The sequence below is a fragment of the Somniosus microcephalus genome, chromosome 33 (assembly GCF_052327205.1).
Source record: "Somniosus microcephalus isolate GS21.2 chromosome 33, FLI_Smic_1.0, whole genome shotgun sequence".
In the NCBI taxonomy this organism is placed as follows: domain Eukaryota; kingdom Metazoa; phylum Chordata; class Chondrichthyes; order Squaliformes; family Somniosidae; genus Somniosus; species Somniosus microcephalus.
The window spans coordinates 32,244,816-32,388,994 of record NC_141019.1 but is presented as its reverse complement, the minus strand read 5'-3'; the positions used below and the strand labels follow the sequence as shown (position 1 = coordinate 32,388,994).

The window sequence follows — 144,179 nt, the reverse complement described above, 5'->3', positions numbered from 1 at the left end:
ATAGATTTGACAGCACAACTGCATTCTGAGCGCCATTTCCAAACCTTGGTTTTGTGCAATAGTTACCGTGCAGCGCGAGCAGCTTTCTTACTCTCAGCTGTCCCTGGTACATTGAACCGCTCTGCTCTTTTCTTTAGCCTCTATGTAGAGAAAAAGAAAAAAAGATTAAACACAAAATTCATTAAGCATGCCGAGCCACTTCTCAATTTTAAGTTCAGACAATCACATTAATTCCCCGACAGCAGTAAGTTCACAGGATGCAGTGCGAGGTACACACCTACATCCTGGGTTTGACCGCCCAGTCGGTGCCGAGTTACACTCAGCCAAGGCATTGGAAGGAACAGGATCCCTAGGTATAGGATGTACCCCAATAACAGTCACTACCTTCAAAAGGTGGGAGAAAAATGAGGATAGGGGGAATAATCCTCCTAAATACCATTAACACCAACTGACAAGCAGCACCAATTTAATTGTAAACAAATTATTCAGAAGTGCAGGATTAGGTTAAAACCGGTGTTGACTTTTTTTTATGTCCTTACTTTTCTCATTCTTCTTTCTCTGCTTTCCCATCCCAACAAAATTTAGTTGCAACGGAAGAGATTCTTTGATGTTTTAAAGCTTTTCTCCTCTTCGTGGCCTCCTGTAACATATACCATTGTCTGACCAAGAGGATCAGCAAGCCTCTTCCAATTTTACCAAGAGGACCAGCAACAGTCCCATTTTCCCCTCTCAACATGGGCAAGTACTTGGGCTCTGCTCTGGATTTCCCCATGCAGCAATGGCTAAAGGTGCTTTTACACTGCAGTGGTTATAGGGGATCGGCGCTGTACTGGCCACTTGGTGCCACATTCCTCCGTTACATTTTTACCCAGCACCCTGCTGCATCAGCTGTTGGCAGTCACACCTCAAGCCCCAGAGACATTTTTAACCGCAGACAATAGCAAACTTCTAGCTTTTTTGCCATCAGCTGCAGCACTGCATGGCACAGGACATTACAGCACCAACTTAACCAAAAACTGTTCACAAATGGCTCAGGGCCAATGACTATCAGCATTTAAAATACAAAATGCTCTGCTTCCCATGGCAGTGAAGTACGATTGAAGCATGTTAACATACAACAGAACATTGCATGTGCCATTCTCAAAAACTTACAGTAGTGAAAGCACTCACTGATGGGAATCACAAGAGTCAAGTTACAGCTCGTTTAGATCCAGTACTGCTCACAAAGGTAAACAGTGTTGTTCAAGAATATCGCCACCTTTTGATTAACAATGTACAAAGGTAAATGTAGTAAACAACTTTTGCTGTGTTTGGTATTTATGACCAGTAAAGAGAATTACACCTTCATTTCTGTAATTATGGCACTTTTCAAACTGATGGCTGGTCCTGTAACTTTGAACATTTCACTTTCTTTAAAATCTAGTGACAGTCAAGTGCTTATTCATTTTATTTAATCATGCTTCCCACTCAATTCTCCTTTAATATTCTGTGCTCAGCCATCATCACATTTCTTTCTCCAGCCAGAAATGACCTAGCCTGTGCGATTCGCCATGGCTGGTGCCAATGCCGCTCTACATTGGTAACAGGAAGAATGCCTCAGCCTCAAATGTTATCGCTCTACTCAAACATTTTCAAAAGAACATTTGTACAATTTACATGGTCTAGCATTAAAAAAAACCTACACATCTCAAAAATATTTCTCTAGCCCCAAGCTAAACATTTAATTGCAGCTGAGGAATCAGTTAATGGATGTCAGCATAACAATGTTGAATGGTTCTGGACTTCTGACTCATTTGTTGATCCCATCAAAAAATGAACTGTGCCTTTGCTATTATTGTAGAGCGGCCTTCGCTGTTAAGTGAAGAACACGTCACAAAAGCAACTTGAAGGGGGGAAACAGGAAAAGGAGTAAGCCATTCAGCAGATACGTGCCAAGAGACTAGTGTTGGAAGTCCACAGTGACAACCCAAACTACTTTAAATGTGAGCAGGATTTTAACCTCAGTTATTTTATTTCCAGTTTAATGAAAGGCAAACCATGTTTGACTAACTTGATCGAGTTCTTTGATGAAGTAATGGAGAGGGTTGATGAGGGTAGTGCGGTTGATGTGTACATGGACTTTCAAAAGGCATTTGACAAAGTACCACATAATACTTGTTCACAAAATGAAAGCCCTTGGGATTAATGGGACAGTGGCAGTATAGATATAAAATTGGTTAAAGTACAGAAAGCAGAGAGTAAATGAGGATAGTAACAAATTTCAGGAGGGCACAGACTGGTAAACTGGGCAGATGAAATTTAACGCTGAGAAGTGTGAAGTGATTCGTTTTGGTAGGAAGAGCGAGGCAATATGAATTAAATCGTACAATTTTAATGGGGATGCAGGAACAGAGACCCGGGGGGTGGGGGGGGGGGGTGGGGTGTACACAAATCTTTGAAAGTGGCAGGACAAGTTGAGAAGGCTGTTGAAAAAGCATATGGGGTCCTTGGCTTTATTAAGAGGAAGAGAGTTATGTTAAACCTTTATAAAACACTGGAGTAGTGTGTTCAGTGCTGGGCACCACACTTTAGGAAGGATGTCAAGGCCTTGGAGAGAATGCAGAGGAGATTTACTAGAATGGCACCAGGGATGAGGGGCTTCAGTTATACTCAAGAAGCTGGAGTTGTTCTCCTTAGAGCAGAGAAGGTTAAGAGGAGATTTGATAGAGGTGTTCAAAATCATGAAAGGTTTTGGTTTTGATATAGATAAGTAGAAACTGTTTCCAGTGGCAGAAGGGTCAGAAACCAGGGGACACAGATTTAAGTGATTGGCAAAAGAACCAGAGGCGACATAAGGAATCATTTTTCTTTTAAAAACACAGCGAGTTGTGATCAGGAATGCATTGCCTGAAAGGGCAGTGGAAGCAGATTCAATAGCAACTCATGAGAATTGAATAAATACTTGAAGGGAACAAATTTACAGGGCTATGGGGAAAGAGGTGAGTGGAATTAATTGGATAGCTCTACCAAAGAGCCAGCACATGCACGATGGGCCAGATGGCCTCCTCCTATGCTGCATCATTCTATGTACATTCCATTCATTTGGAGAACGCAAACACCGAAGCTTCTTAAAGAAGCTACTTACAGTTACACTCCCCCTTAATGGAACATCTGGGTAACAAGCAAAATAGTAATGTTATTCAATCGTTTCCATTGAGCAAACACTGAAGAATGTTCAAAAAGTCAAATCAGCCCACAGCTCGTTTAAAGGCACATCCCCAATGTGCAGCAATACACCAGTCACATTTTGGGATTTTAGACTTTTGTAAAAAAAAGTTACATTTAATTGTTTGCCTTTAAAAACAAAGTGTATACACACAAATTTAAAAAAATGACATGACAACAGGCAGTGAAAATGCTAATGGGCCAAGTCTTGAAGTTGTTTCCCAAAATACACAACATATTAGCACATTTTCGTAATTGATAAACACCTCGCACCCATCGTCGGGAGGTCCCTCGTCCCGAGTGCTCAGCGGGGGCTTAAAACCTGTTACATCGCCAACTTTTTCCAGTTCTGACGAAGGGTCATCGATCTGAAACATTAACTGTTTCTCTCTCCACGGATGCTGCCTGACCTGCTGAGTATTTCCAGCATTTTCTGTTTTTATTACAGAAAAAGACAGACATTCACTGACAGTTGCGTTCTTAAAGCTGAGAGAGCAAGCTTTTGTTAGGTTCAGCAGGTTAGATTGCGAGATGGTAAAACAACCCACTTACATGGGAATGCGTAGTGTGCTCATTATTTTGCATTATTACACAGAGCTGAGTTGTACTGATTGAAATAAGCGAGTCTGATCATAACTGTTGCTCTGCGAGTTCACTTGCTGTGAAATAAAACAGTTTAACCATTCGTAGCTGGCCTTGTCATCAAGTATTAACTCGGTCAGTCGTTGAAAAGATTGGCAGCGCACACAGATGAAAGACAGATACTCAGTTCAGATCACGAGAGTCCTACTGTTAACACCCTTGGGTTACACAAACGTATAGTTAGATACTGGGCAGCACGGGTACAACCTTAAACCCAAGATTCTCCAGCCACTTACAGGAGTGACTAGCACTACTGCACCCAAGAGAATATCCAAGGTTAACACCCTAAACTTGTAACATCACCTCAGCACTCTATACTTCCATTTTTCAATGAGTAGCAAGTCTGAGGTAGGGCCCCGGAAAAGGTACAGGTAGAAACCTGGTACAGTTCCCACTATTTAAAACGTCCATGTTTAAAACAGTGTCTTTTAACCAGAGCGTGATAACCATTATCTATTTGCATTATCAAGTTCAAAGTTGCCGGTTAGTCTTAAATGCTCCATTTATTTCAGGCAGAAACAGCTGTGCTTACTCACCTGCGATATTGTATGAGTGATGTACACGACAAACTGATGAAGTTTTTAAAAAATATATTTATATTGACTTATAAACAGTTCATTAGAAGTTGAACTAAGCACCAAAAACTGAAGGACAAATCAGCCAATGTATCATGTCGGAGAAATTCTTGTAGCGCTTATAATCTGCAGCCAGTGTCGAGTTTAGTGCTTATAATCTGCAGCCAGTGTCAAGTTTAGCGCTTATAATCTGCAGCCAGTGTCCAGACTTTAGCGCTTATAATCTGCAGCCAGTGTCCAGAGTTTAGCGCTTATAACCTGCAGCGTGTAGTTTAGTGCTTATAATCTGCAGCCAGTGTCAAGTTTAGCGCTTATAATCTGCAGCCAGTGTCCAGACTTTAGTGCTTCTAATCTGCAGCCAGCGTCGAGTTTAGCGCTTATAATCTGCAGCCAGTGTCAAGTTTAGCGCTTATAATCTGCAGCCAGTGTCGAGTTTAGCGCTTATAATCTGCAGCCAGTGTCGAGTTTAGTGCTTATAATCTGCAGCCAGTCAAGTTTAGCGCTTATAATCTGCAGCCAGTGTCCAGACTTTAGCGTATAATCTGTAGCCAGTGTCAAGTTTAGCGCTTATAATCTGTAGCCAGTGTCGAGTTTAGCGCTTATAATCTGCAGCCAGTGCCCAGTGTTTATAATCTGCAGCCAGTGCCCAGAGTTTAGCATTTATAATCTGCAGCCAGTGCCCAGAGTTTAGCACTTATAATCTGCAGCCAGTGCCCAGTTTAGCGCTTATAATCTGCAGCCAGTGCCCAGAGTTTAGCACTTATAATCTGCAGCCAGTGCCCAGAGTTTATAATCTGCAGCCAGTGCCCAGAGTTTGGCATTTATAATCTGCAGCCAGTGTCCAGACCCCTCTATTCAAACTTCAACAAGGAATGAAGTGAATGAGTAAAGAATTCAATAGGATGGATTCTACATACACCGCATAATTGAATGGTGTTGATGGGGCCATGGGTGCACTACAGGTGAGTGAAAGAGAAGCAGGGTCATGCTGACTGGTGTCACGGATCAGCAGTGAGCCCGGAGGCATTGGGCCACTAACACGACCCACAGACTTTGTGCGTTATACCAGCCATCGTGTATAACGGGCAAATCACGTTCACACAAACACACCAACTATAAGCAGTGGTGACTACCAGCATCCTCAACCACCCTCAGCTATCAAGAGGTGCATGACCTAATGAACAGAAAAGGGGGGAGTACATTATAGTGCAAGAGGGTTACGCGGATTAGTTATGCTGTGTTGGATCATGCATGGAATACAGTTTACTGAATGCAGAATACAAGACTTGGGGGAAGTCCTGGACATCAAGCAAGTGAATGCCTAAAAGATCAAACCATTTACAAAACAGATTGGGTGGTCTGTTAAGCTTGGTATTTTAGTTACAGTCAGGTGTCTACAGAAGACTGGCACATAACCTTCATACAGGCAGTTCAGTTAGTTTATAAAAATGACTACTGGTACAGTTAAAATGCATGGTCAGGGCTATTTTGCAAAAGTCCACTGATACCCACCTCACTCTCCGTCATTGGTGCCATTATTTTAACCAACTTCTTTGCTGCAGTTCTGAAAAAGAAATACTTTTAGAATGCGTGTGGAAAGAGCTGAACGACATCTAATGCTCATCTTAAATAGTAACGCCCATCCGGTTTTCAGAGTTAGGAACTGCAAAAATACTCTTGCATCACGCCCAGAAATGTTACTCATCAAGCTAAGACAGTAGGTCTAGGAATAGAGCATTGACTCTCATTCAGAAGGCCCAGTTTGAAATCCACACTGGACTATCATTTGAACCCAAAGCTTCGACAGGCTGCTCGAGGTAATAGTGGAGCAATAGCTCATAGTAACGGAGTGCTTTTGTTAGAGAGCAAAAGAACGAGCGATTCCACTAGTTGCCTTTAATCAACCAATAGAGAGCAACGTTGAGGACAATGTGCACAGCTCAGTTCACCACCTCCTCCTGACTAGGATGGCAGCATGGTCAGAACAACACTAAGACCAGGGGAGAGAACAACAGAGTAATTGAATAGGGATAGACTAGACTAATCTCATCAGTACAGCTTTAAACATCAAATATTCAATGAATAACCCAAGTCAAAGATTATTCCCAATTGGCATTGGCAGGTCTTGAGTAATCTACGATACCATGCACCTCCCCATCACATTCTGTGTACCATGAGTGCAGATATTACTTTTAACATGACAAAAATACATTGTTAGTCAGGTGCTTTCGCAAAGTGATGCTCAATAGTTCACCAAAGCCATAAAGTAACGCAGGTCTGGCTAAATTACAAAGTAGAATTTTCCCCGGTATATATACACACACACAGGAAACTTTGGTTTATCCAGAGGTTAACTGTCCAGAATGCTCGAGCCACCAGGAAAAATCAGGAGCTGTTTCGTTAGGTTTTTTTTTTCTTTTCGTTGCTTTTTTTCCCCCCACCAGTCAGGCTTGCAAGGTCTCGCTGAAGCTGTTGCTAAGCTACAGAGACGCTTGCAAGGTACGGCCGACTGTTTAGAAGCTGTTGCTAAGCAACAGGGTTTGTTGCCAGATACGGAGCTCAAAATCTCCGTATGTTTCAACATTAGCGCTGGTTTGTCCGGCAGTTTTGATGGGACGGCAACAGCTCGGTCCCGTCGGTGGCGGATAGCACAAAGTTTCATATATATATATATAAAATAGGAAACTACTTCAAAAATCAGCATTTGCATGCACAGACTATTAGTCAGTACCGTAGCAGTTCTCTGGATATAGAAGGCAAGATATAGTGCAAAGCCATTTAAACAGGAATTGGTTAATATTTACTCTTCTGGTTCTTTGACAGCAACAGTTTGATCTTCAGCTTCTGGCTCAACCTTCTGCTGCTGCTGCTCCTCCGGTGTATAAAATGAAAAATATGAATGCTCAAGAATGCAGCATCTATACTTTGGACATAAGCTATAATTAAAATACTTTACCCGTAGGTATTTGTTGAAACATACAGGTTTGTGTTCAATTTTCTTTTTCATTTCAATGCAGCACAAGGAAACTTGTGATTTCCAATGCCTAGGCTGAGGCACAGAGACATGATGTCCAATCACTGAACCAGAGCTCCCAGTACTTTGATTGCTTTCAATGGACAGTGGCAGCACGGAGGTCAACGCTTAGTAACATTCTGTTTCCGCGTCCCCACCTTTGACACGGGTAAACATCTCTATCAAATAATCATATAAACTCCTCTGTTCTAATGAAAATAGCCCCACTTTTTCCAAGTTTTTCTTCATATCGGGTTTTCCCAGTACCAGGCAACACCCTTGTGAATCTGTGCTGTACCCAGATTGTAACATCCTTCCTATAGTGTGGAGCCCAAAACTGCACACAGTACTCCAGCTGCGGTTTTATACAGATGTACCACATGCACCTCGACTTTAATGTTCTATACCTCTTGCCATAAAATCAAGTATTGCATTAGTTTTTTTTTTTATAAATGGCTTTATCTACTTGATGTGCTCTAATTAATAGTGAACCTGAACCCCCAAATCCCTCTGCTTTTTCACCCAAATAAATTCTATAATCCACAACTCCTGAAATGTGGTACAGCTTCCGGTCGCCTGTCATTTTAATTCACCGCTCCATTCCCACTCGGACCTCACCGTCCTCGGCCTCTTGTATTGTTCCACGGAAGCTCAACGTAAACTCGAGGAACAGCACCTCATCTTCCGATTAGGCAGTCTGCAGCCTTCCGGACTCAATATCGAGTTCAACAATTTCAGATCATAAGCTCGGCCCCCATTTCATTTTCTCTTGTAATTGTTCCACTCCTTTCCCCACCCCCCCCCCCCCTTTCCTTTTGTTTCTCTCTCACACCTGGCAGCTATCTTTTGCCCTGCCAGTACACTTTACACCAAATCCCAGCCTATTACCATCTCGTCTAGCTTCTAATCTCTTTTACTTCTTTTGTTTCTTTTATTCTTTTGTCCGATCGCAGCCCTGCCTCCGATCTAGTTTCTTTTCTTTCCAGTTTTGAAGAAGGGTCCAACCCAAAACGTCAACTCAAATTTCTCTCCACGGATGTTGCCTGACCTGCTGAGTTTTTCCAGCATTTTCTGTTGTTATTTCCTGAAACATTTCAATTGATCTAAACATATCCTGCATTACAAGACAAAAAAAGTTTTAAAAAGTTGAATTATCCAAGTGCATGTTTTTCCAAAGTCTTGGGACACGGTGTGTGATGTACAACTGACTCATAACTGGAGTGGGCAATTTGACCCAGCTGGTGCAGCCGAGTCAACTCAGATTCTCAAAAAGCTATTTAAAAAAAAACCTTTTATCATCCATAAAATTTTCCAGTATTCAAGTGAAACTTTTTCAAACGTTCAAGATCACGGTATTAATTCTTCAACTAATCATCGTGCATTGACCAGAGCATACTAATAGTCAGCACAAACTGAAAGAACAATTAATATGACTGCTGAAACTGTACATTATTCAGAGGTCATTTCATGGCAGTAACGGAACCTCAGGGTTCAGGTGAGGATTTGGATACTGCCGTGTAATCTTTCCCAGGAATCCATTACTCGCAGGTCCCGACCTAGGTATTAGATAAGAACACAAGAATTAGGAGCAGGAGTGGGCCATACGGCCCCTCGAGCCTGCTCCGCTATTCAATAAGATCATGGCTGATCTTCTACCTCATCTCCACTTTCCCGCCCTATCCCCATATCCCTCTATTCCCCTGGAGTCCAAAAATCTAATTGATCTCAGCCTTGAATATACTCAACAACTGAGCATCCACAGCCCTTTGGGATGGAGAATTCCAAAGATTCGCAACCCTGAGTGAAGAAATTCCTCCTCATTGCAGTCCTGAATGGCCGACCCCTTATTCTGAGACTGTGACACCTTGTTCCAGACTCTCCAGCCAGGGGAAAACATCCTCCCTGCATCTACCCTGTCAAGCCCTCAAAGAATTGTATATGTTTCAATGATATTCTGATTAAGAAAATGACAAACTTTGTATAGAGGAAAATGAAACAGACGGCAGTGTGAGAAGCTCCAATTGGCCAGGGCCAGGGCTGCAGATATCGCCAGTTACTCACCTCCACTGTGCCAGTACCTCAGAAGCGAGCTACTGCTCTTCATCCAGCCAAAGACGACAAACAAAAAAATCTTTTGATGACGGGGTCACAAAATTCTAGAAACTAACGACATTATATAAAGATATTATTTACCTCTATCTTCAGCTAGAACATCCTCCTCATTCACTTCTTCCTCAGCTGCAAGAGAAATAATAGTGAATGGATACTGGGCCTATACTAGTTTGAAATTGCAAACAAAGGAGCAAGGACTTGGATTTAACAGAGTTATCTATATATATTGAGTCATTCTACTAGAGGCCCTGCTTAGTAAAATACTAGAACAGTGACAAAGGTAGAGGGAAGTACAGTACAAGAAATAAAGACAAAAATACAAAATATAAAAACTTCCCCTGTAAGGGGGTTTAGAAAAAGCACATGTATATTTTGAGTTCATCAAACGTTCTCCCCCTACATGTTACGTTTCCTTTAAGTATAATGACATTAAGCCAGTACATTGTAACCCTTTGAATAACAGATGCCCGTGTTTTGGAATGGAATGTTGGATTGGCAGACCCAAGTTTTTATCACTAATCATCTGCTCTGCCAGCTTACCTCGCCTTCACGGCATTGATGCTGATCACACTCCATTATCTCAACTAAGTACACACACACAGCTGAAGCACCCCAAATTAATATAATGAACCAATGTTAATTAGCTTTTTTTACACTGTCAGAATGGTAAATCCTCAAAACCGGTACCCCAATATTGAGACTCACACTTTAAACAGTAACATGCAAGCGAGCGGGGCGAATTCTAACCTTTTCTGGCTAGTTTTTTTTAAAAAGGGCACCTGCTGGTTAGGATCCAGTTTGTTAGAACATTAGTCAAAAGGAACAGCAATTCTATTGGAAGTCTATTAAGTTAATGGACTAGTTGTTTCCTTTTAAGGATTAACATGTTACCCAAGTGATAAATCCAATCACAAAGTCACTGAATTTGAACTTCTACACAAGCGTTTGTTTCATGGCTACTTTTAAAAGCATGAACATGAATGAGGACACAATTAGGTTTAGGCATCAAATCTGCAGAATAAAGTTCCTGATTAAAGAAGAAGCTTATTCTGCCATCAAGTACTTTGAATGTTTAAGCATTCGCCCCTAGATGTTTTATGATTAGAGATTATTTCAATTACTAAATGACTGGTTAGCATGGCCTGGTCAGACTCTCCATTTTGTCAAAACAAGAAAGTGCATAGGTCAGTGAAGATCTGAAAGAAAACAATGGGTTAATGCATTTCAGTTTTTCTTTCTACTCTTCGTTATGTGGCCTGTGAGCTTAACATCTGGATATCACACGGAGGCAGTCAGCAAAACTGTCCGAATCGATGGAGCATTAGAATTATCCCCGCCCCAAAATCAATGTTCAGATTTTATTTTTTTTAAAAGCACACACCCGATGACCACAGGGTTAAGTTGAAGGAGTAAGCCTCAGGCATTTTTAAAAAGCCATAAATTGCAAATAATTCAATTCTAACAATAATCCAGAACTAATATTTTGCATAAATGTACACACACTAATATAATCTACTGAAAAAATACACAGTAGAAATCCACATGCAGCAGACCAAGGGTTAAACCAGAACTGTTTGAAAAATGAAGACCTCTCTCCCATCCCCACTCTTCCAAAGCGGTCACTTCAACAGGGATGGGCTGCAGGAACTGCAATCTAACCCAAAATCCCTGGCAGCACAAAGTACAAGGACACACACAAGATTGCAAGATAAATAGACAAGGAAAGCAATTTGGCCCATTTTAGCTTATTCATCTAAAACACCTAAAAGTCCTGTCAAAACATCCCACTGTCTCTTCAATCAAGTGATCCCAGAACTTTTGCCTTCACTACCCTAACTGAAAGCCTATTCCTAATCTTGATCATTCTTCATGTGAAGTTTTAAATTTGCCTTTCACTTGTTTATGCACTTTGTTCTACCTTCATGGAATACCTTGGATTAACACAATAGAGCACCCATTATATTTGTCATTGAACCTGACCCAAAGAACATTGTCAGAGGCACAACCAGATACACAGTCTCTATTTAAAAAAAAGTGAACTTAAAGTTGATGGGTAATGAGTAATCATTCACTTTCATAAATCAAAATATACTAATGCTTGAAGAACCTAGAACAAGTTTACACTGAGAATACTAAACCAGTGTAAAACCATTACAAGACAGCATTCCAACAAAGATTAATTACAGGTAGGAATCAATTGACATTATAACTGGGAAGCACAAGCAGTTTGATCAACTGATTCCAACCAGATGATTACCTGGAATGACTCAACCACCCCTTTATACAGAAATCAGCCAATTTACAATCTTGAATTCAGTGTACTCTCTTGTAACATTGGATCTCAATGGGATGTTTTGCAAGTGCAACACACTTTGGGGAACTAAACAAGAATTTGCAATCCTTCATAAACTATAAACTCCTAGATTAACTATTTTTAAAAAGCCCATATAATTTGTGTGCGATTAAATAGCAATCATGACTTTACCATGTTCTTCCAGGTAAGCCTGCAGTCTCTGGATGAGATCCTGCTCGTTTCCTTTAGTATCCAGTTCTCTTGAAGCACATTCTTGTCTCAGTTCTGTCAACTAAAGCAACATGGAGAAAGTAATTAAATAGTGATAGGCTAGACGAACCTCATCGGTACAGCTTTAAACATCAAATATGGAGGTTTACAGCATAGAAAAACCACCATTCCTGTTTGTGCTGGCTCTTTGCTAGAGCAATCCAAAACTAATCCCACTGCCCGCTCTCTCCCCCCATAGCCCTGTATCAATCCCAAACTAACCCCACTCTCCCCCCATAGCCCTGTTTCAATCCCAAACTAATCTCTCTGCCCCACTCTCCCCCCATAGCCCTGTATCAATCCATAGAATGTGGATTAACCAATGGCTTGCACAGGTTTCTTCTTTGCTCTTAAACAAGTCCCCTCTTTACAAAACCCAAAAAAAGTGTTATTTTTATTGTTTTATGTACCTACACACTCACTTTCAGGGAATTATATCCCATTTAAAACATCTGTAGTACACAGTACAGTAGCACAAGCGGAGACTAAAGAACATGGCACAAACAGACCTAGGGTCTTCCTGGTCTCGGTGGCTCGTGACTTCCCTGGGCGGTGCACTTACCCACTAGGCCATTGGGGAAACCATGTGTTTCTTCTCAATGCGGCACTCGGGACATTCCCAGTACATTTATGTCGCTTAAAGGATCGGGGAACTTTGGAATAACAGAAAAGTAACCCCCGCCCTCAGAGACAGAGAAAAAAATCAACCGCCAATGTCCCCACGGGTCTCAGCAGTGTAATCCCGGGGGGATTAGAATGGGGACGCTGAAGCGCGGCGACTGCTCGATCAGTCAATGTGAAGCGGGGGATTCAGTCACAGAGCCTTCACCCTAAGCGCGGACCACCGCCCTGTCCCACGGCCCCGGCCTTCAGCTCCCTTTACCTTCAGTTTGCTAATGTCTACCGCCGTCCTGTCCGCCATCTTGCTAGACTCTTCTCCTCCCACCGCCGCCTGTCCAATAGCGAGCCGCTTTAGTCACCGTCCAACAAGCCGCCGCGCTATTGGCTCAGAAGAGGCAGCGGGCAGCTCAATCAACAGTTGCTATAGAGACCTGAGGAAAAAGAGAGAAATATAAATTAACTAGAGTAAAGAAAATAGAGTAAAACCTGCAACAATATTTCCCAACATTTGAGAACAAATAACGATGGAAATGAAATTTTAAAATCATCCATAGTTCTGGTGATATGGCAGCAGTTTGAAGCGGTTCTCTAGAAAATGCTGGAAAAACTCAGCAGGCCAGGCAACATCCGTGGAGAGAAAATAGAGTCAACGTTTCGGGTCAAAACCCTTTATCTTTGTCTTGTTTTGCACACTTTGTACAAAAATAATAAATTGCAGGACAATGGCGTATTACAGTTTAAACTCTTTTATGAAGCATCAGGTCTGATCTGACTCACAGCAGTACAGCACTCTGTGGACAAGATGGAGTCAGGACCCCCTGGGTCTTCCAAACAATAGCAGTCCTTACAGATGCCTGCAGGCTAATGACAACTCAGCATGTGATCACGTGAATATAATAGGTATTCCTTACAGATGCCTGCGGGCCAATGATAATTCAATATGCAAATGTTACATCCCCTTTCTTTTAAAAGAAAAATGTTATGCATTACTTTTAAACCTTTCTTCTACATAATGTTCTCAGTAGCATCAACATATAAGTAAACTCAACGTTTAACTAGCACTGAAAACATCTCAACGTTTCAATAACGATGTACAGTTTTTTTTAGGGCAGCGATCCGCCTACACCCTTTGACAGTTCACAAGTCAAGGATAACTCTAGGCTTGACCTCTCGTCAGAATGACGGTGTTGTTCCTTGGTGTTCAGGAGGTGCCTGCGATTGCGGCGGTACACCTGTCCTTCTGGAGTGCAGACGTGATACGATCGCTCAGTGTCAGCTGGCTGGATGACGACTGCTGGCTTCCAGTAGTCATGCTCCAGGATTCTGACAGATTCTCCATTGTGCAGCGGCGGCAGTAGTCTAGCTGACCTGTCATAGTATCTCTTTTGGTGTTGCTGTCTCTGTACACGTTTTGCATGCACTTGCTTGCGGCCGACAACCTGCCAGGGCCTGTCTGGGATACGGTGAGGTATCATGGGCTCTTTGACATTTGATGGGCGGCGTTCTAGACAAATGGAACATTTTCCGACAATGTCCTCAATGTGTTTGCACATTCCGGGCCAAAACATAATGTCACGTGCTCTTTGTTTGCATTTTTCCATGCCCATATGTCCAGCATGAATTTTTGTCAACATCTCTTCTCTGAGACTGGTAGGAATGATGATTTTCTCCCCTTTGAAGACGATTCCATTGATTCGTGACATTTTGTCTCTGTGGTTCCAGAATTCAGATATGCTCTGAGGGCATTTCCTCCTTTCCTCAGGCCATCCTTCATGTATGACTTTGCTCAGCAGTGTGAGTTGTGCATCTTTCTCTGTTCCTGCTCGGATCTCCTTCAGTTTTGAGTCACTCACAGGTAAGCTGTTGTACACCATGTGCACCTGCACATCCATGCCTTCACTGAGGCTGTTGTCCTGGTAGCTAAGAGACTTTCTGGAGAGCGCGTCTGCGATAGGAATGTCTTTGCCTGGACGGTGAATGATTGTGAAGTCGTACTTCTGTAGCTGAAGGATCATTCTCTGTAGCCTTGGTGGGGCTGCGGCTAGTGGTTTCCTCATGATTGACTCAAGGGGCTTGTGGTCGGATTCCACAATGACTTGTCGGCCATAGACGTACTGGTGGAAACGCTTACATCCAAACAGAATTGCATATAACTCTTTCTCGATTTGAGCATAGTTGATTTCACTGTCTGTGAGAGATCTGGAAGCGTAGCCGATGGGCTTTCCTTCTTGCAGTAATACTGCGCCTAGTCCGTACTTTGATGCGTCCACTTGTAGTCTGAGCTCTTTGTTGGGGTCAAAGTAGGCAAGAACCGGTCCTGGTTCTCTGGTGATTAGGTCTTTCATTTTCCGAAATGCTGTGTCATGTTGTTTGTCCCACAGGAACTCATTGGATTGTTTGAACAACTGACGCATGGGTGCGTTGATTTCGGAGAGGCTCGGGGCAAACTTGGCTAAGTAGTTAACCATGCCTAGTGCTGTCTCTAGCTCTGCGCGGTTCTTCGGCGGCTCCATCTTCTTGATGGCGGAGATTTTCTCTGGATCCGGCTTAATGCCATCAGTTGAGAGGCGATGCCCGAAATAACTGATCTCGGTGGATCCGATTATGCTTTTCTCGGGGTTGAGCCGGATGCCTTTCTCCCGTGATCTTTGTAGCATCGCCCGGAGGTTCCTGTCATGTTCCTCTCTATTCCTGCCATAGATGAGGATGTCGTCTACGATTGCGACTACTCCGTCGAGGCCTTTATAGGTTTCGTCGATCTTCCGCTGGAATTCATCCTGAGCTGAGATAAGACCAAATGGTAAACGCAGAAATCGGTAGTGTCCAAATGGTGTGTTGAACGTTGTTAGCTTAGATGACTCTTCCGTGAGCTTGATAGTCCAGTATCCTGATCGTGCGTCCATTACACTGAAGTAACGTGCTCCCACTAGCTTGGGTGTGATGTCATCTAGCGTTGGTAGAGGGTAGTGAGGGCGTTTGATAGTCTTGTTCAAATCTCTGGGGTCGAGACAGACTCTGAGCTTGCCTGTACGTGGTTTCTCAACCACTACTAACGCGTTGACCCACTCTGTCGGTTCTGTTTCTCGGACGATGATTTCTGTAATCTCCATGCTCTGCAGCTCCTCCTTCAGGCGACTGCGTAGAGCAAGGGGTATCCTTCTCGGTGGGCAAACCACAGGGGTTGCTGCTGGGTCAAGGTGAATAGTGCATTCACCTGGGAATAGTCCGATTCCTTTGAAAACATCAGCAAACTCCTCCATGACTGTCTGCTTCTCAACTGGTGCTGTCAATGATAGCACTAGCTTGACGAGGTCCATGTCTAAACATGCCTTTAGACCTAGCACTGGAGGTGCTTGAGTGTCAACAATGTAAAAGTCCAACATCATGTCGCTTTCTTTGTACTTGCATTTCATCACGCATGTGCCTTTTACAATGAGCTGCTCACCCCCATAGCCGGTCAGTCTGCGTGAGGTGGGCTGTAGCTCACACTCATCGTTCAAGCTGTGATACTCACTCAGAGGAATTACGTTAACCTGAGATCCAGTGTCTAGTTTAAACCTAAGCTCTTTGCCCTGTTTTCCTATCTCAATATCGGCATAGGCTTGCTCAGTCCCTGAAATCTGTTTTTTCTGTGACACAGAATCAATAAACAGTTCCTCTGCATTTGGCTCTCTATCTGGCATTTAGCTGTCACTCACTGTGTGTACTGCTTTTCCGAAAACAGTCTTGCAAACTTTAGCAAAGTGGTTCCATTTACCACATTTAGTACATTGCCTTCCTTTGGCAGGGCAGTACTCCTTTTCTCCATGCCAGTTGTTTCCACAATATCCAGTTTTTGAAGCGTTTTATGTCTGTGTCACCCATTTTTAGAACTCTCGCTGTTCTTTCTGTTCTGAAACACGCTCTCTGAGTGGTGTTCTTTGGTGTGTGTCTATTAACTGCGTGCACTGTCTGTTCACGCGAGCTGCTCGTAGCGCCGGTTATGGTTTTCAACTGTGCTTGGGCTATCTCGTGCAATCTAGCTATGTCCATAGCTTTGTCCAGCGTTAGCCCGGACCCAACATTCAAAAGTTTCTCTCTCACTTTAGCTGAATGTATTCCAAACACGATGCGGTCTCTGACCATCTCATCTTTATCTTCTGCATATTCACAGTCTTTTACCAGTAGTTTTAACTCAGTCACGAACTGTTCAAACAACTCACTAGCTCCTTGTACTTTCTCCTGAAACTTGTACCTAGCGAATATCGTATTTGTCTTGGACATCACATATGATTCAAAATGGTCAAAATAACTTTTCAGTACCTTTGCTTCATCTGCGGTGAGAGACCATGTGTTAAAAATGTCTCTCCCTTTTTCTCCGATCCACAGGAGTAGGTAGCTGCATCTTTCTTCCTCCCCTTTGCTTTTCAACGGACCCGAGAACATTAATTCCACGTGTTGGTTGAACTTGCTCCATTCTCTAGGTAAGTTCAAAGATTCCCAATCCATTCGAGGCAAGGGAGCTCCAACGATGTCCATTTCAAATCCCTGTTCTGACACCATGGGCTAGATTTTTAGGGAGCCATCAGGCGGGGTTTCAGGCGTGTGGGGTGGGGGGGAAATCCAGACTTTGGGGGTCCCGACACCATCCCGCCCAAAACCCCGCCCCACGTAAGTTTCAGGGGCGGCGGGTACCTGCCCCGCACTGGGACCCGCCAAAACCAGGCGGGAAGGGATTAGTGCCAATTAACTGCCAACAGGCAGTTTTTAGCCTAATCCCCATTTTGAGGGGTTTCGTGTGGGTTTCCCGACGGCTCCAAACCACGCCAGGTTAGAGCAGCGGGCCGTCGGGTTGAATGAGTTGGAGGGGTCGCGATGTCGGTGCGCAGGTGAGTGATGGGTGCATGAGTGTAAAGGTAAGTGTGTTTGGTGTGTCTAAAGTGTGTAAAGAACTTTTACTTACCTTTACTTACCTTAACAGCCTTTCTTCCTGTAGGCATCGGGAGCGCATCACTCAGCCGGAACTGAAAGCTGAACGGCTGCGATCTGTCAAAAGTGACAGCCTTCAGCTTTGAGTGCTGCTGAGATTTCTAAATGAGTCTGCGTAGAAGGACTCATCTTAGAAATCAGACTGTCAGTGTTTGACAGCTTCAAACAGCTGTAAAACACTGATATTTCATCTGTCAGAAATCTTGACAGATGAAATTTCAGTCTGTGACGTCACCTGTTGCCGGGTGGCCCTTAATTGGCCTGCTGAGCCCGCTGGGCGGGCTCAACAAGGTCAATCAAGAGAAAATCGCGCGGATTGGCCGGACGTCGAAGTAGGCGGGTCAGAAACCTGAAAGGGGAAGTCCCGCCTTCTTCCCGACAGGTTCGACAAAATCAACCCCCATGTCTTGTTTTGCACACTTTGTACAAAAATAATAAATTGCAGGACAACAGAGTATTACAGTTTAAACTCTTTTATGAAGCATCGGGTCTGTGATCTCAATCATACAGCACAATGGGGAAAAGATGGCGTTAGGACCCCTAGCCTCGGGTCTTCCAAACAATAGTAATCCTTACAGATGCCTGCAGGCCAATGATAATTCAATATGCAAATGTTACACACTGGTTCTCCCTTATCTATTCTACCAGTTACATCCTCAATAAGACACTTTATACCCTGCAGTGCCCACCAGTTGCAAAAGGCCTCAAGTATACTGGCAGACACGGCATGCTCCCTCTCCAAGGGCAACCGAGCACGGAGAACACCCTGGAAGAGGCAGCCAGGGCGAACCCTTGGAGCAACAGCTGGAAGAAAAGTAAATGGGAGAAATCCGTGTGTTCTGTGGCTATGTCTGCTCCCGGGTGCCCCTGGAAAGAGAGCATGCGGTGTCTGCAGGTACACTTGGGGCTGTAGTGTATGTAGCCGTCTACCTTTAAGAGATTATTGTATGTAACCGTTCACCTTTAAGAGAACTATTTTAGGTGTGGCACTACTTGTTTGGCTTCTGTATACGGTAATACCGACGGTGACCACACCGGTATATAAGTGCTGTGGCATGATTTATTGGGCAGATTCGCCCTGACCTTCAAATAGTAAAGTCCTGTTGTATGTTACTCCTGAAGTCTGTGTCGTAATTAACTGCACAACCCACAGACTTTACAGTGGCGATGAGTCCGATCGTACCCTGCGGCAACAATAAGACTTCCAAAGCAACTAAGGAGCGTCGAAAAAAAAAAAAAGGCAACCGCCTCGTCATTCTGCTGGGAGAAAACTCAAGGCTGCAGCAATAGAAAGGAGGAAGATTTTAGCGACAAAAACTTCCATCAGCAACAGGCACTGACTGTCCCTTCTGCCACGGTGACTGTGAGTAAGGGAAAGTGAAAAGAATAGCCGGAGGATAAGGGCTGGGCACTCGACCACGGTCGAGGGGGAAAAGGAGCCGGACTAAAAGTCGGGTCCAACGGCGTCGTGAGAGACCGCGACCGGGGGAAAAGCCGGGCGGTGACCGAAGCCACGAAGCGCTGCGACCGGGAGCATAGGCGCGGGAAGAGAGAAACTCAGCCGCAGCCGGGGAGAGAAGCACCGGACTGCGAGAGGGCTGGGAGGCGCGATTGGGGGTCCGAGCGAGCGGGAGAGGCAGAGCCGACCAAGAGAGACTGCGCGAGAGCCAGTCCAGAGGCTGAACTGTCCTTCGTCAACGGGGTGTACCCAGCGCCGGTAGAACCGAGCGAGCGGAAGAGAGACTGCGCGAGAGCCAGTCCAGAGGCTGAACTGTCCTCCGTCAACGGGGTGTACCCAGCGCCGGTAGAGCCGAGCGAGCGGGAGAGAGACAGAGCCGAGCAAGAGGAACTGTGCGAGAGCCAGCCCAGCAGCTGAACCTGTTCGCCGCCAACGGGGTACCCAGAGCCGGTTGCCCTGCCATATAAAAAAAAAAGGGGAAAGCCTTGAAGCCGACGCGCAGGCTGTAAACCTGAAAGCCAGCGGCCGTCGCCCGTGGGGAAAGTGTACCCCTCCCGCCAGGGGAAACACGGGAAGCCGCCATTAGGCGGGGAAGAAGACAGAAGCGGGAAACCGCCATTGAAGTGGGCGGGGAGAGAAGATAAGAGCGGGAAACCGCCATTTTCGCGGGAAAACTGCCATCTTAGAAAAAAAAAGAAATAAGAATTTAAAGAAATACTTGTGTTGTTCCCAAAGAGAGGAAGATGCCTAAGCGTGGTAACATCAACGATTTTAATTCGGAGATAGAAGACTGGGCCACGTACGTGGAACGCATTGAGATCTATTGTGAGGCCAACAAAATAGAAGAAGACGACAAAGCTATAACCTTGCTAAACTCGATGGGCGCAAAGACATACGGGCTCTTGAAGCATCTACTATCACCAGCTAAACCGGCGGATCAGACTTTCGATGAGATTGTGGCTGTTCTGAAGGATCACTTGAACCCCACACCGTTGATGTTGGCTGAACGATTCAAATTCTATGCGAGAACACAACGGAAATACGAAAGCAACGCGGAATACTTGGTCGAACTGCGTAGACTAGCGAAATACTGCCAGTTTGAAGGGAATCTGACAGAGGCATTGCGAGACAAGTTCGTATGCGGATTGTCCAAGGAAGGGACGCAAAAGCGACTACTCGAAGAGAACGGCCTTACACTTGACAGGGCTGTCATTATAGCAGCATCGCACGAAGCCGCAGCGAAAGGAACTGCGGAAATGCAGCTAAAGGCAGCGGCACTCGGTGTGGACCAAATTACCTCGAGTATGACAAAATGCTATCGCTGTGGGAAGACAACACACGATCAAAACCAATGCTGGTTTAAGAACCAGGAATGTAGGAAATGTGGCAAACTGGGTCACATCGCTAAGGTATGCCGGTCAGGGAAGAAGACCAACAACCAAAGGAAGCCATCACAGGAAAAGTACAACAAGGTACACAAGGTGGCTGAGAAGAGTTCAGACGAACAGAATTCAGACTCAGACCCAAACGGCCAGGAGCTGGGTAGTCTGAGAATTCATAATGTGAGCAAGGAAGCTGACCTACAAACTATCTGGGTCATACTAAAAATAGCTGGAGTCCCAGTGAGAATGGAGTTGGACACTGGATCAGCTGTATCAGTCATAAATCAAAGGGACTACCACCGGCTATTCTCTCACATACCCTTACGAGATACCAAGTTCGTATTGCAGACATACACGGGGCATAAAGTATACCCCATGGGAAAGATAAGAGTCAAGGTGAGAGATAGGGGTAAAGAACACCCAAGAATGAACTTGTACGTACTACCTGAGGGAGGACCACCACTTCTAGGACGGGAGTGGATTAAGAAAATAGACATGGAATGGCACTATCTAAAAGCCATAACGAGTGAGGACTCGGTGCAGACACTCAGCTCGGATTCTGAAATGGATGACGATAAGACCAACTCAAATATGGAAGACCAGGCTAAAAAGGACTTGCCGACTAAGGTTGGAAAAACAAAGACCTGCATAAAGGCTTATGCTCCAGAGAAGAACAAAGTTTCAGAGCAGAACTCCAGGGTGACAGAGAATTCTGAGCCTGTTCAAGTTAAGGACTTATCCACGACGGAAGAACACCGAGCTCGGACTCAAACTTATTTCAAAGTACGACAACAATTAGAACAATTGAGTTACCGTCTCATACAAGAGATGAAAACGATGAAAAAGTTCTGTGACACCGAATGGGAGAACCTGGAAAGACAGCAGAAGCAGCTAGCTCAAGCAGAGAGCGACCATAGAGCCATCGTGACCAATTACCGATCACATCTTCCTGATGCTGTTCAGGAGTTAGAATATTTGCAGAATGAAGCAAATGAAGAGGAATCTTCAGGAAGCCAGGGTTTTATTCCAGTTACTCTCTACGACTCCTTACAAGCAGAGTGTGAGAAGTTGAAAGAACAGTATGAACAGGCCCAGACTACCATTCTGGAAGGGGTTAACTCGGCAACCTCCGAAAAGTTAGTTTTAGTGGAAGCATATGAGCAACTAAAAGTTGAACAGGAGCAAGAAGTCCAAAGGCTGCAGGAAATGCTTGATGAGCTCAAGGCCAAGACAGACTCATTGGTAAAAATTCCATCCATTGATGAGACATTAGAGGTGGAAGACATGGCAGAACATGAAAGTCAAGATGTCCAAGAACTCATAAAAATATTGAAGGAAACCCAAGACAAATATGAGGCGGCAATGACCGAGGTTCAACAACTTGAAGAACAGATTCAACTGGGAATCCTTTCAGTGGAAAACAAGGCAACTGGAAGAAACACAGAGACTGTAAGATTGGCCCCTGAACATGAGCTAGAGAGCATCAAGGCGCAACTTCTTCGAGTGCTTAAAACCAAAGTACAAGAGGAAAGGAAGGTGAAAGCATTGGAGGGAAAGGTGGATGAAATGGAGAAGACTCTGATCCACAGTGCCCCCGGGGAAGAGTTAACGGTCAGCCAACTCCTTCACCGGCTGAGAGACAAGACTCCACAATGGGAACACGAGCTTCAATCTTCAAAGGGAAAGAATTCGGAGCTCCCAAACGTTATGGAAATAGCTGAGGTGGCAACACAGATTTTACAGGAATGCCAAAAGTACGCTGAATCACGTCAATGGGAACATCAGAATGTTGAAACAGCTGCTCCAGTAGAAGAATTGAATAGCCTGATAACTCAATCCCCGATGGAAGGGAAAGTGTTGAAATCACAAATGAGGTCAGTAGTGAAGGATTCGCAGGAAACCCAGGAAGAGCGGGATGAATATGAATGCATGAAGAAGTCTCTTCAAGAAAGAGGTCTAGGGAGGGAACAACAGTCGACTAACGTCCAGATGGGTAAGGAGGAAGTAGAAGGTCCTCTCGCTGGCCTAACTCAGGACGAACCCGAATATTACCATGACCTGTTGAGTGACACTGAATATTACGAGGATCTGGTCTGCCCAGCTTGTGATGAAAACTCCCAAAGTGCAGAAATCAGGATGAAGCACTTAAAGTCTAAGGAACATAGAGAGATGGTGGCGCTACAGCTGGCAGCGGATAAGGGAGCCCCGAGAGTCTCCAAGAAGCAGAAAAGAAAAAGAAGAAGCAGAAGATGATAACCATCTAAACCATTATCACTTCTACCAGATCATGCACGTGGGGCCTACGAAGGGAAATAAATCAGTTGGGAAGTAGGAAAAATTACCAAGGCAATCCAGCTGTTTGTAAAAACCGCACTGCTGGTTCAGCAGGACGAAAGTTCAAGCTGTTACGTCAAGGGGAAGACTATTGGAGGAGTCACGCTAGCAAGATGAACCGGCTACACCACAGAGATGTTGTTCGGACCGAGTCAAGACCAGAGACTGAATCTGTGAATTGTTCCCACAGAGACTGAACCTGTGAACTGTTTCCCGCAGAGACTATATCTGTAATTTGTTTTACATGAAGAACCTGTGAACTGTTTCCCGCAGAGACTATATCTGTAAATTGTTTTACATGAAGTTGAATGTATATATTCTGTTTAATGGGGAGTAAGTATGTTGTAAGCTAAAAAGGGAGGATTGTAGTGTATGTAACCGTCTACCTTTAAGAGATTATTGTATGTAACCGTTCACCTTTAAGAGAACTATTTTAGGTGTGGCACTACTTGTTTGGCTTCTGTATACGGTAATACCGACGGTGACCACACCGGTATATAAGTGCTGTGGCATGATTTATTGGGCAGATTCGCCCTGACCTTCAAATAGTAAAGTCCTGTTGTATGTTACTCCTGAAGTCTGTGTCGTAATTAACTGCACAACCCACAGACTTTACAGGGGCCTTCATATGACCAGTGGGCATCGGAGGGACTGGAGTTCATTATAGACACAGAGAATAATGTTATGATTTGGCTTATTAGGTTTCCTTTCGTTTTACTCGTGGTTTGGAGTTTATTGTTTGTGCCCTTTTCAAAAGGGGCACTTTTTGTTCATTTGATCCTTGATTAATGGTCATCCTAATTGGCAATTAAAAAGAGGGAGGAATGAGTCTGTGGAGACCCAAGGACCACTCTCTCCGATCGAATGTGCCATTTGAAGTGGCTGCTGAGAGAGCTGGAGAATTTGTACTGGGCGCACTGTTTAACCCCCTGGCAGCAAATCTCCTCCATGTCTGTTTTTTCCCCTTCTTGTCCTTTTCTCGGATTATTCACTGGCGGGCCCTTTAAAGAGCACTGAACTGGGCTGGCACCGTGACTGGGCCTCCCGGACCCGCCCTCGCAGTCAGCCCAAGGATCGGAAGGGGGAGGGATTGTGACAGACTCTGGGCGGGAGAGAGAGAATAAACAGACGGGGTTGAAGTTTTTCCCGCCCCCTGCAAGTGCAGATTCCGCCCTCTCCCGGCGGCTCAGCGTGGAAGCGAAGCCTCCAGCGGACGCACGGGGAAACGGGCCGCGGACTCGTGAGTACCGAAGCCGGGGCAAAGATTGGAGTTGACGGGCTGGAGCGTGGCCGGGAGCCGCAAGGGCTCGAGGGGTTCGGTTCTGTGGGGGGCGGGCAGGGATCCACTGGATCGCTGGTGCTTGAGCACTTGGTGATCTGCTGCACCCGCATCATTGGCACCAAATCTCTTTTAAGAGGGATCAGAATTCGCAGCTTTCTCCTTTTTAAATCTGCACCGACACGGGCTCTGTAAGATGCAACTTACGCACGACCCTCTCGTACAGTGAGAGTCTATTCCGCCCTGCTCGCGGATCGCCCCCCAGCTTCCGAACCTCTTCCCCCTGTTTATCTATTTCCAGCTGCTGCAGCTCCATATTGAGGTGGTCCCACTAAGTGACAAGTCCCATGTCACCACCTGAACCGGCAGCGTTTCTCTAATAACTCGTTATCCAAAGATAAGACTTGGGTCGAGGTAATGTCAGGGGTGAGGAGGAGGAGGTTTCGACAATGTGGCAAGGACTGCTTTCCAGATAATTGTTTTTAGACCAATAAGGAAGGAAGGAGGCAGTGTTGGGAAATTAAGTGGGGCAAGTTGGCAAGGTAAGGGTAGGGGTATATCTGGGACACAGTGACCAGAACCTAATTAGGTTGGATATAAAAACTGAAAAGGAGAGGGTACAGTCAATGATAAATATACTTTACTGGAGCTAATTTCAATGTTAAAAGGGGAGGTAGCCCAGATATATTGGCAAATAGAACCATACACAAACCATGAGAAATGTCTAAACTGGAGACAATTAGGGTACAGACCAGATAGATTCCCACAAGTAAAATGGGGGGTGTGTCAAAAGCTGGAGTTCATTGGATGAGAAGAGAAATTAAAATGAGGCATCTGACCAATCTAAGGTTAATACAAAATAAAATCAAGTCAAATCGAGAGGGAAAGCAAAGATTAGAATGGCTCAGGGGTTATGAAGAAAAACTGGCAGGAAACAAAGGGAAATGGTAAAGAATTTTATAAAGATGTAAAAGAGGATATTGAAAATGTCAAAGGAAATCTTGGAGGATGAAGGGATGGCAGAGGTACTAAATGAGGACTTTGGTTTTCGAGAGTTAGCAATGGCAATGAAAGTGTACAGAGGAGGAGGTGCAGTAATTAGATAAGATAACAAAGATAAGGATGCAGTGTTGGAAAAATGGAACTAAAAGTGGGTAAGACACTGCTCTGCTGGCCACGTGCCAGAATGCTCAGGGAAGTCCGAGATGGAATAGCAGATGCTCTGACTGTATTGATTTGTATGTGGGTTCAATGACGACACATTCATGAAAGAGCTTGTCTTTTTATCTAAAGTATGTTCAACTCAGTTAACAGCATTACAGGAGACACCATCTTAGAGATCCATCTAAAACGAAACTAAAACTAAACTGCTTGTCTCTCACATGCCCTCTGCTGGTCAGGCATAAATAATCAATCAGGCAAATATGCTGGTAAGGCATAAATAATCAAACAGGCAAATACCATCACTATTTGCTGATATCATTACATCTCCCTTTCTTAAAACAAAAGTATTTTACTTTTATCTAACAACATGTTTTCTTTGTATTACTCTGCATTTTAACTAACAATTAATGAACTTACATTATCATTATCAAGGTTTTTTAACCTTGTTTTGTGTGTTCACATGAAATATGTAAATACACTAAAACTTGAAGAGAATAAGATAACATTACTTCCTTCTATAACAAGAGTCCTTAAATTTGCTCAATGAGTCTCTCCGGAGGCTTCACGCGTCTTGAGGATTTTCTGATTGATTGTCCTTGAATCTGAGTTGTTGCCTCAGATGATGGTTTCTCAGCTGTGTGATCAGGTTGTTCAACAGTATCAGTCTTTTGACTTGCTGTGGCTGGTCCCATGAGAAGATCTCGACGATTTCTTCGCAGAACAGCACCCTCATCTGTCTGAATGGTGTATGATCTTGGTTGGACTTCACTCAGGACAGTTCCCTTCTGAGTCCATATGTTTGTTTTGTCTTTGAACCTTACTTGGTCACCAGTGTGGAGTTCAGGTAGGTTTTGTGTTCCTCTGTCATAGTAGTACTTTTGCTTTTCTTTCTGTTGTTCTTTGAACTTCCTCACTTTCTCCCCCTCTTTTGTTTTCAGGAGGTTCTCCGGGATGGGTAGGTTTGACCTTAGCAGACGTCCCATAAGGAGTTGGGCTGGTGACATACCACACTCGAGCGGCGTTGTGCGGTATACAAGCATGCTCTGGTAGAAGTCAGTTCCACTGTCTTTTGCCTTGTACATCAGTCTTTTCACTGTCTGGACCGATTTTTCCACTAGTCCATTGGACTGTGGAAAGTGAGGACTTGACGTTGTGTGGACAAAGTCCCACTCTTTGGCAAAGTGTCGGAAACTTGCATTGTAAAACTGGGGTCCGTTGTCTGTGAAGACCTCGCTTGCCACGCCATGGCTGGAGAATATGGCTTTCATACATGTTATCACAGCATCTGCAGTGGTGGTGTACAGTCTACAAACCTCTGGATACAGGGAATAGTCTGTGACTACAAGATAGTCCTTCCCTTGACATACGAATAGGTCAGCGCCTACCTTCTGGTAAGGTCTGTCTGGCGCTGGGTGTGGCTTTAGTGGTTCTACCGGATTGCTTGCTCGATATTTCAGGCATATTGTGCAGTTTGACCTCATTTGTCACATCTTGGTTGATTCGTGGCCAGTACATCACCTCTCGTGCTCTTTTCTTACACTTTTCGATTCCCAGATGTCCTCCATGGATCCTTTTTAGCATCTCTTTTCTCAGACTCTGGGATAACTATTTTACTTCCTTTGTAGATGATGTCTTCGACCACTGATAGTTCTGCCCTGCAGTTCCAGTACTCTGCCATGTCAGGTGAGCGGTCTTGCTTCATGTTGGGCCATCCATCCAAGATGCTTTTCCTCAGTCGTCTCAGTGTTTCATCTTTGTTTGTCTCAGTCTTTATGAGCTCCATTTTTGCATCTGCTATGGGCAGTGCACTTGTGATCATGTCCACGTAGGCGTTCACTTTTTCATCCATTTTGGTGTTTGCGGGCTCTCTTGGGTCAACAGCTCTGGACAACGTGTCTGCTGTATACATCAGCTTACCCGGTGTGTACGCAACATTCAGTGTATAGCGTTGCAGCCTGATCATCATTCTTTGTATTCTAAGCGGACATCCATTTAGTGGCTTTTGGAACAATGCAATCAAGGGCTTATGGTCAGTCTCTACACTGATTGCTTGTCCTGACACAAACTGGTGAAATCTTTCACAGGCGTATGTGATGCTGAGCAGTTCCTTTTCTATTTGAGCATATCGCGTCTCCGCATCTGTCATTGAGCGCGATGCATATGCAATAGGTTGCCAGTAGTCATATTTTTGCAGAAGAACGGCACCGAGCCCACTCTGTGATGCATCTGATGATATCTTGATGGGTCTCGCTGGGTCATAAAACCTCAGAACTGGTTCCTCTGTGAGCAGTTTCTTTAGATCGCTCCATGACTTCTCATGCTCATGATTCCATTCCCATTCTATGTTCTTTTCAGTTAGTCGTCTCAGTGGCGACATCTTTTCTGAGAGGTTGGATATGAATTTATCCATGTAGTTGATCATTCCATTAAACCTCTGCACGTCCTTTTTGCATTGTGGCTTTGGCATATTCTCAATGGCGGACACCTTTCTGGGATCTGGTCTGATGCCCTCACTGCTAAGGATATCTCCCACGAATGTCAGTTCTGTCACCCCGAGCTGGCATTTCTCTCTATTCAGCTTCAGGTTTGTTTTCCTTGTTGCTTCCAGCACTTTTTTCAGTCTCTCGTCATGCTCAGTTCTTGTGGTTCCCCATACTATGATGTCATCCATTGATGTATCAACTCCCTCCAGGTGCTCATAGATCATATGGATAGTTTTGTGATACACTTCAGGAGCTGAGGCAATGCCAAATGGTAACCTTAGGAATCTGTATCTGCCAAATGGACTGTTGAACGTGCACAGTCTTGAACTTGCCTCGTCCAGTTTCATCTGCCAAAATCCTGATGATGCATCTAACTTGCTGAAATACTTTGCATTTGCAAACTGTGACATGACTTCCTCACGTGTAGGAAGCTTGAAGTGCTCTCTCTTTATTGCTCTGTTTAGATCTCTTGGATCCAGGCAAATTCTGAGCTTACCATTCTTTTTGTCCACAACGACGAGGGAACTCACCCACTCAGTTGGCTCATCTATCTTCTGAATCATGTTCAGGCTTTCCATCCTGTCCAACTCTGCCTTCAGTTGCTTTTGAAGAGCAAACGGAACTTTTCTGCATGGATGTATGACCGTTGGCATACTTTTATCTACTCTGATCGTGTGTTCTCCTGGAAGGCAGCCTAGACCCTGAAATAGGTCGTTGTACTCTTTCATGAGTTCATCATAGACTGTCCCTCCTTCGCTTTCCACAACGAGGACTCTCTTTACCAGGTTCAGTCTCTCACAGGCTATTAAACCTAGTATGGCTTGCACATCCTTTGGCACCACGATTAATGCTAGCGTGTGCTCTCTGTCCTTGTGTGTCACTTTGACAATGCATTTTCCTTTCACTGGTATATCAGTACCTGAGTATCCTGTCACTTTCACTTTTATTCCATGTATCTTTGGTCTGGGTCTAATTTTCTTAAAATCAGTCTCTGATATCACATTAACTTGTGCTCCAGTATCCAATTTAAATGGAATGTGTATGTCATTCACTTTTAGTGTCAACATCCAGTCTCTTTTTTCTTTTTTGTTTTCAGACACAACATCCACATAGAACTCCTCTATCTTGCTTTCATCTACTGCATGGACCTTGCTTTGTTGCGCTTGGTTCTTACAGCAACCGGCATAATGGTTGTTTTTGTTGCAACTATTGCATTTTTTACCATATGCTGGACACTTTTTTGGTGGATGCTGTGTACCGCATCGACTACATGACTTTCGATTGCCCCTTTCATTTTTGTTCACTGACCACGCCTCTTTTTCCACATTGGCGCTCTTTTTGTAAAACGGTTTGTGTCCGTTCTTACTCACTGCATCCACGTTGCAGCTACTGTCACTGAACAGCTCCTTTGCCTGCGACTTCACAATCTCTGCAGCCCTACACAGTGCTATGGCTTTTCCCAGGTCTAAATTTTGCTCTCTTAGCAGTCTTTCCCTTAGACCATTATCTGGAATACCACACACCAGTCTGTCTTTTATCAGCGAGTCTGTCAGTCCTCCAAATTCACACGTTTTGCTTCTGTTTCTCAGTTCAGTCACATACTGATCAATAGTCTCTCCCGTTTTCTGTACACATGTGAAAAATCTGTGCCTCTCAAACGTCACGTTACGTTTAGGTATGCAGTAGGCCTCAAACTGTTCCATTATTTTATCCAGCTTCATTTTGTCTCCCTCAGCAGCGAATGTGAAGTTATTATACACCTCCAGCGCTTCATCACCCACGACATGTAAGAACACTGACGCTTTCATTTTATCACTTTTCTCGTCGGCTCCGATTGCCGCTAAATACAACCCCAAACGTTGTTTGAACCTCCTCCAACTTTCAGCCACATTACCTGTCAACTGAAGCTTCGCCGGTGGGTGTAATCCTACCATTTTTTCACTTCGTTAGCTATTCTCCAATGGTAAGTAACGATGTTCTCTTTTGGCTTGCTAATATGTGGAGAGCTGATTTAACTTCAGATTTTTCCTCTTCATCTCTTTCAATCCCTTCTGACATCATGTATTGATTTGTATGTGGGTTCAATGACGACACATTCATGAAAGAGCTTGTCTTTTTATCTAAAGTATGTTCAACTCAGTTAACAGCATTACAGGAGACACCATCTTAGAGATCCATCTAAAACAAAACTAAAACTAAACTGCTTGTCTCTCACATGCCCTCTGCTGGTCAGGCATAAATAATCAATCAGGCAAATATGCTGGTACGGCATAAATAATCAAACAGGCAAATACCATCACTATTTGCTGATATCATTACACTGACCACAATCTTTCTAAACATGCTTGGATATGGAAGTTGTGCCAGAAGACTGGAGAGTTACTAAAATAATACATCTGTGCAAAAAAGGGATAAACCAGTTTACTGCACACCAATCATCCCAACACTGGTGTTGGGTAAGCTTCGAGAGGCTATAACACAGGATAAAATATAGTCGCCTAGAAAGATATGGGTTCTTTAAGAACACCTTTCACGACCTCAGGATGTCTCTGTGTTTTACAGCCAATGATGTACTTTTGAAGTGTAGTTGTAATGTAGGAAATGCAGCAGCTAATTTGCGCACAGCAAGCTCCCACAAACAGCAATGTGATAATGACTGGATAATCTGTTTTTAGTGATGTTGATTGAGGGATAAATATTGGCCAGGACACTGGGGTGAACTCCCCTGCTCTTCTTCAAAATAGTGCCGTGGGATCTTTTACATCCACCTGAGAGAGCAGACGGGGCCTCGGTTTAACGTCTCATCTGAAAGACGGCACCTCCGACAGTGCAGCACTCCCTCAGCACTGCCCCTCCGACAGTGCAGCACTCCCTCAGTACTGCACTGGAGTGTCAGCCTGGATTTTGTGCTCAAGTCTCTGAAGTGGGACTTGAACCCACAACCTTCTGACTCAGGTGAGAGTATGAGGAGAATTTTCTTTTACACGGGGTTGTTCCGATTTGAAATGCACTACCAGAAACAGTGGGGGAAACTGAACTCATACTAGATTTTAAAAGGGAAGTGGATATTTTAAAAATAAAATTTTTAAAGATTATGGGAAGAAGGCAGGGGAATGGGATGAAATGGATTGCTCTTTGAGAGCCAGCACAACATGAGGGGTCAAATGGCCTCCTTAAGCACTTTAAAATTCTATGATTCTAAGACTTGCTTCACAAACAGGAAACACTGAGAGACGTGGAATGTCTTCGCCTACTGGCGGAGACCACACCCAACTCTGCACAGGAGCAGACAAACCTAAATGCATCAGATAATGTAAGGCAGTCAGATAAAAGGGAGGTGCATTCCACTGTACTGTGACATAATCATAAATGTTGCAAAGGAAGATAAGTGTAAATAATTTGCCAGAGATCAGTCAGGTGTTTGTTTATCAAGCTTTAACCCTTAGACTGACAGTCTCAGGGACATTCTTGTCTCTCTGGGCCAACTGGTGCAAGTTTTCAGCTCATGTATTGTAACATTGGTACACTTGTATCAGCGGACACAGTAACAATAGTGTAGTTGTTATGTTACTGGACTAATAATCTAGAGGCCTGGACTAATCATCTGGCCTATATGTAACTCCAAGTCACACACCAATTTGATTAACTCTTAACTGCCCTCTGAAGTGATTTAGCAAGCCACTCAGTCAGGGCAAGTAGTGATGGGCAATAAATGCCAGTCTTGCCAGTGACGCCCATATCCCGAGAATTTTTTTTTTAAAGTTACAATACAGTTAGTGTTTTATAAGGAAAAATGTTTTTTTTTTTCACGCAACAATTTCACTAGCGAGGTTCTTTCTATCAGAAGCCAGGTGATTGAGCAATAAAAGGCTGCTCAAATATCAGGAGCAGCTTTTCATGACTGTTGAAGTGACCAGAATCATCTTAAGCCATGTTTTGATGTCCCAAACAGGAAGGAGCTCCACTGAGAAGTAAACTCACAGTGGTGTTGGGAGGGGGTCAAAGTGTTTGAGACAATGTGGGCCATTATGAATGGAGAGCACTGCCTACAGCCTACATTTGCAGTCCCACATCAGGTAAAGCTTTGTGGAGAATGCTTATTCCTCGGCTGTCCCAATCGAGCAGTTTTAAAGCATAGAACGTGCTTCAAAAGAGCACTATAAGCTTTTATATTGGTTGTTTAGATTCTGTGAGCCCAGCACCATGAGCTGGCTCTCCATGTTTATGTTGTTAAATCGGGTTTCCGTACACCGGTGCCAGATTTCTAACGCAGTTTTTCCCTGGGTCTACAGGTTTGCCGCTGCCCTCCAGGAAATTGATTTAACAGCATAAATGCCAGGGGCTGGCTCATGTAATCCAAATTAGATGGCAATCACTAGAGAAGTGGCTGAATGCAAACTGATAGTGAACAGATAACTTCCTGTAGGAAGTCACACAACACCAGGTTATAGTCCAACAGCTTTATTTGAAATCACAAGCTTTCGGAGCGCTGCTCCTTCGTCAGGTGAAGCTCCGAAAGCTTGTGATTTCAAATAAAGCTGTTGGACTATAACCTGGTGTTGTGTGACTTCCTACATTTGTCCACCCCAGTCCAACACCGGCATCTCCACATCAAGATAACTTCCTGTATAATATTACTTGGATTTATACAGTTCCTCATCACATTTTCGAGTAAGCTGAATGCACTTTACACAGTTGTTTTGGAGTGCATGGCTTATTATGTTGGGGAATATAGCAACCAATTCTGCACCAGCAACATCCCATAAACACCAATAAAATAGATGATCAGTTAATCTGTTTGTTTTGGGAGATGTTGGGTGAAGCTGGAACATTGGCCAGGGCACTGGGCAAACTCCTGTTCTTCTTCAAATAGTGCTGGGGAATCTTTAAAGTCCAGCTGAACAGGGAGATGGAGCCTTGGTTTAACTTCTCATTGGAAAGGCAATGCCTCTGATAAAGCAGCACTCTACTGAAGTGTCAATCCAGATTCTGTGCCCACGTTCTGTGGCAGATTGAACCCACAATCTTCTGACATAGAAGAAGAGTGGTACCAACTGAGCCAAGCTGACATGATGTCTCCCTGTGTAACATTCAGATTATGTGACCGTTCAATAGATCGGCCTGTTTGAGAACCACGCTCTAGAATACAGTGGAGTGCTTGGACTGTAATATTTTTATGTTGAGATCTTTCTGTGTACTTTAGCATGTTGTAATGTTGTTTTGGAGAACCACACTATGTGTTGGAATAAATGTTATTGTGAAGCTTTTCCTCTCGCATGCCATCATAACACCTCTGGTATTTCTTTTTCCAAGCTTGCATCTTGGAGATGCACAAAGGCCCTTCACAGCCAGCTGCTTGTGTTGGCTGTGGCGCCCATCAGTGGCATCCTAGTGAATCCGGATTTAATACATTTTCCACTCAACCGCATTTATTGGGCTTCATTTAGTTTGGGTCTGATCGAATCAGAAAGGAGATGTTTATGTATTATGATCGCCTATTTAGTGTTCGGGCAGACAGTTCACTTTTGGGGGTAGCCAGTTTTCGATTCCCTGCATTGAAAATAAAACCTGCAAACCCCAACCTACTGTCAAGTTTTAGACCTGGGTAAGGTGAGGCTCCTAGAACATTTCAGTGGGCCCAAAATGACACTCTTGCTGCTTTTACCAGGAAATATGGTTTCTAAAGAACGTTTCACAGGCATTTGGTTCCCGAATATGGTGAAGGATACAGAGGCTTTGGAGAGGGTTACCTGGATGATACTGAACTTTAGTAGTTATGTAGACAGGTTCCAAGAATCAGGCTTATTTACTTCAGATAAGTGCAGACTTAGAGGGGTTGTGAATGAAGTTTTTAAAATGAAGAAGTTGATGCAGTCTGGTTAGAGAGGAATAGTGGGTTATGCCTATAAAATCTGCAATTCTGAGACATAATATATGCTTGTTGGCACAGACACAGTGGGTCAAATGGCCTCCTTCTTTGCTATATGATTCTATGAAATGCAGCACAGTAAGGGGCATTCCTGTAGCTAACCCTGTTTGTTAAATGTAAATTTACCTGAAATCCCTAATGAGGTAACACCGGTAAACTCCAAAGTACAGATGTCTGACTACAAAAATACAGAGAAGTATGACACAAGACCCAAGAGTTTAATTCTGCCTAGAAGATGGATAGATTAGAATATGAGTCAGGGATAATTGATGTTTAGTGTAACAGTGCTTTATAGATTAAATGTATCGGACTACCCCATAATCACTCAGAAATCCTTGTTTAATTGCAATGCATGTTTTCCCAAGATCAAAACCTGCTTTAAAAAAAATTGGCACTTTAAAGTATGTTAGTAATTTTGTCCCATTATGGTGTAGAAGAAGGAATACTCTGTACCTTCTACTGTTTCAACTTGGAAAATCCTATGGTAGCATTTGAGGGGAAAAATTAAAAACCATGCTGGAAAATCTTCCAGTGGAGGCACTTTTCCTGTGGTTGGTTGTGCAGGAATTCCTGCAGTGGCTTCTGGTCAGGGCACATTACTGGTGTGGCAGTTATTTGAGGAATATCATTGCGGAGTGTACAGTACATGATCATCACTGGCACCCTGTGCCCGATCTTGCTCCCTCCGGCAGCACTTGAGTTTTATATATTTGTAATCTCTGTTTAAATTTCTCCATGTAGGACTCTTATCAGACGCAAGCCAATCACACTGAGCCTGCAGTACGCCAGATGTTGGTGAACTGAAAGCACAACACTTAACCAACTTCACCAATAGCATGAAGAGTGACATCGAACTTTGTCTTTCAGTTGTTGACTAACCCGCGGGGGGGGGGGGGGGGGCTGTGTTTCTCACTCGATTTTTGTGCTCCATCGCAGGGAGTTTTTCCAGTGTTCTGGCCAATGTTCCTCCCCCAACCAAGATCACCTCCAAAAAATCAAATTAATTAATCATTTACCTCATTGCTGCTTGTGTGATCATGCTGTACGCAAAATGGCTGCTGCCTGTCCCTACATAACAGTCGCCTCACTTCAAAGTCAGGCACTGTATCTGAAGTGCTTTGAGATGTTTGAGAGATGTGATCAGTTGCTTTATAAATACAAGTCTTTCCTTAAATCTGCTGATCAGTGGCAGCTGGGAGCAAACCTCATGTATACATTTTTTCCTACATATTACATGCTGTCTGAGCCAGGACAATCTGGTACTGAATCAAAATATCAGCAGCTCCAGCCTGGTTAGAGGAGGAGAGAATTACAAGTCCTTTGCTGACTCCAGTTTGCTCCATTTTCATTGACCAAAGGGTTTATCACGTGGGAAACTCTTTCAGAAAGAATGTGCTTTTTAAGAATCTCAGAAAACAGATCCTCTATTAGTTAGCTCTTGAGCTTTGCAACTGACGATTGGTCCTCTGACCATGAGAATTGGCCTACTGTTGCACTTCCAGCCAGTGATAAAGGCAAGGCTGCTCGGGACTGCCAGTTGTGTGTGGAACATCCGTCAGAAAGGAGCAAGTGACGACTAAACATTAGTACGACCTTTGAATCTGACAGTTTGAGTTAGGTCGCTGGAGTCGGTTAATGCTTTATGTATAACCATTTTAATTATTTGCGCAGGTAAGGTCTGGCTATCAAATTTTATATTTTAAAAGAGATATTTGAAAACTTTTTCCCCTAATTTTGCCAGGATTGCTATATTTGGAATCGGGTGTCCACACAGCTATGATATCCCGTGATGTATTTATTTCCTTTAGTTTAGAAAGCCTTAGTTAGGCCAGAATTATAGCATATGGCTCCTTTTAGACAATAGGAACCTAAGTAGTCAGCATCACCTGCCTTAACATTTCTGTTTTTTTAAGCAGTGCTTAAAAGGTTACCACATTGCAGCTATGGCCAGTATCCTAACCGCCTTGATCTGTGCTTCTGAGAAATCTGCAAATATTGCTCGAGCTTGTAAACGAGAGGAAGCGCTGTTCCAGCTTCTGATCGAAGAGAAGAAAGGACCAGATAAAAATAAGAAGTTTGTACAAGACTTCAAGACTCTGGCAGATGTCATCATTCAAGAAGTGATTAAGAATGACATTACGGAAAAGGTACTGTGTACCAGAAAGGCAGGCTGGGTGAAATGCTGCACTCGAACCATGTGTCTGGGTTCAAATAGAGAGCCCCTTTCTGTAATTGTAGTGTATTTACCCGTCTACCTTTAAGGGAACTATTGAATGTAACCGTTCGCCTTTAAGAGAACTACTTTAGGTGTGGCACTACTTGTTTGGCTTCTGTATACTGTAATACCGACAGTGACCACACCAGTATATAAGTGTTGTGGCAGGATAACTAGGGCAGATTCGCCCTGACCTTCGAATAGTAAAGACCTGTTTGTTTGTTACTCCTGAAGTCTGTGTCGTTATTAACTGTACAACCCACAGACTTTACAGTGGCGACGAGTCCGATCGTACCCTGCGGCAAGACTACCAAAGCAACTAAGAGCGTCGAAGAGAGGCAACCGCCCTCGTCGTTCTGCTGGGAGAAAACACGAGGCTGCAGCAATAGAAAGGAAGAAGACTTTTAGCAACAAAAGCTTCCATCAGCAACAGGCACTGACTACCCTTCTACCACGGTGCGGAGTGAGCCGATCAGCAGGCAACAAGGCGGCCGCGGAGACTGTGAGTAGGGGAAGGTGTGGAGAATATCCGGAGGATAAGGGCTGTGCACTCGACCACGGTCGAGGGGGAACGGAGCCGGTCAGAAAGTCGGGTCCAACGGCGTCGTGAGACAGTCGGACCACGATCGGCGGGAAAAGCCGGGCAGCGACCGCAGCCACGAAGTGCTGAGACTGGGAGTAGGCGCGGGAAGAGAAACCCAGCCGCAGCCGGGGAGGGAAACACCGGTCTGCGAGAGGGCTGGGAGGCGAACAGGAACCGTGCGGGTGGGAGAGAGAGACAGAGCCGAGCAAGGGGAGAGAGACTGCGCGAGAGCCAGTCCAGCGGCTGAACTGTTCTCCACCAACGGGGTACCCAGAGCCGGCAGAACCGAACGTGCGGGTGGGAGAGAGAGACAGAGCCGAGCAAGGGGAGAGAGACTGCGCGAGAGCCAGTCCAGCGGCTGAACTGTCCTCCGTTAACGGGGTGTACCCAGAGCCGGTAGAGCCGTGCGGGCGGGAGGAAAAGACAGAGCCGAGGAAGGGGAGCTGTGCGAGAGCCAGCCCAGCAGCTGAACCTGTCCGCTGTGGGGAAAGCGTACCCCTTCCACCAGGGAAGAAACGCGGGAAGCCGCCATTAGGCGGAGAAGACGACAGAAGCGGGAAACCGCCATTGAAGTGGGCAGGGAGAGAAGGAAAGAGCGGGAAACCGCCGATTTCGCGGGAAAAACCGCCATCTTAGAAATAAACAAATAAATAAGAATACTTAAAGAAATACTGGTGCTGCTCCCAAGGAAAGAAAGATGCCTAAGTGAGGGAATATTAACGATTTTAATTCTGAAATAGAAGACTGGGCCACGTACGTGGAACGCATAGAGATCTATTGCGAAGCCAACAAAATAGAGGAAGACGACAAGGCGATAACATTGCTAAACTCGATGGGGGCAAAAACATACGGGCTCTTGAAGCATCTAATAGCACCAGATAAACCAGCGGATCAGACCTTCGAAGAGATTGTGGCTGTGCTGAAGGACCACTTGAACCCCACACCGTTGATGCTGGCTGAACGATTCAAATTCTACGCAAGAACGCAGAGGAAAGACGAAAGCAATGCGGAATACTTGGTCGAACTGCGTAGGCTAGCGAAATACTGCCAGTTCGGAGGGAATCTGACAGAGGCACTGCGTGACAAGTTCGTATGCGGATTGTCCAAAGAAGGAACGCAGAAGCGATTACTGGAAGAAAACGACCTCACACTGGACAGGGCTGTCCTCATAGCTGCATCGCACGAAGCCGCAGCGAAAGGAACGGCGGAAATGCAGCTAAAGGCGGCGGCACTCGGGGTGGACCAAATTACTTCGAGCACAACAAAATGCTACCGTTGTGGGAAGACAACGCACGACCAGAATCAATGCTGGTTTAAGAACCAAGAGTGTAGGAAATGTGGCAAACTGGGTCACATCGCGAAGGTATGCCGGTCAGGGAAGAAGACCAACGATCAAAAGAAGCCACCACAAGAAAAGTACAACAAGGTACACAAGGTGGCTGAGAAGAGTTCAGACGAACAGAATTCAGACTCAGACCCAAACAACCAGGAGCTGGGAAGTCTGAGAATTCATAATGTGAGTAAGGAAGCTGACCTACAAACTATCTGGGTCATGCTAAAAATAGCTGGAGTCCAAGTGAAAATGGAGTTGGACACTGGATCAGCTGTATCAGTCATAAATCAAAGGGATTACCACCGGCTATTCTCACATATACCCTTAAGAGATACCAAGTTCGTATTGCAGACATACACAGGGCATAAAGTATACCCCGTGGGAAAGATAAGAGTCAAGGTGAGAGATAGGGGTAAAGAACACCCAAGAATGAACTTATACGTACTACCTGAGGGAGGACCACCACTTTTAGGACGGGAGTGGATCAAGAAAATAGACATGGAATGGCACTACCTGCAAGCAATGACGAGTGAGGACTCGGTGCAGACAAGCAGCGCAGACTCTGAGCCGGAAGACGATAAGTCCAGCCCAAGTATGAAAAACAAGGTTAACATGAACTCACTGACTAAGGTGGGAAAAACGATGGCGTGCATAAAGACAGAGAATTCTGAGTCTGTTCAAGTTACAGACATATGCATTACGGAGGAACACCGGGCTCGAACTCAACGTTATTTCAAACTACGACAACAATTAGAACAATTGAGTTACCGTCTCGTACAAGAGATGAAAACAATGAAGAAGTTCTATGACACCGAATGGGAGAGCCTGGAAAGACAACAGAACCTGCTGGCTCAAGCAGAGAGCGACCATAGAGCCATCATGACCAATTACCGATCACATCTCCCTTATGATGTTCAGGAGTTAGAATATTTGCATGATCTAGAGATACAGCATAAAGGCAAACCACACTACACTGAGGATTTCGTTCTGCAATTGGAGACGGAGCTAGTGCAGGCAAGGTTAAGAGAAGCTGAATCGCAGTGTGCACTTAAAGAGATGCAGAAAAAAATCTTGGACATAGAAAAGAGAAACGCTTCTTTACCTGATGAGAATAATGTGGCCATGTTGCAAGAGGAGCTTATAGGGGCGAAACTGAAAGAAGCTAAGCAAAGGATGTTGGAACTTGAAACACAGAACCAAATCAGCGGTAACCAGCTATGTCGAGCAGAGAAGGAGTGCAATGGTCTACATGAGAAGGTGCAATATCTCTCAGCCCAGAATAAGGGACTACTCACTCAGTTAAATGAAAGTAAACGGAAAATGGCTGAGATAGACTGCAAGAATAAAGAAGATTTGATGGCAGTGAGACTTCGAGAGGCAGATAGCATAGCAGCCTTGGCTGAACGCCAACAGAAAATTGCGAAAGAAGCAAATGAAGAGGAATCTTCAGGAAGCCAGGATTTTATTCCAGTTCTTCTCTACGACTCCTTACAAGCAGAGTGTGAGAAGTTGAAAGAACAGTATGAACAGGCCCAGACTACAATTCTGGAGGGGGTTGACTCGGCAACCTCCGAAAAGCTAGTTTCAGTGGAAGCATATGAGCAACTAAAGGTTGAACATGAGCAAGAAGTCCAAAGGCTGCAGGGAATTCTTGATGAGCTCAAGGCCAAGACAGACTCATCGGTAGAAGTTCCATACATAGATGAGGATTTAGAGGTGAAAGACATGGCAGAACATGAAAGACAAGATGTCCAAGAACTCATAAAAATATTGAAGGAAACCCAAGACAAATATGAGGCGGCAATGACCGAGGTTCAACGACTTGAAGAACAGATTCAACTGGGAATCCTTTCAGTGGAAGAGGAGGAACCTGTAAGAAACACAGAGACTGTAAGAATGGGCCCTGAACATGAGCTAGAGAGCATCAAGCCGCAACTTCTCCGAGCGCTGGAAGCCAAAGTACAAGAGGAAGAGAAGGTGAAAGCATTGGAGAAAAAGGTGGATGAAATGGAGAAGACTCTGATCCACAGTGCTCCATTGGAAGGGTTAACGGTCAGCCAACTCCTTCATATGCAACTCCTTCATATGCTGGGGGAACAATCTGAACACGAGCTTCAATCTTCAGAGGGAAGGAGTTCGGAGCTCTCAAAAGAGACAACCCAGGAAGAGCGGGATGAATATGAATGCATGAAGCTAGGGAAGGAACCACAGTCAGCTAACGTCCAGATGGGTAAGGAGGAAATAGAAGGCCCTCTCGCTGGCCTAACTCAGGACGAACCCGAATATTACCATGACCTGTTGAGTGACACTGAATATTACGAGGATCTGATCTGCCCAGTTTGTGATGAAAACTCCCAAAGTGCCGAAATCAGGATGAAGCACTTAAAGTCGAAGGAACATAGAGAGTTGGTGGCGCTACAGCTGGCAGCCGAGAAAGGAGCTCCGAGAGTTTCAAAAAGGCAGAAAAGAAAAAGCAGAAGATAATAACTGTCTAAAATATGATCACTTCTACCATCTCAGGCGGGACACTACGAAAGGAGCTAAATTAGTTGAAAAACCGGAAATTATCAAGACAGCCAGTTGGTTGTAAAAGTCCGCATTGCTGGTTCAACAGGACGAAAGTTCAAGCTGTTACGTCAAGAAAAAGGCTATGGAGGAGTCACGCTAGCCATGTGAACCGGCTACACCAAAGAGATGCTGTTCGGAACGAGTCAAGATCAGAGACTGAATCTATGAACTGTTTCCGCAGAGACTGAACCTGTGAACTGTTCCCACCGCGATTATATCTGTAAATTGTTTTATATGACGTTGCCTCCACCGAGATTATACCTGTAATTTGTTTTATATGAAGATATGTATGTTTAACGGGGACTCTGTAAGTAATAAGCTAAAAAGGGAGGATTGTAGTGTATGTACCCGTCTACCTTTAAGGGAACTATTGAATGTAACCGTTCGCCTTTAAGAGAACTACTTCAGGTGTGGCACTACTTGTTTGGCTTCTGTATACTGTAATACCGACAGTGACCACACCAGTATATAAGTGTTGTGGCAGGATAACTAGGGCAGATTCGCCCTGACCTTCGAATAGTAAAGACCTGTTTGTTTGTTACTCCTGAAGTCTGTGTCGTTATTAACTGTACAACCCACAGACTTTACAGTAATCAGCAATCACAATGAAGTTCCCAAGTCACATGAGCTCATAGTACAAAACTGCACTCTAATTCTGCACTCATTTAGCAGTCTTGCTCAGGTGCAGTGTTAGAAATGGAACCATCATGTTTGGCCACTATGGAGAGCTCTTCAAGGGTCGAGGCACATCCCTGAGTGATGCGATGGAAGCATTACATTGTATCTGACTCGTAACTTACCTGACTCGAGTTAGAATCCTAGGCTGGCAGCTGAAGAATGTTCCGTTCCCACTGTTGAGAGTCAGCTGACCATATTCTGACCCCTCATCTTAATGAGCAAGAAAGTTGCCCCAAAAATGGATTGGAGAGAGGTGGAAGGGAAAGGGTCTGTCATTATCACAAACCTTTCAGAACAAGTTCTGTTTGTAAAGATGGTGCTGTCATTTGCTGTTTAAAGATCATTTAAATAATGTACTTTAAAGCTGTTAAAATTACAATGTGTGATGCTTAGAGTAAAAATGTCCTATAAGTAACAAAGGCATTCATAAATTTATTTCAACCATTGGAAAAACATCACACTTGATCAGGGAATGTGCCTGCTGTATTATACACTGTCCCAGTGGCCTATCCAACACGACAAATGTTGCTGAGATCTTTTGGACTCTGTAAATAACAGCATAGTCTCTTTTAGCAATTTATTAAAAAAAAAACAAATCTAACTTTTAAATACCAAAAGAAAAAATGAATAAAACATTGATAATGCTTGGAATGAGTTCACGTGCGCCTCTAGTTTTAATTGGAGGGAAGAGGAGGAGTGGGAGAACCGAGCTTCCATTTTGCCCACCACTGTTCCTCTGCTTCAGTTAGGGGCTGGCCTGGAGAGAAAGTGGGTTGATGTCTTATACAAACTTATTACAGTAAATGATTGGTTTTTAAAATCTGATATTCTGGCTGCTAATTGCTTGGCTATCTTGTGCTTTTATTAATTGTGAGATTAAATTATCCCCCATAACTTCCAGATACTTTAGTTATTATCTTTCTGTCAAATCAGTTTCCAGAACTTGCACCTCACATCGCTGGAGAAGAATCCAATAAGTTTGAAAATGGTTTGGGTACGTTACAAGATGCTTATCAGTTATTCCACAATTACGTAGAGTGCAGTCAAATTTTCAAGTGCGAGGGAGCTGAAGTAACATACACAGTTGATGCTGAATCAGCTTTAGGCGAATGATTGTATCCACTGGCGTTAATTCAGCTCCCTCACACTGACAGGCTCAGTAACTCCTTTATGCTGGTACCCCTATGGCATTCCTTATTGTTTTTGATGAAAACCTCACAAAGTTCACAGAAATGGATAGAACAAAATGAAGGGCTGTTGATATCAATCATCATTTTTGACTTTGAAAGCGATGTTGATGGTGAAATGCATACATTGCTTGTCCGGTCATTTTGTACACTTTCTCCCCTCCTCTTCCGAAGATCCTGACTTGTTTCGATGGGGTACAGTTCTGCTGATGGTAACAAGTGCTCCTGGACCTCCCACAAATGGCCATTCTTCATGCATGAGCCCAGGCAGGACCACAGGAACATTACAAACACTTTCCAACATGGGACAAAGACCAGAACCTCATGGTCACTGTGATCTCCTGGACACATTAGATCACGAGAGAGAGAGGAATTTTCCAGATTTTGTTCCTCCTGAATTGGCATAGAGTTTTAAAATCGGTTTCCAGAATATTACATGACTCCCGGTGGGAGGGGACACTGGAGATCACAATGTTTAGCTGTGTCATTGCTGTTTGGGACAGACTCGCTGGACTGTCATGTCGTATGTAACCCTGGCTCATTTCCTATCCCATCATGGGAAGAAGCCAATGGTAGCGCCACCCCCTGCCCCAAATAACACCAGGGTAACTCGACCCAAACCACAGTCTGCACCTGGGACCTTTCCAATCTGTATGGCTCTGTACCACACCAGGCAGTGCATTTACTCATTAGAGCCATCCGGGAAGCACCCGTAAACTTTCAACCTTAGTTTTGCAGGGTACACAAGAACGCCATGTAGTTAGAAAATTAACTGGAGCACTGACAACTTTAACGGTTAAATGGACCACGTCAGCATGGTGTAATTGAAGTGTGAAAATATTGGAATACTGCTGTTAAAAGCTTTAAAAAGAAATCGCAAGGCATGGTATTGGCATATAAATGGCTTAATTAATTTGTACAACGCTGCAATGTAATTTCTGGGCTATATGTGTTTAAACTGCAGTTGGTAACTTCAATGGCAGTTTACTTCGCCATAATTCACAGTCTTGCTGAGTCATGGCGCCGTTTACATGAAGTCGTGTTGCAACAAATCTGCTGTTGACTGCTTTTCCCTTTAACGACTAATTTGCTGGGCAATGCGATGTGATTGCAGGGGGTGAATTATTCAGCATCTAATCTGCAAAACTGGCATTTTGCAACAAATTCTAAAAGAACAGTCTCACTAGTATCTCGGATCGGTTGATATGATGGCGACAAACTGTTAATCAGATGTTGCCAAACAGTAGCTCGTAGGATTTGTGGAATTTCCTGAACTAGTTGGTTCATAAATTTCACAACCATAATCGGCTGCATCTATTCACCCTGTAATAATGAAGCGCCTCCGTATGGAGGAAACAACGGGTTTCTGCTTTGGGAGCTGGCGGACGTGGAGGTCTGGACCAAATGTCAGAAGGTCCAGTGTAATAATGACCTTGCCTTCTGAAACCATGAATGCATAGGGCTAATATAGGGTGGGGAGATTTTTTTTTTGTAAAATGGTTAAAAGGCTTCACTTACCAAATAGGATCAACCCATATCCCTATGGTGTCAATAGGGATGTCATTTAGCTCCAACTTCATTCCAGCAATCTGGCTCAACAACATCATAATAAATCAGTGACCCTAACTATATGAATTTGATACTTGCAGTTAATTTTTTAAATCCTAATTGGCAAAACTGGGTAATTCATTATTACAGGGTGAATCTCAGGAATGCTTGCAGGCCCTCTCCAAGAAGAAAACTAGTTTCACTGCAGTGACTCTACAACTATCAGATCACAAGTACACAATCTTGATGTTATAGAACTTGTGTATTTCCCTTTTGTTTTATTGCCAACTAAAAAACACCTGGACTGTTCCGATCTCTTTGAATTGAGATCACCACTTGTATTCTTCGGACAACTCTGAACTACAACCCAGCAAAAATCATATCTGTTCTCTTGAAACCATTACAGGCGAAACCATTACTGTGAGAGTCTGCGAAACAGAGCAAGGGACCGCAGAATTGCTGAGTAAAGTGCTAGATGGGAATCTGAAAGCTGCTGGCCTTCTGGCCAAGTGTATCCATGAAGATGTCCACATTGATGGTCCAGACTTACAAAAACAAACTATAGACATCCCTATTGACACTATAGGGATATGGGTCGATCCTATTGGTAAGTGAAGCCTTTTAACCATTTTACAAAAAAAAATCTCCCACCCTATGCATTCATGGTTTCAGAAGGGGAGGTCTTTGATTTTGTGGAATCTCCATGACCACTGTCAATACAGCACTCCCATTCTGTTTTATAACTTGAGAAGTTCAGAGGAAGACCTCAGGCCCATAGTGAAGGACAGCACCAAGATTGGATAAGAGTAGCAGGAGATAAATCAAGAAGTTGATCGTCTTGAAGGCGCCCACTCAAGCAGTGCAGAAAGAGACTCTTTCACTCCTCTTCCCTCCTCCAGGTGACCTATTGTGACTGGAAAACACATCCTCTGGAGGAAGGTCAAGTAAAAATCTATCTTGAGTGCTGTGGGAACTCCAATCTCCTAGTTGGGATTTTAATGGGAGAAAGTAAAAGCAAGAAAAAAGTACAACTGGCTGAGATTTACTGGGACTGCATAGTTCGAAGAACTGTATGAAGTTGGACTGCTGGAACATCACTTTTTTTTAAAATACAAAAAAGAAATGTACTAGTTAATTATACTTGGTTTCTGCTGAAGGATTTTTTTAAATTTTTTTTATTATTTTTTTTATTTTTTTTTTAAACGGCAATGTTTCCGTTTACAGATTCAACCAATCAGTACATCAAAGGGCAACTTGAAGAGAAATTCAAAGATGGCATCCACACATATGGTCTGAAATCTGCTGCTGTACTTATCGGAGTCTTTGACAGAAACTCAGGGCAGCCAATCATGGGAGTCATTAACGTACCATTTAATGAAGTGGACCCCAATTTAAGGTACATTGGTTTTCAGTATTTGCATCCAAAGGGTGCCAGCTATACCACATGGGCATGGCCAATAGAATAGTATTTTGATTAGTAAGAGTCCAATCTAAATACTGCACTCTGTACAAAGAGGTGTTGAGATGAACATATCAAAACCAGCACCAACTAAGGACACCTGTCCCTTTCTTTTAGTGTAGCTACTTGATCTATTAGATTGGAAAGTTTTCAACATGTAGAATACTCTTCTCATTTTCCATGTTGTAGAAGACCATCGGACTGCTTCAATCCATCTCCAGATCACAATTAGCTGACACTCAAAGCAAGTTCAAGGCTATTTGATGGAAGCAAGATCCATGGGGTGATGAGGCCATCTCTTAAAGCAAGTAGCTCTCATTAGGTATGTTAATGTGTAAAATTATTCCTCTAATGCGGGTTTATTTTTTGCAGATGGCGAGGGAAATATTACTGGGGTATTTCCTACCAGGACATCAATATCCACTCTGTACCAAAGCAGATTCCTGCACACCACAACCAACTCTCAATTGTCATGAGTTCAAGTGAGAAGGAAGACATAAAGAAAGCATTAGCTCCTCTCTGTGGTGAAAGAATGTACTATGCTTCTGGGGCAGGGTACAAGGGCTTGTGCACTATCCTTGGTTTAGCAGATGCCTATGTCTTCACAGAAGACACTACATTTAAATGGGATACCTGTGCCCCTCATGCCATCTTGAAATCCTTAGGAGGGGGGATTGTCAACCTCGCCAAAGCTCTGACTGAGCCAAAGGGTGGAGGCTCTGCAGGCTTTCCAGAGCTCCAGTACAAAAAGCCCGATGAAGGGGCAAAAGAAACAGAGAAATGGGCCAACACAGGTGGCCTTGTAGCTTACAGATCCCGCCGGCATTTAGAGGCCATTATTAATGCACTCTTGGTTTAACTGTAGGCACCTAGGGTGGCATTTTACTTCACACTAAACTCAATGTCACAAATTTTAAGTGCCTTTTTAAAAAAAAGAAATCTTGTTGTACTATCCCTACCCCATTTTGTTTCTTAAAAATAAAAGATTTGATATACAAAATTGATTTGGAGCACACAAACATTACACAGTAAATCAGGTGTGCACTGTTTCCTTGATCCATCATCATAAAAAAACCTCTTGGACAAGGGAAAGCAGTTATTGTACAGTAACTGTAATGAGTGTCTTGCTATTTTTAAATAGTTAATTATTTATTATATATGATTGTTCTGTTGCTGCTTTGAAAAACAATGAAAAGTTCTGTAGTAGTGTGAAAATCTGGCCACTGCTGGCTTTACTCATTCCAGCCAATCAAAAATGCTCCCTTTGGCCTCTTACCTGTAGGTCTGTCAAAGCATAAGAACATAAGAAATAGGAGGAGTAGGCCATCCAACGAGATCATGGCTGATCTTCTACCTCATCTCCACTTTCCTACACTATCCCCATATCTGCTTAATATTCAAAAATCTATCATCGCTGTCTTGAATATACTCAACGACTGAGCCTCCACAGCTCTCTGGGGTAGAGAATGCCAAAGATTCACCACGCTCGGAGTGAAGAAATTTCTCATCTCAGTCCTCAATGGCCGACCCCTTATTCTGAGACTGTGACCCCTGGTTCTAGACTCTCCAGCCAGGGGAAGCATCTACACTGTAGCATTAAAATACTTGGGCAAATTAGTTTAAGGACGTGCCCATATACCAACAATGCAATGACTGTATGCATATGCCATGAATTCACTTACTTAAAAAATATATATATTTTGGTTTCCAATTTTCTCCCCATCCCTCAAAGGCATTGACCCCTGGGGTGTGGTTCTAGGAGCCCTCTGGTACTGTGCCCAAGTGGCCATTCTTCATGTGTGGGTGAGACTAGATTGAGTGTTGGCTGTTTATTTGACCATGAGATCAAGGCAGAGGTATTATATGCTCTTTGTGTGTGTGTGTGTGTGTGTACTATATAGAGACACACACACATTCAAGCAGGGAAACACTAAAATGATCAGGAGTTGGATCCCAGCTAGTTTCTTTTTTCTCCTAACCCATGGGCAGCGAGGTCAATTGCTGTGTCTCTGCTTTATTTTATGGGATGGGTGTATATTAATTCTCAATAATCCAATCTTTGTACCTTCAAGTCAGTGGTTAAAATGACATTTCTGCATGGTGTTGTCACACAATAGCTATGGCAAAACTCTGGAACAGAGTTCCAAGAGTTCCAGTAACACCCCAAAAAAATCTGGATTTGTTGATTGTTTGATGTTAAACTGACTTTTTAGAAACTGTTTTAGATAATGTAGCAAAACCGATTTATATGCTGTACTACCATTTTTCATGAAATTTAAAGATTTGATGTATAATAAACTGCCAATAACTACTGTCTTCATTACTAGTGCCTTTTAATTTTCACTTTTTTTATGTAGGCTCCAAGTGGTTTAAATTGAAGCCAAATGAAGGCTCAAGTCCATACTTTAAGACACCAAGGTTGAAAATAGAGAAAGGAAAGTAAATTAGGAGACACCAAGTTCAGGTTTCATAAGCCTCAAGATTGTAGGAGGGAAGGAAGCCTGAAGATGATAAGTTCCATAGTGCGGGAGGCCCTGGGACAGAAAAAAGAGAGAGAATGCAACAAAGTTGTCTTTTCAACAGTGAGGAAGTGGGGAACAGGATGTCCGTGTAGAACATATTTGTAATCGAAGAGGAACAAGAGAAGAGCAGCCTTGTAGTATTAAAATAGAGATACAAGATAGGTTGCAGTGGAGGGAGAGGGGGACCACTGGAGTAACTAGACTCTGGGATTTTTGCCACTCCTAGTCTGGGGTGTTCCTTAGCTGGATTTTCAGAAACACAATTGGGTTGTGCATTTTCCAGGATTCTGAACTGATAGTTTCAATGAGCTCGCAGACGGTCTCGCCTCAGCATAGGTTAAATATTTACTGCATGATGTTACATATTGGGTCACATTAAGACATCAATGGTCATTCTGTTACTATGGAAAACTATTTTGTGGGGCCAATTATTGGTTTTGATAATATTTCACACATGGGCCTTAGAAGCAGACAAAATTGGTTTATGGTGGACTTCTGTAATAATTTTGATCTCAAAGGCAAAAAAAAGTTTTATAATACTGTAAATCCCTGGATTTTATTTTTAAATAAGACTGCTACAGCTGAAGGAGAGACTCCATACAACATGGTTAAGGAAATTTGGGAATTAAAAGCACCGACTTATCTGAACAATTCATAATGATTTGGGGTAAATTCTAATTTATCATACAATTCTAAAATCAATAGTACCAATTTCCCCCCCCCCCCTCTAACTCCAGTAACTAAATGCAAGGGAAGAATAACAGCGATACTCTGGAAAGAACCACACCTAAAATGCTGAAAGTGGGACGGGAAGGTTTCATACTCCAAGCAGTGAAAAAGCCTCCAGACTGAGCAATGGTTGCTGTATATGCAAAACCAGGTACTGCTTTTTGTAAACTGACAATCAGGAGTTTTGCTACTCTTACTGTCCATCAGGCTATTTTAAGAACAAAGGCACCGTTGGCATTTTCCACGTGTTTGAATAGACATGCTGAAACACAATGGAATTCAGGCAGCACTTCCAAATACCATGGTCAAAGCTACCTCTAAAGAGATCAATTTCAGCCGATGTGCCAAACACTACTTTCTCCCCTCATCACCGCTTTAACTCTTAAAAACCCAAAGTCCATCTGAAAATTGCATACAGCTGCGACAAAAGTTTTTTTTTGTCAGTGTTGAATTTTTAACTTGGTCTTTATTGCTGGAAACAGCATGTGAGGGTTAATGAGCCTGGGACTCTCCGGGTATTCCCTCAAAGGAAGAACCGTGAGCTCAGAAACCAGACATGATGGCTGCGATAGCCTTCACAAGGTGCAAGTTGTTAGGGAAAACATATGAAGTCTAATGTGCTAATTAGGTTAAATGGCTGCAGATTTCACATTTTATCACAGCATCATATGCCTTTGTCAAAAACTGGCTATACATTTTAATAATATTGATAAAGGAGATGCAGCACGTAGGAATTGGATTGCATCCCTTTCAACTTCAATGGGATTTGGATTGTATTTCTGCGGGAAGCATGCTTTTCTGAAGGAGAGTTTCCCGGGCGAGCGTGTCGGGTGAACTTCAGAAAAGTTCTAGATTTAAGATTATGCCGGCCAGCAGTGAAATTAGCCCACTTTGAAACTGCAGCATGTTTCACGGTGTAAGAAGTAAGTTTCTGTTTTAAAGTCATCACTGGGTCAATATCTTGGAATTCCCTATCTAGCACCATTGTGGGAGCAACATCACCACACTGACTGCAGTGGTTCAAGAAGACCCACCACCACCTTCTGAGGGCAATGAGGGATGGGCATTAAATGTCGGCCTTACCAGTGTCGCCCACATTCCAAGAATTAAAACAAAAAGTTGAATAGCCTGCTAACATTCCCTGCCTACACTCACCCGAAGAATGGCCACTTGGGTAAGATAGCAGAGGGCCACCAAGAATCAGTCGCTAGTGTTTTCCACTGTGCTCACCAGCCAGCAATTTTTCTGTCCATTAAAATGAATGAGGGGAAAATTGGAGGGAACACAAAAGGGTTTGAATTTCAACAGTCACATAAAACCTTAACCTTTTTGTTACAGACTTCGTGGCATCTGGTTCATTATCACATCTCAAACACAACATTCAAAACTAATTCAATAACAATGCTAAAATCATAACTTCACATTTCCACAGGCCTCGCTACAGACAGACTGGCACCAGCGCCCATATTATTTCTCAGTTCCAGGTCATGCAGTAAATTAATTCTTAAACCTTGGAACTCAATTCTTCCCCACTGCCATTTTGGGCTGACTTTCTGTTCTCCATGCAGTATTCCTCATTACCAAAAGGGTGCACATAATCACCAGATTCCAGGCTTACTCCAATACCTCTCTGTAAACATTACTCGGTATGCAAGAGCAAATTTTACTTTGTTTTCTTCCTACAGATGTGGCTGGCTCCCACCTGGCACCTCCCCAATCCAGTGAAGTGTGGAAGTATGGGTTGCCTAAATTATCAATACTTGTACATTTACTGGTTATTTTTGCACTTTTTGATTTACAAAGTTTGTGTTGACACAGGAGCCTCGCAGTTAAAAGGAGTATGTCTGCTTTAAGATACTTACGTTTACATCAAATCCTATACATATTTACAGTGCCAATGTTTTGAGGGAAGTCTTGCTAAGACTGTACAGGGCATTGGTGAGACCACACCTAGAGTACTGCGTACAGTTTTGGTCTCCTTTTTTAAGGAGGGATATCCTTGCATTGGAGGCAGTTCAGAGATGATTCACTAGGTTGATTCCTGGGATGAAGGGGTTGTCTTATGAGGAAAGGCTGGGCCTATACTCATTGGAGTTTAGAAGAATGAGGTGTGATCTTATTGAAACATAAGATTCTGAGGGGGCTTGACAGGGTAGATGCCGAGATCCCCTCGTGGGGGAATCTAGAACGAGGGGTCATAGTTTCAGAATAAGGGGTCGCCCATTTAAGACGGAGAGGAGGAGGAATTTCTTTTCTCAGAGGGTTGTGAATCTTTGGAATTATCTACCCGAGAGAGCTGTGGAGGCTGAGTCACTGAATATATTCAAGGCGGAGATATACAGATTGTTGAACTAAAGGGGAGTCAAGGGTTATGGGGAACAGGTAGAAAAGTGGAGTGGAAGCCAAGTTCAGATCAGCCATGATCTTACTGAATGGCAGAGCAGGCTCGAGGGGCCAAATGGCCCACTCCTGCTCCTAATGCTTATGTTCTTATTAACAATTTTCAGGTTTATTACACACAATTCCATAATCTTGTCAAATATTTCACAAATTCCTGCTCTTAAACGTAGTTTGCATTCATGATAAGAATCCTGATGCAAGACACTGACAGCAGGTTATGTACACACTTGTCTGCATTCACTTTTTTTTTGTTGAAAAGTCCAGTTATTTATTTTCAATAGATACATGAATTGGGCTAAACGGATCAACTAACAAATTGCAAACCTCGATTTTTGTATGCAAGTGCAGCCTTGGCTCAATCACGGTAAATGTTTTTACTTACAGCAGGATGCAGAATTATGAAAAACTGACTTGAATGAAGAAATTAATAAGTAAAGAACCAGACCAGGGGTTTCTTTAAAAAATAAAGTTTTATTATCTTCAGAAAACAACAGTAGACCAGAGCTTTTTCAACTGAACTTTTAAAAAGAGCTTCCAATTATGTAATAGGAAGTGCAAATGATTTTCCTTCCAATGCAAGTACATATGTAACTTAATGCCGAATATGGATAGTGTCTCGCACCACATGTACAGGTATATGTAAAATATTGTAATAAAGATTGCTAGCCATTTGGAGATTCTTTGTAAGCTCAAAAAGGCCACATTTATAATTTTAAAAGCCCTGAAAGTTCAGGAACATCGGCAGTGTAGTGGCTGAAGACCCTACATCATCCTGCTGGCTATCTGGGAGGGGAGGGGAGGGGAGGGGGGGCCTTAAATACAATCTTGGAATAGTGTGGACTGTTACCATGGTGAGGGTGCCATCATGACATCATTCCCATATCCTGATTGTTTTATAAAACAATCTAAAAGATTTTGTTGAACTGTTAAAATCAACGTGGAATACCTTATTCAACATGACTATTTAAAACACGATCTCTACAGCAGGGAAGGCTACCATTTCTTGCAAACCAATGATTTTACTGAATAATAGATGCATGTGCAACCTGATGGCAGTGCGTGACAATGTTACCATCACTGGGTTTATGAACCCCATGTATTTTCTTCCATTTTTTTCCCTGCAACAGGCAAATTTTGGCCAACACTGGGGTGTTTTAAAGATTTTTACTCAATCTCAGAGCTGCCAAAACTTCGAAGTCTGCCAGCCACGCCTGGGCTATTTGGATTAAACATTCTGCCTTCATCTTCACGGGGAAGTTATTCTGTCCTATGAGCACAGCTCCAGGAGGGCATTCGTTTTTAAAGGAGGGAGCAAGAAAGTGAAGGAAAGGCTTAAGAAAACAGAGGGAAAACATGAATTTTTTAAAAAAGCACAATGTTTGCCGAGAAACCTCGAGATCTGGGAGCCTTGGCGGAATGCCAGTCCTCAGCAGTGACGAGTGCAAACGTTAACTCGGTTTCTCTCCTCAGATGCTGCCTGACCTGCTGAGTGTTTCAGCATTGTCTGTTTTTATATCACAACACGTCTCTGTTTCCATTTTTTCCCCAAACAATCTGACTTTCCTCCCCATTCTTCGTCCAGTCAGATCAGTTTTCTTCAGTGGTATAATTTAGTACTGCGACAGTTTAAGCACCACTCCACGCAGTCTCCATTTAGAAACAGGTTTCTTCTGGAATCTGTTAAAAATACAAACTTTTTCCCCCTCAAATGCTGCAGGATTCGCTCCTCGTTAGGTTAGATAGTTCATTCATGTTTCTTCACATTATAAACCCATCAGAGGTGGGAAAATTGGGTGCCTAATTTAAGAAAAAGAGAGAAGCTTGAAGGTGTAGAATCTGCATTAAAAAAACCATCGAGATTAACCCCCATCAACTCATTATGGGCAATGAGAAACATGTAAAGCGGATTCCAATGTTTTGCGCTTATCAGGTGAGATATGTACTGGGGAATGGAACATTTTTCCACCCAGGGTCAGCATTAAGCACACCCAATGTCAGATGCAGGGTAGAGCTCCCTCTAATTTGCGCCAAAAATGCACCAATGTGATATTTCCATTGCTCATACCAGCCATTGGTGTCTCTCTCTGGGTAGGATTGGTAATTTAGTACCAACTATGGCTAGTTCTGTCCTGTGGGCCCACACCTACAAGCACACTGCAGCTATCACAATGGAGACTCTCATTCCATCAGTCCAAGGTGGATTCAAAGCCAGATCTAGATGTCTACTGACCAGTGATTCATTGCACGTCGCATTCCAGATCTGAATCACGTTACAACTTTGAGGCCCGGAGAACAGGCCAGCTGCTTTCCGACAGAAAGTGAGGGAATCACTCCAAGCATTCCTACACCCCTGTGTGGGGTGGCTACACAGCAATGTTGGTATAGGCCAGGCAGCCAGTCCTCTTAGCTGCATACGGTGCTGGCATGGGGATACATCAGAAATGGAAACAGGATGGTTTTTAAAAATTAGTTTTAAGTTTTGAAAACAAACAGATGCTTAACCAAAGAACGAGCGAACTTGCATTTGAATAGCATCTTTTCACATCCCAAAGCGCTTCACAGCCAATAGATTTCCTTTGAAGTGCAGTCACTGTTATGCAGGCAAATGCAGCAGCCGATTTGCGCACCGCAAGGTCCCATAAACAACAAAGACGACGAATAACCAGGTAATCTGCGATTGGACGAATGTTGGCGAGAACACTGGAGGAACTGGAGCGGGGCTTAAACCCACAACCTTCTGACTTAAACGAGAGAACTACCAATTGTGCAAACTATTAGCTCTGTAAAGCTGGCTGTTAATCACATAACAACCTATCACATCACTTTATACTTGCAACGAGCCTCAATGACCAAAGGTAAATAGCATTGTTTATAAATAACCTATCAAAAAGTTTCTTCAAAACTCTATATTCTTAATTTATGTAACATTCTACAGTTAATAACCTTTACTAACTACACAGAACAGGAAATATGAAAGATGACTCCAGTGGATTATGGCCAGTATGAACTACTGCCAGGGCAATAAATGCCTCAATCAGCACATTATCCAATCGCAAAGTGTTTTGCTTCAAGCTTGAAGGCGGTTGGTGGGAAGAAAAGAGTCATGGGTAGAAAGAGTTCTTCAATGAAATAAAAGTTATATACAAGTTTGATACGATTGTTCAATTAGGAATGAATCACGTGTGGAACCTGAGAGTGTCATGTGCTGATATTTTTGGCTTATCTTCAGAACCTACATATCGCCCATTGTGCAGCTTGTATTTGTCATAACCTATGAGCATTTTGTTGAAACTGTACAACACAGAATTACACTTAAAGGTAAGGGTTAAAAGGAGAAAATCTCAGTATCATAATCCTTGAAACATAAATATGCAGTGTTTTTAAAAAAATGAGTAATACAGGATAAGTATTTGAAGGGAATATGGGGAAACAGCAGGGGTGAGGGACTAACTGATTGGATCGCTCTTTCAAAGAGCTGGCACAGGCACGATAGGCCGAATGGCCTCCTTCTGTGCTGTATGATTCTAATCTCGGTCTTGTTGAAGGAATTAGCTCAGAGCAGTTACTTAGTCTGGCAGTGCTAGATGGCTGGAGTAATCTCAGCAGATAATACGAACCCAGGCATGTGTCAGCAACTACAGAAATTCTTTGCAGCTTAGTTCAACTGTTGGGTGTGGGCTTGGAAACATCTTTGTACTGGCCCCATTTACAGTTCAAACAAAATAGGTTTGAAATAGAATGAAATGGATGTTCAAATTAAGATCAAGTTCAGATAGTTTAATTTTTTTGCTCAAGGGGAGGGATGTTAGTGCTGGGAAAGGGAATATTTTCCATTTTGAGCATCCAGTGTCAGCATTAACAACTTACATTTCCCTGGAGTACAGAAAGACGTCTTGAAGGGTTTTACGAAGGAGGGAAAAAATGGATGCCAATCAAGAGGGAGAGGAAAAAAACACAGAAAAGCAGGAAGAGAGCTATTGGAAGGAGCCAAAGATGTGGTGAAAGACAAGAGTTTTATGGGGGGCTTTTGAAAGCTAAGGAGGACATGGCAAGATAGAGGGATTTGGGGAGAGACTTCCAGAGGGTAGGGGCATGACAGCTGAAAGAGCAACTCTCAATAGTGGAACGGAGGATGTGGAGTAGGTTGGTGGCAGAGGAATAGTAAGACTCTGGGGTCTGGTATAGCATGATTAGACACCGAATAAGTCCCTCAACCGTACCAGTGAGACATTTTTCCATTTCTTACTCCAGCTGTCTTGTGGACTCAGTGAGATTGCCAATTCGTGCTGAATTGAGGACAGTTTTGTGCTGTAGGCCCATGCCAACCAGGAACTGGATTCAGACTACCAAATTCACCATGTAGGATTGTTACAGCCAGCAGACAGAGGTTTCATCTCATCAATCTAGGCTGGAGGGGAATGCCAGTGTCCACAGAGTTCCCCAACAGTCTGATTTTCCAAGGGTGAAGTTCAGTACAATACAGCAATTTTTGATGAGGATAAAATTTTACATTTTAACTTTAAGCAATAAAATGCTGTCACACCAAAAAAGGAAATAAAAACGGTACTTTACTTTTTGGACTGTTCTGCACCTCTCCTTCAGGCTCTGGTACTTTCCAGTCCATCTTTCTGCCTTTCTCATATAGACCTTTCAATATTTTCCGGAATTCATCCACATCTATGCCATGCTTAGTTAATTCCAGGTACTTGCGGTAGAGCTGCAGCGCTGTGCGAGCATCCTCGATACTGTCGTGCGTTTCACCCTGAATTTTGAGTTCTGTCAGAGAAGTGGAACAGTACAAGAAGCCAATCAGTCTCTCCAGATTCTGGTCAATCTCCCCTGCACCTTCTCCAAGGCCTTGACACCCTTTCTAAAGTGTGCCGCCCAGAATTGGACACAATACTCCAGCTGAGACCTAACCAGTGATTTATAAAGGTTTAGCAGGACTTCCTCATTGCCAGCTCCTCACTATATATATTTTCTTGCCCAATTTTCCCCCTCCTCTCCTGCAGGCACTGACTCCTTGCTGGGCTCTGGCACCAGTTCCCATTAACTAAGTGGTCATTTTTCATGTGAGCCTAAATGGAGTGCATCAGCAGGCTATTTGACTGGAGAACATCACAGCTGAGCCTGATCATGTCCTCCCCTCAATGTGCACTTTCCAGGATGGGATGCTGGATAGTGATCAGGAGTGGGACCCCTGGCTGCTTCCCCCCACCACCCCATGCTATTCCAGGTGCACGAAGGTCAATTGTGGTGCCCCAGGTGAGGTCAGCTAACGCAACACAGACCAGGGATGAGACCTTCCAGGTCAACAGGGCTCAGCCAATACAAAGCAGGCAGTAATCTCACTGAAACACTGGGGAGTATCATTTCCCCTACAGGTGGTTCCATGTGTGCTTCATGCAATGGTAGAATTAATGTCACGTAATTCAGCAAGCTCAATGCAGGCAGCAATCTCATCAACGTAATTCACCGCAAGTGATGACCCGCAACTGATTACAGGGGCGTTTGGAATGGTGCACATCGACTGACATTAACAAAAGCTAAAAATCTTAAACCAGAACAAATACAAACCTAGAAAATACCATGCAAGAAAACGCAGCGAAATCATCCTCTTCCGAGGCATGTGAAACAAATACACAGTGTCTATCACCTGCTCCTTTGGAATCTGAAGATGGAAATGGGGAGAGAAATACATTAGACTAAAACTGAAATTTATAAAACCAGCTCACTGAACATTTCCTTGGGCTGGAGCAGCATTCAATTTACACCACACTGAACAGAGGTGGTGGAATATTTCTGAAACTTGCCTTTTTCTACTCCTGAAATCACACAATAGATCTGGTGGCGCATGTATAACCCGGTGATGGCAACCTATTAAACAGTCTTCCCTCAGGCCAGAAATTTATACTGCTTATGTTTCTTTAAACTTTGATTACGCCAGTGTTGTTTTTTTGTTGTTGAAGATTATGGTTATTGCAACATTACTGCAAATTTGGCTGCTATTCTCTACAACATGCACCACAGCCAGCCTGCATCACACTGAACTGACATCACAGGCAGAACTCTATCACAGAGAACACAGCAGCCTCCTGCCATATTAAGTCCCATGGAATAAAGCCATTAGTGCTCATTTACCAAGTAGATGCTAGCAACAGGGAACCTCGCCCACTGATAATGCTCACTTGGAAAATTGGCTTAATTTTGTTTTCGCCGCTATTTTTTCTTATAAAGGCGTTCCCGCTCCCAAGACCTCGGTTGTTAAATGCACTGCAATGTGTGGTAGTTCGACAAATGCAGTTGGGATGGCAATAAGAGCACTACAGTTATCCTCAGCACCTCTGCGCTACCGTAGAGTAAAAGTCAGGACCCCTGCTCCAAACTATTATTCAATGATCCTTGCTGGAAGTGCAAGTCAAGATCAGCCTCACTTTCCAATTTGCCCTCCAGTCAATTAGGTTGCCAACACTTACGGCTGACACTCGTATGAAAAATGGCAACTCCTACAGAACTTCAGCACCTTCGCGAGAGGCAGGGAGAGGAGAAAATACCCCTCAAAGAGAGAAACAATGGAACTTGGTGGTTCATCAACAAAAAACAGCATAAATAACTCCAGTCTTGGAGTTAAGGTAGCCTAATGGTTCTGGTACTGGACTAGTAACCCAGAGGTCATGATTTCAAATCCCACCATGGCAAGTTGTGAAACTGAATTCAATAAATCTGGCAATTTGTGGGTCAGCACCAGAAAATGAGCATGAAAGCTGCCAGATTATTGTAAAAACTGAACTGGTCCACTAATGTCCTCTAGGGAAGGGAAGCTGCCACCCCCACCCAATCTGGCCTGCATGTGACTCCACATGTGGTCGACTCCTAAAGCCCTCAGGGCAACTAGGAGTGGGCAATAAATGCCACCTGGTCAGTAACAAAACAAAGTTACGTCACTTAGTGATTTGGTAGATTACGAGTCCCATTGTGCATCATCTGTCAGAAACAATGCAGCTCATACTGAAACCCATCTAACTTCCACATTTGGGACTGACGTCAGTTGGGCTCCCCCTAAAAATCACCAGTTTGCACTCTCCCAGTAGCTGCAGATCTTTATGGGAAAGACTAAGGGGACACAGAGGGGGTCTCCCTTAGAAGGAAAAAAAAGCTGCTGAAAATATGACTCTAACCTATTGTCACTTTTGGGGATATTAAATTAACATTTGTAAGCACTTATTTTTATATTTGTACCTTTTTTCTTTTTGGTGCTGGCAGACCTGCTGTCTTTCCAGCATCTGCAGTTATAAAAAAAACATTTGTGGATATAATGCAGCAAATCAGACAAAATCCATCAAGGATCAGTGCGTTCCTTTGTTCTGGTTAGACTGCACATTATTATGAACATATAAAATCACTGTGTGCCATGTAGCAAAGGTACAAGCGAACTTCACTGTATAGTTGAACAGGTCGGCGAGACAGTAACAAGGGAGCACCAACTTATCATCACAAAAATTAAAAAGGTTAGGGAAAAAAAAAAATCTTCAAATGTGGAATTCTCTTCAAATGAGAAAAACAGAACTGATGGGCTGAGTGGCCGGTTTCTGTGCTGTGATTCTAGTGTTTAAAAAAAGCATCCTCTCGGGCTCCTCCCACCCTAGAATAAATCCAGACTTATCCTAATTAAGTATCCATAACAAAGTACGGTGTATCGAAGTGAAATTGAACATTTCCTCACTGATCCTCTGTTCTCAACACCGTTTTCTCCCTTTGGCAGTGCCATTAAGATGGCCAGGACAACCAGGAGGCCAGCTACCAGCACAGCAAGATTTGATGGAATAGGAGTTGAGGAAGGGAGATGGTGGCAATGTCCACAAGTACAGGATGTCATTACAGGTGGTTTATCCTAAAGACTCGATGGTCCGAACGGCCTCCTTCTGTGCTGTACTATTCTATGATTCTATTCTATTTAAGTGAACTTTTTAAACCTACCATAAGATTTATGACTCTGAAGTCCTTCTGCAGCCCGTGTCCCACAAACTTCACTCCAACATCAATGAGGAATCTCAGTTTCAGGTATGTTGACTTCAAGGTGGTTAGGTGCTTGGATGAGATTTTGGCATCAAGGTCCCCAGGTTTGATTCCAGAATACTGAGTCAGGTAGTCCACAACCTATTGTTTTTTCAAAAAGACAAAACTTGTGGAATAAGCACACAAAATCATTTTCAGATCGAATCTAAATAACATTTAATCAACAGAAGTGATGCTTTCTTCTCCCCACACACTGCAGACTCAGGTCGATGTTGGTGCCACACTGAGCGGTCAGGATTTCCACTCCTGCTGTGGCAAGATGCTTGATCTCGATTTGGTGCCTCTCTGCTTAGCCAAGAGAAATTAATACCAGCACAGTGGACTTAAAACCCAGGAACGAACGGCGAATACAGTGTCTGACAATAGATTAAGTAGAGTGCTCTGTAATGATTTACATTAGTAATATTAAACAATATACTTGTATATATCAACTGCAAAACAGAGGTCACCCAAATTAGACTGTAAGATCAGCAGCACTAGTGCTCATCACATTACCTGCTCCTGTGTGGAGATATAATCGTCAATGAAGGGAACACCCTCATTCGGTCCCTGACCTCGCACACACGTGATTCTGGCCACTGACATTTGGCTGGGTTTGATGGTGGATTTTGTTCCATCGCTGCGCAGCTCTGCCTCTTCCTGTGAGCAACAAGAAGTGTAAAACATCACAAACCAGCAAAATCAACCACGTGACATCAGCAAATAAAAGAGTGCCATCAACTTTGGATTCAGAGATGACCAAAAGATTTACATACTTGAAGTAGATTATTGTATTTTTAATTTTCTTCCAAAAAAAGTCACACTCCCAATTATACACCTAATCTCTGCACTACTTTGATTAATATGAATAAACTTAAAACTTTATTAAGAGTCTCTTAATATTCAAATAATTCATTATCTTAAAACATTTTTTAAAAATCTGATTTAATTTCACTAGGGAACATTATGTACTCCTCAAAACAAACCAGTTCCTGGCTGGCTTGTAAACTTTTCTAGCATAGACATGATGGGCCAAATGGCCTCCTTTTGTGCTGTAAATTTCTATGATTCTATACATTTCCACAAAGACCACATGATTTAGCCATACGTGCCAGTCACTCACCAATTGTTAATTGGTGTCACTAATAGTTACTGGAAAAATCCATTGCCCACACTATCTCACCTTCTGGACTTGGGAGAGGGAAATGAGGGAAGGCAGATAACTGGTCAATTAAAAATAAAGTTAGGAGAAAATCTGAGGTAAAATTGGAGTATTATAAAATTTTGATTATTTGCACTTAAGAAAGACACTTTCCCCAGGTAAGTTTGCAAAACTGACCGCCTTTGACAAATTGTTTAACATACGTACCTGATTCAGTGTGACAAACTCTGCATCCAAGCCCACCAAGTCACTGAGCTGGGGCATTTCATTCAGCATTAGTGGGATAAAAGTTGCATGACACTTTCGCTGCTTTCGAGCAAGAGATGCCTCTGCCAGCAAAACACTAGTTTCAATTGGATTCTTTACTGAAAGGGGAAAAACAAACAATTTCAAGGTTACTGATAAAGTGGGCGTGTAATTAGCTGGTCAGTGTACGCACTGGAGATTAGAAAATATTGGCAATTCAACTCAGCTATGAGAAAAATATCCCCAAGTTGGACACAGGAATGAAAAAAAATGGCAGCACCACCAAATCAGCCAGGTTTCGGGCCCCAGCATTCTGGCCATTTACAAAATGGCTGCCTCAGAATTCCCACAGCAAGAATAGCGCAGCAAATTGTGCGCACCCCTCGAATGATATCATTGCTGTGTTTGGGATACACTTAATAGATATTTATTATTTAGCAAAATATTGGAATTATTTACTGGTGTGTTTCATTTAAAATACATTATGGGAAATACACAGACTGAATTAGGCACAGAGAAAAGAGACACATTTGATTGTTTCAACAGAAAAGCCAAACCCCTATATGAACAGGTCACCAGCACAGACCTGTTGGGCCGAATGGCCTCTTTCGGTGCTGTAAATTCTTTGTAAAACTAAATAAAGGAAAGGGATGAATAAAAAGAAAGTCAGGATGGGAAAAAGATAAAGGTACGAGAATCATTAAAACAGTCCCCTTTAAATAGTTTACAAACAATCTCCTCCAGTAAGTGTTCAATACCTTCTGCTGTTGGCAGAGAAATCCAACACACACCAACATTTTAACTAGCAAAATAAAAATTGCTTCTCCTTTATGTATCGCATTCTGGCTGCCTTATTCACATCTATGTTTTAAGTATTATTCTGTGGCAAGTCGAATGAGCTAATTGTGCTGTGCAAAAACGGCACAGGCTGCTAGTTATGTTGTCCTACCAACAACATACCACAGGAAGCACCAGAAAGTTAAAGAAGAACTGTTAAGAACTGGATTACTCCACAGTGCAGCCAACGTTCCCTCTAATTTTATTTCCTGGGTGCGTGGTCCCTTTCATTGGCTGCGCGGTCCATTCACATTGTTGCGCATGCGCGGTTTCTTGCATTGAAAAGCCGGTGAGCGGCCTGGCCTGCACAGGACTCCAGACTGTTGCGTGGCCGCACAGCTCAACGGGAACGTTGAGTGCAGCAGCAACAGCCCACAGTTGTCAGTGGGCTTTGTTTGCAATTAAAACTACTGAAAAATGCATTTTTAGCATAAAAGCTTCTCTTTAAAAACCAAGATGGTTTTGCATGCAGCTATAAAGTCTCTGCTTCCCCCCGCCCCTACACTGCACCAGTTTTCTCTGCTAAAGGCACGGACTCATTCTGGACCACAATTGTGTATGGGATGGCAGCCCTCCTGTACCTTGCCCAAGTAGTCATTCTTCATGAGTGGATAGTGATCAGCAGCAGGGACCCTGGATGATTTTCCAGTTCTCTAGCCCAGAGGTGCTGAAGCAATCCTTTCTGCTGCCCCAGGCGATGTCAGCAAACTCAGCAGAGACTGGGATTCAAACATGGGATCTTTCTGGTCTGTACAGCTCAAGATTACACTGAACAGTGCCATTACCATTACCCACTGAGCCATTGTTAGGATAAAATTTGGTTTAAGGGATATAAAGGGGTCCTCAATATTCGACCGGTATAAAACTATCTGAAAGGTACCATTTAGCCTTGTTAGCTGGAAAACAAACGCAAAGCACCATGGGATACTTGGCTATATTAACCCTTTTAGACTAACAAATAGAAATTAGCTGACCAAAGGCATTCTGAAATGTTGCCTGTTCTTGGAGGAGATAAGAGTACAAAGGCACGATTAAGAAGCAGCAGCAAATAAGGCCTTGAAGAAGTAGTCAGCCAGCTGCATAATTCAATGTGGCTTTGTATCCAGATTTTCATGTCTCTGCTGGAAAATACTTTCCCATACCGATAACAAGAGTAAGAGATAGCTCATGAATATGAAGTCTCCTACAGTCGACAAGCTTTTTACTGACGTATTCAGGGGGTACTCGAGTTCGAAGGACAGGCTTAGTAGTTGATTGATTAACCATGTAAACCAATGAAGTATCAATATTCCCATGTATACACCCCATTAGTAATAAGTGGGTGTTGTCTAATAAACTGTATAAACTAAGCTGTATTGTCACTTTTCCTCTGAGAACGGTGCCTCCAGCTGGGGTTGGCTGAGGTGGTTCTCCCGTGTGCACTCGTAATAAACTATTGATCTGGGTAACACCCGAGTCTGTTAGTTCTGTTTTACCATCCAGATTTTCCTCGCTTACAGCCATCATGGAGCATCTCTCTCTTATATGGCCACTGGACAGGAGGCCCCACTTTTTCTTGCCACGTTTACACATATACTGTTAGGGGACAACCACCTAACTGCAGCATGCAAAGCACTGCCCAAATTCTGCTGTAGCGGAGGTGGAGTAGATTTGGGCTTCTTTCAGATCAGCCTATTCATCTCCAGTCAGCAATTCATGAATTAAATGTTACCTACTGGTTAAATCGTACTTGGAATTCAGATTCCGCCGAGCGTAGTATAGAATACAGGGGATCTTCCAACTCAAATCAAACTGCACAGCTTCACACTGCAAAAAAAATGCAAACATTTAAATAAACCCCAATCTCAACAATCTTCAAAAATGTCTTACTGGTCAGCCAACTAATGTTGGGAGCTTGCTATACATGGAACCAGGGCACAAACCTGCATTCCATACTCTGGCACAGTTCACTAGGATACCTTTATACTGTTCCACTCGATTGGTCACTATCATAGGTGGGGCAGAGACATAAATACATTTTATTGAGGGTAGGCATCTCTTTTGCCCCTCCCCTTCCACTTACTATGTCACTACTACTCTGAAACCATCACTAGAAATTGTGCAAGAGTGATCTTTTCTCTGCACATTAAAGCTCCTGGCTCCACTCACGCTTCCCTGCAGTGACACAGTCGCAATCTGAAACTCAGCACCATGTGGAGTTATGGGTTACGAATGACTGTAGTGGCACTTTCCTTAGCAGGAGTAGTATCGATAGTCAGTTTGCTTCCACCAGGCTACCAACATACATCAGGGGTGGGAAAGAGAGGAGAATTATTTTATGTAATCTGTATTTACATAACCTTTCATGGAGAAAGATTCCTAATTGGTACTTAGGGCAAAATCGCAAACAGACACAAAGAATGCATTTCAAATTTTTCTACAAATAAGAGGACAGCAGAATTGTCCCTTCCCCTCCCCCTCAATATGGTTACAAAACACCATGAAAAAGATAAAAATGAGTCACTAATCATTTATTACCTTGTCAATTGGTTCTATGAGGAAGTCATTAAACAGATACCACTGTTTGTGAGTGACACCCTGAAACATAAGAATACTGCATGAGATACAGATGTTAAACCCTGGCTTAAGGCAGCAGTTTCCAAACATTACTGCATTGGGGAACCCTTGCAAACATCAACACATTCCCAAGGGCCCCTGTCCTAATTCCAAAAGAGTGTCAGCTACCCAAATGAAAACAGTGCTATCATTGCAGAGAATGTTTTTATTATTAATATACAGCAACAGAAATAGTATTCTAGCAAGTCAACAAATACAGAACCTGATGCCCTCAGTGATGCTGTAGTGCAGGCTTGAGTCCAGGGACCAAGTTTGGAAATCTATGGTTTAAAGTGCTGGTGGCTCAGTGGTAAAACCTTGCCAAATACCAACCTATGACTTGTAAAAATAGAAAGGTTCTTGCATTTTAAAATTAGCAACTGCCATTTGCCAAATCTCCATCTCTGCTCATTGAAATCTCACATGATAAGGTTTCCGAGATTACTTCCACTGTTTTGGAAGGACAGTGGACAGGAGTTTCGGGTCCGGCTGCAACAAGGTCAATTAATGATCTGCCAAGATCCTAAAATGATGCATCTTACAATATTACCCTGCTTTACATTTCGTAAACTTGATTTTTTTCCCCTCTAACAAAACTTGGCACAGCAGTCGAGGTAACTGCATCACTTACAGCAGGCTGGAACAGCCCACTCTCATTACAGGTGTAGAAAACATCTGGCAGCAAAAAACAACTGTGGCAGAAAAGGAAGACGACCTTACTGACGCTTTCGAATGATCACCATGAGCTGAGATACTCATCCGTAAAAATAAAAGTGAGCACATTTTTTGGTAGCCGTAATTTTTAAAGGCGTGGGGGGGAGGGGGGGAAGCATTTGGAAAAGGTTTCCTTGCATTTACATTCAGCAAGGTTTGAAGGGCAAACTATACCAGACACTGCATTTATTAATGTATTATAGAAATATATTTTCAGTTATACTGATAGCAATCCTTGATTATGAATGTTTGATAAAGTTTTGTTTTGAAAAGTGAAGCATATAGAATATTTCATAGGCAAAATTCTAAGTTTTTCAACAAAGTACATTAGCTGTTTTACTCCTGATAATACCACTCTATTGACACACTAAAATATGCCAGTTTCAAGACATGTTTGGACCTAAATTATACTGTACCTCCTTCCGCTGGTGATATGTTTCCCCAACCTTAATATGAGCCACAAGACTGCCTCCAGTCCGAGGATCTAAAATGTGGGCCACGGTCACTACCAGATCGTACAAGTAGGTGTTCTCCTCATCTTCTGAAGGACTCAGCTAGAGGACAGGACCACGGTAAACAGTAAGCCACCTTACTTTGCTCAATAACTTCTACATAACAAATGAGTTCTAGTTTGAAAGTACTGGAAATTAACATACTGAATAAACACCAAACTCAATATTGATGCATTTGAATTTTTTTAACTAAAAAGTAAAAGCTGCTCTGATGTTCATTATTTCAAAGCATCTAAAAAAGGGCCTCTTTAAAATAGATTTATGTTATTAACATAAAATTGCGCTGTTAAAGTTAAACTATAAAGTTGGAATGTGGAAACCATATGTAATTTCCAAAACATCTTTAAAATTAATGTTTCCCAGGTCGCTTCCCTTCCCTCCCCCCCCCACACCACTCAGTGAATCATTAGGCACAGTCCTGGGGTCTCGCTCTCCAACTCCGAGAGAGAGACAGCTTCCCTTCCTTTCCCCTTTGCAGAGATGTAGATCTGTACAACATCATGGTTGAGCCTCACATCTCAATCTGTCTACCACCTGTGTCTAGTCTGGCTATTCTTTTAAAATGGGTTTTAATAATTTTTAAAAAAATTAGTGTTAAAATATGGCAAATCAGAATTACAGAAATGTTATATTTAAAAGTCTTAATTTCCAGTATCCTGACTACAACTAAATTGATTTGCATGCTATAGGAAACATAGGAGTATGTGCAAAATATACATTATCAGAGACTAAACACAAGGTACTTTCAATCCCTTTAAGAAACCCTGGGAGGGCATGCAGGTCAGCACATTTCTAAACAGGATGCAACAAGTGGCATTAAATATAATTAATGGACAACATTTTTGAAACCGCTTACAACTAAACTGAAGCCGAGTTGTATTAGGTATTACCAGCCATGAAGGAGAAATGGACAGGGGGGTCCAGTACAGAATATTCCAATCCTCCAGTAGATTACAAGGACCCACCTTGCATGAACACTGATACCAGGCTTCTGCCACTTAGGCTCGCAGTGAGCTATACAAGTAGCAATGCTCCCTCTAGTAGCTATAACAGATACTGCAGTATTTCAGTTTAGTCAACAGCTCCTATGCACTTTACTGTGCAAAAGTGAGTTACTTACATAACCAGTTGAATGCCAATGGTTTTACACCTCAAATTTAATATTACTGTATAATAATTTAAAGGAATAAATGCTGCAAACATTTCTGTAACCAGAAAAATTCATTAACTGCAAACGAAATAGTCAAGACAATTTTCTGTTTAAACAGTCTTTTCTCCAGGTTATGGCCCTCAAATGTGTACAATTTTTTCATGTGTTGTGGAAGAGACACTAACCCCCTCAGGAAAAATATGTGCATGCAATCTGCTTCCACCTCTGAGCCCAAGCTGCTCTGTAACTGGCCATTAAAACGTGTACAGCAGCTCACCCTCTGAATTTTCCAACTAAAAGGGGAACTGCCGAGCCCCTGCTTTGCAATTCCATCAATTCAGATCATAACCTGGTTATATGAGCTTTCCTATTACAGCTCCACTGTACCGTCACCTGGATTTAGTGTTTGATTACCTTTCTGATCCTCACTAAAACGTTACAGACATCAGAATCAATCCTTTAAGGGAAGGTTAGTAAAGATACATCAAGGGATAAAAGCCTAGAAATAGTTACATACGCCTTCATTTTCAGTCCAATTTGTGACTTCCAGCTCCTTATTTTTAGTCAGCTTCATCTTGATAGAACATGGGATCCAAATATTTTTCAGTTCCTCAATTGATGTATAGAAGCTTAGCCCTTCTGCGTTACAAAGTGCTTCCCTGAAAAAAATTAAAGCATCTACTTGTAAATGGAACTTTGTATTATGTACGATCGCTCAAGTGATGATAGAGATCATCCCAGGAGACGAGTGGGATACCATCGGTCAGGTTTGCAAATTATATAAATACCATACCAGAAAAGGTAGCCATGGGCTATTCTATTTATACCAGTTATGTGCAATTTCAGATATATTAATAGTTAGCAAAATAACTTAATTTGCTTCCTTTTGAAAAAAGACTGCTTACTTGAGAAATAAAAAGAAAATGCTTATGGGACAGTAAAAGAAATGGGCATTTTTTTCAAAACTTCATTTTGATGTAGTTTCATGGGTTCCCTCTGTTCTTTGAGAGAGATGCTGGCTGGTCTTGTTCAGGAGGTGCAGGGATCTCAGTTCTGTACTGAATTGCTTGCTGGTCTTGTTCAGGAGGTGCAGGGATCTCAGTTCTGTACTGAATTGCTGGCTGGTCTTGTTCAGAAGGTGCAGGGATCTCAGTTCTGTACAGAGATGCTGGCTGGTCTTGTTCAGGAGGTGCAGGGATCTCAGTTCTGTACAGAGATGCTGGCTGGTCTTGTTCAGGAGGTGCAGGGATCTCAGTTCTGTACAGAGATGCTGGCTGGTCTTGTTCAGGAGGTGCAGGGATCTCAGTTCTGTACAGAGATGCTGGCTGGTCTTGTTCAGGAGGTGCAGGGATCTCAGTTCTGTACAGAGATGCTGGCTGGTCTTGTTCAGAAGGTGCAGGGATCTCAGTTCTGTACAGAGATGCTGGCTAGTCTTGTTCAGGAGGTGCAGGGATCTCAGTTCTGTACAGAGATGCTGGCTGGTCTTGTTCAGGAGGTGCAGGGATCTCAGTTCTGTACAGAGATGCTGGCTGGTCTTGTTCAGGAGGTGCAGGGATCTCAGTTCTGTACAGAGATGCTGGCTAGTCTTGTTCAAGAGGTGCAGGGATCTCAGTTCTGTACAGAGATGCTGGCTAGTCTTGTTCAGGAGGTGCAGGGATCTCAGTTCTGTACAGAGATGCTGGCTGGTCTTGTTCAGGAGGTGCAGGGATCTCAGTTCTGTACAGAGATGCTGGCTGGTCTTGTTCAGGAGGTGCAGGGATCTCAGTTCTGTACAGAGATGCTGGCTGGTCTTGTTCAGGAGGTGCAGGGATCTCAGTTCTGTACAGAGATGCTGGCTGGTCTTGTTCAGGAGGTGCAGGGATCTCAGTTCTGTACAGAGATGCTGGCTGGTCATGTTCAGGAGGTGCAGGGATCTCTGAAGCAAATGGATACCCAGAACACCAAGCAATGGTCTGCTGTAGCAGCTGAAATCTTCAGATAATTAAAAGCAGTCACACGAGGTTGTGTTGTCACATTGCTCCACAGTCCCCAAACACTGTTTACTGGAATTCTTGATGGTAATACCATGACTGTTTTGTTAAATGTTTCCTATCCACTGTTTACACTAAAGCATCTAAAATTATGTATAGTTTCTAACTAAGCACATTTAGAAGGTCCAACAAGCTCTATGTAAGAAGACAGATTTGGGGAGGAAAAAAAACAATTCTGGGCTGGCTGGTGGTATAACAGATCCAAGTATTCATTCACCATGGCAGGAGGGGAAAGGTGGAGTTTTGCGCACATCATTTCCCATTGACTGGATCATTTATTTGAATTACAGTGTAATAAACTAACTGGAATGTGGGTTCTGATGACAGACCATAGGAGTATAAACCAGTCTTCAAAGCCCTTCCAAAACTGGAGGGTAGATTTTCCTAGTTCGCTCCTTCACTGAAATATCTGGCTCACTATGAGCACAGATCAGAGTATCACAGGCACAAAGGTCTACCCTTAGATATCAATCTGTGATATTACACCCACTTTGTAAGCATTCTGGATTTTTTTTTTTTTTTTTTTTTTTTTTTTAATTATTTGGGCCAGGAACTCTTGTTTCTCGTGAACAGCTGAGAGACAATATGTTGTTCTTGAACTGAACACAAAGGGAAGGTAATTGTGCGTGCACATGCAGTTCTCCCAATGTTATTAAATAAAAGCACTTGAACTAAGTTACATTATAAACAAACTCGTCACTCATGCTGAAAGAAAAGGACTGAAAAAAGCAAACCTACCATTCTGTTGGGTTATTTTCTTTCATTTTCATTGCTTCCAAATCTTCCTTCCTCATTTTGTTGTGCAATTCGTACTGTCACAAAATAAAACATCACTATAGCAATATTCAAAAACTTTAAGCCACCAGCGTAAAGTTGTATTTAAACTGCCCCCATCCCCAATTTTCTCCTCTGCTGAACATGCTGACTCAGAGTACCTGGTATCTCATTTAAGTGGCCATTATTCACGTGACCCTAAACAGCGAGTCAGCATGCTATTCAGGCATAGAAAGGATCAGTCAAACCCCATCCTGTTCTCACTCAACAGCCCCTACAAGCACTTGCCACGAAGGGCACTGTAGCGGAGCTCAATCCCATCCTCACCTGACGTCCAGTCACGTGCACTTTCTAGCAGGGATTACTGAATAGTAATCCAGAGTGGGAGCCCTGGCTGATAGTAACCCAGAGCTAGGGTAGGTAGCAGAAACAAATTGTAGAGTCCCAACTGCTGCCCTGGCTAAGATAAGCTAACTTAGCACATACCAGGTCAAATCTAGAACCTTCCTGGTCTGTACAATACAGTAGTACACCTCGTAGCAACGAACTTCAGCAAAGATATATTGGACTTGGAAAGGGGTACAGTGCAGATTCACCAGCATGACACCACCGCTTAAATTATGAGGGAAGGTTGCATGAGCTTGGCTTGTATTCCCTTGAGTATCGAAGGTTGAGGGATGATCTAATCAAGGCATTTAAAATGAATAAGAGATTTGATAGGGTAGATACAGAGAAACTATTCCCTCTGGTATGTGGTGGGCAGTCCAGAACAAGTGGGTATAACCTTAAAATTAGAGCCAGGCCGTTCAGGGGTGAAATCAGCAAACAGTTTTTCCACACAAAGAGTAGTAAAAATCTGTAATTCTCGCCCCCAAAAGGCTGTGGATGCTAGGACAGTTGAAATTTAAAATAGTATTTATCAGCCATGATCTAACTGAATGGACCAACAGGCTCGAGGGGCTGAATGACCGCCTCCTGTTCCTATTTAACCATAAAGTGTGTCCGGTATTTGATCCTTATCAAAATATCACCTGACTGGTACAATAGTTTGATCCGATACAGCATTGCCTGTATGGCAGGACCAGCTATTAGATAAATGAATGGCCACTACAGAAATGAACCGAGTATCTCTCCCACAGAACTATCATTCTTGGATCGATAGCCTTTTTGAAAATCAAACATCATTTTGAATAGCTACACACAGCAAGTCTGTGCAACATATTGTACAATACAAGGTATACTGAAGCAGCAAAACGGATTGATGAAAGTTAGATCTGAAGACACAAATGTAACAGATGTCAATAAAATGGGGGGGGGGGGGGGGGGGGTAGTTATCGCCAAAGTAAAATTTCAGTGATTAAGGGGGCAAATAAATCATCGTCTTAGGCCAGTCATCAGCTCGGGATGAAGAAATTCCCTCTCTCTTCAACCAGTGCATGCAGTTTTGATTAGTTTTGTTAATTTATTCTCCTTTTGGAAGGAAAATGCCCTCCTTTCAAAAAGGTAACTTTATCTCGCTCACCCCTCCTTTGCCTTCCCATGACACAGCCAACCAGCTCCTAAGCATCCAGCATACTGCTCCGAGTCTGGCTACTGGGAGATGTGATAAAGTGGCCTCGGAATGATTCATTCTGCTTTTCTCTCGTTCCTTGCGAGAGTGTCTGAGCTTTGTTCAGAAACCTCCCATAACAACACAACTGAGAATGGAAGTTTAGCCGGAGGCAGCAAACCCACATTGTCATATTCTGGTGCAGCATGCTGGGCTCTGATAATACAGTTCCTCAATTTTCTCCCATTTAAAGCTTCTCTCAGCTTTTTACATTCCCTTAAACCACTGCAGCACATTTCATTCCATCAGGCAACCTGCTCTCAAGCACCTACCAACACCGCTCCAACTAGCCACTGAAGAGGTGCTCCAAAGTTGCCTGCAGTTACTGCCACTGACTTTCTCTTCAACTAGGGAAATGTTGGAGTCATCTCCTTTCCTCGCCACCCAAGTCTGCACAAGTTAGGAACTCCATTACAACAGAGACTACACTTCAAAAAGTACTTTGTTGGTTGCAAAGCACTTTGGGATGCTGCGAGGTTGTAAAAGGTGCTATATAAATGCAAGACTTTTTTTCTTTTACATTTTCCATTTTTGCTTTATTTGTTAATTCCAGAATCTCCTTAAAAGAGAGAAGACCACTTCCTACTTTCCATATTGGGATGTAACCCCTTAAAATAATTCTAGCAGATTTATAAAGCAAGTAATTTTGAAATAATGACAATTAATTCCTCTTTGACGTGGCTCAGTGGGCAACACTCTCTCTCGCCTTTGAGTCAGAAGGTTGTGGGTTCAAGTCCCACTCCAGAGACTGGAGCACAAAATCCAGGCTGACACTCCCAGTGCAGTACTGAGGGAGCGCCGCACTGTTGGAGGTGCCGTCTTTTGGATGAGATGTTAAACCGAGGTCCCATCTGCTCTTTCAGGTGGATGTAAAAGATCCCACGTCAGTATTTCGAAGAAGAGCAGGGGAGTTCCCCCCAGTGTCCTGGGCCAATATTTATCCCTCAATCAACATAACAGAAACAGATTATCTGGTCATTATCACATTGCTGTTTGTGGGAGCTTGCTGTGCGCAAATTGGCTCCTGCATTTCCCACATTACAACAGTGACTACACTTCAAAAGTACTTCATTGGCTGTAAAGTGCTTTGGGACGTCGTCCAGTGGTCGTGGAAGGCGCTGTAGAAATGCAAGTCTTTTTTTTCTTTTTTACAGACCTCAGCTTGGCATTTCCAGAATTCAGCTTCCTTTGTGCTGTTAACTTCACAGTTAATAACAAGAACATCAGGCAAGCATCGAATATTCCTGGTTTGAACCTGGAACAAAACACAATGTCCAGTCAACACTGGAACTTTAACAGATTGATTTGTGGCAGTGTACGGCACATGTTTTGATACAGTGCCACAAGATGGCACAATGGTGATATGAAAGGCACTAATTTCCACTTAGCTCAAAGACCAGAAATACCCTGCGAGAGTAATCACAGGCTGCAACCTGTTACTTCATGGCACTGCTAGTGAACCAGGCAGCCTTGGTTTTTTTTTAGAATTTTTTGGAACAGTTCAATTATTATTTTCTGCAGATAGGCTGTAATGGCCCTGCTACATTCAAATGTAAAAGGTATTCTTGGGTGTCTTGACAAATTGTAAACTGAATTAATCAATCAAGGAATTTGGACTTTTGAGAATAACGAATCATTAAAATTAACAATGCTGGAAGTGCACAGCTGTTTTACTTTTGCAGTAAGATTCCTATTTAAATGCTAAAAATCTTTCCATTAGCTACATAAATGGGGAGTCAACAGTTCCTGTACTTCTTCACTGATTAATACAACCCAATTTGCACATTTTCACAATGTATGAAATGCTACATAGTGTTAATTTGGAATATGTATGAATATGTGTACCAAACTTAATCAAATCTGAATCTAAAATCACCTTTCATAGGTTACTAAACAGTCTCAATACACAAGAATAGTTAGGACATTCTAAAACAATCGGACAAACCCCTCAAACTTCTCAGAAGTTGACACCATGACCTGAGCCCGCTCATCAGGTTACTCCCTTCCAACTGACCCATTATACCCCATACATCACACATTAGGTCAGGTCGTGGTGTAATTCTGGTTTTATACACAGCTGCTGGCAAATATACCAAGACTTTACCGGCTGAAAATTCCCCCCAGCCCAAATATACTAACCGTAGGCTGGTACTTCTCACAGTTTTCACACCAGGCCTGGGTGTTCTGTTCAAGGCAAATACTTCTCTTCAGCACTTCAGCAAACTCATACTGTCGAATAGTTTTGTCTAAAGTCAAAAGAGGCATTTTACACATTTGGACAATAAAGAACGGAGATCAATCAGTGTGCCATTTTTCAGACAGCTTTAAGTTCACAGAATATATACAAAGCAGATAGATTTCCCTTTTCACAATATCAGCTCCTGCCCAGTTGCAAATTTAGTCACAGTCTTACAAAACTTAATTTTCTGTTTCTATTTTGTTCAAAATCTCATTTCGGACATCAGAATTTTCAGAAAGGAAAAATTGGGAATGATTTCGGTTTCAAAAACTGAGTGATTTGGTTGGTGCTTTTTTAAAATGATTATTGGTAGGTTCTTCTGACTGGTCATTCAGGATTTGTTATTTTCACAAGCCCTTCATAGCTTCCCCGACAGCTTTCTAGCTACTTGCCTTGCCTTTGATTCAAATGCTATGTAGCTCTTCAGTTCTGATTTACTGTTGCTTTACCTTGAGCTAAATCAACAAAGGGTAAAGAGTTACAGAAGTGAGAGACTAATAGGAAGTGCCCATCATACACGAGGCGCAATATATTGCTAGTTGATCTCCCATTGTGTTGCACACGGGAAGACAAGAAAGACCAAGTGTAATCTTCAGGTGAAGCAGGGTTAGAGGGCGGGGGATAATTGGACCAGGATGCATAGATGTAATTTAGTTCCCATTTTAAAGTCATCCATTCTGTCATTTTTATATAATTTTGATTTTATCTCATTATTTTTAGTTAAATACCAAAACGTATTGCAATTTGGGAAAGAGGTAGAGTTGGTTGGATCCTAGGATTTTCTCTGCAATACAGGCTGAGGAGCTGGGAGACACAAAACTTTGGCGCTACAATGTCACCGTGGGTGGGAGAGTGTAATTAAAGCATTACAAGTTTATATAGAGTTTCCATTATAAATATGGACATAGGAATTTATAAATGGGAAAAGTTGACAGGAAGTCCATGCAGACACAAGATTTTTAATATATTATAGATAGAAAAAGCATTTTGAGACAACCACACTTCAAGGATCACCCTGTACTCTATGCTAATTTACATCATCCTTAAAAAAAGTACAACAACAGTCATTTGCTGTTGATATCTTTTGACCTTGGGGAATACCTGGAGACTTTACAAACAGCTACTAATCGATAGAGAAAATTGCCCCAGCGCAGACACGATGGGCCAAATGGCCGCCTTCTGTGCTGTAGTAGTCTATGATTTGAGTTCAGAATGAACTTAACAGGAATAAGCCTATAACTGGCCTCAGGATGTGCCTAGTTAGGGCAACCAGACTGTGTGGCCTTAAAGGGACAGACCAAGTTAATCAGCTCCTTATACAGTAGTAAGTTGGAATACGCTATTTTATAAGTAATGCCTCAAGAAATCGGATAGTTTAATCGATATAGAAGTTTTGAGAGAGTCCATCACACTCCAATGTGTTAAAAGTATAAAAATGTCCTGAACTGCTTGTGATCGAACTGGATACCCACCATTCTCTGTACATTACTCACCAGCATTATTCATATCAGGGTACTGCAACGTGAAAAGCAGGCTCGAAGAAACCCGAACAGTTTCCTTCCCACAGCGACAAGTGCTACAGTTCTCAACTTCACAACCAAACAGCTTCCCAATCACAGATTCGCCAGAGGATCCAAATGTACTGAAATGAAAAGTGGAAGAGTTTAAGAGAGTATTGCATCTAAATAGTATCTTATATTCTATTTGGTACAAATAGATCAAGCAATTAGGCTCGTGTATGCTTTAACTATGTTAGTCATGTAAAGGGTCAGGTGGCATCACAAACCATATAGTCTCTTCTCCACCCCACCATCTCTCTGCAGTAATGGGGCTGAGATTTAGAACTCAGCAGAAGGGTGAAAATAATAGAATCAAACCTATATTCACCCACATCGAGACAACAAAGTCTCAAATCTGCATCATTTATCACAGATACTGTCAGCTGCCCACTGGAGAAAACTGATTATTAAAGAGTATTCTTATTCAGAAGCGGCTGCTCTGTGATGTCACAATTGTGGGGCTACTGATTAAGGATTCCCTTCAAGCATGTGACAATCCTGCATTTAGCAGCACATGGTGTTGCATATTGCCTGTGTATTGGATACGAATAAATCCGTACAAACTCAGGTTCAGTCCACATTACGATAGTGCTGTCTCACCTCCCCATGACACTCCGATAGGCCTGTGGGCCCTCCTGCTCCTGCGTCTCCTGGTGTAGTTGTGTCAATATAAATCGGTTCCAGCTCTGGATCAGTCGGCCCAGATTCACCTTCCCGGTCGCTTCATCGGAATCAGCCAAGATCAACCCCAAAGCAGAGGCCTCTGGAATAGTTCGGAAAGCACGAAGGAAATTGCTGGCCTAACCGACACAGTGAGAAGAAACAGAAACACATGATTTTGCTTTCCCCCCCAATTTTACATCCATCCACAGCTTAAAACTGGGACTGATTAGTCTCAAAAGAAACAGATGACCATATCGAAGTACATGAGGCTCAACAGTATAGAAAAGAACACCACTGAACATCATTTACTTCCATATGGTCACCTCTACTTCAAGGTAAGCCATGACAGTAACACAGGGGAGGGAATAGGCTCAAACTGCTGAATGGCAGAACTGCTTGCTTCCCCCTTCCTTTTGAGCTCTATTAAAGGGCACAATCATCTTGCAGTATGAGGAGGGGTCTACACCCGAAACATTCATCTGTTGTTTCTCTTTACAGATGCAGACAGACCTGTTATACATTTCCAGTATTTTTATATCTGGGTAGGGTAGTGGAGTTATTCAAAATGCCATGATAGAGGGATTGTAGGTTTTTCTGGATGGATGGATCAGCTCTGCTGGGATGAATGGCCATTCTGATCTGTACCTACCGTGTGATTTTATACGAATGCTGTTTCGGGTTAGCACAGTTAGCACGTGTGTAAACCTACCACAAAAAGGAGCATTTTTCAGTATTTCCATAATTTCTTTTTTGAATCTTTTAGCTAACATTTTTTAGTCCAATGAAATATTGTATTGGTTACTATTTTTGTATTTCCAAAGTTATTACAAAATGTTTCCTGGTTTTTGGTCAGCCATTCATCAAACACGTGTGAAAACCCATCACCACAGTTAAGAGTCTCCAAAGCAAACGACTGAGAAACCCACACAGGTAGTTTCTGCTTGTCCAATATAGAATGCACACTCGCTCCCTACTTGACCATACTCCACTTACCCCAAAGTCCACAGGCTGGCAGCAGCCAAAGCTTAGGGAGCGCCATGTCTACGCAGGGGTACTGTTGGGAGTTTAATCAGATAAGACTGCATTACTTGTCACCAGATAGCACCGGGTCACACTATCTGTTAGGGCACTGGCTTCCTGGATTAACTGGAGCCAAGGAGAGGAATCCCAGCCCCAAATCTATTGATGAGCCAGGCTGGCTGGTCAATCATTAACAGTGCCCCAGAGTACTGCCGACCTAGGTATTAGATTATCAACTCTGCCAAGGTGGGTTGACTACTTGACTGGAGTTCCAATCTTCCATTGCTGGGTGTTTCATCTTGGAACCAACATGAGCCCAAAAGACCCCACTTACCCTCCCCGCCCCTCCAAGGAAGCGAGTCGCCAGTTGATCATTAGATAACGGACAAGTGCGGCTTTGAGCCCATGCTGGGTGAACAGTAACTACAAGAAACTCCCCAAAAGCGGCATGGTAAGCAACGAGATTCACAATGAAATGTGCAAGTATGTCATCATTCTCATGACCACAGCATGGATACACTATACCCATTCAACAGTGGTTCTACCAGCTGATGGTAACTCAATTATGGTAGGCACCAAACCCTGGATATATGAGACAATACTTTCCATGCCAAGCCTCAACAGTTTCCACATCAGCTATAAGGCAGGCATTTGCCTTCACTGCGGTGGAATGATTGACAAGTCAGCTTACAATGTGCCAGCACCTTGATCTAGGGGTTCAAGTCCAATGTCACATACCTGGCTTACTGGTCACCAACTGCTTTATCAAGGCCCTCATATGAAGGACTTTGGCAAAGAGACATACCCATGTGGCCAACCTCTCCTCCAGGGTGCTGAGCAACAGGTCACTGCAGGCCAGAACCTTCCCTTCCACCATTTCTTCTTTTTGCCACAGATTCACCTTGCATGAGCTAATGGACTGTCAGCCGTGACTCAGTGGGTAGCACTCTCGCCTCGGAGGCAGAAGGCTGTGGGTTCAAGTCCCACTCCAGAGACTTGAGCACAAAAATCTGGGCTGAAACTCCAGTGCAGTACTGAGGGAGCGCCGCACTGTCGGAGGGGCGGTACTGAGGGAGCACTGCACTGTCGGAGGGGCAGTACTGAGGGAGCGCCGCACTGTCGGAGGGGCAGTACTGAGGGAGCGCCGCACTGTCGGAGGGGCAGTACTGAGGGAGCGCCGCACTGTCGGAGGGGCGGTACTGAGGGAGCGCCGCACTGTCGGAGTGGCGGTACTGAGGGAGCGCCGCACTGTCGGAGGGACGGTACTGAGGGAGCGCCGCACTGTCGGAGGGGCAGTACTGAGGGAGCGCCGCACTGTCGGAGGGACGGTACTGAGGGAGCGCCGCACAGTCGGAGGGGCGGTACTGAGGGAGCGCTGCACTGTCGGAGGGGCAGTACTGAGGGAGCGCCGCACTGTCGGAGGGGCGGTACTGAGGGAGCGCTGCACTGTCGGAGGGACGGTACTGAGGGAGCGCTGCACTGTCGGAGGGGCGGTACTGAGGGAGTGCTGCACTGTCGGAGGGGCGGTACTGAGGGAGCGCTGCACTGTCAGAGGGGCTGTCCTTCGGATGAGATGTTAAACCGAGGCCCTGTCTGCTCTCTCAGGTGGCACCATTTCGAAGATGAGCAGGGGAGTTCTCCCCGGTGTCCTGGCTAATAATTATCCCTCAATCAACATCACTAAAATAGATTATCTGGTCATTACCACATTGCTGTTTGTGGGAGCTTGCTGTGCGCAAATTGGCTGCCGCGTTTCCTACATTACAACAGTGACTACACTTCAAATGTACTTCATTGGCTGTAAAGCGCTTTGGGACGTCCTGAAAGGCGCTGTAGAAATGCAAGTCTTTCTAATGGAACCATTTCATATCTAGGGATTCAAAGTCATGAGGAAGAACCATTTGGACATAATCAATCATTCTGCACCAGCTTAATCTGCATTGAGACTTTTCTGTCATTAAAGAAAAGGGAAAAAGACCAAAGCAGCCTTCGTCCTTTCCCAGTGTAGTCCTAAAATAGAGTCCAGGCTAAGTTGCCACCAGGATCCCCAGGTATTGAAACAATTGGGGCATTTGACCCTGTATCTTCTAATCAGTCCTTTCGAGATCCCCTCTTAAAGCCATAAAACCACATTTAGAGGTACCCACAACCATGTCCAGTGTTTAATCCATTTTTGAAGAGCGCACTAGGTTCTTCTCTACCTTCCTCCTCAAAAATAAACAGCATACAAAATTAATGGATTTGGAAAAAAACTGCTGCACACCAGCGCACAATAATTCCACTACAAAACTGCAGGTGGTGCTGTTGAGATTGCTTACAGCAAGTTTAGTTGCACTTAGTGGTCCTGTCACTGTTTGCAAAGTGGTTATTAGAATGAACAATTACAGCAATTTTAATGTGAAATATAATAGGCGCAAATATTACGCAGCATACAGTGTGGGAAGAAATCTTAACCCGAAGTTTAGTCATACACTCAAGTCACAGTTGTTGACAAGTTCTGGATGTTTTGTCCATTAAGAAAAAACGGCAGTAACACACACAAGATTCCACTTATCCTAGAATGTTTTACATTTTGTTTTGGAGCACAGCTTACAGTAAAAACTTTAAATGATAATAACACTGCAATATTTTGGCAAAGTGGCAGGATGCAAACTTGATGACCTACTCTGCTGTTCCCAATCTCAGCAGGGATGCTGTGCTGAGTTGAGGGGTCTGGCATTTCAGCACAGGGACAGAAGGAAAACCAGAGAAACTCGTCTTTCTATTGGTCTCGTGTGTCCGTTCAGAACAAGCTTGACAGTAGTGGCTTGGGCGCAGTTGAGCCATCCTCTGAGCTGCAGGAGATTTGCGGCTTGGTGAGACCAAAGGGAAAGAAAATAAGAGGCTAACATGGTCTGAAAATGAAATCTAATTGCAAAGATAACAGAGAAATGGTGAATGCTGGAAATCTGTGGAAAAAAACAAAATACTGAAAATATAAAGCATGCCATTTAACATCTGAAAGATAAGTTAACATTTTGGGTGGGACCCAGAACATTAGGCTACCTTTATCTTTCAGATGTTGACTAACCTGCTTCGCATTTCCAGCATTTCATGTTTTTAATTGCAGAATTGAACTGCAGTTTGGTATTTCACTTTTAATGCAGTTAATACATGCATTAAATTCATCAACATCCAGTGTGTGAAAAAAACACTCCATTAATCATGAATATCACAGCCCAAGTCTGCACTTCGTGATCTTTACTGCTTCTTTGCTGTTTCTGTCACTAGATGTCAGGAACAAAACTTGCTCCAAATTCATTCTCCCATAATTAAATCATGTATTTCAGAACTATACTTACCCGGTACAATATTAAACTGTGGCTAACCAATACGTTCTTGGTTGGATTTAATCATTAAACTTACGACAGATATTTTAATCATGAATTATTATTTTACTTTTTATCCTTTTAAAGAGTGGCTAATTTCCAAGGGGGGGTGGGGAAGAGAGAGATTTAAAAGAGGAGGAGGAAATGTTTTGGATAAGACTTCATTTTTCTTTTGATTGCCTCTTCTGACAATACACAAAAAAATGTAAAATATGAACTTGTCTGTTCTTTCCACAGATGCGGACTACCCAAGAGTGTTTCCAGTATTTTTTGTTTCAGGTTTCCAGCAATTGTAGTTTTATGCTTTTTGTTTAAAATATGCAAAATGTGGATGGCATCTCTGGCTAACAAGTTACACAGTTAGAACAATCCACGCCAAAGGGGTCATGCTCAAAGATCTAGCCCAAGTGTACACAAGCCAAGTCCATTTTACAGGGGCTGGACTGGCTCAGCGTCCATTTACCTGGCATGGGTCGCCTCTCGAGAGATCGAGCATGTGAAACAGAAATCCGAGTTCACAGCCCAAGCAAAACTCTTTCTGACACAGATGATTTTGAACGTGGCAGCGGATGGGCTCCAGCAGATACAGCACCTATAAACGGGAGAAGAGAGCGACAGAGAAAGAAAGAAAACGCAGACATCAACTGACTAACTTTTCAAGACAGATATAATCAAAATGATTATATAAAATATATGCATCTTAAATTGTAAATTTTCACATTAATGCAATGGATGTTATTTCAGGAAAATTGAATACTTTCCATATCAGGTACTCCCTGTTCCATCGAGTACTCCCAAGTTAGATACAGAGCAAAGCTCCCTCTATCCTGCCCAAACAATGTGCCTCAGCTCCATCCTTAGAAGAGCACACTCTATTGCACTAGTGTGACATTTCTCCATCACCCCCTACTGTGGCCTCTAGGAATGAGATTGACAATTTAATGCCATACCAAATCTGGGGCATTTCGGTGTTGTGGGTCTGGACCAGAGACCATAAGGAACTGGACTGAGACTGGTCAAAATCATTTTAGTTAGATCCCTCACAGCCAGCAGACAGAGAAGTTAAATTGTAAATAGATTATAGTCTCCATCCACTTCCAGGATTGATCAGCCACCCTGCTCTCTGGCCTCTGCCTGTCCACTGTGCAACCATCTACCAGGATGTGTGCTCGTGTGGCTCAGGGTGACTCACCTGCTGATTTCCCCCCTTTCTTCCTGTTTGTGGGGAAACACCTGGCCTTCCACCTAGTCACTGATCACCTCTACCAGGTGGCCCAATGGTAACTGGGAACTTGGAGTGGAGTAGGAAATTGTGGGCGCAAAACCACATCTGACTTTGTGGCTTGGCACACTTGTACCGTAAAATCAGGCCAGCTCAATTCACAGTAAAATAAAGGCATTTAAAGGAATGTTTAAAAAAAATTTGTATTCAGCATCTAATGCGATAAAATAAAGACACACTACATCACAGTTCCTTTGCTTATCCCACTCTCTGGTGCTGTTCGGTGTTAATGATTTACTTGGCAATTTCCCTACATCCCCGTGAGGAACTATTTGGTTTCCACTCGCGACATTCCCTCGTCCTTGCAAACTGTGCAGCCAAGATGAGAAAGTTGCTGTGGGGGCAAACCCATATTTTGCTATTATGTGAACAGCAAGGTGGAAGTACAACTGCACCCGTCGTTAACATTCAATTAACGCCAGTAAAGAATGAAGGACTTTTCTGTGCAAAGGAACAAAACTTCTAGGCATGTAACGTAAATAAACTTCAAAAACACGAGAGCTAGAAGTAACTATAGTTTGAATTCTAATATCCTCCACTCTGCACATTAAGCAGGATGAATTAGCACTCGCATGGTCACAAATTACATGTGATTCTTAAAATATTTACTGAATTGCACAAAAGACACAACACACGGTACCACAGAATGGTGGGGTGAAGCTCAGTTTCTTAGCCAATAAAATCATGACCTCCATTGTGTTGTTTGCATTAGATTTACTGATTGCATGGCTTTTGGTGAACACACATCCAGAAGGGTGTTGTTTCTATTGTTTCTATTGAAGTGCTGACAATTAGAAGGCAGTAAGAGATTGGAAGGGTGCCCCTGACCTGAATCATGCAGTTGCAGTAGGCGTTGGGAATGTGCGGCTCCAGACCGGCAAACAGCGTCTTGTTGTAGTGTTTGAAATCAAAGTCTTCCAAACCAAGTTTTGAGTACTTTATAGTAACCTAAATAAAACACATATATAATCAAACTGAATCATTTAGGCATAGGTCAACTATTCCAAAAAATTCTTCATAATCAAACTGATACCTAAAACAAAAAACACACAAGCAATTGCTCCCTCTTGGTCGTAAAGGTATAGACCCATCATTAATTGGGGGGGGGGGGGGGGGGGCGCTGACAGTAGCCTCCTTAATGTAGATCAATCTGGGCGCCACTGTAACATGAGGGGTGAGGGGCTCCTGGCCTGGCAGGTGAAAGGCCAGACACAAATCTCAAGGTTGATGGGAGAAGCAAAGTGCTAGCTAACTCAGGGATACGCCCAACACTTCCAGACACACCTGCTCCCTGACAAAACTCAAAAATCCAGACAAGATCCCCCAATCTTCCATGCCCTCTCCTGTGAGCTTCTGCTCAAGAGAGTATCTTACTACTGTACAATCTTCTTGCTCCAGGGCACAGAATCTACAAACACCATGATTGAGACCAGGGGAAAAGATCTGGGCAGTGAACTTTCAGGGGAAAAAAGTGGCCAGAGATTTGCCAAGCACCAGACTGCATAGCAGCTGGAAGAAGCCCAGGTCAGATTACATCAGACTAAGATTGTTAAGATACAGACTGGAGATTTGATAGAGGTGTTTAAAATCATGAAGGATTTAGACAGAGTAAATAAAGAGAAACTGTTTCCAATGGCTGAAGGGTCGATAACCAGAGGGCACAGATTTAAGGTGATTGGCAAAAGAACCAGAAGCAACATGAAGAAAAACGAGTGGTTATGATCTGGAATGCACTGCCCGATAGGGTGGTGGATACAGATTCAATCATAGCCTTCAAAACAGAACTGGATAAATACTTGAAGGAGAAAAAATTGCAGGGATACAGGGAGAGTGGGGGAATGGAACCAACTGGATTACTCTTCGAAGAGCTGGCACAGACTTGATGGGCCAAATGGCCTCCTTCTGTGCTGTACTATTCTATGTCCATACCTTTAGTTTCATTCCTTAGCACACCACCATATTTTAGAATAGGAACTGATCCCAGTAACTTACTCCTCTATTAAAGTAAGTTAACTTTTAGAAATAGGTTATCACATCTTCTTAGTTCTCTTTAATGTGATGTCTGTATTAACACAGCCCTAAACCTCAATATAGTAATAGAGGCATCTAGACATTGAGTGGTAAACTGTATAATCTACAGTATGGATTTTCTTTGAATCAGACCTTTCGATATTTCTTTGGCACCATGTACAGATGAGGCTCTTCCTCCCTTCCAATAGGAGACTCTGGGATTTGATTGTAGCTGTCAAATTCTGCATCCATCTCCTTCAATTTATATGGAACCTATAAACAGATAACTTACTTCAATAATTAGACATACTAAAAAACAGTGGGCTCTGCCAATGGCCTAGAGGGTAACAGTGAACCCAGTGTATTACTAAAGCATATAGATCAGAAGATCCCAGGATCAATTCCTGGGCAGTGCCGAGTTAGCTGACCTCAGCTGGGACAGCAGTGGGAGAAGCACTGCAATTATAAATCAGCCAAGGAAGGGAAGGGTTCACTATCCAGTGACCTCTGCCCAAAAGTGTCCGTGTGCAGAATGAGGTTTGGCGGTTATGCTCCTGTGGTGGAATAGCTTGCTGACACTCGCTGTCTAGGTGCACAAATGAAGAATGGCTACTTGGGAGCAGTGCCGGAGGGCTTCTGGTTCCTGTAGAACCACGAGTCAGTGCCTTCAGAAGAGAAGAGAAAATGGACAAAAAAAAAAAGCTAAAATGATATGCATGCAACCTTTGATTTTCTATTCAAGCAGAGCACTGGATTTTGTTGGCAAATTTAAAAGCCGCACTTTTTAAACTGCAAATATTGGTTTAGCTTGCACCAATGTTGAGGTGCCACAACTAAAGCGGCACACTCAATGTGGCAAACTGGTCCATTTAATCTAAATACACCACTGTAGCAAATGCTTAGGAATTCAAAACAAATAAAATTGGACTTTCCCCACATGCAGCTTCTGCTAAAAGGTTACAAGAGGTTATAGCATGGCATGTTACGGCACAAATGTACCATGGCACCCAGGCTCATGCCCACAATTACAGAGCGAGTTCCCATCTCAGCCTGACCACGTGGGAAAAGGAAGCAGAAGTTAGGGGCTTCCTTGCAGGGAAATTCATAGATCGTTACCCTGGTTCACACCGTCACAACTCCTAACTATATAATAGCTTTACTAGAAGTCTGGGAGCAGGTGGTCTGCCCACCATGCAGCTGCTGAATAAAATGGGAAGGACCCAGAAAAGGAGGGGAGAATATCATTTATTAGGGAAACTTTAGTTCATTTAAAACTTGTTTTCTACATGAAGATGTCAACTTCGGAAAGTATCCTGAAGTGACATTTTATAGAATTATCTCAAGTGTAAAAAAAAAACAAGTTAACGGTAAAGAACTCGAAATTGCCCATCTCTGTGTGCCTGTATATTAACAGAGAACGCCATGATGTGGCTCCACTCCAGGCAGGAATCAGTACTATACATGCCAATTCCCCTCCGGTAACCATTCTTCATCTGTAAACCCAAACACAGTGAGTTACAACAGGCTCTTTAACCATGAGGGACATCACAACTGAGCCCAATATTATCCTCACCTGAACTCTCCACACACACACTCCAACAGTGGTTGCTGGACAGCGAATTGGCATGGGAACTTTAGATGATCTTCCCCTCCCTTGCCCAAGGGCAACTGCAGGGTCTCCACTGCCATCCCAGCTAACTCAGCACAGACTAGGAAATGAATCAAGGATCTTTTGGTCTGTATGGCTGATAAATGCTGCCTTTACCGAGTGAATCATTAGGGGAGCTTGGTAACATTCTTCTTTAAAAAGAACGTTTTTTTTTAATGAAACGAGTTCATTCAGCCAGCACCTTTCCAAATAAGGTACTAAACAACAATTACTCCCAGCATGATGTGCTCCAGCCAGTACCAAAACATTTATTCATCAAGGCCGCAATTGCCTCAAATAAGTACACCACCACTTAATTACTGCTTTAAAATTATGCATTCTCTCTTATTTTACCTGGTTTCTCAGCTTTGTTTTGGGATTCGGAGCATATCCAATAAACCCAACTTTCTTCATAGTACGCAATATCTCAAGATCGACAGGCGGAGCTCGTCTGAAATAAAGTAACCGCCGGGGTATTTAACATAAAACAGACTACCTGGCCGTTTTTAATAACTGGGGAATTACAAGATCTTCAAAGTGAACTGTGCATCTCCAAGAAGATCGAGGACATTGGGGCATTCTGTAATACCAGAAATATGAATATATTTTGGTATGCTTTGTTCCCCGTTCCAGAAATTATTGTATAGTCATAAATTGTACACCAATTCTAATGCACAGCAGTGATATGGTGCCATGAAGAATATGCAAAAGGTTTAGACTTCCCCCACCTTTATGATCACCCAAACGTGATACATGAACAAGCGGTCAGGAAAATAAGGGAAAAAGTACTAAGATCTGATACTGCGCTGGCCACACAGTAAAATGTGAGTCTTTCAAATGGGGAATCCAGATTTTTCTATGTCCCTATTGCACCGTTAGCACAAACCACATTCAAATGACATCATCTGAACCAAATCAATGCTAAAGTATTTCATCCTCTCACACGTCATTGCAAGTTTAGAAGAATGAGAGGTGATCTCATTGAAACATACAAAATTCTTACAGGGCTTGACAGGGTAGATGCAGGGAGGATGTTTCCCCTGGCTGGGGAGTCTCATTGTTGAGTATATTTAAGACTGAGATCGATAGGTTATTGAATATTAAGGGAATCCAGGGATATGGTGATAGTGCAGGAAAGTGGAGATGAGGTCGAAGATCAGCCATGATCTTATTAATGGCGGAGCAGGCTTGAGGGGCTGAATGGCCGACTCCTGCTCCTATTTCTTATCTTATTAACACAAATCCAGTGGTTAGTCTCAAATTTAAGAGATGGAACATACAGACCAGTGGTGCGGCACACCTGGGTACCAACAAGGTGTCCCATTGTGACAGGCTGTAGATTCGCCCACAAATCTGCAACTGAGTTCCTGATCTAGCAGGTCAAGGAGTGGAGAGGGTACTGATAACAGCATTTTTTCTTGATCACAAGTGGAGGATTCACAAAAAGGTGCTCTCACACATCTCCTGGCGATGGGTTACACAACAGTGTGGACTAGGAGTAAGCTATGTGCCAGCCTCTTGCTCAAAGATGGTGTTGGGTGGAAAATAATCTAAAAGAGGAGTGGTAAATACATTTAGAATGAGGAATCGATGTATGCTCTTCCATGTGGTCTTGGTTCCTGGCCTCAGGTAAACAGGCGTCACCCACACTTAAGAGGGAGGACACAGAATTTAGTGCATGTTTTTTTTTTATTCATTCACGGAATGTGGGCGTCATTGGCAAGGCCGGCATTTATTGCCCATCCCTAATTGCCCTCGAGGAGGTGGTGGTGAGCCACCATTTCAGAGGGCAGTTAAGAGTTAACCACATTGCTGTGGGTCTGGAGTCACATATAGGCCAGACCGGGTAAGGACGGCAGATTTCCTTCCCTAAAGAACATTAGTGCACCAGATGGGTTTTTACAACAATCTGGTAGTTTCATGGTCATCATTACAGCTGCCATGGTGGGATTTGAACTCGTGTCTCTGGATGACCTCTCCGCCTCGCTACCTCTCTCTCCTTAAACCTACCTCTTTGACCAAGCTTTTGGTCACCTGCCCTAATTTCTCCTTATGTGGCTCGGTGTCAAATTTTTTGTCTTAGAATACTCCTGTGCAGCGCCTTGGGATGTTTTACTACGTTAAAGGCGCTATATAAATACAAGTTGTCGTTGATAATCAGCCCCGACTTTTGGATTACTAGTGCAGCAACGTAACCACTATGCTACCGTACCCACTTTACTTTGGTGAGCAAAGTCTTGCAAGCAATGTTCCCGTAATGCTGTGCGGCCGCGCACCTGTCTGGAGCTCCCATGCAGGCCGCTTGCCGGCTTCTCAACAGATAAACCACACGTGCGCAGAAATTTGAATGGGCTGCGCACCCAGAAAAAATTAGAGGAAACATCGCTTGCAAGGAGGTCAATTTTTTGTGGATTAGCTACATTACATGTGATGGTTTCTGATGTTACTGGCTAAACACTGGACACTGCAATTGGCATAACCTGTAAATGGAGAAAAACAAGAAATAGAAGTGAATGTAAGGGAGAGAGGGGAATGAAGTGACTCGTGTGAAATTGTATTTCCGACTGTGGTTTTTATCCACTGGGAGAAATAACTGAGAATATTACCAATAAAAGGAACAATACGTTGGTTGGAAGGTATTAACATGAAGCACTGTCGAGCAAGGGGGAATGTGAGCAGTCAAAAGCTCAATGTGCTGGAAAAAAATTAACATAGATGTTTTGGATTGTAAGAAAATTCAAACAGTTTAAGTTAACTTGTATTTGTGTGCCTCAGCACCCATTTACAAGTGTCCAACTGTAAACTTTCAGTTACCTGGGTGTAACAATGCAGTTTGCTGTTGGCCAGTCAGACAATAAAGACTCAGTGATAAGAGGCACGGGAATGAGCGATAAAGGCAAGAGATCATCATTCCAGTCCAGGTGTGGCAGGGTATCTACCATGCATGGCATCGGAAACTCAGTCTCACGGGAGTAGGCATTAAACGTAGCATCTGGCGAGTCTGCCCACAGATGCACACACCCTCCAGAGTCTCCGAACACCAATGCTTGCTTGCTAGAGGACACATCAAATGTCATGACTAACTGCCCTACAGTGTTGACGTGGAAAATATCCGCTGGGCTCGCAAGTCCTGTTGGTTCACAAAACTGGCACTGTCCTGCAAAAGAACAAACGGAAAACAAAGATCACTGCAACAAACTGTGGCTCGAACAAGATCTTTTACCGAATATAATGGCACGCTGCATGCCTGCACATTCCATCTACTACATAGCTCACAAATAGTTACCACTGCAGTGGCAATAGCCAGAAGGGATTTGTTTGAGGGTGCAGCCAGCTTTAGGGTTACCAAGAGGCACCCTTAAAAATCTGACAGATGGCTGGGAACATGTTGCAAGGCATTCACGTAATGTCAAACCAGGATAGCAGGGCTCCAGCTCTTTATAAACATCATCTGGACCTCTCAAGTGTGCTAGAGCCTTAAACATATTCCCAAATGTTTTCCAGTTTACAATACAAACAACTTCAAATTCTAACATTTCACCTCGTCCTTTCCCAGACAGAATTCTAAGAGTAGCAACCGAGCAGACTTTACAAAAAAAAAAAGCATTTTCAACAGAAAAAACAGCACTGGTCTGAATGAAAATAAAAGATGCAGCAAACATTAAAAACTGTTTAGAGTGAGGCTCCAGTCATTTATGTTTGATGTTTAATTATTCATAGCACTTGTGAATAGTCTGAAATAACAGAAATATCAATAAAAAGTTTGAGACGAGTCTATCACACACGTAAATTTGTGTCATACTTTTTTTTTAAGTATATAATAAAGAAATCTGTTCATTCCCTGTTGGTTTTTTCTGCTTGGGGAGAAACTGGGGATTTACAAGGGCTACAAACCAAAATAAATTTTCCCAACAATTAACCTCTAGCTGATCCTCGGAGGCAAGTTACATATTTTCACCTTCGCAGCAGAATAACAACCTGTGTGTTAGATGGTTTAATGCTCCTGTCATTTTAGGACAACATATCATCCAACTTACAAAGGGTCACAGACCTGAAACGTTAACTCTGTTTTTCTCTCTCCATGGATGCTGCCTGACCTGCTGAGTGTTTTCAGCATTTTCTGTTGTTATATCATCCAACTTACTGTGAGCAACACCACATCTGCTAATAAAGTTCTATAGATATAAATGTTATATTATAACTCTGGCCTTCTGTAAGGTACCTGATTGAGAGATGATGGCTAGCCTTGATGTGTATGTAGGAATAAATCTCAGGAAGAGAGGATCCACATGAACCTGCAAGGGGCTGATAGCCCGCATCATACGGAGGTCATAAACCATCAAGAATCTGTCGCATGACAGACCATTCATCCGATTTGAGAAGCCACATGTCACCAGCAGGTTTCCGTGTACATCAAAATCAGAGAGGCTTCCAGAGTAAGCATCAAATTCGTGCTCCAATTTAAAGCTTCTCAAATCTCGGAGGGATACCTAAAAACACACAAGAGAATGACAATTCAATAACAGCAAGTTGCACGCTCTCCTTCAATGGTTCAGTTGGTGAACGCACCCCAGCAGTCCAGGAAAGTCCCAGGTTCAATGCAGCAGTAGAGATGCTGCAAATTGGTCTCAGCACTTGTGGATTGCGGGGGGGGGGGGGGGGGGGGCAGCTAGGATTCCCACTCCTAATCACTAGCCAGTAACCTCTGCTGGACGGATGGACATCAGGGACAGGATTGGGCTCAGCTGCAATGCCCCCTCCCCATCAGTCTGCCAACACTCACTGTCTCAGCTCACACAAGTATGGCCTCAGGTGGGAAGCCAGCACCCTTCAAACCACCTCGAGAAGGGGAGAGGGGGAAATTCGGGAAGAAAACGAGTTAAACCTGGTCGGCCATTATGGTCTTTGTGGGGGATTAGCTACCAATTCCAACAGTCGACGACACCAATTTGTTCCTTGTATTTTCTTAAGACTATTTCAGTTCCACTTCTGCTGTAAAATTCTAAAAAAACCTCACTTCTCCATTGGGTGGCTGTAACCACTTGCCCTGAACATACTGGTGGTTTTGGAGCTGCTACCTCACTGAGTATTTCAAAAATAAAATCAAAAAAATTAGATGGGGCTCAACTCAAATGATACAAAGTTAAAATTGCTCCCTAAAAGGTGTTTCAGACCAGCACGATGGTGGTGGGGGGGGGAAGAGAATCAGGCAGGGCTCGCACTCCGGATCACTATACAATGACCCCGGCTGAAAATGCATGTGTTTAGATGCCAGGTGAGGACAGGATCAGCTGTGATGCCCCTTCACTACACTTAAGGAGGTCGGTGGGAGGCAGAGAGCTGCAGCAGGGCACAAAGGGGGAGAAATTGAGTATAGCCCCGTTTGGGGCACCAGAAGTAGCGCCCGGAAACAGTCGCGGCCACCCACCGGAAATTAAGTGGCAGCGCCCCAAAGGGAAGCGCGGCGCTACTGGAGGCGCCCCGCATCCCTCTTGGGGCGCTGCGACTGAATATCGTGGCGCAACGTGCCGCAGCGCCACACACTGCGGCACGTCACACTGCGGTATTGCAGGCCTTCCTCCCCTTCTTAAAGGGGAGGGGCCTTGTGCAGCACGATCTGGGGCCCAGCTGGGCCCCCGAGGATCGGGAGAGCAGGCAAAAGAGCCCGGCACCGAAGAGAAGTGCCGGGCTCTTGGAGCGCAGCTGGCACTCCGCAAGGGGGGCGGGGGGGGGGGTTCAGGAGGCCGGGGACGGGAGCGCAGGCAGGCGGCCAACAACAAAAATGGCCGCCCCGCACCACTCCTTTAATTTGCGCCTCCCCGGCCGCAGGTAGGCCCCCCTGAACCGGTCGGACATAGCGTCCGGCGGTAAATCAGGGGGCGCGGCCAAATATCGCGGCCGGGGTGTCAGCGGGGCGCTGCGCACACCGATGACGTCATCGGTAGCGATGCAGCGCTAACGGTTAGCGCCACCACTAACGTCCCGCGGAATTTAGTGGGAGGCGTGGACAGTGCCGCGCCCCAGTTGGCTTGCGACCCACTTAGCGCCCTCTTAAGGCGCCAACGGGTGGCGCAACCTACTGAATTTCTCCCCCAAAGAGTCTAATGTACTTTAAAGAAAACCAAGCACTGGAGATGGAGACTTGTATAAACACACCCTGTAAACAGTGCTCTAATAGGCATGTGTTCTGGCCAGTAAAAAGGCTCTCAGATTTCTTTTTTAATTAAATTTTGGTGCTCAAAGTGAGAGATGTCAGTGCTGGGGAATGAAACTTTTTCCATTTCAAGCATCAAGCACTCCCAGCTCAGGGATAGTGCAGCCAGATGCAGAGTAAAATTTCCTCTATTCTGCCCATAACTTAGAAGAGTGCTCACCACTGCAGCAGTGTGACATTTGTTTTCATTTCCCACACTAGCTATCCTGTGGCCTCCGCTCGAGATTGCCAATTATTGTGATACACCCTGTAGTCTCATCGCTACCAGGAACTGGATGGAGACCACCCAAACTCAGGTTACATAGGACCCTTGCAGCCAGCAGGAAGACAACCCCTTCATTAGACTGGGCTGGATTTAAACCCAGATCCCAAAGGTAAAAGGTCAGTGGCTGACTGACTACACCATCTAGTTCCCAACCACACAGACTTGGCAATGGTCCATATTTAAATCCTGGTCTGTGCTGAATTAGTTGGGGTAGCAATGGGAGAGAGTAAAATCTGTCAGGGGTTTACCATTGCTGCTAGTAACTATGCAAGCGTAGATGTTGGGAGAGGACAAGATTTGTCTGGCTCCTGTGAGTTTCCAAGCTCATAAGAATGTTTGAGGCACCAGGAGGCTGATGACTCCCGAGGAACCATAACCCAATATAACCTACCACCTTCAGCTAGTAGGCGGGGAGAAAGAGAAAGTAAGAAAAGACAAAGGCACACCAATTTCTCCTGAAATGTGTCCTGGCCGATACTTATCCCTCAACCAACATCACTAAAAAAACAGGTTATTTGGTCATTAGCACATTGATGTTTGTGGGACCTTGCTTTGTGCAAATTGGCTACCGCGTTTCAACAGTACTTCATTGGCTGTGAAGCACTTTGGGACATCCGGAGGTTGTGAAAGGAGCTGGAGAAATGCAAGTCTTTCTTTCTCACTCAGTGGCAAGTTGCTTTGCTTTGCAGCTCAAAGCTGGACAGTATCGTGTCCTCGGTTGGTTAACGTGTGGCACTTTCCAGCCTCACTCAGGGCAGGTAAAAGTCGGGCAGCTGCACAACTTGTGTATTTTTTTTTTTACTAAATGTTATTCTGGGTAACCAAAATATGAATTTTTATAGTAACTAAACAGTAATCTTTTTAACTTTCCAGTGAAATTTATTTGGAAGTTATTTGAGGAGAGCTCACGCCTGGTACAGTTCAGCCGCTCTTACTAGTAACTCAAGAGTCATAGGTAATCCCCACGCTGCTGATCATCAGATCCAAATTCAAGTGCAGCTTCCAGGGGCAAGGAGAGTAACCTTTTAGGGTTTTCCCAGGCCTCCCAACAAAGAAACATTTTGAAAATGTTGATTCTTTCTTCACAAAGTGAGAGAAATCAGGCAAGATGTCCACAGGAAATGCACACTTAATAAATAAAACACTCAATATTCTGGATGACAAAAATATTACCATAGAATTGATTAGAAGGCCTTTCCTAATATACAAATTTATTTCCCAGTAATCAACTGTTTAAAAAAAAATCCATCCCCATAAACTCCACAACGGCACTTCAAAGAAAATGCCTTTCACGACCTCAGGACGTCCCAAAGCGCTTTACAGCCAATGAAGTGCTTTCGAAGTGTAGTCACTGTTGTAATGTGGGAAACGCAGCAGCCAATTTGTGCACAGCAAGCTCCCACAAACAGCAATGTGATAATGACCAGATCATCTGTTTTTGTGATGTTGATTGAGGGATAGATATTGGCCCCAGGACACCGGGGAGAACTCCCCTGCTCTTCTTTGAAATAGTGCCATGGGATCTTTTACGTCCACCTTAGAGAGTAGACGGGGCCTCGGTTCAACGTCTCATCTGAAAGACGATACCGCCGATAGTGCGGTGCTCCCTCAGTACTGCCCCTCCGACAGTGCGGCGCTCCCTCAGTACTGGCCCTCCGACAGTGCGGCGCTCCCTCAGTACCGCCCCTCCGACAGTGCGGCGCTCCCTCAGTACTGCCCCTCCGACAGTGCGGCGCTCCCTCAGTACTGCCCCTCCGACAGTGCGGCGCTCCCTCAGTACTGCCCCTCCGACAGTGCGGCGCTCCCTCAGTACTGCCCCTCCGACAGTGCGGCGCTCCCTCAGTACTGCCCCTCCGACAGTGCAGCACTCCCTCAGCACTGCCCTGGAGTGTCAGCCTCGATTTTTGTGCTCAAGTCTGTGGAGCGGGACCTGAAACCACGACCTTCTGACTCAGAGGCGAGAGTGCTGCCCACTGAGCCACGGCTGTCAACGTATGTCAGAAAAACTACAATCCGCAAGGTTGCAATTTTATTGCAGGATTCAAATGATGGTTAAAAGCTGCTGGATAAGATTGCTGCCTTGAAGTCACTCCCTGAGATCCACTGCTCGCTATGTAAATTAGAAATTAGGATCAACAAGGGAGGTAGCAGTAAGAAGTGAAGTCACATCGAATGTTTCCACCCAGAGGCTACTAGAGCTGCGGGATTAATTACTAGCAAAGGCCACTGAAGCAGGCAGTATAGACAGGTTGAATGCATTTCTGGAGTGGGAAGGGATTGAGGGATATGGCGAGAAGATGGGATTAATATATGGAAAAGGGAGCAGCTTGTTCAGTCTAATGTGCTTTTCCTGTTGCTACAAATTCTTGCATTAAATTCAGTACATTCAGTATAATTACCTTTCCTGATGTATGGCCACAAAAGAAGAAGCGGTTAGACTGTCGCATGATTGTAACTCCTGGAACGTCAACTGTGTACTGGAAAGAGAGACAGTAATCAAGCACTGCACATTAATACAAGCACTGTTATTCAGAACATATTAAAAATAAAATTTCTTTCCACTGATCTTGAAAAAGCCCTGGATCGGTCTGAGCCAAAAAGAAACTATTATTTGTGTAAAGGAAACAAGAGCTGGGTACTGGGTGCAGCAGTGGGTTAATCACATTGTCCTTTAACCTCTGGGGCCTGGGTTTAAATGCAGCCCAGACTGATGGGATGAAGGTCTCCTTTCTCTAGTGACCATAAATGAAATGAGTTTGACCAAACGCAACCCAGGTCCTATTGGCTGTGGGCCCAATGCACAAAACTCAAACAAGGGATGGCTGATGTGGAAAATGAAAGGAAATAGAGACCCCAGAAGAATTGGGGGGGGGGGGGAAAGAATAAAGAATGAGAGAGAAAAAGAGTGAGACTGCAAAACACTCAGCATTACCTAAAGGTGCGAAAACCTACAAAAAAACTCCATGTCTTTCAGTTGAAAACTTCCTTTAAATGATTAGAAATAGAATAGGTGCCACAGCCAGCCATGGAATACTGATCGGCACGGAGTAAGGAAACCACAGCCACTCACAGCTGGTCATGAAGCATCCTCTCAAGCATTTCGAACACTTGATTCTCAAAGGCTGTCCCAACAAAGTGTCCAAGTAGGGGTCTTGAGGGAGCACCAAAGCGACTGGGACCCTAGGATTGGCAGTGTCATCCTCTTGTATGCTTAGACCACTAGGGCATTAGTGGGATGAGCAGCTTTAAAACATGAATCAAATCATTTATATGGCTGAAATAAAATGTAATATTTGTGCTCAGAGCTTTACCTTTTCACTTTCTTGTACTGCATTTAAGTCTACTTCTATGACATGATTCTGAAGGCCCCCCAAAAGAACAGAGTTGTTGTCAGTGAGAAGAAGACTGTGCATGTCCTCAGCTTCATCCATACTAAAAATTTAAAAAAACAGCCAGTTTGAGTATCTACATAGACCAGAATGGGGAACGCAGTTAAAGACGACACAGCCACGGTTAGCACTGCGCCAACACACTCATTTGATCAAACATTCTTTGTTGTTAGGATGTAAATTGTACAATACACTTTACTACCTAGTTACAATGTCTGGTTTAGTAATGCTTCTCAAACTAAATGAACTCCTAGCTCATTGAAATTATACTTTTCAACTAATACAGCTAAAGATATACATATATGGTTCTGTAATGCTGTCACAGGAGTGACTAAAATCTTCTATAGGACAGAATGTGAACAAATATAAAGTCAGAAATTTAATACACAGTACTATACCACTGCTCCCACATCATTCAATACATTATTGGAAAGCCCCAAAGTTACAAGTTTCGCTTGATTTGAAGACATGTAGGAGATATTCAATATCTGTGACAATGGGGAGCTTCACTACAGGAAACGTTCGATTTACCGGCACCTAAATAACCGGAAATCTCTGTTAACCAGCAAAATTCAGGAGTAGGTTCAGCTAAGTTTTACTTGCCTTCCTCGTCTGTTGCTAAGCTACAGTGACGCTTGGAACTTGTGGCCATTGCTCTCAATCTGTTGCTAAGCAACAGGGTTTGTTGCTTTATAAGGAGCTGTCAGCTCTCCGTTACTATAGCTTTCGGTTATCTGGAATTTTTGGTGAACCGGCACCACCTCAAAAAAAAGTTTCCTGTACATGGTAAGCTATCTCACCGAACAATCCTGAACCTAACAACTCACAAACACTGCAGGTTCAAGTGATGTCGAATGCCCATTTGACAGAAAGAGCTGTTAAAAAACGCAGCACCAGCACATTTATGTCATTGTCCTTTGGAATATATATAGAGAGATCGAGATCGAGAGCGAGAGAGATCGAGATCGAGATCGAGATCGAGATCGAGATCGAGAGAGAGAGATCGAGATCGAGAGAGAGATCGAGAGAGAGATCGAGAGAGAGATCGAGATCGAGAGATCGAGATCGAGAGATCGAGAGATCGAGATCGAGAGATCGAGATCGAGAGATCGAGATCGAGAGATCGAGATCGAGAGAGAGAGATCGAGAGAGAGAGAGAGATCGAGAGAGAGATCGAGATCGAGATCGAGAGATCGAGATCGAGAGATCGAGATCGAGAGATCGAGAGATCGAGAGATCGAGAGATCGAGAGATCGAGAGATCGAGAGATCGAGAGAGAGAGATCGAGAGAGAGAGAGAGAGATCGAGAGAGAGAGATCGAGAGAGAGAGATCGAGAGAGAGAGATCGAGAGAGAGAGATCGAGAGAGAGAGATCGAGAGAGAGAGATCGAGAGAGAGAGATCGAGAGAGAGAGATCGAGAGAGAGATCGAGAGAGAGATCGAGAGAGAGAGATCGAGAGAGAGAGATCGAGAGAGAGAGATCGAGAGAGAGAGATCGAGAGAGAGAGATCGAGAGAGAGAGATCGAGAGAGAGAGATCGAGAGAGAGAGATCGAGAGAGAGAGATCGAGAGAGAGAGATCGAGAGAGAGAGATCGAGAGAGAGAGAGATCGAGAGAGAGAGATCGAGAGAGAGAGATCGAGAGAGAGAGATCGAGAGAGAGAGATCGAGAGAGAGAGATCGAGAGAGAGAGATCGAGAGAGAGAGATCGAGAGAGAGAGATCGAGAGAGAGAGATCGAGAGAGAGAGATCGAGAGAGAGAGATCGAGAGAGAGAGATCGAGAGAGAGAGATCGAGAGAGAGAGATCGAGAGAGAGAGATCGAGAGAGAGAGATCGAGAGAGAGAGATCGAGAGAGATCGAGAGAGAGAGAGATCGAGAGAGAGAGAGATCGAGAGAGAGAGAGATCGAGAGAGAGAGAGATCGAGAGAGAGAGAGATCGAGAGAGAGAGAGATCGAGAGAGAGAGATCGAGAGAGAGAGATCGAGAGAGATCGAGAGAGAGAGATCGAGAGAGAGAGATCGAGAGAGAGAGATCGAGAGAGAGAGATCGAGCAGTCTAAGGGTTATCTAAAAGTAACTTTTTACGATGACTCAAACTTTTAAGCATATAAATTGCACGGAATCCTATAAAATGATTGGCTCCCTCAACAGCCTAGTCAAACATGGTCGCATGTAGCAATTAAACAATACAGACCAGCACGTCTAAGATTCTTTTTTTTTCTTCCAATTTTCTCTTTCTTCCTGAAGGCGCCGGCTCATTCTGGAGTACAATTCCACAATGCCAACAGCCCTCTGGGACCTTGCCTAAGTGGTCATTCCTCATGTTAGCTTGGATAGTGACCAATGGCAGGCTATTCAATTGCTTGGGGGGGGGGGGGCGGGACCTTACAGCCAAGTCCAACCTGGCTCTCACCGGACGTCAGTATATGCACAGCTAACCAGATGGCGACACCAGGCAAAGCAGCAGTCGAAGCTCGCACAAATGAGCTACAGCAGGACTGTCAGCATTGTGGAAACGTATCCCAGTTAACACCTTCACAAAGACGGGTGAAGGGGGGGGTGGGGGGGAACCTTACAGCCAAGTCCAACCTGGCTCTCACCGGACGTCAGTATATGCACAGCTAACCAGATGGCGACACCAGGCAAAGCAGCAGTCGAAGCTCGCACAAATGAGCTACAGCAGGACTGTCAGCATTGTGGAAACGTATCCCAGTTAACACCTTCACAAAGAGGGGTGAAGGGTGGGGGGGAAAAGAATAAAACTGCAGGTCTGTAAACTTAGCAACTCCAATATTCTTTCCCTCCTTCAACTCAGCTGTTCACCTGCTTTTAATAGTTTTCCTTTAAAACTTCAGCAGTCTAAACTTAAAAAACTTACACATAATCAAACATTATGAATCCTCCTCGAGTAAAGCACTTGAGGTTATTCTTATTTAAAAAGAGGACTCCGCTTTCTATGCTTTGTATGTGACGTATGTCATCGGTAGCGGTAACTTGAAAGGATGAGTATCGCTCCATAGTGGGACCAAAGAAGGAGGTTGCATGGCCCTAGACAGAGAAATTTCAAAGACAAATTTAGTAGCGCTGCTCTGAAGGTAAAGAGCTCGCCCCTCTCCCGAAGCAATCTCTGATATTCCCAATGTATTACATAGCAGTAGCAAAAATAAATCAACTATTCAGCAGAAAATACTAGGTTTTGTTTTACTCGTGACAATTCAATAGGATTTAGAATTCTATTTCAGATACTTATACAAGTTTTAAGTTTCTCCTTAATAATAAAAATGATTACAAATCGATTGGGAGGTTCTTTTCGCCACATGCAGTGTCACCCCTCAGATTTACTGTGATTAAGTTAACACCTCACAATTCCACATCACAAGTGAACTCAACACTTATATAAAAAAAAAAGCAAGATCCTCAAACAAATCTATGAAACAGTTTTAAAGACTTATCCACCAATATGAACTGATTGAGAAAATGTATTAAGAACGACTTTTCAAACATTTATTTCGAATCTTAATTTCAACAGTAAAAACAAGTGAGAAAGTGACATGTGCACACAAGACCATATTATGTGGGATGTCGCTGTGCCGACTGACAGTAGATGGGTTTGTACCTACAGTCGCCCGAGCAGAGCTGATAACTTCCCCATCTCACCATGGCCAGAAAAAGCAGTATACCTGAGGATTGGGAGCAGTTTAGGATTCAGCAAAGGAGGACAAAGGGATTAATTAAGAGGGGGAAAATAGATTATGAGTGTAAGTTTGCAGGGAACATAAAAACTGACTGTAAAAGCTTTTATAGATATGTGAAGAGAAAAAGATTGGTGAAATCAAGCGTAGGTCCCTTGCAGTCAGAATCAGGGGAATTTATATTGGGGAACAAAGAAATGGCTGACCAATTAACTACATACTTTGGTTCTGTCTTCACAAAGGAGGACACAAATAACCTCCCAGAGATGTCGGGGAACATAGGGTCTAATGAGAGGGAGGAACTGAAAGAAATCAGTATTTGTAGGGAAATGGTGTTAGGGAAATTGACGGGATTGAAGGCCTGATAATCTACATCCTAGGGTACTTAAGTGGCCCTAGAAATAGTAGATGCATTGCTGGTCATCTTCCAGAACTCAATAGACTCTGGAACAGTTCACATGGATTGGAGGGTAGCTAATGTTACCCCACTATTCAAAAAAGGTGGTAGAGAGAAAACGGGGAATTATAGACCGGTAAGCCTGACATCGGTAGTGGGGAAAATGCTAGAGTCCATTATAAAAGATGTAATAGCAGAGCACTTGGAAAACGGATCGGACAAAGTCAACATGGATTTACAAAAGGTAAATCGTGCTTGACTAATCTACTGGAATTTTTTGAGGATATACTGTAACTGGTAGAATAGATAAGGGAGAACCAGTGGATGTGGTGTATTTGGACTTTCAGAAGGCTTTCGATAAGGTCCCACATAAGAGATTAGCGTGTAAAGTTAAGGCACATGGGATTGGGGGCAAGGTACTGACTTGGATAGAGAACTGGTTGGCAGACAGGAAGCAAAGAGTCGGAATAAACGGCTCTTTTTCCGAGTGGCAGGCAGTGACTAGTGGGGTACCGCAGGGATCGTCCTAGGACCCCAGCTATTCACAATATACATAAATAATCTAGACAAGGGAACTAGATGTAATATCTCCAAGTTTGCAGACGACACAAAGCTGGGTGGGCGTGTGTGCTGTGAGGAGGATGCCGAGAAACTTCAGTATGATTTGGACAGGTTGGGTGATTGGGCAGAAGCATAGCAGATGCAGTATAATGTGGATAAATGCGAGGTTATCCACTTTGGTGGCAAAAACAGGAAGGCAGATTATTATCTGAACGGCAATAGATTGGGAGAAGGGGCAGCGCAACGAGACCTGGGTGTCCTTGTGCACCAGTCGCTGAAGGTAAGCATGCAGGTGCAGCAGGCGGTTAAGGCGGCAAATGGTATGTTGGCCTTCATAGCGAGAGGGTTCGAGTACAGGAACAAGGATGTCTTGCTGCAGTTGTGCAGGGCCTTGGTGAGACCACATCTTGAGTATTGTGTGCAGTTTTGATCACCTTATCTGTGGAAGGATGTTCTTGCCATGGAGGGAGTGCAGCGAAGATTCACCAGACTGATACCTGGGATGGCAGGAATGACGTATGAGGAGAGATTGGGTCGATTAGGCTTATACTCACTGGAGTTTAGAAGAATGAGGGGATCTCATTGAAACTTATAAAATTCTAACAGGACTAGACAGACTAGATGCAGGAAGGATGTTCCCGATGGCGGGGGGAGTCCAGAACCAGGGGTCATAGTCTAAGGATAAGGGGTAAGCCATTTAGGACAGAAATGAGGAGGAATTTCTTCACCCAGAGAGTGGTGAACCTGTGGAATTCTCTACCACAGAAGGCAGTGGAGGCCAATTCATTAAATATATTCAAGAAGGAGTTAGATATATTTCTTAAGGCTAAAGGGATCAAGGGATATGGGGAGAAAGCAGGGACAGGGTACTGAATTTGGATGATCAGCCATGATCTCATTGAATGGCGGAGCAGGCTAGAGGGGCCGAATGGCCGACTCCTGCTCCTATCTTCTATGTTTCTATGTTTCACCCAAGCTGCTGTGGGGAGCAGCCGAGTGGGATTTCCTCGATAAGTAAGGAAGTGAAGGAAAAACAGCTTTGAGTGATCTCCTAGCAGCCATTATTGCATCAGCATTGCAGAACCCTGGAAACAAGTGGCTTCCATTCCCACATCGACCATCAACACATTTATGCGGATTCAAACACATTCTTAGTGACAAAGGCAGACAGAATGCTATCTGATATTTGGGAAGTGGTCAGTGCTGTTGGTTTATATTCAACTGCATAAATCATTTAGTTAAAAAGGGAAATTCCAGGCTCCAAACCGTTGATAAATAATAGAGCACTCCTTCAATATCTAGGTCTGTGTATCTTATGTGTATTAAACAGAACAACTTAATTTCAAATTCCATCTTTTGAATTATACACGCACACTTTACAAGTCATCCAATCATTCTTCGCCTGCTCCCCATTCCCAAACCATCTAACTATGTTACTCCAGGCAGAGCAATGCAGGTTGGTAAATTTGCAACATTGGTGTGCTGGGAATCATCATCAGGTGGTCCTGGATCGTCCCAGCTAGATCGAGAGACTTGTAAGGTATACAAATACAACATGCCAATCCCTTATCCACCAGTGCACACCAAGGCCTCCATACTAGAGCGGAGAGCCACTAACTTACTTGGTTGGAGGAGCAGATTAATGGACTGTACTTACCCCATGATTTCCCACCCAGAGTAATTCATCTTGAAGGTCAAAATGTGACGCAGTTACAGGGACTCCAACCTCTGCGACAACTGTGTGCAGCTCTGAATACATTCCCTCCACAAGATGCACAGATTCAGGGACTGAGACCGACATGCCATCCAGCTGGACACCATCTGCTTCCAGTTCCACATTCTGCAGCAAGTTCGGGTCAAGCCTTGGGTCCAGTGAATGCTCAATCGAAGTGTCCAGGGAAGGGTCAATGCCAGGGTGCAGGGACGATGGGTATTCCCCAAGGCCAGAATCAAGACCATCAAAATTCATGGTTTATTCTAGGGATGAAAAAAAAGCATAGGAAAGAAAGAAATTCCAATCCAGCTGGCAGTTATTTAGTCCCATGTTAACCAGGATATGCAAGAAAAAAATCACACCCAGTTTTTTCAACTGACAATATCCTGTCCCCCAAATTCCATAGCTAGGAGATTCTGTTACTGCATTATACACCGTAGAGGGTATGCTATTCCACTTGCACCTCTGCCAAGTGCCTGGAGACTTTTTCTACTTTAAAAAGTCTCTTGCATGGACACAAGTGGTTGTTGCACTGCAATGTGCAGTGAAACAAAACTCAGTATCAATGCACAAATTACAAAGTAGAATCTGGGAGTCTGTCGTTCACCATGAAAAATACTCGAGCTGAAATTCGAATAAAACCACAAAGCCCCTTCCAAACTCCAGTAGTGTATTACATAAGATAACAGGCAGAGCGCTTCAGGGACATGGTACGTCAGGATTCAGCCCACTTCATTTGAGTGCCGCAAGGAGCTGCCTTTTGCAACATGTCCAGCATGGTCTTTGCCTATCTACGACTCCACTCGACTTCAAAGCCTAGCTCTCAACTTTTTTGGGTCACATTTTACATCATCAGTTAATCACAATCCATCTACCCGTATCATTTTCTTTTCATTATAAGTTGACAAGTATGAGGAATAATATTTTTACCAAGCTTGGTGTTATTTGGTCAAGGCAATTATGAAACTAAATACTGTACAACACATGAAGCATTTGATTTACACTTACCATTGACTTCCAAAGTCCAATCTTCCAGTTATTTATAAAAACATCAAAACTACAAAATAATAGAGAACGTCAAAAATGTTGGGAGGTGAATAAAAAATTTTAAATTGCTCCAAATTCCAGCCCATTTCTAATTACAGTAATCATATCTAAACCATTTTGGATAAAACACTTTTATACCCTGGTTAATGGGGGTGTTGCTCCAATACGAGGGGAAAACAGAAATTCTACAATGTTCCCTTCCAAAAGCCATTGATCTCTTGCTGGGCACCCGATGGTTCCTGATCCAAGTGAACACAAAGCATTTGGCAAATGCTGGCAAGCAACTCAACCCCAGGAGGCATCACAGCCTACTGTCTTCAACCGACATCCACACTTCCAGCAGCCGCTACTGGATAGCGAGCAGGAGTGGGAACCCGGACCAATTTTCCCCTTTTTAACCTAGTAGTACTGAAGCAAATTGTTGCACCTCTTCTGCTGCACTGTCCGAGATAAACTAACCAATACCGACTTGCCCGGTCTGTACGGCTTTGCTACTCATTGGATAAATCAGGAGAGCTAAATTTATATTTTATTTTGAAGCCAAGACACAGCACTGCAATAAGTAGCTCCAGAAAAAGAAAAGCTCTGGGAACAGAGCTGCACAGGGTCTAAAGTGAAGTGTCTCTGGTCTGCTTCGATGCAGCAGATGGGAGGTCAACTTAAAGTTGCCTGTAATTCAAGTCTCACGACAGGACATAACGATGGCTGGGGTGAAAACAGTACACTGATACAGGAGGGGCTGCCCATTCTTTCATAAAATGCCTATTACCAAGATCTTTCTCACGACTAAAACAAACACCAAGAACTCACGGCCAGCCCAATGTTCCTGTCAATACCCTCGGTTTTAAATGAGGTTACTGACATCTTCATCAATGGCCCACTCCCCTGCATTGCAGTAATCAAAAAGGAAGCAAATTATATGAAACCCCCTGAAGCTGAAATCCTTTCCACTTGAAATTTTCAAATGTCACACAAAACTTTACAACAGGAAATCAAAATGGCCTCCCAACAAAGACAAATTCTAAGGACGAGGAAAGGAGGGAGATCATGAATTGAGTGAAATAGCTACTTATCCAGGACCCCCTTAACATTCCTCATCTTTGAATCCAAAGCAATCATGACTTCCTAATGTTATGAGGTATTTATGTAGAATGAAACCGATAATTCATGGCGTAGCATTAGGAAGATGGAACATATAAGCCCAGTTGATCACAATTCTCAACATATAAAAAATCATTTTCCAGCGTTCCTCAGCAGATTGGCTATATTATTGATACCAAACAGCAACTTGTATTTATATAGCACCCTTAACACAGTAAAACGTCCCAAGGCACGGCACAGGAGCGTTAGCAAACAAAATTTGACACCGAGCCACATAAGGAGATATTAGGGCAGATCAGAGAGGTAGGTTTTAAGGAGTGTCTTAAAAGAGAGGAGAGGTTTAGGGAGGGAATTCCAGAGCTTAGGGCCTAGGCAGCTGAAGGCACCGCCTCCAATAGTAGAACGATTAAAATCAATGATGCTCAAAAGGCCAGAATTAGAGGAGCGCAGATATTTCAGAGGGTTGTGGGGCTGGAGGAGATTGGAGGTAGGAAGGGGCACGGCCTTGGAGGGCTTTGAAAACAAGGATGAGAATTTTAAAAGATGCATGTGGTAGAAAAGGCAAAATAAAACAATGAGACACAATAGCAACAAGGCCAAGTGTTGGCTGTGCATACGGGTACTGTAGAATATCAATTATGCTGAAGGAGTGAACCACCTACTAAACACTGACAAAGGTGGACAAATAATGTGTGCAGCAAACCAAGCTAGTTTGTGCATTTGCTAAGAGGCAAATGTCATGGGAAAAGGAAAGGGGACCCAACAAAAGGACACAACAAACGATAACTTAGTACAGCTCACATGGGACGACAAGCAAAGGGAAACTTTTCACTGATCCCCAGTGTTCTTTTTATTAAATCTTCCAGCCAGCCATTCTGACACATCACATAGAACTGGTACAGGTGGAGGGAGGACCCCTCCGCGATAGCTGATTTAATTAGTTTGCTGTAATTTCTCTGACGTTTTTCATTGATTTTTAAAAAAATAAGCTTCTAATCTCAAACAGCCCTTGCCAGGCTGTCCTTTCAATGATATTCAGTCGCAGTCTGGCTGAGGCGGGGGTTCGAAGTAAAATGTCAGCCAGGCCCAGCCAGCATCTCTGAAGCGCTCTTTCCGGTTACTTCTTATTAAATTCTAGTTCCGCGGGCCGCTCATTGCGCAGTACTATGAAACCTACCCGCGCTTCCCCTAACATTGATCACATCGCACGAAACACAAATAAAAACATCAACAGACGCCACTGTTGCGAAGCTTACAGCGCCTTCACAACCAAACCTGCTCCCACAACCCACCGCCGCAGCTATTAGACTGATTGACAGGCATTCGATCCAATCAAATGTTTGCAAATCATTATTGTTTGTACATTTTAGCCAATCACAGTTACGTATGGAGGCGGGGTTTTAAATTGGCACGTGTACGGATGCCGCTTGGTGAAAAGATGACGGTTCCCGCAACCAAAATAAAAGTCGAAATCAGCTGGAAGGAGGAAGGGGAAAAGGACGGCAGAAGGGGAAGCGGAATCTTGATTCAGATTCTTAGAATTAACGTGGCTCTATTTTTTGGTTAAACTCAGTCTTGAGGTACGATGATAGGAACATTATTTTATTTATTTCAGTCCCACCCACCCCCAACATTGTCCCTTTTCGCTCCTCTCCTGAAGGCAGTGCTTTATGGTGCGGTATTATTGAAGGAATTAAAGATACATCTTCTGGACACTGCTTTCATTGCTGGCTCTGGTTCTGGGGAATGAGGTGGGTCAAGTGGAGCAAGTGTCAGTAAGGGAACATTTAGGGAACAGTGATCATAGTATCATAAGGTTTTAGATTAGCTATGGAAAAGGACAGGGAGCAATCTAGAGTAAAAATACTTAATTGGAAGAAGGCCAATTTCAGTGGGTTGAGAACGGATCTGTCCCGGGTAAATTGGAATCAATGATTGGGAGGCAAAACTGTAGTGGAACAATGGGCTGCCTTTAAAGAGATGGTTCAGGTACAGTCGACGTACATTTCCACGAGGGGGAAAGGTAGGGCAACCAAAGTCCAAGCTCCCTGGTTGACAAAAGAGATAGAGAGTAAGATGAAGCAGAGGGGGCATATGACAGATATCAGGTTGAGAATACAAATGAGAACCAGGCTGAATATAGAAAGTTCAGAGGGGAAGTGAAAAAGGAAATAAGAGAGACAAAGAGAGAGTATGAGAATAGATTGGCAGCTAACATAAAAGGGATTCCAAAAGTCTTCCATAGGCATTTAAATAGTAAACGGGTAGTAAAAGGAGGGGTGGGGCCGATTAGGGACCAAAATGGAAACCTACGCATGGAGGCAAAGGGCATAGCTGAGGTACTAAATGAGTATTTTGCATCTGTCTTTACCAAGGAAGAAGATGCTGCAAAAGTCATAGTGAAGGAGGAGGTAGTTGAGTTACTGGATGGGATAAAAATTGATCAAGAGGAGGTACTAGAAAGGCTGTCTTTACTTAAAGTAGATAAGTCACCAGGACCAGATGGGATGCATCCTAGGATGCTGAGGGAAGTAAAGGTGGAAATCTTCCAATCCTCCTTAGATACGGGGCTGGTGCCAGAGAACTGGAGAATTGCAAATGTTACACCCTTGTTCAAAAAAGGGTGTAAGGATAAACCCAGCAACTACAGGCCAGTCAGTTTAACCTCGGTAGTGGGGAAGCTTTTAGAAATGATAATCTGGGACAAAATTAACAGTCACTTGGACAAGTGTGGATTAATTAAGGAAAGCCAGCACAGATTTGTTAAAGGCAAATCGTGTTTAACTAACTTGATTGAGTTTTTTGATGAGGTAACAGAGAGGGTTGATGAGAGCAATGCAGTTGATGTGGTGTACATGGATTTCCAAAAGACGTTTGATAAATTGCCACATAATAGGCTTGCCAGCAAAGTTGAAGCCCATGGAATAAAGGGGACAGTGGCAGCATGGATACGAAATTGGCTAAGTGACAGGAAACAGAGTGTAGTGGTAAATGGTTGTTTATCGGACTGGAGGAAGGTACACGGTGGTGTTCCCCAGGGGTCGGTACTAGGATCACTGCTTTTCTTGATATATATTAATGACTTGGACTTGGGTGTACAGGGCACAATTTCAAAACTTGCAGATGACACAAAACTTGGAAGTATAGTGAACAGTGAGGAGGATAGTGATAGACTTCAAGAAGACAGACAGACTAGTGAAATGGGCGGACACGTGGCAGATGAAATTTAATGCAGAAAAATGCTAAGTGATACATTTTGGTAGGAAGGACGAGGAGAGGCAATATAAACTAAAGGGTACAATCCTAAAGAGGGTGCATGAACAGAGAGACCTGGGGGTATATGTGCACAAATCGTTGAAGGTGGCAGGGCAGGTTGAGAAAGCAGTTAAAAAAGCATATGGGATCCTGGGCTTCATAAATAGAGGCATAGAGTACAAAAGCAAGGAAGTTATGATGAACCTTTATAAAACACTGGAGTATTGTGTCCAATTCTGGGCACCGCACTTTAGGAAGGATGTGAAGGCCTTAGAGAGGGTGCAGAAAAGATTTACGAGAATGGTTCCAGGGATGAGAGACTTCAGTTACGTGGATAGACTGGAGAAGCTGGGGTTGTTCTCCTTAGAGCAGAAAAGGTTGAGAGGAGATTTGATAGAGGTGTTCAAAATCATGAGGAGTCTGTACATAGTAGATAGAGAGAAACTGTTCCCAATGGCGGAAGGGTCGAGAACCAGAGGACACAGATTTAAGGTGATTGGCAGAAGATCCAAAGGCAGCATGAGGAAATACTTTTTTATGCAGCGAGCGGTTAGGATCTGGAATTCACTGCCTGAAAGGGCGGTGGAGGCAGACTCAATTGTGGCTTTCAAAAGGGAGTTGGATAAGTACCTGAAGGAATAAAAATTGCAGGGCTACGGGGAAAGGGCGGGGGAGTGGGACTAGCTGAAGTGCTCTTGCAGAGAGCCGGCACGGGCTCGACGGGCCGAATGGCCTCCTTCTGTGCTGTAACCATTCTATGAAAAATCATAGGGGGGGGCATAAAAAATGTTTTTTTTTCATTTTCTTTGAACACTTTCATTTATTAGTTGTAAAAATATTGGAGATGGGGAAAAAAGGATGTTTGACTAGGTGGAGCAGTTGGAGCGCCGCACTGTCGGAGGGGCAGTACTGAGGGAGCGCCGCACCGTCGGAGGGGCAGGACTGAGGGAGCACCGCACTGTCGGAGGGGCAGTACTGAGGGAGCGCCGCACTGTCGGAGGGGCAGTACTGAGGGGGCGCTGCACTGTCGGAGGGGCAGTACTGAGGGAGCGCCGCACTGTCGGATGGGCAGTACTGAGGGAGCGCCGCACTGTCGGAGGGGCAGTACTGAGGGAGCGCCGCACTGTCGGAGGGGTAGTACTGAGGGAGCGCCGCACTGTCGGAGGGGCAGTACTGAGGGAGCGCCGCATTGTTGGAGGGTCAGTACTGAGGGAGCGCCGCACTGTCGGAGGGGCAGTACTGAGGGAGCGCTGCACTGTCGGAGGGGCAGTACTGAGGGGGCGCTGCACTGTCGGAGGGGCAGTACTGAGGGGGTGCTGCACTGTCGGAGAGGCAGTGCTGAGGGAGCGCCGCACTCTCGGAGGGGCAGTACTGAGGGAGCGCCGCACTGTCGGAGGGGCAGTACTGAGGGGGCGCAGCACTGTCGGAGGGGCAGTACTGAGGGAGCGCCGCACTGTCGGAGGGGCAGTACTGAGGGAGCGCCGCACTGTCGGAGGGGCAGTACTGAGGGGGCGCTGCACTGTCAGAGGGGCAGTACGGAGGGAGTGCCGCACTGTCGGAGGGGCAGTACTGAGGGAGCGCCGCACTGTCGGAGGGGCAGAACTGAGGGAGCGCTGCATTGTCGGAGGGTCAGTACTGAGGGAGCGCTGCACTGTCGGAGGGGCAGTATTGAAGGAGCGCCGCACTGTCGGAGGGGCAGTACTGAGGGAGCGCCGCATTGTCGGAGGGGCAGTACTGAGGGAGCGCTGCACTGTCGGAGGGGCAGTCCTGAGGGAGTGCTGCACTGTCGGAGTGGCAGTACTTAGCGAGCGCCGCGCTGTCGGAGGGGCAGTACTGAGGGAGCGCTGCACTGTCGGAGGGGCAGTACTGAGGGAGTGCTGCACTGTCGGAGGGTCAGTACTGAGGGAGCGCCGCACTCTCCGAGGGGCAGTACTGAGGGAGTGCTGCACTGTCAGAGGGGCAGTACCAAGGGAGCGCTGCACTGTCGGATCTGCAGTACCAAGGGAGCATTGCACTGTCGGAGGGGCAGTACTGAGGGAGCACCGCACTGTCGGAGGGGCAATACTGAGGGAGCGCTGCACTGTCGGAGGGACAGTATTGAGGGAGCGCCGCACTCTCGGAGGGGCAGTACTGAGGGAGTGCTGCACTGTCAGAGGGGCAGTACCAAGTGAGTGCTGCACTGTCAGAGGTGCAGTACCGAGGGAGCGCTGCACTGTCGGAGGGGCAGTATTGAGGGAGCGCCGCACTCTCGGAGGGGCAGTACTGAGGGAGTGCTGCACTGTCAGAGGGGCAGTACCAAGGGAGTGCTGCATTGTCGGAGGTGCAGTACCGAGGGAGCGCTGCACTGTCAGAGGGGCAGTACTGAGGGAGCGCTGCACTGTCAGAGGGGCAGTATTGAAGGAGCGCCGCACTCTCGGAGGGGCAGTACTGAGGGAGTGCTGCACTGTCAGAGGGGCAGTACTGAGGGATCGCTGCACTGTCGGAGGTGCTGTACCAAGGGAGCGCCGCACTGTGGGAGGGGCAGTACTGAGGGAGCGCTGCACTGTCGGAGGTGCCGTCTTTCGGATGAGATGTTAAACTGAGGCCCCGTCTGCTCTCTCAGGTGGATGTCAAAGATCCCATGGCACTATTTTGAAGAAGAGCAGGGGAGTTATTCCCAGTGTCCTGGCCAACATTTATCCCTCAATCAACATCATTAAAACAGATTATCTGGTCATTATCACATTGCTGTTTGTGGGAGCTTGCTGTGTGAAAATTGGCTGCCGCGTTTCCTACATTACAACAGTCACTACACTTCAAAAAGTACTTAATTGGCTGTAAAGCGCTTTGGGACGTCCTGAGGGCGTGAAAGGCGCTATATAAATAAAACTCTTTCTTTATGGACATGAAATTCAGAAGGGGAAATTCAAATGTTGAAGCAACAAAATTGGTGCTGCATTTCTGGGTCTTGGAAATGCACCCCTGGGAAATTGCGAATTTTAAAGATGATGCATTCTGGTTCATTTTAAGCACTTTTATACTTTGCAATTGGTGGAGTTTTAATCCAAAAAAGAAGGAAAATCAAAGTGACATTGGGATTTTCAACAGACCAACCAGGACATCACTTCCCCAAAAGATACTTGAACAGCTACTCTCCCAAATTCAACCACTCCCCCCATTCCAGTTCACAAAGACACTGGCCAGAATTTTGCTGGTGCTCAGCGGACGGGATCGTTGGCGGGTCGGGTGTTAGAAGTGAAGTAATTGATAGCAGGTTGGGAACCTGCTGTCAAATCGCACCCACGTGCCTTTCCCAATGTCGGGTCTGTCAACGCTGAGCAGACCCAACCGGCAGTGGCAGGGGACCTATTAAAATGATTAGCATCTAGTTGCCAGATGCTTAATAGCCTTTTTTCACTTACCTTTCATCTTTAACTTTATGACCATGGGATCCCCACTGTGTGCAGACCACGGCTGTCAAGCTGAGGCGTGAGTTCAGTGGCCATTGCTCCAGCTGATTACTTGACAGTTTCAAATGTACAGTAAAAGCTCCCACCTGACTGATATTCACTTTCCTCAGGCAGAAGCTTTTTCTCACTCCATTTCCAGCACACATTCTGCAGGCTTTCCACTTTCCACTCTCACCTCATTGGAAGAACTCTCTCACCATTGACAGAATGCTTCTGTCATCTTTACTTCACCTGCCATCTATTCCATCAACATGGGTGCCTTTTATACTGTCTCAGCTTGGTCCTCAGAATCCCACCATGATCAGCCCCAACAACATGAGCACCAGGCACACCAGCAGCACCAACAACACCAACCTTCTCCGCAATCAACTGATGCTGCACAGGACAGAGTGCATCAGCACCTGAGCACATTGCTGCCCGGGACGCCAGGGATGGCCTCACCATGTACGATAGCAAAATACTGCAGATGCTGGAAATCCAAAATAACAACAGAGAATGCTGGAAAAATTCAGCAGGTCAGGCAACATCCGTGGAAAGAAATTTGAGTTGACGTTTCGGGTTGAAAACCTTCTTCAAAACTGGAAAGAAAATAAAAAGATCGAAGGCAAAGCTACGATCGAACAAAAGAAGAAAAGAGACAATAAAAGGTATGCGAAGCCAGAGGAGATGGTAATGGGCCCGTGGAGACAAAAGGCAGCTGAGATTAGGTGTGAAGTGTACTGGCAGGTAAGAGACAGCTGCCAGGTGAGAGAGAGAGAAACAAAAGGAAAGCGGGGGGGGGGCGGCGGAGGCGGGTGGCGTTGGGGAGGAAAAAAAGGGCCCAAAACAAAGGGGTGGAAAAAATTTAAAGGAAAAAAGTAATAGGGGCCGAGGTTATGATCTGAAATTATTGAACTCGATATTGAGTCCGGAAGGCTGCAAAGTGCCTAATCGGTGCCTTCCGGACTCAATATCAAGTTCAATAATTTCAGATCATAACCTCGGCCCCTATTACTTTTTTCCTTTAAATTTTTTCCACCCCTTTGTTTTGGGTCTTCCTTTCCCCCCCGCCCCCTTTCTTTTTGTTTCTCTCTCATCGCTCCTCAAGAGATGTCATTCTATTCTGAATACTTACCATGTTTTCCATACCCTGGCGACTAACCTCCTCCATGGCCGTAGCCCTCCTCAGCTCTACCGTTGCCCTCCTCTCCTCTACCGTAGCCATCCTCTCCTGTACGGTAGCCAGCCTTACCATGGAGGCAGCAATCATTTGCACGTAGGTAGCCATCCTTTCCGTGTTGATGCGTTCATGCACCACTGACTCCACAAAGGCTCTGCTCATGTTCGCTATGGACTCCTCCATTCGCTCCACACTCGCAGCGACCCTGGAGACAAAACCTGCCAGAGACTCCTGCATCTGTGCATGGAGTTCCATCACCTCTGATCTTACGGATGGACCCAGAGGCAGAGGGTCGACATGCAGCTGAGCCGAGCTGGCAGAGTCCTGCGCCCTCCGACGAGGACTCTCCACTGCTGTCCTTGTCTCCACAATCTGCTGATGCTCACTTGTGAGCTGTGATACACCAGGTGACAACTCTACTCTATGTCCCGAAGGTCCCACCGAGGTGTGAGTGTCTGCGCTGGTGCTGGGTGCGCTTATTTCTGCTGACGCTGTGCCCTCAGAGGTTGCAGATTCCTCTGAGGAGTCTGGCTGCTCAGGCTCTTCCTCCTGCACACTGGGGACGGGGGCTCTCGATGGTCCTGTGGGGGAGTCAAGGAAAAAGTTAGAGATGTGATCCCAAGGTTACATGCACATTGCATTTTGCAGATGATCATAAGTCCATATGATGTAGCTTCAGAATCATTATCAGCGACTCATGCAATGCCAATGAGAGAGAGGGAAAACTATTCTGTCACCAGCTTGCGGGGTTGCTCCTGTCTGTCCTTCCCCAACATCCACATCTCGGTCAGCCCCGGCAATCTCCAGGACGCCTTCCTCCCAGGGGGTGAGCTGGGCTAATGAGGGTGGCCCTCCTCCTGTCCTGGCTCGCTCTCTCCTGTGGTGAGCTCTCTTTTCCTGCAATGAGGGAGACAAGTGGAGGTTGAGTGAGAATGAAGGAGTGAGTGCAGAGATTGCATAGCATAGATACTTAGAAGGAGACAAAGATGGAGTGAGGTTGCAAGACCAAGGGCCCTCCCTGTGTGTAGTCAGTTGTGTTCAAAGCATCAGAGTGAGAGGGAGTGTGAGGGCTGCATGGTGGAATAGTTCTGTGAATGTGAGCATAGAGAGAGAGGGAATGGGTAAGGGTGCATGGATGTGAGTGTCGAGTGGGATGTGCAGGAAGAGATTGCTGAAGCTGAGTGCTGGTGAGGAAAGGCAATGGGGATCAGATTGAGGGTGATGGAAACTTCATACAGTACTTACTTTTCCAGTGTGAAGAAGGTCATGGAATCTTTTCCTGCACTGCAACCACGTTCTTCGTGTGAGCCCCAAGCAGTTGACTTGACCTGCCACCTGTAGCCACACAGCCTTGGTCTGACTGGGAGGCCTCTTCCTCCCTGAAGAAGGGAACAGGACCTCCCTGTGGGCCCTAGCACCATCCAGTAATGCCTGGAGTGAAGCCTCATCAAATTTGGGGGCAGATCTGGCCCTCCCGCTGGCCGTTGCTCCTGCAGGCTCCTGTGCCATCTTAATGGTGAAGTTTAGGAGCCTGCAGAGGAAGCAAGGCTTGCTGTGGACCTTAAAAGCAGCAGCAATGATGACGTCATATTCTGCGACTTTCTGTCTGGAAATACTCAATTGCCAAGGCTTCCCACACGTTGGAAATCAATTGGCCAATTGAGTTAAAATTGCATCAATCTCAGACCCATTTAGAATCGTGTGGGAATCACTAAATTCGGGGAACCTGCCAATTCCCCGCACCGGAGATAAAATCGACCCCAACGTGTTGAAAATAAGGTTTCAATGTTTGACACCACATTAACAGAAACTTTACATGAGCATTGCATAAAACACCCAAGTGCCTACCCTTGTGTGTTGTTAGTTGGTATGATTGCAGTAGGATGAGGGTGAGTGTGAGGGGTGGCTAGTGAGATGGGGATGTGATAATATAGAGAAGGATGGGTGGAGGGCCAAGGTAAGTTGGTGTGCGTAAGGATGTGCAGGAGTCGGGTAGGGAAGGCAGAATGATGGAGATGTGATGAGAGGCACAGCAGGATGAGGTTGAGTGTGGCTTTGTAATGTTTCGTGATCTACTGAGATCATTGAAAGGTTTGCAGCACTGCACCCAGGTCCTCCTGACCACATCCCTGCTTGTGCCCTCCTGTGCAATGTGCAACCAGGCTGTGTTGATCTCCTGGGGAGGTCTCTTCTGCCAATGGGAAGGGAAGAGGTCCTCCCTGTGTGCTGTGACTCCCTCCATAAGCATATGGAGGGAGTCATGGGAGAGCCTGGTTGCAGCCCTGTGCCTTTGTGCAGTCATTGTCAGTGTTTTCAGCACCTCAATGCAGTAGAACACTGACAGCACAAATGTCAAGATAAATTTGGACACGGTCCCTTTAAGGAAACCGGCTGATGACGCGTCATGAAATGACGTCATCAGACCCGCTTCCTCTAATTGGCCCGGGAAACGCGCTAGGCGGGCTTAACAAGCCCAATCAACGGAAAGTCATGTTACACAGCGGGATGGAGCCAGCAGCGGGGTCGGGACCCGCCACCGACATCACCCGCCACAGACCCGCCGAGGTAAGTAAAATCACGGACAATATCCAACTCCCCACCCTTTCACTCTTACCTCAGGTGTCACTCTTGGCTCAGTGGGCAGCACTCTCACCTCCGAGTCAGAAGGTCGTTGGTTCAAGTCCCGCTCCAGAGACTTGAGCACAAAATCTAGGCTGACACTCCAGTGCAGTACCGAGGGAGCGCTGCACTGTCGGAGGTGCCATCTTGTGGATAAGATGTTAAACTGAGGCCCTGTGTGCCCTCTAAGGTGTACGTAAAAGATCCCGTGGCACTATTCAAAGAAGAGCAGAGGCATTCGCCTGACATCCTGGCCAACATTAATCCCCCAGCCAACACCGCAAAACCAGATGATCTGCTCATTTATCTCATTGCTGTTTGGGGGATCTTGCTGTGTGCGAAGTGGCTGCAATGTTTGCCCAAATTACAACAGTGACTACACTTCATTAGCTATGAAGGCTTTGGTACGTCCTGAGGTTGTGATAGGTGCTATATAAATGCAAATTCTCTCTTTCCTCCTCCAACTTTCCCAGTTCATACTGACACTCTTCCCCCTCCAACCCAGTTCGATCTAGTACTCTTCTTCCCCTCCGTCCCCAACTCAAGTTGGCAGTACTTTTCCCCCCATACGAGCTGGCACTCTTCCTTTCTCCCCGTTCAAGCTGGCAATCTTTCCACAACCTCAGTTCATGCTGCCGCTCTTACCCCTCGAAGTTCAAACTGGTAAACTGGTGCTGTCCTTCATATTCTACATCCAAAGTGCTGCTCACAGCTTCTTCTCTCCCCCAAGTCATCACACCCAGCTTCTTTTCCCAGCTCTCCCTTTGATTTTTTTTCATTCCTGGAATGTGGGCATCGCTGGCACCACTAATTGCCCTTGAGAAGGTGGTGAACCTACTTGAACCGCTGCAGTCCGTGTGGTGAAGGTGCTCCCACAGTGCTGTTAGGTCGGGAGTTCCAGGATTTTGGCCCAGTGACGATAAGGGACCGGTCGATATATGTCCAAGTCAGGATGGTGTGTGACTCGGAGGGAAGTTGCGTGGTGTTCCCATTGACCTGCTGGATAATAATCAGGACTGAGTACTCTTTCACTCTTTAGCCCTAGGTAATTGAGGCCAATTGTAGGTGTGTCCCTTTAAGGCTAAAAGGTATAATCGCTGTGGATTCTAGAAATGAACGAACCTGGGACCTTCCTGGTCAGTATGGCTCAGTTCCACAGCGGATTGTGGATTTACCAACTGAGGTATCGGGAGAGCCAAACTCGTGTGAACTGAAGCTGAAGTACTTTGCTGTTATTATATCCACCACCCGTAGAAACATTAGACATTATTGGGGTACTGCAGTGTAGTGGTCATGGTATTGGACTAGCAACGCAAAGGTCATATCATGGCAGGTTATGACGTTGAATTCAAAAAATCTGGTAATTTGTGGGCTGGCATTACCATGAATCTGCCAGGAAAAACCCTTATGTCCTTCAGGGAAGGGAATCTGCCATCCTTCCCTGGTCTGGGCTACGTTTGACTCCAGTCCCACACTACATGGTTGACTGTCAATGTGGCAACTAGGGAGAGGCAATAAATTCGGACTGATTATTATTACTAACAGTATTGTTCTTGTCGATATTAGGTGATCTGTGGAATACATTACACATGCTAGGTGGCATACCTCCTCCAGAAATCCAGTTTGTCAGAAGTAAAGTTTCCATTCATGAAGCCTCACCAGTGGGGGTAAAAAGAGAAACTGGCCCAAAAGAAGGTAAACTTCCCCTCCCAATGTGGATATGTAAAACATAATAAAGTATCATTGACTAGAATTAGTGGGATTTCCAGTGAGCATTATGGAATAAAAGAAACAAGAATGGCAGTTTACTCCAGGTTAGACAAGAGTGTATATGCACACTTCAGTAATATAACGTACATATTACAAGGAAATTGGTGCTGGGGGGGGGGGGGGGGGGGGTTTTGAAACTGCTTTTGTAGCACTTATTCATAAATAAAACTTGAATAAAATTATAATACTTCTAGGCTAAATTCTTCCACATTCATTTGATTTTCATTAGAAAAAGTGAACTTGTTCCAGACTGTCCTACTCAGCACCATAGCTACAAGTGTGTGGTAACCCAGGAGTTCCAGGGTGCTGAAATCAGTCAGTAAAGCTTCGAGTGTTTTTTTTTAATGACTTAATGGGAGCGGAAGAGGAACTTCAGAAATTTTTAGCGCAGGAAGTTCACTGAGTCAGGTTGAGTAATGGGACAAAAATGTCCTAAAGTCAGAGCCTGGAAGGCTGAAGTATAAGCACTCTTGGAATCTCACCTGAACAGGTTCGAGCTTCTGGGAGTTCACGGGGGGTGAGGCTGTTCTCAGAATAAATTCCAATGGAGGAATGGTGTTAAGCTTCGTAGCAGAGCATGTGACATTATTATGTATTTATACAGCAGCGTACATCAAAATATCTCAAAGCACTTCACAAGGAGTTCATTTGATGGTCAGTGACTGTTATGTGAGCAAATGCAACAGCCACTCTGCACTTGAAAGATCCCACAAGCAGCAGGAGCCTCATTAATGCATGCAGACCTCATTACAGCCTTGGTCCAAACATGGACAAAAGAGCTGAATTCCAGAGGTGAGGTGAGAGTGACTGCCCTTGACATCAAGGCAGCATTTGACCGAGTGTGGCATCAAGGAGCCCTAGTAAAACTGGTCAATGGGAATCGGGGGGGGGAAACTCTCCACTGGCTGGAGTCATACCTAGCACAAAGGAAGATGGTTGTGGTGGTTGAAGGTCAATCATCACAGCCCCAGGACATCGCTGCAGGAGTTCCTCAGGGCAGTGTCCTAGGCCCAACCATCTTCAGCTGCTTCATCAATGACCTTCCCTCCAACATAAGGTCAGAAGTGCGGATGTTCGCTGATGACTGTACAGAGTTCAGTGCCATTCACAACTCCTCAGATAATGAAGCAGTCCGTGCCCACATACAGCAACATTCAGGCTTGAGCTGATAAGTGGCAAGTAACATTCACGCCACACAAGCACCAGCTTCATCAAGAGAAAGTCTAACCACCTCCCCTTGACATTCAATGGCATTACCATTGTCAAATCCCCCACCATCAACAACCTGGGAGTCACCATTGACTAGAAACTTAACTGGACCAGCTACTGTACATAAATAATGTGGCTACAAGTGCAGGTCAGAGGCTGGGTATTCTGCGGTAAGTAACTCCCCTCCTGACTCCCCAAAGCCTTTCCACCATCTACAAGGCACAAGTAAGGAGTGTGATGGAATACTCTCCACTTGTCTGGATGTGTGCAGCTCCAACAACACTCAAGAAGCTCGATACCATCCAGGACAAAGCAGCTCGCTTGATTAGCGCCCCATCCACCACCTTAAACATTCACTCCCTCCACCACCGGCGCACCGTGGCTGCAGTGTGTATCATCTACAAGATGCACTGCAGCAACTCGCCAAGGTTTCTTTGACACCACCTCCCAAACCCGCGACCTCTACCACCTAGAAGGACAAGGGCAGCAGGCGCATGGGAACACCACCACCTCCAAGTTCCCCTCCAAGTCACACACCACCCTGACTTGGAAATATATCGGCCGTTCCTACATCGTCGCTGGGTCAAAATCCTGGAACTCCCTCCCTAACAGCGCTGTGGGAGCACCTTCACCACACGGACTGCAGCGGTTCAAGAAGGCGGCTCACCACCACCTTCTCAGGGGGCAACTAGGGATGGGCAATAAATGCTGGCCTTGCCAGCGACGCCCACATCCCATGAATGAATAAAAAATAAATAAATCAGGTTCCTATGGTGTCAAATCTTTTTTGGTTGAGGGAGGAATGTTGGCCAGAACAACTCTCTGATCTTCAGCTATTGTCATCCACCTGAAGTGGCAGCTGGGGCCTTCAGTTTAATGTCTCGTCTGAAGGACAGCACCGCTGGCAATGCAGCACTCCCTCAAGTGTCAACCCCAGACTATGAGCAAAACCTGGGGCTTGAATCTACAACCTTCTGACCTGGAGCTGAGAGTGCTGCCAACTGAAGTCAAGTATGACACACATACAGAAACTGTGAGCTACAAAGCTCATTTAACTTTTCCACTGGCGAGAGGATTGGTAACCAGAGGACACAGATTTAAGATAATTGGCAAAAAATCCAGGAGGGAGATGAGGACAATTTTTTGTGATCTGGAATGCGCTGCCTGAAAGGGCAGTGGAAGCAGATTCAATAGTAACTTTCAAAAGGGAATTGGATGTATAGTTGAAAAGGAACAATTTGCAGGGCTATGGAGAACTAGCAGTGGAGTGGGACTAATTGGGTAGCACTTTCAAAGAGCCAGCAGAGGCACGATGGGCCGATTGGCCTCCTTCTGTGCTGTATGATTCTATGATTCTATAATGATATGACTCCTGTAGTAGGTGAGGAAACCGAGCTCAGGTGTGTGAATACCAACTAACAACTATTCATGGCTCTTTTCAAAGTATAAAATTACAGCAAGACAAAGTTCAGGAGACAGAAATCTGTCACAGCGGGAACAGCTGCTTGCAAAATATTCTCATGATGTAACTTATTAGTTGCTGGTTAAGGGATTTCCAGCATTTTTGTTGAGGGAGCACAGTAAATAATTGAGATTTGTGTATTAGAAGCTGGTTTGTAGAATCACCCTGTGTAGGTGTTATGTAAATACTTCCATCGGAAGAAAATACTTGATGGCTGAATGAGTTTATCCAGCGAGTGAGTGACCGCTCAGAACAGGAAGGTGTCAGGTGCAATCCCTTGTCTGTACTGAGTTTGTTCAGACACGGTGGTGATGGAGATGCTGCAATTGGCCTCAACATCCCTGGGTTAGTCAGCTGAAAGTCAGGCAGAGTCCCCACTCCTGATCACTATCCAATGACCACTGCTAGAGAGTGTGCTTGTCAAGGCTGACTGAGTAAGAGAGAGTGTGCTTGTCAAGGCTGACTGAATAAGAGAGAGTGTGCTTGTCAAGGCTGCCTGAGTAAGAGAGAGTGTGCTTGTCAAGGTTGCCTGAGTAAGAGAGAGTGTGCTTGTCAAGGTTGCCTGAGTAAGAGAGAGTGTGCTTGTCAAGGTTGACTGAGTAAGAGAGAGTGTGCTTGTCAAGGCTGCCTGAGTAAGAGAGAGTGTGCTTGTCAAGGTTGCCTGAGTAAGAGAGAGTGTGCTTGTCAAGGTTGACTGAGTAAGAGAGAGTGTGCTTGTCAAGGTTGACTGAGTAAGAGAGAGTGTGCTTGTCAAGGTTGACTGAGTAAGAGAGAGTGTGCTTGTCAAGGTTGCCTGAGTAAGAGAGAGTGTGCTTGTCAAGGTTGCCTGAGTAAGAGAGAGTGTGCTTGTCAAGGTTGCCTGAGTAAGAGAGAGTGTGCTTGTCAAGATTGCCTGAGTAAGAGAGAGTGTGCTTGTCAAGGTTGCCTGAGTAAGAGAGAGTGTGCTTGTCAAGGTTGACTGAGTAAGAGAGAGTGTGCTTGTCAAGGTTGCCTGAGTAAGAGAGAGTGTGCTTGTCAAGGTTGACTGAGTAAGAGAGAGTGTGCTTGTCAAGGTTGCCTGAGTAAGAGAGAGTGTGCTTGTCAAGGTTGCCTGAGTAAGAGAGAGTGTGCTTGTCAAGGTTGCCTGAGTAAGAGAGAGTGTGCTTGTCAAGGTTGACTGAGTAAGAGAGAGTGTGCTTGTCAAGGTTGCCTGAGTAAGAGAGAGTGTGCTTGTCAAGGTTGACTGAGTAAGAGAGAGTGTGCTTGTCAAGGTTGACTGAGTAAGAGAGAGTGTGCTTGTCAAGGTTGACTGAGTAAGAGAGAGTGTGCTTGTCAAGGTTGCCTGAGTAAGAGAGAGTGTGCTTGTCAAGGTTGACTGAGTAAGAGAGAGTGTGCTTGTCAAGGTTGACTGAGTAAGAGAGAGTGTGCTTGTCAAGGTTGCCTGAGTAAGAGAGAGTGTGCTTGTCAAGGTTGACTGAGTAAGAGAGAGTGTGCTTGTCAAGGTTGACTGAGTAAGAGAGAGTGTGCTTGTCAAGGTTGCCTGAGTAAGAGAGAGTGTGCTTGTCAAGGTTGCCTGAGTAAGAGAGAGTGTGCTTGTCAAGGTTGCCTGAGTAAGAGAGAGTGTGCTTGTCAAGGTTGCCTGAGTAAGAGAGAGTGTGCTTGTCAAGGTTGACTGAGTAAGAGAGAGTGTGCTTGTCAAGGTTGCCTGAGTAAGAGAGAGTGTGCTTGTCAAGGTTGCCTGAGTAAGAGAGAGTGTGCTTGTCAAGGTTGACTGAGTAAGAGAGAGTGTGCTTGTCAAGGTTGACTGAGTAAGAGAGAGTGTGCTTGTCAAGGTTGCCTGAGTAAGAGAGAGTGTGCTTGTCAAGGTTGCCTGAGTAAGAGAGAGTGTGCTTGTCAAGGTTGCCTGAGTAAGAGAGAGTGTGCTTGTCAAGGTTGACTGAGTAAGAGAGAGTGTGCTTGTCAAGGTTGCCTGAGTAAGAGAGAGTGTGCTTGTCAAGGTTGCCTGAGTAAGAGAGAGTGTGCTTGTCAAGGCTGCCTGAGTAAGAGAGAGTGTGCTTGTCAAGGTTGCCTGAGTAAGAGAGAGTGTGCTTGTCAAGGTTGACTGAGTAAGAGAGAGTGTGCTTGTCAAGGTTGCCTGAGTAAGAGAGAGTGTGCTTGTCAAGGTTGCCTGAGTAAGAGAGAGTGTGCTTGTCAAGGTTGACTGAGTAAGAGAGAGTGTGCTTGTCAAGGTTGACTGAGTAAGAGAGAGTGTGCTTGTCAAGGTTGACTGAGTAAGAGAGAGTGTGCTTGTCAAGGTTGCCTGAGTAAGAGAGAGTGTGCTTGTCAAGGTTGACTGAGTAAGAGAGAGTGTGCTTGTCAAGGTTGACTGAGTAAGAGAGAGTGTGCTTGTCAAGGTTGACTGAGTAAGAGAGAGTGTGCTTGTCAAGGTTGACTGAGTAAGAGAGAGTGTGCTTGTCAAGGTTGACTGAGTAAGAGAGAGTGTGCTTGTCAAGGTTGACTGAGTAAGGATCCGACTTAGATGCAGCATGCTTGGGAGGAACAGGTGACTTTGGACCTCTGGTTCTCCACCACTGGGGTTTTCCTCACCTCATGTCTGGGTCTGTTGCAGACTAATTGATGTGATTAGTCAACATTATCGTTGTATGAAGCGACTACCAGGATGGTAGAAGGAGAACTAGAAGGTCCATGGTCTTTCTCTGTCTAGCAATTCCTATGTTGCGATGTGCTGCCTCGTTATGGTGGAACAACCTACTGCCTCTCACTGTCAAGGTTCATATATGAATAATGACCATGTGGTGTACTTGTAGAATTGTACCTCAGTAATGTCTTCATAGGAGAGGAAATTGGTGAGGAAAAATAAAACAAATCCTTCCAGGGGATATAAAGAAAGCTGATTGTGTGGCATAATTTTATTTTCTGATCATTTCTCCTGGAAGTGCTTATCTATAGCACCAGCACCCCTCACCTCCGCACCAAATTCTTCACTTGTCAGTCTAGGCAGTAAATGTCAACGGACTGGCGGTGGGGGAGAAATGATACTGTGCAAACTTGGTTGTGTCCTCACCTGACATCTATATACACACATTTTGCAGCAGTAGTCACTGGCTAGGAATCAGGAGCACAGCCCTGGCTGTTTCTTCCCTTCCCTAGGCCAGGACCATAAAGCCAGGCATGGTTCTACAGCAAGAGAGAGTCAGTGGTGAAACTGGTTTTGTTCACTAGTGAAGTTTGCTTTGTAATTCTGTGGTTCAGGTAGATGTTTACGATTCCCATGGCGCTATATAAAGACGGGCAGTGTCCTGGCCAACATTCCTCCCTCAACCAACACTCCCTCCAAAAACAGATTCACTGCTCAATCACCTCATTTGCTGTTTTTTGGGATGTTGCTGCGCAAAAAATGGCTGCTGCATCTGCCTACATAACAGTCACGCACCCCAAAATAATTCAATGTGCGGGAAGCGCGTTGAGATGTTTCTGAGAGGTGTGATAAGGTGCTATTTAATTGCAAGTCTTTCTTTCTTTCGGCAAGGAAACCGAGTTGAGTTATGTGGCTACCCAACTAACAACTATTCATGCCCTATGGCTCTTATCAAAAAATAAGCACAGCAAGGCAAGCTCTGGCTCACAGAAATCTGTCACAAAGAAAAGCAGCACCCACTAAATATTTTCATGACGTAACCTGTCTGACATCTGCTGCGGAGTTCCTGGTAATAATACTTCCCCGACCATTTACCTAGAATATTTGAAAAAGACATGTAAATAATTGAGGCTTGTACATCGGTGAGTGAACTGTGGAATCACCCTGTGGAGGTGTGATGCAAGTTTGGAAGGAATGTTAGGAAGTGGTATTTGCTTGTTGATTGGTATCATTTTAATTTTGATTTTTCGTTTTGTAATTCTTTCCCCCTGCCCCAATTTTCCCCCTTCTCTCCTGAAGGTGCTGACCATTTACTGCAGTTTAGGTTTACTGGCACCGGCTGCCCTACAATAACCACCCATTCCTACCACCATTGCTATACCTTATGTTTGAGCCTTGATGGTGAATATCTCTCTGACTCTCGCCTCTGAGTCAGAAGGTTGTGGGTTCAAATCTCACTCCAGAGACTTGAGCACATAATCCAGGCTGACACTCCCAGTGCAGTACTGAGGGAGCGCAGCACTGTCGGAGGGGCAGTACTGAGGGAGCGCAGCACTGTCGGAGGGGCAGTACTGAGGGAGCGCCGCACTGTCGGAGGGGCAGTACTGAGGGAGCGCAGCACTGTCGGAGGGGCAGTACTGAGGGAGCGCAGCACTGTCGGAGGGGCAGTACTGAGGGTGTGCTGCACTGTCAGAGGTGCTGACTTTCGGATGAGACGTTAAATCTACCCCCTCAGGTGGACGTAAAAGATCCCATGGCACTATTCGAAGACGAGTAGGGAAGTTCTCCCCAGTGTTCTGGCCAATATTTATCCCTCAACCAACACCTAAAATCAGATTATCTGCTCATTATCACATTGCTGTTTGTGGGAGCTTGCTGTGCGCAAATTGGCTGCCACATTTCCTACATTACAACAGTGACTCCACTTCAAAAAGTACTTCATTGGCTGTAAAGCGCTTTGGGACGTCCTGAGGTCGTGAAAGACGCCGGAGAAATGCAAGTTTTTCTTTCTATCAGCAGGACAGGGCTGGGATAAGCATAAGGATAGCCAAGTCCAATCCTCCCAACCAGGTCCACCCATGCAGGGTTGCTGGATAATGATCAGGAGCAGGAACCTTGATTAATTGTCTCAAGCATTGTGAGGAATTACTGGGAACTGGAATTCCCTGGCGATTTACCTGTATCGGAGTACACACAGTCAATAACTGAGCCTTGTGTGCAGGACTATTCTGACTGAGATCACCCAAGGGCCCACATGTGAAGGAAAGGGCGGCTAGTCATGACTCTAGGATGTGTTTTGACTATCACTGCTTTGGTGCCGCACAATTATCACATCCAATTGGGTTCAAAAGGCTGTGGCAAATATGTAATAAAAATTATATGGGGCTTTAATAGAATAAATTGGGAAAAAAAACTATTCCCACTGGTCAATGAGTCAGTAACTAGAGGGCATAAGTTCAAGATCATCACCAAAAGAACAAAGGGAGAGGTATGGGGATTTTTTTTTATGCTGAAAGTTTTTAGGGTATGGAATGCCCATCCAGAAACCGTGAGAGAAGCAGGATCCATAGTAGCTTTTAAAAGGGAAGTTGATAAATATTTTAAAAATACATTTGTTTAAGGATACTAATCGAGTGGTGATAGAACTGATTGGCTTGCTAGGCCCACTTCAGAGGGCAGGTAAGAGTAAACCACGTTGGTGTGGGACTGGAGTCACATGTAGGCCCAGACCAAGTAAGGATAGTGGGTTTCCTTCCCTAAAGAACATTAGTGAACCAGTTGGGTTTTTAACGACAATCGACAGCTTTGTGGTCATTTTTACTTTTTATTTCCAGTTTTTTTAAAATTTAATTCAGAATCTCAAACGGCCATGGTGGGATTTGAACTCATGTTCTGACTGGATTATTAGTCCAAGCCTCTGGATTAGTAGCCCAGTAACATAATCACTGCGCTACCATACCCTTGAGGCAGCGATTCTAATATAATTTAAAAGGGAATTGGATATGTATTTGAAAAGAATATAAATCGATAGGGGGAAATGGGATTACAGTAGACAGATCCAGTTGAAGAGCTAGCACTGGGACAGGCTCGATGGGCCGAATGACCTCCTTCATGTAATCGCTACGATTCTAGAACCCAGCTATCTTTCTCCAGCTTAATAGTTTCTCCGCAGAGCAAAATCAAAGATGTACATTTCTTCATACACAGGCACAGCCAACCAGTTCCAGCTTTTCCTTTTAGATCGTGAGTGGGGCAAATGAATTGTTACTGTTTGGATCCCCTCAGACACCAGAGCTTTCACTGCCTTTGGGGTTCTCCATGCAAAATCGCGGTGCATAAACAGCAGGTTGGACTACACACGACAAACGTAGAGATTTGTGGGATTTGTCCTGGGCTGTTACATTGTGACAACTCATAAAGGACAAGAAGCTGGACGCTGAGTTGCCATAGTAACTGAGCTAGTCCCTACCTTGACAGAATTAGAGAGCCTCTCCTTCAGGCCAACTTCCAGAAATGGGCATCAAGAATTATTATAATTCAGCCACGTTTTGAATATTTTTGTGGAAAAGATCAGTACAGAAGTTGTTGACCCGTGAACCAGCTGGAGGAGTTACTATGCCTGACATGAGTGAATTGAATCAGAATCACCAGCGATGAAATCATTTAACCCGGGCGCACTTTAGCAGTTGCCTCATTTAAGCTGTGTGTTAGTTTAACTTCCCCGCACTGCTGGGCTCAGTAACCTTTCCCAGTCCATTCCCTTCAATGATCATTACTGGTCTCTTAGAATCATGGAATCGTACAACACAGAAGGAGGCCATTCGGCCCATTGTGCCTGTGCCAGCTCTTTGAAAGAGCTCTCCAGTTAGTCCTGCTAACCTGCACTTTTTCCACAGCAATGTTCCCTGTAATCTTTTTTCCGTGCGCGGTCCCTTTAACTGGCTGCGTGGCCCATTCAAATTTTCGCGCATGCGCGGTTTCTTCCATTGAAAAGCCGATGAGCGGCCTGCGCGGGACCTCTAGATCACAACGTGGCCGCGCAGTTTAGCGGGAATGTTACCCCACAGCCCAGCAAATCTTTCCTTTTCAAATATATATCTAGTTCCCTTTTGAAAGTTATTTAGGTACTTGTATATTTAGCGTTTCTGTAGTTTGGAGTGCTAATACCTGCTCCCTTACGCTGACAGCAGAATTGTCTCAAGATGGAGCTTAACTGCTCGATCTCATATAATGAGTTCCCCACACAACTTCCTTTCAAATGCAGCCTGTGTTAACAAGATTGGATAATATCTATTGAATGGATCTTCCGCACATGCTGTGTAAAACCTCCTCCTGGTGTAAAATGTCAGACCCTTCACTCAAAGTGTTTCCCAGAGAGACAGAGCTGTAAAAAGGTTAACCAGGATCTGCCAGCTTGTTACTCAAACAATCATTGTTGCACGAGTGCTTGTGGATTTTGATACGTTTTGTGTGTCAGCAGTCACCCAGTCTGAGTAATCTCCGCAGGCAAACAGAGCAGGTCCCAGGTCCCAGTGCTGCGTATCACTGAACGACATCCACTTCAAAACAGAGGGGGTCATTTTAACCTAACCCACCCGGATTGGGAGGGGGGAGGAACTGGCACAATCAGATCGACCCCCCACGTTTTACACCCCGCCCAATTTTGCTCTCTGTTGACTTATTTCCACCCCAGGCGGGTTAGGTTAAAGAAAGAAAAAAAAGGAAGACTTGCATTTCTATAGCGCCTTTCACGACCGCAGGACGTCCCAAAGCGCTTTTCAGCCAATGAAGTACTTTTTGAAATGCAGTCACTGTTGTAATGTGGGAAACGCGGCAGCCAATTTGCGCACAGCAAGCTCCCACAAACAGCAATGAGATAACGACCAGATAATGTTTTAGTGATGTTGGTTGAGGGATAAATATTGACCCCAGGACACCGGGAGAACTCCCCTGCTCCTCTTCGAAATAGTGCCGTGGGATCTTTTACGTCCACCTGAGAGCAGACGGGGCCTCGATTTAACGTCTCATCTGGAACAGTGCAGCACTCCCTCAGCACTGCACTGGAGTGAACCCCTAAAGAATAATAGCCAAATGTTGCTTTTGCTTTCATTGTGACTATCCTGCCTTATCAAGTGTCCACCCCCCTTACCTCCTGAAGGCAGTGAATCATACAAGGTTACATTTCCCCAGGTGCTAGTCCAGTCCATGGTCTGTGCAAATTCGCTCATTTCAGCTGGGGAGGAGGTGGTCGGGGCACTGGAATTGGCCTCCGCACCAAGTAGAATGGGGTAGTCAGGCTCCTGCTTCTGATCACTGCCCAGTCACCCCTGCCAGAAAAGGTAGATGGGCACAGTCCTCAGATGAAGACAGGGTTCATGCTTGGCTGGTGGTGTGTCCCCCCTTGGATGAATAACCTGCTGGGAATGGACATTGAAACATCATGTGGGACACAACATCACATTAATTATGTCATTTGGAAAATTGTGCCTTGAATCTTTACGTCAGAGAAAAGAATTCCAGGTTCCCTGTTGAGAGGCCAGTGCAACGGGGGATGAGCTCATTCACTAGCATGGAGTCTTTTCATATTGTTGAAATGTATTTCCGGCTAAATCAGACTCAGCGACCACTTCCCCAAAAACTGACCAGGAACCATTGGTCAAATGCAGCTCCTTAAACGCATGGGAACGAGGAACCAACACACAGAGTTTAAACTTCAACATTTTTGTGATTAAAGGAAGGGGAGCAGAATCAGGAGGAATTTCCAGCCGATCACAAATAAAATATTACACCTTCCCCCCCCTCCAAGGTTCAATAGGCGAATGCACCGTCCAGTGTGATACTGAGTCATACAGAGCAGGACGCTCCCAACTTAGATCGCCAGTCTGAGCTCACTTAGCTGATCTCAACCAGGGCAGCAGTTGTAGTTCTACAATTGGCCTCAGTACCCCAGTGCTAGGGAGGGAAAAGTCAGCCAGGGTTCCTGCTCCTGATCACTATCCAATCACTCCTGTTGGAAAGTATGTGTGTGTGAATGTTTGCGTGTGTTTGTGTGAGCATGAGTTTGTGTGTGAGTGTGTGTGAGTTAGTGTGTGTGTGTGAGTGTGTGTGTGAGTGTGTGAGTTAATGTGTGTGTGTGAGTGTGTGTGTGTGTGTGAGTTAATGTGTGTGTGTGAGTGTGTGTGTGAGTGTGTGAGTTAATGTGTGTGTGTGAGTGTGTGAGTTAATGTGTGTGTGTGAGTGTGTGTGTGAGTGTGTGTGTGAGTGTGTGTGTGAGTATGTGGGTTAATGTGTGTGTGAGTGAGTGTGTGTGTGAGTGTGTGTGAGTTAGTGTGTGTGAGAGTGTGTGGGTTAATGTGTGTGTGTGTGAGTGTGTGTGTGAGAACGTGTGAGTTAGTGTGTGTGTGTGAGTGTGTGTGTGTGAGAGTGTGTGTGTTAGTGTGTGTGAGAGTGTGTGGGTTAATGTGTGTGTGTGTGAGTGTGTGTGTGAGAACGTGTGAGTTAGTGTGTGTGTGTGAGTGTGTGTGTGTGAGAGTGTGTGTGTTAGTGTGTGTGAGAGTGTGTGTGAGAGTGTGTGGGTTAATGTGTGTGTGTGTGAGTGTGTGTGTGAGAACGTGTGAGTTAGTGTGTGTGTGTGAGTGTGTGTGTGTGAGAGTGTGTGTGTTAGTGTGTGTGAGAGTGTGTGTGAGAGTGCGTGGGTTAATGTGTGTGTGTGTGAGTGTGTGTGTGAGAGCGTGTGAGTTAGTGTGTGTGTGAGTGTGTGTGTGTGAGAGTGTGTGTGTTAGTGTGTGTGAGAGTGTGTGTGAGAGTGTGTGTGTGTGAGTGTGTGTGAGTTAATGTGTGTGTGTGAGTGTGTGTGTGAGTTAATGTGTGTGTGTGTGTGAGTGTGTGTGTGAGAGCGTGTGAGTTAGTGTGTGTGTGTGTGAGAGTGTGTGTGAGTGTGTGTGTGAGAGTGTATGTGTTAGTGTGTGTGTGAGTGTGTGTGTGTGAGTGTGTGTGTGTGTTAGTGTGTGTGAGAGTGTGTGTGTTAGTGTGTGTGAGAGTGTGTGTGTGTGTGAGTGTGTGTGTGTGAGAGCGTGTGAGTTAGTGTGTGTGTGTGAGAGTGTGTGTGTGAGTGTGTGTTAGTGTGTGTGTGTGAGTGTGTGAGAGTGTGTGTGTGTGAGAGTGTGTGTGTGAGTGTGTGTGTTAGTGTGTGTGTGAGTGTGTGTGTGTGAGAGTGTGAGTTAGTGTGTGAGAGTTAGTGTGTTTGTGAGTGTGTGTGTGTGAGTTAGTGTGTGAGAGTGTGTGTGTGAGTGTGTGTGTGTGTGCAAGAGAGTGAGTTAGTGTGTGAGTTAGTGAGTGAGTGAGTGTGTGAGTTAGTGTGTGTGTGTGCAAGAGAGTGTGTGTGTGTGAGAGAGTGTGTGATGAGGGGGGCCTTTGGTCATGACAATCAGAGAAGCAACCTTACAATAGATTTCCAGTTCTGATGAAGGGTCATCGACCTGAAACGTTAACTGTTTCTCTCTCCGCAGATGCTGCCTGACCTGCTGAGTATTTCCAGCATTTACTGTTTTTATTTCTGATTTCCAGCATCCGCTGTATTTTGCTTTTGTAATCTTACAATAGAGTTTGAACGTAAGATACACAGCCTTAAGGAAATTATCTGCTCTAACTAAAAGCTGTCAGATTACCAAGTAGAATTTTCAGAAGTCATAGGGTGACAGCAACCCCAGCTGCCTTATCCTACTCTCTCACCGACCTGCCTGCCCAACCTGCCTATTTAAAGGGGCACGGTCTTCCTGATAAAAGTGGCTGGGAAACGATGTTTTGATTGGGGACTGAGAAGAGGTGCAGGGTAAACTGACTGGACCTGTGTTCCCAGCGGAGAGCGGTGCTGAAAGACAAAGGTTGGCACTGCAACGCCAATCTCCAACCCCGCTCCCTTTGAGCAAGGCTGCCCGCTGGGAGCATGGGATCCTCGTGTCATTTCTATCACTTCTACAAGTGGTGTGCATTGATATGATTTACCTCATTGATGAAGGACAGAAAGAACAACTTGCATTTAGATAGCACCTTTCACATCCACAGGATATCCCAAAGTGCTTCACAGCCAATTAATTACTTTTAAAGTGCAGTCACTGTAGGCAAACGCGGCAGCCAATTTGTACACAACAAGATCCCACAAAAATCAAATGAGATGAATAACCAGTTAATCTATTTTGGTGGTGTTGCTTGAAGGAGGAATGTTGAGCCAGTACTCTGCGGAAACTCCCTGATCGTCAACTAGTGCCAAAAGAACCCTTGCATCTACCTGAAGTGTTTATTGGTGGAGAAATTAGAATTCGAACAGCCACGCGCCATTTTAGTCCAATGACATCATTCACACACGGGTTAATTTTGATTTTGAGCGATTGTGTATAACAGGCAATATCAGATCAGTCGGCCGCCGTTATACATCGCTCCTGATTTTCATTTGCATCGAGAGTGTGGCAATATTTACAGGTGATGCCCCACACACAACGTTTAAAAACCACTGATATAAATTGATAAAAATAAATATTTTTTAAAACGAGAAAGGCAAGTTACAAGTGCTATTAGTATATAATACACTTAGGGCAAAGGAAAGTGCAGGCCACAGTGAATCCCTCCCCATACATCCCAGCCATCAGTTTTTCAACCCATGTGTCAGCTTGTCAGCGTTTCACAAAAATCATCAACTGTTGTCACTGACATTGGAAGTTGTCAGTATCAACCAATCAGATCATTTGGAGCCAGTGGGCCTGGAGCTGGTCAGATGTTATTTTTTCCCATTCTGTATTGCGTACGAAATTGAGATAGAAACATTTAAAATAAGGGGTTGGTTCCTGAGAGTCCCAATAACAAGCATGTTTATTTCATGTTGGTTCCCAAAGACATTTTAAATAACAAATAAGCTGCTAAGATGCAGCTACGAAAAACGTTTTTATTTTCCTCTAAACAAACTTTCTGGGGCATACCTGGCTGCTGTCTTATGTGAAGGTTTATTTTCTTCAGTATTGGTTGCAGCTGTTTTTTGAGATAAGGTAGATGTTGAATAAGAACAGAAGAAATAGGAGCAGAAGTAGGCCATACGGCCCCTCGAGCCTGCTCCGCCATTCAATAAGGTCATGGCTGATCATCGACCTCAACTCCACTTTCCCACCTAATCCCCATATCCCTCGATTCCTCTAGAGTCCAAAAATCTATCGATCTCAGTCTTGAATATACTCAATGACTGAGCCTCCACAGCCCTCTGGGGCAGAGAATTCCCTGGTGTGAATGCATTAATTGGCTTAATTTGACAATTCTTGTCATTGTACACTTCTGACACATGTGTCACTCAGATTGGTCAACTGAATGGAAGATTCTCTTTGTTTCTTCCATCCTCTAGTTTCTTTCTGTAGTAGTCTTCACTTAGCGGAAGTCAAAGGGTGTCTCTACAAAGGCCAAAGTGTATCCAGGACAAAGAGAACGAGGTTGTCGAAGTTAGATTGTGCGGCAATTACAGGCAGAGATAAGTGTACTCTTTTGGTGGGTACATTAACAAATTTGACTGTAAATTAAACAAACTTCAAATGAAACTTAAACAAATCAAATTAAAATTGTATTGTCCGGGTTGATGACGCACTCCAGTCCCCGCGGTGCCCACCGGTCGCGGAAATACTCAAACGTGCCGGCGGACACCGCGTGCTCCATCTCCAGGGCCACCCGGGCGCAAACATGGCCGTGGAAGAGAGGCAGGCAATCTGGCTGAACGACCCCCTCAGAGATAAGTGTATCACTTAAATGTACGAATTTCCCTGAGATTAAGGAAGGTGAGATTGAAGCCACCAGTTCAGATATAGTTCTTAGTGCAAAGGGTGGATTCAGCCAGAGCAGAGGGTGTGAGAGGAATGGACAACACTTCTACAGAAGTTAACATGATCATCCAAAGGGAGGCGAATCGTCAACTCAACCACTCCGCTCATAAGGACAAGGTCATATAAGTTCTGGAAAATTGTTAACCACCGGCACATAGACTCTAATTTATCCAATTAGCTATCTAATGCTGCTAACTTGTTAGCTATCTAGGGAGCCAAACCCTAAATTAATCTCCCAAATTATATCAATCTCAGACACTGATCTTGATAGTAATTTGATGATCATCAATCCATTTAATATTGAATCACTGAACTAACTTTATAACCTCTGTCATTCATTTTGTTAGTAACCATGTCTACAACTATATCTATCAACAGCTGTTTACATACTCAATGTTTAAGTTTAAATATTGCTGATCATGATTTTGAAGTTAATAAACAATTGTAGTGCAATGACTTGTCATGTGTCTTCTCCTTTGATGATTTAGCAAGAAAGGGTTAATGAATTCACTCAGGAGCTTGCGGGTATCCTAATTTGAATAGTAAAGGTTAATTCCACCCGTGCTGGGTGGTGTAAGATGGTTTGGCGCGTCAAACCTCGGCATCATTCATTCCGAGACATAGGCTGGCCAGTAATCCCCAAACAGTTCCTTAGCGAGAAATTAAAGTGAAAGGGTTAAGGATTTACTGGCTCCTTGATATCGATGGAACAGGCTCCTGAGAGAGATGGTGGAAGCAGATCGTGTTGATTCATTCAAATGCAAATTAGATAGATTTTAGAAAATAACATTTTGGGATTCAGTATATGAGTAATTTGAGACATGAAGTGTGGTGAGTGTAGTGTGCTCGGGAGGAACAGGTAACTTTGGACCTCTGGTTCCCAAAACTCTCCAGCACTGGGGGTTTTCCTCACCTCATGTCAGGGTCTGTTGTAAACTCATTGATCGAGATTGATTGCTGTGATTAGTAACCAACTCCATTATCGTTGTATTGTGCGACTACCAGGATGGTAGAAGGTGAACTGGCTGGACCTGGGTCTTTTTTTGTCTAGCAATTCCTATGTTCAGTCACTAGCTCCAGTATTGTATTCCACAGCCTCACAATCCTCTGTGTAAAAACATTCCTACTGTTCTCTGTCCTAAATCTCTTACATTTAATCTTATATCTATGTCTCAACTGCCCGCGCTCCCCCATCCCTTTATAATTGTAAACACCTTTATCAAATCACCCCATTATCTCCTGTTCTAACTGAAACAGCCCCAATTTTCTTTGTATTTGTTTTCCCCCATACCAGGCAGAATCCTTGTGAATCTACACTGTACCTTTTCTATTGCCTCAACATCCTTGCTATAGTGTGGAGCCCAAAACTGCACACACTACTCCAGGTTTTATACAGATTCGCCATTACACCTGTGCATCTGCCAGCAGCATTTCTGGATAGTGAGCAGGAACAGGAATATATTTATATATATATATATCTATATATATAAAGACAAACAAAGGAGTTTTGAGCTTGGAGGTGAGAGAAGTTCATTTTCTCTTTTTCTGTACAATTTTTATCTGACAAAGATACTATGGGTGGGACAAAGATCACCCAATAATATTCAGCATTAGATTCCGTACTGCTTGATTCTCATTCCTCTTGGTCCTATGTGAAGCCAGATTGTAAAAGTATTTGTGAAGATTTCCTCCACTCAATGTTTCAAAATTATCGCTGCCCCACACTGAGGCCAATTCTGCTGCCTCTACATAAGCATGTTGTAAAAGAACATAAAGACATTCTAATGGAAAGAAAAACATAGGAACAGGAGGAGGCCATTCAGCCCTTCCAGCCTGTTCATCATTCAATCAGATCATGGCTGGTCTGTATCTCAACTCAATTTCCCCGCCTTTGCTCCATATCCCGAAACCCTTACCCAACAAAAATCTATGGAGATCTCAGTCTTGAAAATTTCAATTGACCCACAGCCTGTTTTATTTCAGGAGCAAAAAGACATTTAAAAAAAACCAAATACCTTCTCAAAGAACATAAATGTGTTCTAAAAGAAACACGTACAACTTCACAGAAAACACAGAGCTCACGATGTTGTCACACACATACCTGAACACGATATTGTGGAATATTATTGTGCGCATCCTTACCGTGTCTACACCGCATTATTTTAGAGAGCAAAATGATGTTGTGCCAATATTATTATACCAACTTTGGGGCTTTTGGCACCAAATTTCTCACTCTGCTATTTAAACAGAGTGAACCTTTAACAGGTCAACTGTTCTGTTCAAGACGGGACAATACATGTCCGTACGACAATGTCGTACAGTGTAATTTTCAAGGCAATAGTGACTGGAGGAATTCGTAGCCGATCTATCGCCACAACGCAGACGGCGGCTGACCACCTTCTCAAGGGCAATTAGGGATGGACAATAAATGCCGGTCTTGCCAGCGACACCCACATCCCAGGAACGAATAGAAAAACCCAACACTACCAGCTAATACAGAACTGGCCCGTTTAGAACGGAGTATTCCCCAGTAGAAACGGTGTGCTTTATGTGTTTTAAATAAAAGCGAGCCTTGCTGTGTGTGTGGGTGTGTGTGGAGTGTTCCGGTGGGAGGTGGGCCAGGTAAATCGGTGGAGGTATTTGATTTGCATAGATTCGCTCTCTTCCTCTCTCTCCGGTCTTGAAGTAAGTGGGAAATCCCACTGTAACACCGAACCCTATATAAAGGCATGGCTTATTATGCCTTGTATCGGATTGTGCTCGACAATCTGCTGTGGCTCAGTGTTGAGCTGTGATTTTTTTCAGTGAAAGATGAAGAGATGCTGCGAGTTGCTGGCGCTCAGCTTGCTCCTCAGTCTGGCTGGGATCACGGGCTCAGTCCCGGGTCAGCAGCCCAGCTGGACATCCTGTCGAATCCTTTCCAGGAACCTCACTTCAAAGGCTTTTAACTACACGCATAGACCGGTGAGTTACTGCAAAGTTAATTATCATTTAACAAGCACTCTCCCAGTTTATTTCAAGTTTTATCAACAAATATTTATAACAATAACTAATTGCAAGGAGAAAATAACTTTTTAACTATGGCAAATCTTTTTTTCGCATTGGGTAACTGCAAGTAAAATATTTACATTTTAAGAATTAAATATTTTTAAATTATGTTATAAAACAAATCTACACTGCATTTTAAAACGTTTCATTGTTTAGGCCCGCAACTAAATCTATAAAAACGATTAAATCTCACTCAAAATGGTTTCAGTGCAAATATTTTATCATTATTATTTTCAAAGCTGTCTGATTCCTTTTTGCCTTTAATTTTTGTGCAGTAATTTATTTTTAGAGCGAATGTTAACGAAAATGTTGGGCGCACAGGAGAGATTCCCAGTTTAAGTGTTTTGAAAATATATCAAACGAAAATCAATAATAATTAAAATAAAAGCAGATCGGGGTTGAAGAAAATAAGAAACATCAGAGAGAGAGACTCTCAAAGTTTTAAAACACTGATATATATGTGAGGGAGTCGATAGTCGTTCATGAGCGCCGCTGAGATTCTGTGTCTACACCCGTACCCAGGAGGAGGGAGCGAAGCAAATTCTTAATTATTATTAATAATCAATATACAATAAACAGGATTTTTAATGGGAGGATTAGGGAAAACAGATCCCTCCAATATTTGTTATGAAATGAGCTGTTTTGTATTTAGGTGCTAACTACGATTCCAAATAATTTATATTTTGGGAAATATTCTCCAGTAAACACAGGCCTTTGTATCCGTTTCAATTGTAATTATGTGAAGATCCGTAACTTTTAGTAATGTGTACTATTACTTTGTATATGAAACCTACAGATTAATACAAAACTACAGATTAACGGATTGGAAAATAAATATTATACACTGGGGCAACCAATTTCAAATCTTCATTCTTAAATCTTCAAATGACGGGTTTCATTGATAAATCTGGCAATAAAACACCGCAGATAGGGCTCAGGTTCCACCGCTAGCCTGTGCTGAGTTCACAGATCTCAGATGTTGCGGTACTGAGCCCCAAAACAGGGGAGGGAGGGGCTCAGGTACTTCCTGCAGGAACTCACTGAACCATCAGCAGGGCACATCCGAACATTATTATCAATTAAAAGCCGTGTCACTTAAAAAACTTATGGCTTCGAATCAACGTATCCCCTTGTACAATCACTCTGGGATCTGTTAGGAACAACGGATGAGTAAATTCCCAATATATGGAAGTCTTCTGTGCGGGGAATGAAAATTAAATTTTTTAAAACCTGCATTTTAGCTGTCTACGGGAATTTATCTTGACTCACTTTGAAATGAATGAGAAATGGTATTCCGTTGATAGATGTCCGCAGGATTCAAAGTGACCTCAGCACCTACCTGCAGGGGTGCTGAGGGAAGGGACAATGATGACACTGCTTGTTCTGGTGAATATTTCTGCTTTTACTGGTACATATAGGCATCTCTGGACTTATACTGCCACGAAACCAGCAGGGCTTTGGTTAGGAAGATACATTCTACAAAACATCTGTCCCCCGCCACCCCCCTAGGTTTGGAAGGTTGTGGTCGACTATTTCGATAGGGGCGGTGCAAACTAATATTACAAGTGCATAGTTTAAGAGTTTAAGACCCAGTTCCATTCTGCTCCCTAGTTCTGTGATCTACCAGTATTCCAAACAGCTTCTGAGCGGGTTGCCCACAAACACCCCAACCGCTGCAGGAATAACCCGTGCCGGCCCCCGGTGTTTGGCCGCTAGCAGCCATGCTGTGTAGCGATGTGTGCCGTTTTAGCAAGCTGTCACTGCCATGGTCATGCCAGGGGATGGACCTGGCACAGAAACAGGTTGCAGTCGAACTCCCAGCCATAAATAACGAGGTCAAAAATTCACAGTTTAAAACAAACTTTTCAATTGCACAATTTCTTGCATCCTTTTCACTGTGAAAGGGTTATTTTCCCCACAAATGTGAACGGTTTAGCCTGTGTCATCCCGGGGAATGTAGAAACAACAGAAACTACCGAGTTTGTACAGAAGGTTTACGTAAATCGGTCTGTGTTTAGGGTAGAATTTATTGCATCAAAATGTCTTTACACAACAGGAAATGCGATGCGTCAATGATTCCAATGTTTGTATATCAAAAAAAGGCTCTGGAATGCCACCTGATATTCTCTTGGCCCCTGGCAGGAGCTGACTGGCAGATTACTGCACGGCCCGAGACTCGCATGGCAGTTGATCAGGTAGCACCCCTTCCGGATTTCCACATCCATCGTCCGATTGCTCTCAATCGGCTGGAGTTTGGGACTAACCTGCACAGCAAGATCCCAGGTTCAATCCCTGGTCTGTGCTGAGTTCGGCTGGGATGATGTTAGGGGCATGCTACAATTGGGTCAGGGAGAAAAAATGAGTCAGGGTAATGTGGCCCGTGTGTGTGAACAGGATCAGGCTTGGAGCTGTGAGGACATTTAACGGCAATGCGCAGTGAGGGCATTAGGACTATGATGCACTGCCTAAAATGTCTACTAATGGAAATTAGTGAGATTACAATAATGATATGATAATGGACAATGAATGATATGTTAAAGTATTATATGATAATCAGACCGTGATTTTCTCAACAGGAGGGTTGCTTGAGCAGTCTTAAACTGAATGACAGTGAGAACATCCCACGCATAGAAATCAGTGACAACTGTGATCCCAACACACTCAGGACTGTTCCAGGGGTAAGCATCAGCTGACAGGGTACACTGCAGTGGTTATGTCGCTGGATGAATAATCCAGCAGAATATAAAATCAAATCCCAACATAGCAATTTGAGAATCTGAGCTGGTCTCAGTAAAAGTGACCATGAAACTATCGGATTGTCGTAAAAACCCATCTGGTTTAGGGAAGGAAATCTGCCGTCCTTACCTGGTCTGGCCTATATGTGACTCCAGACCCACAGCCAATGTGGTTGACTCTTAACTAACCTCTGAAATGGCCAAGCAAGACACTCAGTTGTAACAAAAACTGCTTTCAAGAAGGCGGCTCATCACCACCACCTCAGGGCCACTAGGGATTGACAATAAATGCTGGCCTTGCCAGCGACGCCCACATCCCAAGAATCTTTTTTAAACCACTGTGCACTGGGTGGTGATGGGAGATTCAGACTTGCTTGATGGCTGATCCCATTATTTCACTTTTTGGTTTAACTGCACTTTGTCCCATGATATTTAAAAAAAAATCTATTCTGTAGGTACTTTATTTGCATCCCCCAAATGAATCCTCCCAACGTTTGGCCCTCCTCCTCCTCCTGAGCATGCTCGCGCCCACAGAGCTCGTGGAGATGGTTAATGCTGTTTCTTGGTTGACACAACAGAAGGAAAGGAATCTACCCCAACCCCGCGAGATTTCACTCCCCCTCCCTTCTCCAGTGCTCTAAGCTGCCTTTCTTTCCTTTGATTGTTGTGTAAATTTCTCACCCTGAAACTCACCACTAAACTCTCAGGCTTTGAGTGGCATTCCTCGATTTTGCTGACCATCACCATTTCTTGGTCTGGCCTCCAGAGGAGCTCTGTGTGGAGGCTGAGTTTAGCTTGCAAGGGGGGGAAATTGACAAGACCAGCCCTGCCCCAGCAGAAATGCCTCGACTGCCACTCTGCAGATGGCTCCATGGTACTGAACCATACAGACTAAGAAACTCCCAGCTTCGATCCCCGGTCTGTGCTGAGTTAGTTGATCAAAGTGGTTAACTGCCCTCTGAAGTGGTCTAGATAGCCACTCAGTTGTTTCAAACTGCTACCAGCGGTACAAGGAGAAGGCCCACCACTACCTTCTCAATGTGACTAGGGATGGGCAATAACTGCCAGCATTGCCAGCGATGCCCACATCCCGAGAATGAATTTAAAAAAATCTCAGTCAGAGTGGCGGCAGATGTGCTACAAATTGCCTCCGTGCACTTGGGCTGGGAAGAGAAAACTCAACTCGGGTTCCCACTCCTCATTGCTATCCAGTGACTCTGCTACAAAGTGCTTGGACGGATGTTGGATGAAGACAGGATTGGGCACGGCTGTGATGCTGTCCACAGTCAAATAGCCTGCCAATACTCACTGCCTAGCCTCACACACAAAGAATGGCCACTTGGGTGAGGTACCTGAGGGTTCATGGTGCCCGTGAAACTGAACCCCTGCATGATTAAGACCCTTAAAGAGAAAAGGTCCTTACAGCTTCATGGTGGTCTGGCAGCAAGACCTTTCCATCCATCACGTTACCCTGGTGCTGCCAACCTATCAGAGGGTTGCACGATGGATGTCAGTTATGGGAACATCCATGGACCAATACACTGTGGACTGTAGGGACTTAAATGGGAATATATATTATCATGGACACAGGCACAAACAATGGTATCACTTATAGTATCATTACCCTTTGACTCTTTCAGACATGCCTGAAGAAGATTAAGGAAGGCCTGTCATATTACCACAATCAGTTTAGCCAACTGGGAAACGTGAGAGTGTCAAAACAAAACGGTGACGTTCGGAAATTTGCACATAATCTTTCAAAGATCATCTTGAATCTCCTCAAGTCAATCAAGGTAACATTTATTTTTTCAAACAAGGAGGTTGGAGATGAGTTTGCAAGGCTAGAAGAGTCAAGGGTGTTTTTTTTGAGGAAGGAAGTGATGACAGCAGGTTTGAAAGGGATGGGGAACAGTACCTGAAGAGAGGGAACTGTTGGACATCCCTGGAGAGTTGTATGTTGGACATCTTGGGAAGGTAAAGATTAATAATCAAACTTCTTTGTATCTTAGAGCAACAGGCTTTCCAATATAAACAGGATGGGTTTGAAGTGTTGTGAGAAGAAAACATAGCTTGTCGTCTGCTTTTAGTATCTGAGTGTTGTGTACGAAAAGTGCTTGTGCAAGGAAATAAGTGACAGTAATGACGTCAACCATGAGTGATTAAATGATAACTTTAGTGGCTAGGGCAATAAACACAGGTAGAGGGATCCACTAACTGTAGTATAGAAAGATAACAGTTAATAAAGCCTGTTCTTCAAAGAGGTTAAGGACAGTTAGGTCAGGAAGTCTTGTTTCAGGGAAGGAGTAAACAAATACAAATGTTTACATGAATAGTCTGTTTTCCAAGGATTCCAGAGTAGATACGGCATGAGGTCTTATCTATGACATGTACCTTTGATGTAGGCAAAATATATGATGTATAAAGGAGCATGGCTTTCAACAGATCTTCGGAGAGCTCGAAAGATACAGAAACTGAAAAGCTGCTCTTGTGTCTAGTTGAGCCAATCACTCAATCTAGACATCAATAAGTCCACAGCACCATGGGTGGCTCAGCTGCACAGGGGGGGAGGAAGAAGAGTGGGAGAGCAATAGTGGTAGGGGATTCGATAGTTAGGGGAATAGACAGGCGTTTCTGCGGCCGCAGACGTGACTCCAGGATGGTATGTTGTCTCCCTGGTGCCAGGGTCAAGGATGTCACTGAACGGCTGCAGGATATTCCAAGGGGAGAGGGTGAACAGCCAGAGTCATGGTCCACATCAGTACCAACGACATAGGTAGAAAGAGGGATGAGGTCCTGCAGGCAAATTTTAGGGAGCTAGGAAAGCGATTAAAAAGCAGGACCTCAAAGATGGTAATCTCCGGATTACTCCCGGTGCCATGTGCTCGTGAGTACAGAAACAGGAGGACAGAGCAGATGAATGTGTGGCTGGAGAGATGGTGCAGGAGGGAGGGCTTTAGATTCCTGAGGCATTGGGACCGTTTTTGGGGGAGGTGGAACCTGTACAAGCCGGACAGGTTGCACCTCAACAGGACCGGAAGCAATATCCTCACGGCGGGGTTTGCTAGTGCTGTAGGGGAGGGTTTAAACTAGCTTGGCAGGGGGATGGGAACTTGAGGGTGGATTCAGAAGGGAGAGAAGCAAAGCTGGAAATGGAAGGCAGAAAATTAGTAAGTGAGTTTAGAAAGCAAAGGAAACAAGGGCTAGAAAATAGACAACAAAGGGGTTTGGCAGTGCTAAATGGTATATACTTCAACGCAAGGAGTCTAGGGAATAAAGCAGATGAGCTGAGGGCACAGATAGACACGTGGGAGTATGATATTATAGCTATTACTGAAACATGACTGAAAGAAGGGCAGGAATGGCAGCTCAACATTCCTGGTTACAGGATTTTCAGACGAGATAGAGAGGGGGATAAAAAAGGAGGGGAGGTCACAGTATTGATTAAAGAATCAATTACAGCTGTGAGGAGGGAGGATATCTTAGAAGCATCATCAAATGAGGCCATATGGATTGAACTGAAAAACAAAAAAGGGGCAATCACACTGCTGGGAGTGTACTACAGACCGTCAGAGGGAGATAGAAGAGCAAATATGTAGGCAAATTTCTGAGACGTGCAAAAATAGGGCAGTAATAGTAGGGGATTTCAACTTCCCTAATATTAACTGGGATAAAATTAGTGTGAAAGGTATAGAGGGAGCAGAATTCCTAAAATGCATTCAGGAGAACTTTTTTAGCTAGTACGTAGCAAGCCCAACAAGAGAGGGGGCGGTTCTGGACCTAGTTTTAGGGAATGAAGCTGGGCAGGTGGAAAGGGTATCAGTGGGAGAGCATATTGGTGGTAGTGATCATAATTCAGTTAGATTTAGGGTAGTTATGGAAAAGGACAAGGATAGACCAGGAATAAAAGTTCTCAATTGGGGAAAAGCTAATTTTACTAAGCTGAGAGGTGATTTAACCAAAGTGGACTGGAGTCAGAAACTTGAAGGTAAATCAGTGTCAGAGCAGTGGGAGGCATTCAAGGAGGAGATAGTGAGGGTTCAGAGCAAGTATGTTCCCTTAAAGAAAAAGGGTGGGATTAGCAAATGTAGAGCTCCCTGGATGTCAAGGGGCATACAGGGTAGGATAAAGAAAAAAAGGGAAGCTTATGACAGATACCGAAGACTCAATACTGCAGAAAGCCGAGAGGAGTATAGAAAGTGCAGGGGTGAAATTAAAAAGGAAATTAGGAACGCAAAGAGCAAGAGGATAACTAAAGTAAGAGTAGGGCCTATTAGGGACCATAGAGGTAACCTGTGTGTGGAGGCGGAAGACATGGGTATGGTTCTTAATGAATACTTTGCGTCTGTTTTCACAAAAGAGAGGGACGATGCTGACATTGTAATCAGTGAGGAGGAGTGTGAAATATTAGATGAAATGAACATAGTGAAAGAGGAAGTATTAAGGGGTTTAGCATCTTTGAAAGTGGATAAATCCCCAGGCCTGGATGAAATGTATCCCAGACTGTTAAGAGAAGTAAGAGAGGAAATAGCAGAGGCTCTGACCATCATTTTCCAATCCTCTCTGGCTACAGGTGTGGTGCCAGAGCACTGGAGGACTGCTAATGTGGTACTGTTGTTTAAAAAGGGAGAAAGGGATAGACCGAGTAATTACAGGCCAGTCAGCCTAACCTCGGTGGTGGGAAAATTATTGGAAAAAATTCTGAGGGACAGGATAAATCTTCATTTAGAAAGACACGGATTAATCAGGGACAGTCAGCATGGATTTGTTAAGGGAAGGTTGTGTCTGACTAACTTGATTGAATTTTTTGAGGAGGTAACAAGGAGGGTCGATGAGGGTAGTGCGTTTGATGTAGTCTATATGGATTTTAGCAAGGCTTTTGATAAGGTCCCGCATGGCAGACTGGTCGCAAAAGCCCATGGGATCCAAGGCAAAGTGACAAGTTGGATCCGAAATTGGCTCAGAGGCTGGAAACAAAGGGTAATGGTCGAAGGGTGTTTTTGTGACTGGAAGGCTGTTTCCAGTGGGGTTCCGCAGGGCTCAGTACTGGGTCCTTTGCTTTTTGTGGTATGTATCAATGATTTGGACTTGAATGTAGGAAGTATGATTAAGAAGTTTGCAGATGATACAAAAATTGGCCGTGTGGTTGATAGTGAAGAAGAAAGCTGCAGACTGCAGGAAGATATCAATGGACTGGTCAGGTGGGCAGAACAGTGGCAAATGGAATTCAATCTGGAGAAGTGTGAGATAATGTATTTGGGGAGGGCTAACAAGGAAAGGGAATACACATTAAATGGTAGGACACTGAGAAGTGCAGAAGATCAGAGGGACCTTGGAGTGCATGTCCACATGTCCCTGAAGTAGCAGGCCAGGTAGATAAGGTGGTTAAGAAGGCACACGGAATATTTGCCTTTATTAGCCGAGGCATAGAATATAAGAGCAGGGAGGTTATGCTTGAACTGCATAAAACACTAGTTAGGCCACAGCTAGAATACTGCGTGCAGTTCTGGTCACCACATTACAGGAAGGATGTGATTGTACTAGAGCGGGTACAGAGGAGATTTACGAGGATGTTGCCTGGGCTGGGGAATTTTAGCTATGAGGAAAGATTGGATAGGCTGGGGTTGTTTTCTTTGGAACAGAGGAGGCTGAGGGGGGGAATCTAATTGAGGTGTATAAAATTATGAGGGGCCTAGATAGAGTGGATAGGAAGGACCTATTTCCCTTAGCAGAAGGGTCAATAACCAGGGGGCATAGATTTAAAGTAATTGGTCGGAGGTTTAGAGAGGATTTGATAATTTCTTTCACCCAGAGGGTGGTGGGGGTCTGGACCTCACTGCCTGAAAGGGTGGTAGAGGCAGAGACCCTCATCACATTTAGAAAGTACTTGGATATGCACTTGAACAAGATGCACTGCAGCAGCTTGCCAATGCTTCTTCGGCAGCACCTCCCAAACCCGCGACCTCTTCCACCTAGAAGGACCAGGGCAGCAGGCGCATGGGAACACCATCACCTCCAAGTTCCCCTCCAAGTCACACACCATTCTGACTTGGAAAAATATCGACGATCCTTCATCGTCGCTGGGTCCAAATCCTGGAACTCCCTCCCTAACGGCACTGTGGGAGCACCTTCACCACACGGACTGCAGCAGTTCAAGAAGGCGGCTCACCACCACCTTCTCGAGGGCAATTAGGGATGGGCAATAAATGGTGGCCTTGCCAGCGACGCCCACATCCCATAAACGAATAAAAGAAAGTGCCATAACCTACAAGGCTACGGACCAAGTGCTGGAAAGTGGGATTAGGGTGGATAGTTCTTTGTCGGCTGGCATGGACAAGATGGGCTGAATGGCCTCCTTCTGTGCTGTAAATTTCTATGGTTCTATGAATAAAATCTGTTCCGTATACTCCACCATCAAATGTCTCATGCTTACTCGAAACGTGTTGTAGTGAATCAGAGGAGGAAGGAGGTTGAATGCTAACAGGAACCATTTACAATGACAATGCTTTTGTGTTGATTTTTATACTGTGACTTCCACGCACTGCCCAAACACTGAGAGCTCTTCGAGCTGGCAGAGAGGAGATACTTCATCCCTTCAATCGGGACTGGATTTAAACCCAGGTCCCAGAGGTGAAAGGATTGCGTCTAACCCACTGCACTATCCACTTCCAGCTGGTTAAATCATTTATGACACTTACTGTGAGATATAATTCCAATTATACGAGATATCAAGTTACCTGTAGTATATGGGCAGTTTCTGCAGTCTTGTTAACACTCAGTACTTTTATGTTTCAGAGCTCAGACAGCAGCGCAGACGACAGGGCCACAGATGACGGGGTCGCAGACGACAGGGTCGCAGACACACTCCAGATCAATGATTGGACACTGAACTGCACATTGTTTATAACTCTGCAGAGATTTCAATCTTTCTCATCTCTGGTGGCCCGTGTCTTTGGACATCCTTCAGGAAACCCTTCGGCGCACCATAACACAGGGCACTGTGGGGTGTAGTTGGGGGGTCTGTTGGGCAAGGAACAAAGTGCCATCCCGTAGACATGAGCCACAATCTGTTGTACCCAATTATATTTGGAAGCACCAATTTAAAAAAAAGACAGTGCCCAGTTTGTGTAGAACACTGTGGCCCACTTCACAAAAAAAATGCTTTAAAATGGCAGCCATCTGGATCTCCCAAACACCACTTAACTTTATAGATCATTGTATTAGATGGGTACGGTAGTGTAGTGGTTACATTACTGGACTAGGTAATCCTGTACGACCATGAGTTTAAATCCCACCCTAGCAGTTTGAGAATCTGAATTCAGTTTTTTAAAAATCTGAAACTAAAAAGCCAGTATCAGTAAAAGTGACCATAAAGCTGTTGGATTGTCATAAAAACCCAACTGGTTTACTAATGTCCTTTAGAGAAGGAAACCTGCCAGCCTATGTGTGACTCCAGTCCCACACTAACTGCCCTCTGAAGTGGTCTAGCAAACCATTCAATTTAAGAACCACCTTCTCAAGGCAACTAGGAGGACAAGTAATAAATGTCAGCGATGCCCACATCCTGTGAATGGAAAAAAAATCAAATGCACGTGTAAAACCCTGGGTATTTTTTTTTAGAAAAAGCTTCTTATTGGTCTTTGCACTTCAAATGACAGGTGTGGGGGTGGCAGGAGGGAGTCGGGGGGGGGGGGGGGTGATATGGGGAGGAGATAGCTTATGTGATAGGGGAAGGAAATCCAGATCTAAGAACATTGTCCTTAAAGTCTAACTTGATCCCACAATTCCAGAGCTGAACGTTTTTGTGAGTTGGTTTTAAATATCCCTTCTTAAAGTGGTATTACACCAACACCAGTGACCGTCACAACAGTCCGACAGATGTTAAATTTCTAAATCAACGGTATTTCTATAATATGGTCATTCTGGAATAGTTCGGCTTGATGATCTTGTCAGAACATTATTAGTTTTTTCCCCAATGTTATCCTCACTGCTTTCTAACCTCCCCTTTAAGTTATTAGTGTGATGTCGGAAGGTAATTAATTAAAAAGCTTTTTAAACAAGAAATCTGAAAGAAATTCTGCTTTGACCTCTGGGAATGTGACACTTCTCTGTGCCTTGATCTCCTAGTCACACAGCCGCAAGGCCAGTGCGTTTGTACTTTCTTCATTTAGTCAGTTTAACATATGAAATTGATCAATTTAA

At 44.2% G+C, this 144,179-nt stretch overlaps 3 protein-coding genes across 14 annotated transcripts in view; 1 reads left to right on the top strand and 2 right to left on the bottom strand.

The window, feature by feature from the left end:
• Nucleotides 1-13,141, bottom strand: part of LOC147097111 (uncharacterized) — a 272,785-nt gene extending 259,644 nt beyond the window's left edge. For all 4 annotated transcript variants that reach the window (XM_085972976.1, XM_085972975.1, XM_085972977.1 and 1 more), the window contains exons 1-5: nt 12,993-13,141; nt 12,032-12,131; nt 9,628-9,672; nt 7,226-7,293; nt 5,934-5,985 (exon numbers count right to left, since the gene is read on the bottom strand). Coding sequence is in view for 1 of the 4 variants with exons in the window: in XM_085972974.1 (XP_085829100.1) it covers nt 5,934-5,957 (24 nt within the window). In the remaining 3 variants the exon portion in view is untranslated. The remainder of the gene's footprint in view (nt 1-5,933; nt 5,986-7,225; nt 7,294-9,627; nt 9,673-12,031; nt 12,132-12,992) is intronic.
• Nucleotides 13,142-23,430: 10,289 nt separating this feature from the next.
• LOC147097110 (inositol polyphosphate 1-phosphatase-like) lies at nt 23,431-47,615 on the top strand. Of its 2 annotated transcripts, XM_085972968.1 has the most exons (6): nt 23,431-24,113; nt 35,645-35,875; nt 42,039-42,099; nt 44,247-44,447; nt 45,065-45,236; nt 45,672-47,615. In XM_085972968.1, exons 2-6 carry the CDS (start codon nt 35,672-35,674, stop codon nt 46,156-46,158), a joined length of 1,125 nt encoding a protein of 374 aa, XP_085829094.1. In that variant the 5' UTR covers nt 23,431-24,113; nt 35,645-35,671; the 3' UTR covers nt 46,159-47,615. The 2 variants fall into 2 exon arrangements, with proteins under 2 accessions (XP_085829094.1, XP_085829095.1); XM_085972969.1 differs by lacking the exon at nt 44,247-44,447.
• Nucleotides 47,616-51,401: 3,786 nt separating this feature from the next.
• On the bottom strand, nt 51,402-104,259 carry LOC147097109 (PAN2-PAN3 deadenylation complex catalytic subunit PAN2-like). Of its 8 annotated transcripts, none has more exons than XM_085972953.1 (27): nt 103,981-104,253; nt 101,664-101,712; nt 100,599-100,918; nt 97,170-97,339; nt 94,214-94,334; nt 93,302-93,379; nt 88,646-88,913; nt 87,238-87,580; nt 84,778-84,874; nt 82,929-83,048; nt 81,594-81,713; nt 79,947-80,075; nt 75,033-75,232; nt 74,367-74,515; nt 72,774-72,880; nt 71,791-71,889; nt 68,990-69,063; nt 66,739-66,880; nt 64,976-65,113; nt 63,768-63,827; nt 62,966-63,056; nt 60,375-60,532; nt 59,522-59,665; nt 58,928-59,107; nt 56,528-56,621; nt 55,523-55,726; nt 51,402-52,747 (listed from the first exon to the last, which is right to left on the bottom strand). In XM_085972953.1, exons 3-27 carry the CDS (start codon nt 100,908-100,910, stop codon nt 52,725-52,727), a joined length of 3,621 nt encoding a protein of 1,206 aa, XP_085829079.1. In that variant the 5' UTR covers nt 100,911-100,918; nt 101,664-101,712; nt 103,981-104,253; the 3' UTR covers nt 51,402-52,724. The 8 variants fall into 8 exon arrangements, 7 of the variants coding, with proteins under 7 accessions (XP_085829079.1, XP_085829080.1, XP_085829077.1 ...); XM_085972954.1 differs by having other exon boundaries at nt 104,060-104,078; XM_085972951.1 differs by having other exon boundaries at nt 101,664-104,253.
• Between the last annotated feature and the right edge of the window lie 39,920 nt (nt 104,260-144,179).

What these genes read in the sequence shown, in the direction of transcription:
- LOC147097110 (XM_085972968.1), top strand. Translation starts at nt 35,672, where the DNA reads ATGGCCAGTATCCTAACCGCCTTGATCTGTGCTTCTGAGAAATCTGCA. An exon ending in AGAATGACATTACGGAAAAG is followed by an intron (nt 35,876 to 42,038) that starts GTACTGTGTACC and finishes CTGTCAAATCAG; the next exon opens with TTTCCAGAACTTGCACCTCA. An exon ending in GATATGGGTCGATCCTATTG is followed by an intron (nt 44,448 to 45,064) that starts GTAAGTGAAGCC and finishes TTCCGTTTACAG; the next exon opens with ATTCAACCAATCAGTACATC.
- LOC147097109 (XM_085972951.1), bottom strand. Translation starts at nt 100,910, where the DNA reads ATGAATTTTGATGGTCTTGATTCTGGCCTTGGGGAATACCCATCGTCC. An exon ending in CCCTGATATGAATAATGCTG is followed by an intron (nt 72,881 to 74,366) that starts GTGAGTAATGTA and finishes TTTTGACTTTAG; the next exon opens with ACAAAACTATTCGACAGTAT. An exon ending in TCTGGAAATGCCAAGCTGAG is followed by an intron (nt 69,064 to 71,790) that starts GTCTGTAAAAAA and finishes ATTTTGTGACAG; the next exon opens with TACGAATTGCACAACAAAAT.